The 144,179-nt window shown below is 37.4% G+C and overlaps 3 protein-coding genes and 1 pseudogene across 3 annotated transcripts; 1 reads left to right on the top strand and 3 right to left on the bottom strand.

Moving 5' to 3' along the window:
- Positions 1–21,418: 21,418 nt before the first annotated feature.
- LOC101969865 (protein tyrosine phosphatase domain-containing protein 1 pseudogene) lies at positions 21,419–24,145 on the top strand (annotated as a pseudogene).
- Positions 24,146–27,430: 3,285 nt separating this feature from the next.
- LOC101963992 (antigen WC1.1) lies at positions 27,431–60,927 on the bottom strand. The gene is given in 14 exon segments (XM_078015886.1): positions 27,431–27,692; positions 33,729–33,875; positions 35,505–35,600; positions 35,918–36,055; positions 36,452–36,484; positions 36,702–37,016; positions 37,105–37,146; positions 42,310–42,624; positions 43,685–43,999; positions 44,080–44,172; positions 50,731–51,048; positions 51,140–51,445; positions 55,966–56,280; positions 60,903–60,927. Coding segments are annotated over 14 exon segments (2,577 nt in total). The 3' UTR covers positions 27,431–27,573.
- A 613-nt stretch (positions 60,928–61,540) lies between these two features.
- LOC120888575 (antigen WC1.1-like) lies at positions 61,541–83,708 on the bottom strand. The gene is made up of 8 exons (XM_078015885.1): positions 83,691–83,708; positions 80,233–80,368; positions 79,132–79,446; positions 68,962–69,270; positions 68,556–68,873; positions 63,731–63,823; positions 63,339–63,653; positions 61,541–61,944 (listed from the first exon to the last, which is right to left on the bottom strand). The coding sequence occupies exons 1-8, from the start codon at positions 83,706–83,708 to the stop codon at positions 61,541–61,543; spliced, it is 1,908 nt and encodes a 635-aa protein (XP_077872011.1).
- Positions 83,709–83,854: 146 nt separating this feature from the next.
- LOC101969282 (antigen WC1.1) lies at positions 83,855–105,734 on the bottom strand. Its single transcript, XM_078015884.1, has 8 exons — positions 105,701–105,734; positions 98,360–98,668; positions 97,952–98,269; positions 90,475–90,783; positions 90,067–90,384; positions 85,712–85,804; positions 85,320–85,634; positions 83,855–84,255 (listed from the first exon to the last, which is right to left on the bottom strand). The coding sequence occupies exons 1-8, from the start codon at positions 105,732–105,734 to the stop codon at positions 83,855–83,857; spliced, it is 2,097 nt and encodes a 698-aa protein (XP_077872010.1).
- Between the last annotated feature and the right edge of the window lie 38,445 nt (positions 105,735–144,179).

Genomic DNA, 144,179 nt, shown 5'->3' with positions numbered 1-144,179 from the left:
TTTATTTATTTTTTCTTCCAAATCTGTATTCCTTTTCTTGTCTTATGGCATTACTAAGGATTTCTCAATGGTGTTTAAAAGGCATGGTGAGAGGGGACATCTTTCATCCTTGTGTGTTTCTTATCTTAGTGGGCAGCTTTGATTTTCCTACCATTACCTGTAGGTTTTATTTTAGAACTTCTTTATTAAGTGAGGAAGTTCCCATTACATCCCTGATTTGCTGAGGGTTTGTAGCAAGTGTTGAATTTTTCAAAAGTCTTTCTGCATATATTGATGTGATTATGTGATTTTTTTCTGTCTTGTTGATGTGATGAATTATATTATTTGAACTTTGAATGTTGAACCTTGTACAAGTAGAAAAAATCCTACTCACTCATTGCATATAATTCTTTTCAATACTTCACTGGACTCTTATTTACTAACATTTTGTTAAGAATTTTGCTTCTACATTCATGAGGGATGTTGGAATGTAATTTTCTTTTCCTGTAATACCTTTATCTGGTGTGTTAGCATAGTCCTGGCCTTATAGAATGAATTAGTAAATATTCCCTTAGCTTTTATTCTTTGAATAAGAACTTTGAGAAATAAGTGCTCACATTGCTGTTGAGCTGCTCTATTTAGTAGTAGCCCAAAAGGATTAAGGTTTTTTTCCTACTGGGAGCAAATACCTTTGTGTTTGAACTAATGATGTGGATCTTCTCAGCTTCTGTGCTCCTCCCCACAACAGTTGAACTCTGAAATGTGCCTGTAGTTGATCTTTTGTGGTGATTTTGTGCCATGTCCTCCATATTTAAGAGCCTTCTGTTTGGTGTTAGTAGTGTTGGTTCATAGCCAAGACAGTTCCCTGCCCTTACTTCAGAGGTAGAGTTTATGCTTTACCCTTTAGAAGAGAATGGATCTTTGTACCTTGGAAAGAAGAAGCACTTATTTTTCTTCTACTCCTTTCTTAGAAGCACTGAACTTTTTGCTATACCCTAAAGTGAAAAGGTTGCTTCCCCTTATCTGGTGACTTAAGATTTTTGATTCTTATAAGAGAAAGTTTTAGAGAAGACAAAACTTTGCTTTTTCTCCATCAGCAGTTGCTGATCAACTCTGTGAGACTGATGTCCTGTGTTGCTCCCAATCTTTCTGATGGAAGCCCAGGAGGAAGATACTTGAGACTTGAGTGTGAAGTACCCTGTGTCTCTGACCTCAACAATTCAAAACTTGGCAAGGAAGTCTATACTTTATGGCTAGCAACTCTTTCGAATTATATGTTATGTCCTATTTTTTTTTTTGAGTGGACTTTCTACTTGGGATCTAGATTACTTGAATAACACATGACTTCAATTAAAAAAATTAAGTTAAAGAAAGACAAAGGTATGCCTTTTTAGTTCCTCTATCTTTTTCTCAATGTTGTAGGAGAAATATTCTTTGTAGTTTTCTCTATTCACAACAGGGATGGATATTTTAAAATTTGTTATTTGAAAGTTTTAGCCTGTTTATGACAGACTTTTATCATCTGTAAACCTGTTTATGTTGTCTGTTTTCTCCCTCTTTCTTCCTGTCTCTTATCATGCCTAAAACTTGATTGAATGTTAGATTTTTTTAAGTTAAAAATTTTGTTCTGACTTGACATAATCTTTATCCAAAAGTCCTCCTTTTATTTCATAAGGCAGAATCAATCAGAAAGAATTTTTTTGGATGGTAATTTTATTAGGGCTAAGCTTACTTCTATGTTACTCCCTTTTGGGGTTATAGCCCTCCAGAAAATTTCAACTTAATCTCGAGTTCAGGAGGACTCATAAGCCTGAAAGAACCTGAGTTCTAACCTTAGTTTTTACAGTTTCAAGAACCTGTTGAAAACCAAATACTATTCTTTATTTGTTAGTGTAATTTAACTTACCTCAAAGCCCAGTTTAATTCAGATTTTGAATTATGTTCTCTTGGTGTGTGTGTGAGACTTAGACTTGTTTATTTTTAATTAATCTTTTAGTTTTTATGTATTAATTCACATTTATTTTGAATTTTAAAATTTAAAATAATTTGAATCAATTTAAAAATATCAAAGTCAATTTAAAAATCATTCATATGTTCAAAATGGGTCTGGAACATTCAACAAACAATGAGGTCCTAATCATCCTGAGCACTGTGCAATTCTATAGGCCACATGACTATGAAGCTGTCTCTGATCCATAGCATTTCAGAGATGATTGGCTCAATAAACCAAGCCTGTATGACAGTGGTATAGTCCTTTGGGAGGAGAAAAATCATGGCAGCTACACCCATTTGAGGACTTTCAGTAAGGGCTGGGATTAACTCTGTGGGCATTTGGGAAGTGAGGATCTGTTACTTAACTGTCTTCATGGTATAGATGGTAACAGAGAAGTACCTTCCTGCCACCAATTTCCTAAGAGTTTTCCTAGGAAAAATGGGATATTCACATTTCCTGTCTCTGATTTCATGTTTTTAGTTATAGAGACGGAGAAATCACACTTTACAGTGTTCTCTTGTTTGCCAATGGTTCCTTTAAGAGGAAGTTTCAGGATAATGAACTGAGGTCAACAGTTTTTGTTTGTTAGGTGTTTAGTGTTGCTTAGAAATTATTTCTATTTGTGTACCTCTATATTTTATGCTTTTACCTTGCCCATGATTCTGATGCCTTTAGATGGCTCTGCTTTGTCTCTGGTTCTTAACTTTAACTTGACTCTAAATTTGCTACTTCTGTTTTTTTTACATGGGTTGAAGGAAAAATATCTGAGAGAAAAGAAAGTTATGAATAAAGAATTAGACTGTGGCTCAGTAGTGGAGTACTTGCCTGTCATTTGTGAGGCACTGGGTTAGATACTGAGCACCACATAAAACAATTAATAAATAAAATAAAGTTTTGGTTTTTTATAGAATAGGAGCCTAGAAATAAAGATACTGAGTTCAAGGAATCTGGGATGTTACACAAATAATCAGCACGTTTGGCTGGGTGTGCTAGTGCATGCCTGTGATCTCAGTGGCTCTGGAGCCAGAGGCAGGAGGATCATGAGCTTGAAACCACCATCAGTAAAAATGAGATGCTAATCAACTCAGTGAGACACTATCTCTAAATAAAATACAAAATAGGGCTGGGGATGTGACTCAGTGGTTGAGTGTCCCTGAGTTCAATCCCCAGTTCTCAAAAACAAAACAAAACAACAACAACAACAAAAACTCAGCATCAGCATGTTAGTATTGGAACAAGTTAAATTTTGGTCCAAACTAGAGGTACAGAAACAATCACAGTTCTAGTCAGATAGAATAATTCAGATTTTGTCCTATTTTAAGATGTCATTCATATTTTGACCATTCTGAGTGGTTTTGTGTAACTGAGAAATGTTTGTGAACAACTAGTGTTGTTAAACAAATTGCTTTTACAAAATTCTAACCTGGCCATTTTAGTTCACAGGTATATATTTTTTTTCCAGAGTAAAACCCTAGGTAAGTGACTTGTGTTCAGACTGAGAAGGACACTGGGTCCAGCTCTGAAGCTAATGTTTCTCTCCCCAAAGATGACTTTACTTTTAAAATGCTTGGATAGTCCAGAAATATTTGTGTTAATTACATTTTTTTCAAGTCATTTTGTGTCCTTCCACAATGACTGGAATTTGGTTTTATGGAAAAATATGCAGTTGTGACAGTAATAAGTGAAAATCATTAATCTCAAAATAATAGAAATAAAAAAAAATCAGAGACTTCATTGGAATAAAAGCTGCTGAAGTCATTTGGAATTGGAAGATTTTAAAATTTCTAACTCTGAAACATTGACTCTGGGGACCCCAATTCATTCCTAAGACAGATACTTATTGTTGAGAGCCACAGCCAAAGGGGCCCCAGCAAACTTCCAGCTGCCAGCAAACTTCCAGCTGCCGGCTGATGATCCAGCTGCCAGCAAACTTCCAGCTGCTGGCTGATGATTGGCTCACAACGGCCCCAGCAACATCTAGCTGATTGGCTCCTCTGCAGTGATGTTCATTGGGCTGTTTCCCTGCCCTTCAGACTGCCAGCTGATGATTGGCTCACAGCGGCCGCAGCAACATCTAGCTGATTGGCTCCTCCATGGAGCTGCTCATTGGGGGACTTCTTTGGCTCTGCCCATGCAACCCAGCCAATCAGCCTCAAGAGCAGGAGGATTGTGGGAGGTTGAGAGGCTGGTGTGGGGGTGAGAGGCTTGTGGAAGCCCGTGGTGGCAGTTGGGCTCTGAGGGTTTTTTCCCTGAGGAGCTGTTTTGTTTGGTGTTTGTAGTTCTAAAAATAAAGTTAGTTTCTTTTGACAAGTGGCTCCTGAATTGTGCCCAGCCAGACTGCGGCTTTGGCAGCTAGTAGTTTGGTAAAATACTAGAAAAGCAGAAATTCAAGTCCTACCCCAGATCTACAGAATAAAAGCTGCATTTTAACAAGATCTCTAGGTGATCCTTATGCACACCGAATTGGAGAAACAGTGGTATAGAACAGTCATCCTCAGATATTACCATGGATCAGAATCACCTCGAAGGATGGTTAAACAAGATGGGTGGATCCCACCCAGGATTTTGGCTTCCAAGTATCTAAGATAGGGCCTAAGAATTTACATTCCTCACAAGTTTCCAGGGACTACATCTTGGGAATGACCGATCCAGACATCTAGACCACACTCATGACACGGGGCGCTTGACATAACTTCATGATGGAAGATGAAAAATTAACCTAAAGCAACAGTCCTCGGGCTTGAGCCACATCACCATCACTGGGTTGCGTGGGCAGAGCCAAAGAAGTCCCCCAATGAGCAGCTCCATGGAGGAGCCAATCAGCTAGATGTTGCTGGGGCTGCTGTGAGCCAATCATCAGCTGGCAGTCTGAAGGGCAGGGAAACAGCCCAATGAACATCACCGCAGAGGAGCCAATCAGCTAGATGTTGCTGGGGCTGCTGTGAGCCAATCATCAGCCGGCAGCTGGAAGTTTGCTGGCAGCTGGAAGTTTGCTGGGGCCCCTTTGGCTGTGGCTCTCAACACTTATCTTTTCAAGTTTAACTAAAGTGTTTGGCACTTCATCTGTGTTAATGAATAATAAAACCATATTTTGTTTTTGTTTTGCTGGGAATGAAACCTCACCCATTGTAGCAAGGACTCTAACCCCGAGTGACATCACTAGACCTACAGTGATTTTATGCTATAAACAAATTCAATTGACCTCATGACACACATAGATTTTATATGGGGAAATAATTTTTTATATATTCTTGTCATTTCCTCTATGGGAAAAGGTCATAAACTCTCTCTCTCTTGGTGGGTAAAAATACGGTTAGAGCCAGGTGTGGTGGTGCATGCCTGTAATTCCAGAGGTTAAGGCAGGAGAATTACAAGTTCATAGCCAGCATTAGCAATCAAGGGAGGCCCTGAGCAACTTAGCAAGACATTGTCTCAAGATATAAATAAATAATAAGTAAGTAAATAAATAAATATATAAGACAGGGGATATTGTTCAGTGATTAAGCACCTGAGGATTAATCCTTGGCACACACACACACACACACACACACACACACACACACACACACAATAGTGCTAGAAGTGAATTAGGACTGGGGATAATGAGGTTCTGTTGGGGTCTGGACTATTCTGGTTCCCTCATTTATCATGTAACCATGATGAATATGGATATTCTTGCCAATATCCTGGAAGATAATGATGCAAAATTTTTTGAAAACTAATTCTAGTGTAAGAAGTTATACTGTTTCTAAATTATTCTGTATTCTTATTTGAATTATATACTTTGAAGAAATGAAGTAATCCTCTAGGTTCAAGCTGTGGGTACAAGAAATTCAATTGATCACCTCTTAAGTACTAAAAGTGCTTAGTTTTATCTAAATGCAATTTCATCCCAATATGTGTTTATCAGTGGAAGATAAGGAGAATGAGGCTGTTTGTTTCTGACCTGCTGTGGTAGTATCAGAAGGAAGACACACTGTAGAGAGTAGGGTCAGACTTGCTTAAACTTTGAGCTTCCTGTGAAAAATCATTGGAGTTCACAAGTCTGCTGGGCATAAACTTAACATCTGCAGATAACAAGTCCAAATCATCTCATCATTTCCACAAGACATAAAGTAGTTGAAGCATTGCTCTCTGTACACTCTGGAGTATTTCTAATGGCTCCTGGGTGTGCCCCAACTGCTGTGCAACTAACCACAGCCTGTAAGTGTTTTCTGGCTGAATTCTCAGACTCTAATTCTATTTTTCTCCCTATGCTTCCTATTTTCTTTCTGCCGGAATTTTACTTAATGTGTGAACATTTTGAGTTTTTTCTTTCTTCAAAACATTATTCTTGGAAGTTTATTTTATGTAGTGGACATTGCTAAATATTTACTCTTAAAAGGAAAGTGCAATGTAACTATAAGCACATGGACCTAATTTTAACTTCCAACTTCTGTTCCTCCATATTCCTTCTTCTGAGAGGATTTATCTTTATCTTTCTTCACATTTCACCCTAATTATGTTCATATCTTTATATAGATTTCCCTCTATGTCTCCCAACCTTGCTTGGTTTCTTTGTTTTACAAAGTTTGCATTGGCTCCAACAAGTCCTCTTGGATTGACCCTTCTAGGCTTGGATATAGAGATTTAACAGGATAGTAAGCCAGTAAAATATTATTCCTCCATTAAAGTCAAAGTAGAAGAATTTTATCTACTTCTGGTCACAGTGCTTGTAAAAGACTTTATTAATGAAAAAACATTGTACACAGCAGGCTTACTGTTAGAAATATGAATCCAGTCATAATTGGGCAGTGAGTGACCCCCTGCAGTAGAGCACACATAGTGTTAACTCTTACTTACTGTTACCTGTAACCCACCCCCATTTCCTGAGTGTGAAATTGACTTATGTTTTTTCTTGTTAGGACAAATTTTTTCTTCCTGTTATATACCACTGTGGTGACAAACTTAAGGTTGTAATGACAAACAGAAACACATCCTGAACTTTTAGTCATATCTGATTAACAGCAATACAAGAAGCCTTGATGATCATCACTTGGCAGAGAATTGTGGTGTGGTTTGTATATTTTGTATTACTCTGAAATATCTGGAGTATGTTTAGAATCTTATAAAGTAGCAGCTTTAGAAGATTGACCAATCACAGGAATAAAGGGGCATTTAATTGTAGACATTTGAATTTGATTTATTAATTGATATTTCATTTAGTTTGGATCAAAAATTATGAGTACTTGTATTATGTTCTCTAAATATTTTTTCTTAAATGGAACAATTTGTGTACTATGCTTTGGATCTCTCTTTCTGACAAAATAGTGAATCTTGTGATCGTGCGTTTCCCCATTTATTTCTTGTTCTATAACCACAAAACTCTGGTAGCAATATAACTGTTGTGTCTATGACTCATAAAAACAAAAATTAAAAAAAATATTTGACTTAGAATAAATTTTACCAAGAAGGCAAGAGAAAAGAAGAGAGAAAATATCAGTGAAATGCTGAAGGACTGAGATACACATCTACATATATGAAATCCCAGAAGAATGGAAATAAACCTGGTGAAAAAGAAAGAATTTAAAACAAACAGATTAAATTTCACAGAAGGAAAAAAAAACAGAGAGATGTAATCTCAATTTGAAAACACTAGTACATTGCCATAATTAAAAACAATCATACCTCGCCAAATTATAGAGAAATCTGAAAAGTACCAAATTAACATCCAAGTGAAAGGGAATGAGATCTGCCAGGAAGTGTGTATCAGATTGACTCTAAACAGCAAAAATGTTTATAAGAAGATAATAAAGACTTAAACAATTTTAAAAAACAATAACTTTGAATTTAGGATTATATGTATGGCTAGAAAGTCATTTCTAACTGAGGTAGAAGTATATTATCAATTAAATAAGTTCATAATTTTATAAAATATAAATGATGCTGCTTTTAAAATAAGCAGATTTAGTGAGTTTAATTCAACAATAAGTATTAGGGAATTAAAATATGTTTCAAAGGTTAACCTTTAGTGAAACATATGTCTAGATTTTTATATGATTCTGTTTCTTCAAGCTAGCAAGGAAGAAGTACTATTATATAAGAAAGCAAAAACCAAAAAACTGAAAAAGAAATTGGAGAAACGATTCCAACATATTTCCCTTTGGTAGCTTTTGTGTTTTGGGAAATTTATCCATTTTACCTAGGTTATCCTTTTTTTTTTTTTTTTTGGTTAACAATTGTTACAGTACTTTCACACTACATTTGTATAGAATTGGCAAGAGCACCTCATTTTCAATTAAGCATCTAGTAATTAATGTCTTCTCTAGTTTTTTTAAAATTCATATTGCTAAAGGCAGGTCAGTTTTGTTGATCTTTTCAAAGTTCTAAGTTTTGGTTTCATTAGTATTTTTTTTTAAAAAATTCATTTAATAGTTGAAAATTTTCCCCTTAGTACTGCTCTCATGATTCCATCAATGTGGCATATTGTGTTTTCATTTTCTTTCATCTCTGAATATTTTGTAATTTCCATCCTGATTTTTTTCTTTCATTCATTCATCAAGTATGTTGGCCAATTTTGACAAATTTGTGAATTATCTAATTGTGATTTATGTTATCAACTTCTTACTTTATCCTATTATTTCAGAAGACACAACAGTGCCCCTTTATCCATGGGACCACTTTCCAAGAGCCTCAGTGATGCCAAACTGAATTGTACCAAACTCTTCATGTGTTATATTTACCTATATGTACATGCTTATGATTATATTTAATTTATAAATTAGGCACAATTAAAGATTAACAGCAAAAACTAATAATGAAATAGAACCCTATAACAGTATAGTTTAATTCAATTTATGTGAATGTGGTCTCTCTCACTCTCAAAATATCTTGTACATTGCACTGGAAAAAGGGATGATTCACCATTGTGGTAGGATGAATTGAATTCAGATTCAAAAAATTGTCATGGTAATAAAAATGACCCTCTATTTAAAAATCACAAGAAATTAAAAAACATTTTATTTAATATTTTTGAGATTTCTTATTGAAGAATATGGAGTATTGATTATTTAGTTCTTTGTTATTATTAATTAAATTTGTATAATTTTCATTTTATACATCTACTATAGATTAGATCTATATCTAGGTCTTTGTTCTGTGGGTGCTTATGTAAATGGTAATGTGTTTTTAATTTCCAATTCCTCATGTTCTTTCCTGGTAAATAGGAAAGTGAGTGTATTTAATGTAATAGCATTACATCATGCAACCTTTCTGCAGTCCTTGTTTAGTTCCAGAAATTAGAGTTTCTGTTGTTGATTCTGTTGATATTTTTTCTACACAGATAATCATTTCATCTACAACTGAAGCAAGTTTGAATTATTTTTCTTCCATATCTGTATACTTTTATTTCTCTTTTCTTATCTTATTGCATTACAAAAGACTTACAGGATGCTTTAATATGCATGATGAAAGGGGAATTCCTTGTCTTTTCTTTTATCTTAGTCAGAAATCTTTGAGATTTTTACTAGTAAGTATAATTTTGCTCTAGGTTTCTTTTGTAGAACTTCTTTATCAAGTTGAAGAACTTACCACTCTATATTTGTGGGCTGAGAGTTGTTATTCAGAATGAATATCAGATGGAAGTGGTGGTGCACACCTGTAATCCCAGTGTCTTGCGGGGGGGGGGGTGAGGCAGGAGGATGCCAAGTTCAAAGCCAGTCTCAGTAATGGAAGGTGATAAACAACTCAGTGTGACCCTGTCTCTAAAATAAATAAATAAATAAATAAATACATATATACATACATACATACATACATACATACATAAGTATAAGGACGGGGCTCAGTGGTTGAGTGCCCCTAAGTTTAATCTCCAGTACTAAAAAAAAAAAAAGAGAAAATATATCCGATTTTGACAAATATCTTGTTGGCATGTAGTGACATTATCGTGGGTTTTTTTCATTGTCTATTTCTTTGAACTGATGGAGTACTTTGATTTTTTAAAATGTTGACCTAGCCTTCTAAACCTGGGACAAATCCTACTTGATCATGTTCTTTTAAAACATTGTTGCACTCCATTTACTAATATTTAATTGAAAATTTTGCATCTATAATCATGAGAAATTTAGTTTGTAGTATTGCTTTCCTGAAATGTCTTTTTCAGGTTTTGGTATTAGAGTAATGCTGGCCTAATAAAATTAGTTAGGATTTATTCCTCTCCTCTGATTTTCTGGGTTAAGAACTGTGAGGGAAAAAATTCTGTTGTTAAACCACCTGTTATATGGTATTTTATAATAGCCTTATCAGACTTCCCTCAGATCTCATTCTTCTTACTTGGTGTTAAGTTCATTGTGGGAGCAAATATCTTTTACAGTGTGGATCTTCTCAGCATCTGTGTTGCTTCTCCCCACAGAAGCAAACTGAAATGTACCTGTGGTTGATCTTTGATAGCTGCTTTACGCTACTTCCTCAGGATTGAGCATACCTCTGGTTAGTATTAGTTTTGGTTCCCAGATCCAAATTGTTTTTCTTACCACCTGTTTGGTTGAGAATTTTTACTTCACCTCTTAATAAGAGAAATGAAGAAAGAGGCAGACTTGTTTTGTTTCCACTTCTTCATCAGAAGCACTGAGTTTGTTCACTAAATTAAAGGTTTGCAGTTCTTCATTTAGTGACACAGAAATTTTGCTTCTCAAAGAAGAAAGTTTCAGGGCGTTGCTGTTCTCCCACAGCAGTTGTCGATCACCACTTGCACTCTGTGGTATCAAATGGTCTTTATGTGGTTTCCTGTGCTGCTGTTTGTGGTGAGCTGTCTGTGGAGCCTCAGGAGGAAGATATTGTGGATGAGCATGAAGTACCCTTGTGTAATGCTCCTCAACTCACAATAAGGAAACAAATAACCTACTTAAAACTCAGCAAAGAAATTGAATTAAGGAGATGGAAGATAGTGGATTAGTGTGAGGCATCATTATTCTTAGCTCAGCTACCCAGAAACCATGTCTCCCCAAGGATTAGAGTGAAAAATCCCAAGTCTCAGGGGGCAATCTGCCCTAGCCCAAAGAACATGAGTCAACAATCAAAGAAACAAAACTAAACTTAAAAACAAAAACTCTCCACCAGAGTTCATCAGTGTTCTTCAATCCAAAAGCCATTTTGAGATTACAGAACCTATGGAAATTAAAACTCAGATCCATGAGTTTGCCTCTAGGTTGACATCAGCCTGACTGAGCCTAACAGTCTTGGAGAAAGTAAGAAAATGGGAGCATTTTGCCCAGGGGAAGAGTCCAGCACCTAACAGGGCCCTCCACATACCCATTCCCCAGTTTCCCAGACATAGACCCCAGACTAACCCAGACATCACTGTTAGCTTTGTAGCTGGCCTAAAAGTGTCATTCCCTGGTCTTGATTCACCTGACAGAACAGCTGGGCCCCTGATATGGCTGGGCCCCACATGCCTCTTAGCTGCCAGGTCCAGCACACAGCTCTGCAAAGTGTACACAGGTCCTGGCACCGAGACCTCAGGACTGGCTTGAGAGAAGTGCCTGCTCAGGAATTCAAAATGGTGGTGACAGGAGATATTTAGTTGGGATACTAAATCAGATACAAGGAATTTTGGGGTTTGCAGGTGACATAAGGGGTTAACAACAGGCTCCTATACCACACAAGTGGAACCCAAAGGAGATTCCTGAGGTGCAGTCTTCCAACATGGACTGGCAGTTGTTGGGCCCTGGAGGTGCACTGATATAAAATCTCCAGGTGAATTGGCATGCAGCAAGGAGACTACAGCATACCTAGCCTATCTTCAGAAGTTCTGCCTCCAGGACTAACCCTCCCACCATACCAACCCCAACCATCCTGAGGGTAGAACTGGAATCAAACTCCAGACTTAACTGCTGAGAAGGGAAATAAACAATCTTTGCAATGAAATAATATCAGAAAACTTCTCAAACCTGAAGAATGAAATGGAAAACCAAATACAAGAGACTTATAGGACCCCAAATGTACTAAATTAAAACAGAACCACACCAAGGCACATTATAATGAAAATGCCTTACATACAGAATAGGGATAGAATTTTAAAGGCTGTGAGAGAAAAATATCAGATTATTATAGGTGGAAAACTATTTAGATCTCAACTAATTTCTAAATCCAGATACTCAAGCCTAGAGGTCCTAGAATAATAAATAACAAGCTCTGAAAGAAGATGGATGCCAACCAAAAATTCTACATTGAGCAAAATTAAGTTTCAGATTTGAAATTGAGCAAAAACTTTCCATGAAAAACAAAAGTTAAATGAATTCACAACTAGAAAGGATGCACTATACAACATTCTCAACAAAATATTCCATAAAGATGAAATGAAAAAAAGTGAAAATCAGCCAAGGGAGAAACTACATTAGATGAATAGTCAATCAAAGTATAAACTAAGTCAAATTAACAATGAGAAATAAGCCAAAATGACCAGGAATACTATCATATCTCAATAATATCCTTGAATGTTTATGGCCTAAATTTATAAATCAGAAGACATAGATGGGCAGATTGGATTATAAACAAGATCTAGCAATATGCTGTCTTCAATGGACACACCTCATAGGCAAAGACATCCACATTCTGAAGGTGAAAGGATGGAAAAAAAACATCTCACTCACGTGGGTCAGGTAAACAAGCAGAGGTTTCTACCCTCAGATAAGTTAAAGTGGACCTAAATACTAAGTATATCATAAGGGACAATCTGCTTAACAAAATTATACATCAATAAGACATTGAAATTACAAATATTTTGTTCCAAAGAAGTATGTATATACATTAAACAAACCATTCTCAATTTCAAGAATGAAATAAACCATGAAAGAATAATAATGAATGACTTTTGCTTTTCCTCCGCTCCCCCTGGTAATAGGCGCCATTGAGCCATATCTCTAGCCCCATTTTGTATTTTATTTAGAGACAGGGTGTCACTGGGTTGCTTAGCACCTTGCCAACATCATTATAAATGGAGAAAAACTGAAATTATTCCCTCTAAGAACTGAAACAAGACAAGGATGCCCTCTTTAACCATTTTATCCAACATTGTCCTTAAATCTCTAGATTTGTATGACTTTAATATTATTTCTCCTGATTAAACAGGAGAAAAAAATTAAAGGCATACAAATAGGAAAAGAAGGACTCAATCACTGTTTGCCAAGGACAAACTTATATAATTAGAAGATCCAAAAATTCTATCAAAAACTTCTAGAACTAATAAATGAATTCAGAAATATTGCAGGACATAAAATCAACACTCATAAATAAAATGCATTTCTAAACATCAATGATGAATCCACTGAAAGAGAAATTAGGAAAACTATCCCATTTACAGTAGCCTCAAAAAATTGAGAATCAATCTAACAAAAGAAGTAAAAGACCTCTACAATATAAACTACAGAACTCTAAACAATAAAATTGAAGAAGACTTTAGAAGATGAAAAGATCTTCCATGGTCTTGGATAGGTGAATTAACATTGGTCATACTACCAAAAGTTTTATACAGATTGATTGCAATTCCTATTAAAATGCCAGTGACACTCTTCATAGAACTGGAAAAAGCAATCGTGAAATTCATTAGGAAAAATAAGAGACCCAGAATAGCCAAAGCAATCCTTAGCAAGAAAAGTGAAGCATGAGGCATCACTACTAGAACAAAAATTGGATGGTACTGGCATCAAAACAGACACACAGATCAATGGTACAGAATAGAAGACACAGAGCCAAACCCCCATGAATACTAGACAGAGAAACAAAAACACATTGGAATGACAACAAATTGTGCTGAAAAAAAAGGAATTCCATGTGTAGTAAAATAAAATTAGATGCTTGTCTCTTACCCTGCACAAAACCCAACTCTAAGTGGATAAAGGACCTTGGTATTAGACCAGAGACCCTGTTCTAATAGAAGAAAAAGTAGGCCCAAATCTCAATCATGTTGGCTTAGGAACTGAATTCCTTAACAACAATCCTAAAGCACAGGAATTGAAATATAAAATCAAGAAATGGAATGAAATCACACTAAATAGCTTCTTCATAGCAAAGGAAACAATCAAGAATGGAAAGAGAGCATCTGCAGAAGGGGAGAAATCATTGCCACATGTACCTCAGATAAAGCATTAATTTCCAGGATCCAAAAAGAATTGAAAACACTTTACCCTAAAAAAAATAAAACAAACAAAAAATCCCATTTAATAAATGGGCAAAGGAACTGAACAGGCATTTCATAGGAGAAGAAATATGAACATTCAACAAATATATGAAAAAATGTTCAACATCTCTAGCAGTTAGAGGAATGCAAATTAAAACTACACTGAGGTTTCATCTTACTCCATTCTGAAAGACAATTTTTGAGAATACAAGGAACAGTAAATGTTGGTGAGGATGTAGGGGAAAAGGTGCACTCATACATTGTTGTTGAGACTGCAAATTGGTGCAATATGGAGATTCCTAAGAAAACTTGAAATGGAACCACCATTTGAAACAGCTATCCCACTCCTCAGTTTATACCCAAAGGACTTAAAATCAGCATAGTATAATGAATAAACTGTGGGGAGACACTCTGAATGACCATGTCTTCCAGTCCTGAAGCAGGAGGCTCTGACCAATCACCACATTCATGGTGGTTGGGTGTTGACCCAGCTCAGATAGCAAGGCCAGTCTTCAGGTGTAGGTGTACCATGAGGTTGAGTTACACTCATCTGCTCCCTTGTAATCCTACCCCTTCTGCTCTTTTATGGATAAATCCTAAGAACAGTGTCTCCCTAACCATCCCACCCCCCAATAAAAGCTGACTTCTGATCGTGCTCCCTGTCTCTCTCTTGTTATCCTCTTATGACTTTCTCTTGCTCTCCCTTTTAGGGAGACTGAGAGTTGGGGGAAGCCGTCCTAAATCTTGTGTATAGGTAAATTGTGTCTGTGTTTTATTTGTGTCACCACAAATTCACATGAGCAACCTTAGTTCAACTGCCCATGCTGGTTGGGGGTGGCACTAAGCCATATCAATATTTATAGTATCTCAATTCACAATAACTAAGCTATGGAAATAATGTAAGTGCCCTTCAACAGATAAATGGACAAGGAAAATGTGATATATATATACACAATGGAATATTATTCAGCCTTAAAGAATAGTGAAATCATGGCATTTGCTGGTAAATGGATGGAGCTGGAGAATATCATGCTATGTGAAATAAACCTATTCCAAAGAATCAAAGACCAAATGTTTTCTCTGATATGTGGATACTAATTTGCAATAAGGTGGTGAGGGGTCCAGGGAAGAATAGAGTCACTTTGGATTATACAGATGGAAGTGAAGTGAAGGGAAGGTGTATGAGGGTAGGAAAGGTAGTAGAATGAATCAGACATTAGCACCCTGTATGTATATATGATTAAATTATTGCTGTAATTCTACATTATGTACACCCAGAAAAATGAGAAGTTAGACTCGATTATGTATGATGTGTCAAATGCATTCTACTGTTATGTATGATTATTAGAACAAAAAAGAAAAATCTTCATTTAAATAAACAAAGCTTATAAAGTAGCACAAATACTCATCAATCTTACCTTAAAGGTGGTAGGTAATACAGTAGCTATAACCCTTTGGAATGCAATTACCAATACATATTAAGAATACAAAAAATTTACATTTCTTGACGGTAGTTTTTTTTCTGTGGGGGAACTGTGTTGATAAAATTATTTGAAAAAATAAAAAGCATTATGAGCCAATCTATTCATTGTGACTTTATTTCTGATAATCCTTCTATGCAAAACAGCAACCATATTGTCCTCTAAATTATTTTTCTGTTTTCATGGCATTTTTTATCACCTGACATTTGTTTATTATCAGTCCCTCTCAGAACCCCTAGAATTTAAGCCCTAGGAGAGTTTGCCTACTTTGTCCAGTACAATATTTACAGTTGATAGTTGTTAAGTGAAGAAATAATTCCAAACATTCAGCAAGAAAGGAATTATTTTCAAAATTATGATTTATTCACTTAATGTACTAGAGTGAAACTATTAGTGATATTTTAGAAATAATAACACGGAGAACTATGAATCCTGAAATGACAAATTTAAAAAAGAGAAATAAACTCTCATGTATACAGAAGCATGCAACACATGATGCTTTGATCAACGCTGGATGGCATATATGATGGCTGTGGGAAGCTGTTCTCTAAGGTGATTGGGCACCTCCCTGACTGGGTGTGAGGCGTTCTGGCCAAGCTGTGTCAGAACTAATCCCCACCCTTTTTAGGTGCAAGAGCCCATCCCTGTGGGGGTGTGACTGACCATTGACCCTGAGACCAATGACTGACCCTGACCTTGGAATGCTGTCCCCCTCGACCTTCATTGGATGGAATTTTCCCCTGAATTTCTTTTTCCCCAATAAAAGGCCACTCTCTGGCGTGCCCTGCCTCTCTCTCCTGCTAGTCTCTTGTGTAAACCTCGCTGCTTCACCAGGTGGCTCGAGGCAGGAGCCGGGGGGGGGGAGCATCTCTGACCTGGTCAAAGAAAAAGGTAAATTGAGTTTATGTGTGTTTATTTTGATCTCACTAGTTAACTTCTATGCTTAGAACCTCTAGTATGAAGCTAGCATGCTGATCGCGTGGCAGAATGGCAGTCTCACAATGGAAATAAAAAACTCCTCTTGCCAAGTGACATTATAGCCACATCACAGTGCAGCACATTACTCATGTCTGTGCTGGTAATGGAGGAAGCAAACCTAGTGTCCTGCCAGTCTTATAAAAGCATAGAAAATTATGTTATATCTAGTACATAATGCTTGATAATGATAATAAAGGACTCTGTTACTTGTTTATGTATTTACTGTATTATACTTCACCATTATTTTAGAATGTATTCCTTCTACTTATTGAAACATCTACTGCATATATATTGGTGCCTATTAAAAATGCAAAAGCTTAAGAAAACACACTACAAAACAGGTGTCCTCCAAACTAAAATTATTAGTAATTTTCCAGGTTTATATTTCTGTGGTCCTAATAGCATTATGACCATCACCTTTAAGAGAAAAATAACTAAAGATATCCAAAGACATGGCTTTCCTAACCATGCTACTCTGATTAAAAGACTGGACACTGAACGAGTGAGACCACTGGCTCAATGGGCTCCAGATCCTGACAGTGATAGCAAAGCTCCAAAAGAAACTATTGCCACAAGAGTCTTGCCTCCAAATGAACAACCATGTTTGTGAATAACCTAGAATAATAATAACAACAATCTGCAAACAAGTCAAATTTAACTTATGGTTTATGTATTCCACCTGATTTTCAAAATTATTATACAAACTGGATTTGCTTCACTTGTAAAAATTTTTGTTTTGTACTTGCCGTGTAAAATATCATTACCATTGCCTTTTGTTTGTAGAAGTACTAATAGTAACAAAACAACCTGGGTTAATATGAGATAACAAACACTCACTTATAGGATACATAGACTTTAATGCTGATCTTCAGTACTAATACTGACCCCAACTAATGAAAAGGGGTAACTGTAAAAATTATGGGCATTAAAGCTAAAACTACTACTTCCACTCCAAGAGTTGTGAAGGTGACTTTCTCAATATTTTAAACCAAAACTTGGAGACCAAAGCCATGGAAGTAAAAGGAGTAAGGAAAGAGCTGCCAATATTTAGGACCTTGCATTCTAAAGTCACCCAGGATCTAGGGAATGACAGAACCCTTCTAAAAGCTGTAAAGTCTGGTGAATCAACTGATGTCTTGATCAGGGCAATGATGAGGATCCTGCTCATTCAAAAGCCAATCAGTATACATTAGGCAAAGAGGAGAATTATTGAAGAGAGAATTGTCCCTGATACTTCCAAGAGAAGCCAGGTGTGGTCAGCAAGACCCTGATCCTTCCTGGTAGACAGCACAAACAGTCAAGAAGATAAAGAAGCCAAAAGGCTTTTCACATGTTCCCAAGAGGAACCTTCCAGGAATCTCAGGTTACCTTAATAGTAGATAGGACAAGGTCAATTTTTGACCCATTTGCTCTTAAACACTTGTTGGGAAAGTATAACCAAAACACAGCCATCATGGATGTATCAAAGGAAAGAAGGTCCTTTAAGAATATCTTCTTTTAATATACCATGAGATGCACACTGTGTCAGCCCTACCAAAAGTAAGTAGAGATGCTGCAGAGAAAGAGGTATTATGCATGAGTGTTGGATAATAACCATAAAAAGAGGCTCTGCTAAAATCATGTTTTATCTGAATTAACTTAAGTCTGATCATGATTTTTTTTAAAAAAATCCATATCCTGAGATGTGTACAGGTAAATAAAAACATTAAATTTTACTTACTAAGCTTTTGGTTATGGTCACTATTGGGAGCTCTGGTAAGTGTCTGCTCCTATTGCTCAACCCTCTCCCTCTGAATCTTCTAATAAATTCTGCATCTTCCCGATTGAAACAATTAATGTTAAGAAAAATTCCAGCCCATCCCTACAACTGAGATTGGTTTTTCTGTCAGTTCATGGAGAGGCCACAAAGGAGGGACTGAACACCATCAAGAACAAGGTGAGGAACTCACAGTGAGTCCTCCCCAACAGCCGCAGCTTGAGATGACGGCACACCAACAGGCCCCTTACTGTACCTTCTGAGAAACCTGACCTAGATACACCATATAAAAAAGGACTGGAGAGTACAGAGGGCCATTCCAGAGACATGTATAAACACAGATTTGCAGGTGTGTGTCTTGCCGAGGAGGACATTATCTATATCCTGGGCTGAACTTCACTTCCCACCCTGGGCAGTGGAGAGTAGCCTGGTAGGTCTCCTGTAGACCCTCAGAAGTAGCACCTCTGTGGTAGCTAGCTCTGCCTGTCCGCCTGCACCACTGGGCCCTGTATAATGAATGAGACCACTGGCTCAAAGGGCTCTGGATCCTGACAGTGACAGCAACGCTCCAAAAGAAACTATTGCCTTTCTCTGACTGCTAGAGATGGTGAGCATTTTTTCATGTACTTGTTGATTGATTGTAAGTCCTCCTCTGAGAAGTGTCTGTTCGGGTCCTTGGCCCATTTGTTGATTGGGTTATTTGTTATCTCATTGTTTAATTTTTTGAGTTCTTTGTATACTCTGGATATTAGGGCTCTATCTGAAGTGTGAGGAGTAAAAATTCATTCCCATGATGTAGGCTCCCTATTTACCTCTCTTATTGTCTCTCTTGCTGAGAAAAAAACTTTTTAGTTTAAGTAAGTCCCATTTGTTGATTCTTGTTATTAACTCTTGTGCTATGGGCATCCTATTAAGGAATTTGGAGCCCGACCCCACAATATGTAGATTGGAGCCAACTTTTTCTTCTATGAGACGCAGAGTCTCTGATTTGATATCTAGCTCCTTGATCCACTTTGAGTTAACTTTTGTGCATGGCGAGAGAAAGGGATTCAGTTTCATTTTGTTGCATATGGATTTCCAGTTTTCCCAACACCATTTGTTGAAGATGCTATCCTTCCTCCATTGCTTGCTTTTAGCTCCTTTATCAAATATAAGGTAGTTGTACCTTTGTGGATTAGTCTCTGTGTCCTCTGTACTGTACCATTGGTCCACCCGCCTGTTTTGGTACCAGTACCATGCTGTTTTTGTTACTATTGCTCTGTAATATAGTTTGAACTCTGGTATCGCTATACCACCTGATTCACACTTCCTGCTTAGAATTGCTTTTCTATTCGGGGTCTTTTATTTTTCCATATGAATTTCATGATTGCTTTATCTATTTCTACAAGTAATGCCTTGGGATTTTGATTGGCATTGCATTAAACCTATAGAGAACTTTTGGTAATATCGCCATTTTGATGATGTTTGTTCTGCCTATCCATGAACAGGGTATATTTTTCCATCTTCTAAGATCTTATTCTATTTCTCTTTTTAGGGTTCTGTACTTTTCATTGTATAAATCTTTCACCTCTTTTGTTAGGTTGATTCCCAAGTATTTTATTTTTTTTGAGGATATCGTGAATGGAGTGTTTTTCCTCATTTCCGTTTCAGAAGTTTTGTCGCTGATATACAGAATGCCTTTGATTTATGCATGTTGATTTTATATCCTGCCACTTTGCTGAATTCATTTATTAGTTCTAGTAGTTTCTTTGTAGACCCTTTTGGGTCTTCTAGGTATAGAATCATGTCTTCTCCAAATAGTGATAATTGAAGTTCTTCTTTTCCTATTTTTATGCCTTTAATTTCTTTCATGTGTCTAATTGCTCTGGCCAGTGTTTCAAGAACTATATTGAATAGAAGTGGTGATAGAGGGCATCCCTGTCTTGTTCCAGATTTTAGAGGGAATGCCTTTAATTTTTCTCCATTCGATGCTAGCCTGAGGCTTAGCATAGATAGCTTTTACAATGTTGAGGTAAGTTCCCTAAGATACCATCTCACTCCAGTAAGATTGGCAGCCATTATGAAGTCAAACAACAACAAGTGATGGCAAGGATGTGGGGAAAAGGGTACTCTTGTACATTGCTGGTGGGACTGTAAACTGGTGCGAACAATTTGGAAAGCAGTATGGCGATTCCTGGGAAAGCTGGGAATGGAACCACCATTCGACCCAGCTATTGCCCTTCTTGGACTATTCCCTGAAGACCTTAAAAGAGTGTACTACAGGGATACTGCCACATCGATGTTCATAGCAGCACAATTCACAATTGCTAGACTGTGGAACCAACCCAGATGCCCTTCAATAGATGAATGGTTAAAAAAAAATGTGGCATTTATACACCATGGAGTATTACGCAGCACTAAAAAATGACAAAATCATGGAATTTGCAGGGAAATGGATGGCACTGGAACAGATTATGCTTAGTGAAGCTAGCCAATCCCTAAAAATCAAATACCATTATATCAAATGTCTTCTTTGATATAATGAGAGCAACTAAGAACAGAGCAGGGAGGAAGAGCAGGAAGAAAAGATTAACATTAAACAGATACATGAGGTGGGAGGGAAAGGGAGACAAAAGGGAAATTGCATGGTAATGGAGGGAGACCCTCATTGTTATACAAAATTACACATAAGAGGTTGTGAGGGGAATGGGGAAATAAACAAGGAGAGAAATGAATTACAGTGGGTGGGGTAGAGAGAGAAGATGGGAGGGGAGGGGAGGGGGGATAGTGGAGGATAGGAAAGGTAGCAGAATACAACAGTTACTAATAGGGCATTATGTAAAATTGTGGATATGTAACCGATGTGATTCTGCAATCTGTATTTGGGGTAAAATTGGGAGTTCATAACCAACTTGATTCTAATGTATGAAACATGATATGCAAAGAGCTTTGTAATGTTTTTAACAACCAATAAAAAATAAAAAAAATAAATAAAAAGAAAATGTGAAAAAAAAGAAACTATTGCCGCAGGAGTCTTGTCTCCAAATGAACAACCATATTCCATGTTGGCGAATGATAGTGGGCATGCTGCAAACATGAAAGGAAATTCAGAACATCCAACACTGAAGTACACAATATTGGGAGAGTGAGTACAGGAATACCATCCCTGGACACTAGTGTGTTCCATAGAGTGTGGTAGTACAGCATGCAAATGTGAGAATGCAGCCTTCTGGAGTGAGCAGGAGAAGGCATTAAGGGTATTTATTCATCCAGGGTCACTAACAATATCCATGTCATGACTCTCCTGTTATCTGAGCTCCTCGAGAAGTACCACATCATGTAGCAGGTCCTCAGTGATGGTCTAAAATCAATAACCAACCTGTAGCACCCTGGTAAGGATGCTAGCTATGGGAACTCTGTGGAACAAGAAAGACTTCACATTCCTTCCTGAAGTGTTCATGGAGGGTGGCATTTATTTCTACAATTTTGGATGGAAGGATTATGGTGTAGCATCTCTTACCATCTTGGATACAGTGAAAGTGATGACATCTTCCTTACAGAAAGGAAAAGTAGTCATTTGTTGTCATGCAGGGCTCAGCCACACAGGTGTTTTAATAGCATGTTATTTAATTTTTGCAACAAAAATGACTGCTGACCAAGCAATTATATTTGTGCTGGCCAAGTGACCTAATTCCATACAAACCAGAAGACAAGTGCTGTGTGTACAGGAAATTACTCAGTTTCTCACTCCTCTTCCATAGTATTTCTCTTGCTGTGATACCAAAGCACACACTGTCACATTAGTCCAGTACTTAATTCATCAGCATCATCTGATTCATGGTTATGAGTCATGACTTCTGAAGCACATGCTCCAAATTGTCCAACGGGTCTGCAAATTCTTTGCTGAAAACAGGCCAGTGGTGATGCAGGTCATGTTGAAAGGACCTGAACTCTCTGCTGAAATTGAAAAGACCATGTCTGAGATGATGACAATGTGGCTGGAAGAAGAGTTAATGAAGCACAAGACTGAGGCATCAGACCCATTTAACCCTACTGCAGTGGTGGCAGAGTTTGAGAAATGGGATGATTCTTTCCAATGAGCAAGAGTTTGACTCCCTTTGGAAGAGACAGGATGTCCAGTTACCCATCTGAAATGGTGATTCAGCTACAGTGACTCAGATTTAAAGAGGACCAAATCTCTCCTGGAGCAAGAGGAGACACCATGCCTGCCCAGGATATGCTGGGCCACAACCTTCAGCAGCAGAAGCCCATCAGATATTGTGGAGACTCACCATCTCCAGAACTAGAGTTCCAGAGGAGGCATTGTTTGGAAACACATTTTCTTTCTGGAGTCACTCTAACTGTGGAGGTTTCAAAAGACCCAAGGATGATGAACCATCACTATTTTGTAGGAGAGATATTCCAAAGGAAGTACAACGAAGTAGAACCTTCTCTGTGGGTATTTCACATTCATGCAATCCTTGGGAACCATTTACACCAACTTTGCAAATCTCCATAAAGATCTAAACTCTTATCAGCAGCAAGTGGCCCTCTGTCGTTATGAACCGCACAGTGGTTGGGGCCCAGGCTCTGTGGAGGAGGATGAGGATGTGCTGCAGCTCTCAGGTCTGTGGCTTCAGTCCAAGACACAGTTTTTGGTTGGACATGAAACCCAGAACAACAAAGGTCTGTCTGAAGCAGTGCCATGTGCTGACTTGTCATGTGAATTGACTGTTGAAGCAAGGAGTATACTGACAGTCAAAACCCTAGCAAATTTAACTAAATTTGTAGAAAAGGAGGAAGTGAAAAGGAAGGTAGAAATGTAGCAGAAAGAGCTAAATTTCCAAAATGGAGCATGGGAAAGAACATGTGGTGAGAGAGATCCTTTCATCCTGGGTCGTTTGATGTGGTCTTTGGTAAAGTAACTAAAGGAACATATAATCGTCAAAGAGGATGTGGACACATTGGTTGACAGAAACGCAGGTGCCACTGAAGCCCTGTTCTTATTAGAGAAGGGACAGCACCAGATTATTCTTTGAATGTTGCATTGCATAGTGAACCTGCAGAAATTCCCTTGAGGTGGAGAAAGCTTGCTTTGTTCACATCATTAAATCTTTCACTTAAGTTAATTTTGATTCTGACAAAGAACCAATAGTTTACAAAGTTCTAAGAAAATATTTAAGCACATTTTGGGAAGGGGAAAAAGTGGCAAAAGAGCCCCCACCCAGGCCTTTGTGAAGGTAAATTTCTCCTCACGATGGATATGTCAGGCCTAAATATCAAGATAACATTTCTGTTCATCTGTGAATAAGCTGAAGATTGTGGAGCTACTTTTTCTCATAGTACTTTATTTTGAATGCTGTTGGCTTGTGCTGAGAATGATCATTCTTGTTTTAAAATATCCTTGAACTATATCTTACTCTTGAAAAATTGCCATAAAGTTGGTGCCACTTTCTTTGATTTATTCAACTGAATTAATTTATTGTTTTAACATTGTCAGTATGTGTGTTTACCTTAATTCTTTTTGACATTTCAAAAAAAGTGATTCCAAAACAATTATTTCTTGATAGAACTTTTCCTAGAGGTTTTACCAAATAGATAATTTTAGTAGTAAAACCTTAATGTGTATGTCTCCCACTGGAAAGTCACAGAGGTTCTTAAACTGTTTTTTATAAATTTGTTACTAAGAAGTAAATTGATACATTTTTAAAGGAATTCTAAAGACATTGTTTGAAATTTCTTGGTTTTTGTTTTTATAAATGTTTCAGAGTTTCAAAATGTGTTATTTTTTCAAAAACATTTTGTTTTACTTTAGTGGATAGCCTGTAATGTGACTGGATTTTTTTTTTTGGTACCAGAGATGGAAATCAAGTTTGCTTAATCACTGACCCACATCCTAGCTATTTTCTATATTTTACTTAGAGATAGTGTCTGGCTGAGTTGCTTAGCACCTTATTTTTGCTGAGGCTGGCTTTGCTTTCACATTCTTTCTGCTGGAGACATTTGAGCTGCTGGGATTACAGGCATGCACCACCGCTCTGGGATATGACTAGGAGTTTTTACTAGTAGAAAGTGGGCTTGTCCTTTGTAAGGTTTCCAGTTGACTTTTCTAACTTTGGCTGTCACAGCAGGCACGAGCAAGTCTCAACACACCAGGCCTATACCCACTCTTCAAAGTTGCTGTTGAGCCAAGTCACATCTTACAAAGGAAGTGGGATTAGAAGTGGGCAGTGGGGGAAATTGCTAAGGAATAGGACTTGCCTGTGTCCCTCCAGGGATTTGATAGAAAGTATAGTTGTGCCAGCCATGCTCTCTCCAGATGCCACAGCCATTCTGTAAAGGTGACACAACCAGAAGCAGTCAGGGCTGGGCCAGCCTGCTTGTGCTAATAGAACATCCACACAGACAATGGCCTGGAATGGACCCCACACTCCCCAACCTTCAGTTCCATAGGCTCACTTATCTCAGGCCTCTCTCTTTGGCTGCTTTTTTGCTATGATTTTTAAGTTGAATTGAACCCCAGTTTACATTCGCCCTAATTGGCTTCAGATAAGGGTGATGTGACTGCCTAAACTAGTTTCTTACAGGTCAAACTATCACTCAGTACTTGAAGCCATAACTTTATTGAAATTAAATTAATATGTAGGAGTAGCAAAGGCCAAGCAACAGAAAGGACACTGCCTTCTTCAGTAAAACTGATATTAATAAGACCAATTTCAAACTAACAAAGGTATTACTTAGTTTTCAAGATGGAATTTCTAGGGAAGCAAGACTAATTTAAAATGAATAAAATTTCTCCAACTCCTTAATTTATGAATTACAAGTCTAGAATATCAGAAAATATTTTATTCATTATGGTCTAATTAACTCTAATGGCAAAGGCTAACTTCAGTGTTCTTCCATATTGTTTAAATTGTTTAAAGTTTCTTAGGAAATCAAATCCAACGGAAATCGACAAACTCTTTAGACCACTCCTAAAATGTCTCATTTTCCAAGTGCCCACCCTAGGAAAGAAGGAGAGGAAACAGTTGCATTTTATCCAGAGGTACATTAGATTTTTACCACTCCCCCGCACACACACACAAAAAAAAACCTGTCCTTACATCCATCAACCTCAAGTGGATAAGTGTCATCACAGTGATTTTTATCAGCTTTTTTTCTTTGACCCCCCTCCTGTCTATTTGCTTGTGTGTCCAAAATACTTGTTTCAAATTATAGAATAATCATGATTTGACCACAGCACTGCACATCTGAAAATCCAGATATGTTAGCTTAAAAGGTTACATGATCAGTCTATGTATGAGTATTGTGTTTATTTGAATAAAATTGAAAAGAACAACCCCAAAATAAAACAAAACATAGATTTGTAAATGAGTCTGACATGTTTAGAAAATAGTTTGTTATTTCTGACAGTTGCTATTGCTCTTTCCTAAAATGACTATAAATGTATATCTAATGAGGTTCAACAATGAAGCTAGACCTCCACATGTGGGGACTTCAGAGTCTAAATAAAATAAGGCCCTTGAACTTTCTAATACAGCTAAATGATTCACAATTCTGAATTACAGGAGTGCCTGGGAAGTTTTTGAAAAAAATAACTGTATATATGGTTTATAAATTTCAGAAGTTTTAAAGTACCTTTATGTATATTATTGTAGGAAAATATATTTTTGTTTTTAAATAAAATAATAAAGTTATAAAAGTAAAGAAAATAGACTCAGTCAAAGATCAAATGCTTTCTCTCATATGATAAAGCTAGAGAGAGATAAAATTCAAAATGAGGAATCCAGGGAAGTAGAAGAGAGTTCAGTGGAGGAGAGGAAGAGAATTGAGGGGAACATTGAAGGCACATGAAATGTGAGGAACTGCAGGATGAAATTGACCAAATTATGTTAAGTACATATATGAATATACTAGAGTAAATTCAACCTTTATGTGTATCTATGAAATACCAAACAAAACCCAAAAAGTCATAAGGGAAAAAAGCAGATAGAGGCAGGGGAGCAGGAGAAAGGAGGAAAGGAGGAGGAGGAGGGAAGAACTGGGGATAATAATACAGTAAACTATATTAAATGCAAGTATGAATATGTCAAAATAAATCACACTATTATGTATAACTCTAATGCATTAATAAAAACAGAAGAGGCTGGGCCTGTAGCTCAGTAAAAGAGTACTTGCCTAGCATGTGTGAAGCACTAGGTTTGATTCTTAGCACCACATTAAAAATAAATAACTGAATTTTAAAAAGGCATGGTGTCCATCTACAACTACAAAAGTTTTAATTAAACAAAATAAAAAATCATTAATGAAAAGGAAGTAATCACAAAAAAGTGTAAGTAAAATCCTGGTTTAAAATTATTCAGTTAGAATGGAGATGTGGAAACATTCATTTGTTTGCATGCAAATATCTGAATTTTGAAAAACTTGCTATAGATGAAATGAGACTCTAGCATACAGAATTTCAGAGTTTGGCTCACATATTCAGTCCTTTCCAACTCAAATAAATATGTGAGTATGATCTGGGATGGGAATAATTCACAGTGAACTTAGCCACTTAGAATCTTTTGCAATTCTGGTGGTTATAATTATTTGTGGTTTAAACAAAGATATCCAGAGAAAGGAGTAGAGAGCAATGAAAAATGATACAAAAATGAGTAACAATGCAATTTTATGGAGAAAGATGAGATTTAGAGAGTTGTGGAATAACAAGAAAGGAGAAGAAGCCATTGGAGTAAGAGACTAATAGGCTGTAGTAGAATCTAGTTATTGATATTTTATGAAAAAACATGAAAAATTAAAAGAAACATAGCCATTTTCCATCCACCTTATATTCCCCAATTACTAAATGTGGGTTTTATTCAAGCATAAATGGGATGTTTTTGAATATTAAGATAGGCGTTTCTAAGTTAATTTTCATAAAACCAACATCTTAGTTCAGACTGCATTCCAGTTTTATGCTGTTCAAGAGAAGAATAAACTTCTGTTCATCTAACAGAAGCAAGTGTGTAGTGTGGGGGGATCCTATATGGGATCCATTGAGTTTGAACACTGAATTTTCAGAGGTTTCTGGGGGTGAATGCATTCAGATTAAGAGATTGACACTGGTATTTGAGGCAGAGTATTTATTGTAAATGAGAGATACATATAGAAACTTTCCAGTAATAAAGAAGACAGAACTCTCTTTTATCAGAAAACAATATCATAAGAAGTTATGTAAAGACTTAGTTAAACAAAATACAAAACAAAAACACTACAAGGTGTTAGGCTCAACATCATCATATCCAGGGTCTTCTTATCTCAAGACCAATAAGGATGCTGCCTCTTCCATGTTAGAATTGTCAGCTTCTTTGAGAGACTGCAGAGAGATGCCTGAAACAGTAAGAGAATCCTGGTTTCAGTGATGACACAAATGAAAGTCCAGAGTCCTCTTGCAGAATGAAAAGACTAGTAGAGTGGCTTCAAAATATATATGGGGATCCAGGACTTTTCTGGAAGGAGTGATAGAGCTATATCTTATTGACTATGTCCTGTGTAAATGTCTTGATTTCAACAATGTGAAGGAGGATGGGTTAAAAATGGTGAGGAGTGGCAAAGAGATGTGAGTGCTCTCTTGCACACCAGGCTGGTCTGATTCCTTAAGCACTCCAGGCAGAAGATGAACTCTCTCAATTTCTCTGTACCTCAATAACATACCACACTTTCCTTCACAGTATTCATGATAACAATTTGGGTACTTTGGAAGATGACAAAGAAGGGCAGTTTAATTGAATTGAATAGTTTCATTTTCCCATGGACCACATGACCATGCACAAGTGGAAAGCCCACTTCTAAAATATGACACCATATGTTATTTCAAACAATAAGAGAATTATTCTTCTAGCATAGGAATTTTCAATATCTACACTTAAGGCTATTTTGCATTATGGATTAAAGTGGGAAATGTTAATGAAAATAATTGGTTATGTGCTTCCTTAATAATATTTTTTACAGAGGTTGGTTCAGCATATGTGAATCAGTAAGTGTAATTTATCACATAAATGAATTTAGAACATAAATTTTATAATCAACTCAATAGATGCATAAAAAGATTCATCAACAAAATTTAGCATCCATTCATGTTAAAATCTCTGAAGACACTAGGGATAGGAGAAAATTATCTCAATCTTCTCAAGGGTATACATGACAAACCCAACATCACATCAAAATGAATGGTAAGAAAATAAAAGCATTTCCTCTAATACTCTAGAGTAGGATAAAGATTCATACTCTCACCATTCCTATTCTATATAGTTTTTGTAATGTTAGCTATGTCAAATAGACAGAGGAAGAAATTAAAGGGATACAATAAGAAAAAGAAGTCAAATTATGTCCATTTGCAGATGCTATGATTCTATATATAGAATTTTCAACAGAAGAGTTTAGAGCTGATAAATAAATACATCAATGTAGCAGAAAACAGGATCACCATACAAAAATTAATAGTTTTGCTATATGCCAATAGTAAACCTAACAAAAAATGAAGAAAAGTATTCCACTGAAAATAACCTAAAACAGAGCTGGGCTTGTGGTTCATTGGTGAATGCATGCCTAGCATGTGTGAGGCCCACCTGGGTTTGATCCTTAGCACCATATATAAATAAGTAAAATAAATGTATTGTGTCCAACTACAACTAAAAAATAAAATATTAAAAAGTAACCTCAAGCAAAAACAAAAACAAGCAAACAAACAAACCAGAAAAAATAAACAATTAAAAAATAAACAAATAAACATAGCTGGGAAGTTGAAAGACCTCTAAAATAAAACTATAGATCACTGAAGAAAGAATTTAAAGAAGACTATAGAAGATGGAAAGGCATCTGTTGTTCTTCAATAAGTGATTTAATATTGATAAAATGATTATACAACCAAAAGCAATCTATAATTTCAATCAGTTCCGATAAAAATATGAATGACTTTCTTCACAGAACTAGAAAAATCAGTCCTAAAATTCATATGAAAGAATAAAAGATTCAGAGTAGCTAAAGGACTACTGAGCAAGAAGAACAAGGCTGAGGCATCACAACTACCATGCTCAAATCATGCTTCAGAGTTCTAGTAACAGAAATAGAATGGCATTTTTATAAAAAGCAACATTAAAGTCAATGGAATAGAGGACACGGAGATAAACCCACACAGATATGTGATTCTTGACAAAAACAGTAAAAACACACATTGGAGAAAAAATTGATGCTATGGTTTGGAAGTGAATTATCTTCCAAAAGCTCATGTGTGAGACAACACAAGAGGAGAAACCATTGGATTATAAGAGTCTTAATGCAATCATTGCATTATTCCCCTGATGGAGATTAACTGAGTGGTAACTGAAGGCTAGTGGGATGTGGGTTGAGTGGGTAGGTTCCTGAAGGCATGTCCTTGGGGTATATATTGTGTATCTGGAGAGTGGAGTCTGTCTCTTCTTTCTGATCACCATGCAGGCTGCTTCCTTCTGCCACACTCTTCCACCATGATGTTCAGTCACACCTCTAGCCCCAGTGAATGGAGCCTGCTATCTATAAATAGAGACCTCTGAAACCCATGAGCCCCTGAATAAACCATTTTTTTTCTCTACAATTGTGCTGGTTGGGTCTCTTAGTCACAGCAGTGAAAAAACTGACTAAATGGTCTTTTTAACAAATGGAAAAACAGGATATCCATATGTAGAAGAATGAAAGGAGCTCCCTCTGTCTCACCTGCATAAACATCACCTAAAATGGATCAGAGGCCTAGTAATTAGACAAGAATCTTTACAATTGCTAGAAAACATAGGGCCAACTCTCCAATACAAAGGCACAAACAGTGACTACCTTAATAAAACTTCCAAAGCTCAAGAAATGAAACCAAGACTCAATTGGGGCAGCTTCAAATTTTAAAACTTCAAACAGCAAAGGAAACAAGATGTTGAAAATAGAGCCTGAAGAATGGGAGAAACTCTTGCCACATATTCTTCTGACAGAGGATTCATATCCAGAATATGCAAACATCAAAATAACTCAAATAACCCAGTCAGTCAATGGGCAAGTGATCTAAAAAGATATTTCTCAGAAGATGACATGAAAATGGCCAACAAATATATGAAAAAAAACTATTCAAAATTCTTAACAATAAAGGAAATGAAATAAAAGTGAGGTTTCATCTCAACTCAGTTAGAATTATAAGATTCAAGATAAATAACAATAATTGCCTTGTTTTAAATTATTGTGAATTGAATAGTTTTCCTGATTTTAGTCTCAGTAGATTCATTATTGGAATATTGAAAAGGTATTGATTTTTTAAAAAAATATTTACTCTTTTAGTTGTAGTTGGACACAATACCTTTATTTTATTTGTTTATTGTATGTGATACTGAGATTGAAACCTGGGCCTTGAATGAGCTATGTGAGTGCTCTGCTGCTGAGACACAATCCCAGCCTGAAAAGGTATTGATTTTTGAATGCTAATTTTGTATTCTATTTTCCTGATTTTGTATATAAGTTTTAGAATTCTGCTGATGGAGATGTTTCAGTATACTACACACAGGATCCTTTCTTCAGGAAACAGATAATTTGACCTCTTTTCATATTTGTATCTCCTTAATTTCATCTCTTGTCTGATTGCTCTGCCTTTAGTTTCAATAACTATATTGACCAGGAGTGGTGAGAGTGAACATCCTTTTCTTGTTCCTGATTTCAGAGAAACAAGTTTTTCTTCATTCAATAGGAAGTTGGTTTTGTATTTGCTATACATAGCCTTTAAATGTTGAGGTAAGTTCATTCTATCCCTAATTTCTTCATAAGTTTTAACATGAATGGGAGCTAAAATTTATCAAATGTTTTTTTTCTTTATCTATTGAACAGAGGTCAACTAAAATGAATCAATGACCTTGGAATTAGACCAGAAACTTTGTGATTGACAGAAGAATATAGGCTTACTATTCCAACATATTGGCACAGGCACCTTATCAAGACCCTGAAAGCTCAAGAAATAAAACTAAGAATCAACAAGTGGGATGGTATCACTTAAAATATTTCTGCACAGCAAAGGAAATAAAATAATGAATAGAGAGCCTATAAAATAGAAGAAAATATTTGCCAGCTATTCTTTCGACAGAGTATTAATATCCAGAATATATAAACATTTCAAAAAGTTAATACCTAAGAAGCACTTAATCTAATTAATAAATGGACAGTAAAGCTAAACAGGTATTTTTCAAAAGAAGTAATACAAATGACCAAGAAATATATGAAAAGCTGCTTAACATCTATACCAATCAAGGGAATGCAGATCAAAACTAAATTTTTATGTCACCAGGCCCCTTTCAGAATCAAGAATAATATATATATATATAAACGCTGGAGTGGATGTGGGGGAAATACTCATTCATTTTTGGTGGCACTGCAAATTAATACAGCCACTTTGGAAAATAGTATAAAGAGTTCTCAAAAGACTAGGAATAAACAACTTCATGACTATGTCACTCCTTGGTTTTATCCAAAGAACTAAATTAAAGATACTGGCATGATATTGGCATATCAGTGTTGATGGAAGCACAATTTACAATAGCCAAGTTATGGAAACAGCCTGGGTGCCTGTCAGCTGATGAATGCATATAGAGAATGTGGGAAAATTTTACTCAGCCATAAAGGAGAATTAAATTATGGTATTTGCATATAAACAGCCAGAACTGGAGAACATCATACTAAGGAAAATATACCAAACTCAAAAAGTTAAAAATTGAATTTCCACTCTTATATGCAGAAGTTGGAGCAAAATAAGGCATGAAGGGGAAAAAGGGGTGGAATTCTGAATTAAAATTGACTCATGAAAGAAAAAGAGAGATCAGTGGAAGAGAATAAGGGGGTTGATGCGAAGGGAGAAAGGATGAGAAAAAGGAGGAACTGTAGAATGAAATCAACTAAATTATGTTAAACATAAATATACCATGTTAAAATATATGTGTGTATGTATATATAATTGTAGATATATATCACTAATTTATTTAAAAAACTATAAATTAACAGAAAGGAGGTAAGTAAAGAAAGAGGAACAGAAGAAGGGAGAGGAAAAAAGTGGAATACGGGGAATAAAAATGGAGAAAACATATTGTGGGTGTATAAATAGTTCAAAATGAACACTACTATTATGGAGAAATATAATGCACTGATAAAAATTGAAGAATTCAATAAATAAATGTTGGTGAGGATGTGGGGATAAAGAAATTCACACACATTCATGGTGATATTGTAAATTAGTATGACAACTTTGGAAAGCAGTATGAACATTGTTTAAAAGAGTAGGGATGCAGCTACCATATGACCCTCCTATTCTACTTGTTGATATGTATCAAAGAGCTGAAATCAGCATAAAACCATGATACAGGTATATCAGTGTTTATAATAGTTGACTTTATAGTGACCTAATTATGAAACCAGCCTAGGTGTCTCCTAATAAATTAATGAATAAAAAATTATGCACACACACACACACACACAAAATACCCACAAACACACATAATAGACTTCTATTCAGTCATTAAGAAAAATTAAATTATATCATTTGCTGGTAAATTGGTAGAACTGGAGAAAATCATGGAACTGGAGAAAATAAAGCCAGATTCAGGATGATAATAGTTGAAACTTTTCTCTCATATGAAGAATCTACATAGAAGTAAGAAATAAAAAGAGAGATTATGAAAATAGAAACAATAACAGTGTATTAGAAGGTGGTTGAGAGGAGACACGATAGGGAGAAATGGAGAGGATCTCTGAAATGAAATTCTCTATCTTATGCTCTCTGTGAGCTTGAATATATCACAATGAATTTTACTTTTATGTATGAATGTAATGTTTTCACTACAAAAACAATAAATACATAGAAGGCAGACCTGTTGATAAAGAGAAGACAATCAGGGGGAAGGAAGAGGGAAAGGGGAAGCACTGGATATTTAATAGGAGCAAATGATGCTATATGTATTTATGAATATGTAAAAATTAATGCCACTATTATGAATAATTATATTGCAATAATTAAAATACTAAAATGCTCTCCAAATTACTTCTCACATATTTAATGACAACCATACTTGATGTTCAAACAGAGGTCTTTGTTTGCTTTGTGAAGAGTGGAACAAAGCCACAAAGTCTCTGCAGCTCATAAAGATATGTCTCAATCCCAAGGGCATTGTGTGCAGACAGAAGACACAATATATACCTCCCTTCAGAAGAAATAAAATACCTTCAATAAACAGAAAAAGGAAATAGATGACATGATCTTGGTTTACAAGGCTACTTAGAGTCTTGTAGCAAAGGACAACTGATCATTGAAATGTCCAAATCCATCTTTTCCATGATAATAATGCAAGACCACTGGAGACATAGTTATCCACTTACCTGACTGAGAACACCTGGCACCACCTCCCTCTTCTGGGAAAAAATTCTTCTCCTTCATTCCAAAGCAAGAAGGAATTTCAGGAACAGGTAACTCTTCAACATCATCATAACCACTGCTTCTTGCAACTGCATTCTGTCCTCCAGGTTCTGAAAACAGGGAATAAGGAGGAAGAGAAAGATATTTCTTAGTCTTGGTGATGTCTTCAGTCTGTTGTAATGAAGAGATTCTATGAGATTCTCATAGCTGAGAAATATAGGTACCATATTCCAAGGCTGTCCCAAAGGCATACATTTGATGTCCATATTCTTAGATCATGTAAATCATCTAAATATTTCAATGTATGAAATTCAATAATATTTTACTAACATGTCATGCCAAAAAAAAAATCAATAAAACTTATGGTGTAAGTTTGATGCACTCTTTTCAGGCATATGATAAAGGGGTGAAAAATATGTACATATAAGATATTGAGGGTGATTTCATCAGGCCTAAGGAGAACCCAGGCTTTTCATATGGTCTCTGAGGCAATGGAGATACAGAAGAGAATCCTGGATTTCTCTCTCACACAGATAGGCTATTCTACCAATTTGAATCCCAGAAGGATTCCTAGTGCTTTGCTGTCCTTAAGATTTAATTTTAAAGAGCACTCCTGCACATGTCTCATCCTAGGAACTCTCCATTTTTACCACTTGGGGAAGGTCCATGATGTCCTCCTTTCTTAGGTCATTTTAGAGAAGGTCCTCCAATGATTGATAAGTACAGGCATCACACACACTCCTTGTGTGCTAGTGATTATGAAGGTCATTTTTTGTCTTCATATTCCATAAACCACAAAATATTCCATACATCCCTGTATTTCAGGTCAAATCCATATGATCTCTTTCACCATAGAATTTGTGAGATTACCAAGTTCAAATGTTCTTTTTAAAGTTATGGCCTTAGATTTTATAATGATATATTTGAGATGTGTCTGTGACCATATGGAGGTATCTATGGAAACCAACAGATTAGAATCTCATCTTTCCATTTCTGTATGAAAGGGAAAGTTCTTCTCAGAGAATAGCCTCCTGCTCACTCCTACCATCCAGGGGAAGACTTGTCTCTACTACCTGGGGCAGGTTCAGGGTCTCCATTCTCCTCACTGTTCCCTGTGTAATAGGGTAGCTTAGTTGCTGAGCCACCATCAGATATGGTTCCTAGTAGGGAGAAAATATCATATATAAACACAGTAGGAGGTCCAATGTCATGGTTCAGAAAAAATTCTGAAGCTTCATCCTTGTAGAGAGAGGGCTTAGAGCTCCTGCCTTTGAAGGATGCTGATAATTGTTTTAGTGGTCCAGGAACATTCCTGAAAGATCTTGTTCTAAATAGTTGGTCCTCAGGTTGGTGGTATTTGAAAAGGTAGAACCTTTAAGGTGTGAGAACTAGTGGAAAGCATGAAGTTGTTGGGTGCATCCTCTTGAAAAGTATTGTAGGATGCTAATATCTTCTTCTTTCTCTTAATATTCTGGTCACTGTGAAGTGAGCATCTTTGCTCCACCACATGCTCCCAGCATGATAGGCTGCCTTGCACACGCCAAAAGAACTAAAACATCTGACAATGGAAGTCAAATCAAACTTTATTCTTTATAATTTGATTATCTCAGGCATTTTATTTCAGTAATAGAAAGCTACCAAATATGACATGTGATGTTGGGTTAGTTATGTAATCTTTGCTTATTGAAGATTCCCACACTGAGCAGACTCATGCAAACAAAGGAGTCTAAGGAACACACCTGGGCTGTTCAGCAGACTCTCCTTCTCTGGACTTATGGGGTAATCTATCTCCTGGTACAGGACCTCATCAATAGCATCTTCAAATGTGGATAAGGCTATGGAAAGCAGAATGAGTTCAGACATTGATCCTGGAAGTCTTTCCATTACCAATAGACCATGGGATATAACTATATTTCTGTCCACCCCGGATCTTAAACCCAGTCTCCACATAGTACTGCCCACATAGAAAATCATCCTATTTGAGTGCTCTATTTTTTAACTCAGGACGAATTCATGCCTTTTAAGTCTCCAAGTCCATGGTAGAGAAGGCAGTTTTTCATATAAGGAGAACAAGACTAAAATGTGTACTTAAAAAACAATTGGCCCAATATTCTCATGCATAATTTCAGGTCACAGAACTCCCAGGTCCCACTTTGGTGCTGTGTTCTCCATCTGAGCAGCTGAGTTCCCAGGATGATGAGAACAAGAAAGAGAAGGGCTCCCAGGATCATGCAGAGGATCCCGGGTAAGGAGAAGATGACAGGGACAGGAGCTGAGTGTGAATTGGTTCCTGAAGAAGAAAAAGTGCCATGAGTCTTTAGAGAGGACCATAAGCTCAGGAGAACCCAATTATCACTTGAGTCCTCAGGACCATAAAGTCCCTAGCTCAGACATTATATATATCTCAGGATATTACCACCCTAGATCCTGCTCTGGGCTGTGTCAACTATCTTCTGAGTCTGGTTTTAAGGGATTTCTATAAATTTAAGGCAGGTGAGGCAGTGGAGCTCCCTGAGTGTTACAATTTAACACAAATGATGGCTTCTTCTAACACCTGATCATCAGGCCTACTGTAATATGACCAGAGCATTGTAGACTCCATAGTGCAGAACTCTGAAAATCTGCTTATCTCTTCCATTACCGGGTTCAGAGGAAAAAACAAACAAATAAAGAAAAAAACACTTACTTCTCTGGGTGGGGAGAGTTGTTGTCCTTTCACCTGGGGATAAGAGAAGGAAAAAACACTGCACTGTTTTGGTCTGGGAATGTCTCTGGGTCCCACCCCCAACCATTGGCACATAGTTCTATCCCAGATGCCAGGAGATTGGGCACAGCCTTCCAGAGCCAGGGCTCAGGGCAGCAGGGCAGCCTGGGAAGCCCTTTGGATGCAAACACACTCCTTCAACCCTGGCCCCCCTCCTGGTCCTGCTACTCACCAGAGCACCTCACACCAGCGTCCTCCTCATGCTTGCAGTCACTCTGTCCCCAGGGTGCTGCAGCACAGGCCCACAGGGAGGGCTCCCTGCCCCTGCACTGCACCTCATCCAGCCAGATGCTTCCATTTCCAGGGCCAAATGCAGCCTTCCCTGGGGCTTCCAGGGCAGAGCCACAGCCCAGCTGCTGACACACCACCTCAGCCTCTGCCAGGCTCCAGGAGTCATCACACACAGTGCCCCAGGCGCCTTCATGCCAAACCTCCACTCGCCCTGAGCACTCGCTGTCTCCTCCCCTGAGTTGGAGCTTCTCTTTGTCTGAAAAGGCAGCAGCACCTCACTTACTCCCTGGTGGGAGCAAAGGAGCCCCTGGAAGCCATGGGGAAGGTGGGAGGGGATGAGGTACCTGTGCAGGGTGCAGTGGCTGGACAGCTCTTGGGTCTGTTTCCTACAGGAGCAGACAGTGGAGGAAGCACTAGTAAGTGACAGCTGGGGAGATCCTGCCCCCAGACAAGGCTCTCTAAGTGCCTAGGTTCAGTTCAGGTAACAGGTGGAGATAAGGTGCTTCAGAAGTAGTCTATAAGACTGAGTTACTGAGACATTCATTCTCTATAGCATATTCCTATCAGTAGCTGAAATTATTTTTATCAATTTACCTGTTTTAAATGCCTACTATGTGAAAAAAATACAAACATGATAATGCACATTCTCTTGTATGTATATGAAAACACACTCAGTCACATGTTACCAAGAAAGAAAACTCCTCTGGAAAGGAGCATTGCCTCATTCCCTCTGTTCCTGCTAATAGGACAATGCCTGGCATGTTGAGTGCATTCCTTAGAAACATATATGGGTGATTTTCAACAAATGCTATGAACATTGGCTTGATAAATATTTAATGATTAAGTAAATAGATGAGTAAGATGTGCAGAAAAATAGTTTTTGAATTCTTTCAAATCCCAAAGGCAATGAAAGAAATGTAAATTAATGTCAACGGTTTTTGGTAGTAAATATTAGGCATTTAAAACATAAATACTGAGTAATCCCCATAATAAGTTGTACTCTATATATCTCATATTGTTAATGAAAAATTAGAGGTAATGCAGAATCAAGCAAAACAAAACAAAAGAACACATATAAATGCAAATTAATATGGAAAAACACACATGTCACTAGTCCTAAAACAGCTTCGTGGATATACATTATCCTCCTTATTCTGTCAACCTCCTACACTATACTGAGAACTTCTCTAGATGATGGCAGGACCTGTCTTGGGTGGTTGCTCACTTCAGGATTGGGTGTCTATTTCTCAATATGTGGAGTCTATTGTAAGAAAAAACATTATTGGTATCTAATCTTATTATTTATTATCACTTCAGACTCTACAGGAAAAATTTAAAAAATAAGGTGAAGAAAGGGAGAAAAGGGGAAAGAGTAAGCAATTGCTTTTGAAATGTTTACCACCATTTATTATCTCATCCTTTCTGGATTTTAGGCAGTTCCTAGCATAGGTTTATGAGCTTTGTTCCTTTTTAGATTTTTGAGCTTCTTTATGTTATTTGACTTTAGTTTAATGGTCAAGTTATAAAAACAATCCCAGTGTTTTCTATTAAGATATGAAATACTGTTTGAAAACAATTGCTCCCACAAGGTAATATGAGAGTATCTGTTCAAAAAATAGATATCCTGTGATCTTTCCACCATGGGCAGTCATCTTGTCGTCATAACCTACTAGTATGTAGTGTTACATGTGCAAGGATATTTATTACAATATTGTTTTTAGAAGGGAAAAATTAAAAAAAACAATTATAAATAATAGCAAAAATTATTATGCAAGCTCCAGTACTTATCTCTTAAGAATGTAACATTGTGGAGTTGTTTTACAGAAGAGTGAGCACTACTTGTGGAACATCAATAATATATTGTTAAGAAAGCCAATGTAACAATAGTAAATATGATACGACCCCAACATTGTAAAACTAAATAAAAAGACACCATAAGATAAATGCTATTATCACTAATATTAGTTTAGATAAAATTCCATGAAAATGGAGAATTAGGAAAAGAGAAACTATCAGTCTATTAATTCTATTTACATCAGAGGAATATGAATAGACAAGTGGTTATGCAATGTCACTAATGTATCTTTATATTTTAATGTTTTCCTTGATTTCAACGAGTAATTAGAGTTTTGGTAATTCAGTGTAACTGAAAACATATTATTTAATTCTATACCAAAAATGAACTAGAGGGAAGAATGTCAATCCCCTAGGGTCAAATATTTGCCATCCTGTGAAGAGAGCAAAAAATATAACACAGCATAAGAGAAGGTGGGGTGGAAATCCCTTTATGTCTCCAGTGCTCTTTGCCCAGAGAGACAACATCACTCATCCCCTTGGGTTCCTTGCATGGTGAGGTTCTTTAGAGTTGCTTAAACTTAGAGTGAACCCAAACCCAACCAGTAGTAATCTGAACCCATGAGTCACATCCTTGAACCCTGAAATGGCTTACAGTCTCCTCCCTCTTCCATGGGGAAGTCCTTCAAAGTCTGAGAAAAACAATGTGTTCACTCTTCCCAGCATTTCTGCAAATTATGATAATTACAAACTGCTGTGCCATGGTTTCAAGTTGTTTCTGCATTTGGGAGCCACAGAGAAATTTGCCAGTGTCACATCTAAAGGCAGCTCACCTGTGACACAGGAACACATTAATCAACTTGGTAATCAAATGTGCATATTTCCAGCATTAAACAGACAATATGTTATAGAAGACAAAAACCACTGAAGATTGTTGGAAGAGTCCAAGCAATAAGTGATCTTTCCTGAACCAAGATGAGGGTGGGAAGGAAAGACTAGAAGGAACTAATTCCATGGTTTCTGGTACAGACATAGAACTTACTACTACATTGGAACTGGAGGGAGAGTGAAATGGAGATGTGAATGTAGATCGAGAATAAGTAACTGAGCAACAACAGTGGCATTAACTGGGATGGGGATTAGAAAAGGGAGAAAAGGGTAGAGGCAGATTAAAGGGGTGAAATAAAATACTCTACTTTGAAAACAAATTTGGGTTGTCCATTATACACTCAAGTGATGGTCCAGTAGCAATGAAATACATGAGATTGGATTTAAGGTCAGAGATCAGATATGGACTTTATACTGGGAGCTATCAGTGAAATAGTATCATCTAAGGCCTGGACCCCAATGAGATTAGTGAAGGAAAGAGCTAAGGAAGAATAGAGAGTCTAAAATTTAGATATTGAATGAAGAAGTTGCAAGAATAATAATCAGTAAATTAGAGTGACCATGAGGAGAAAACAAAAAAAAGAAGATAGACAGCTGAAGGTTTCTCTTTTTCCAGTGAATTTGTGTGAAGATTATCATTTGTATGTATCATGTGTTTAAATATCAATGAGTGGGAGAACAAGAAATTTGTAAGATATTATGTTAGAGACAGGGCAAGAGCACATGTGAGAGAAGCACACTACAATATGGGGCCAGTGTGAAGGATCCATCAGAGATTGGATCACAAATTCAAAGAGACTAGCAGGATAATTTCACATTATAACAAGATACAGTACTTGTCCATGATTCAGCAGTCCTTGCCTAGTCCAGTGCAGGCAGTGGAGTGTTAGGTAGTTGACTCAACTATTCCTCTCATTGACAGATAAAGAAGAAACCAGGGAATTGAGTGTACTTGAAGGGGGAGGATATTAATTGGGCATCATGCTGTCTAATCAGGGTAAGAAGAACATGTGAAATCCTGAGAAGATTGGAAGAATGAAAAACTGATAAGGGAAAACATTTGGAATATGCATGAGGATGAAATAGCTGGAAAAGAAGCATAATGAATATGTGCCACACGAAGAAGAGGCAACAGTCAGAGAAGGAATAATGCAAACAAGATCTCAAGCTGGACAGTTAGTGATGGTCAATAGTGTGGCCATCCAGGGATATGGGATGTAAGTGTAGTGTTTCCAAGAGAGAAAGTCAGGAATGGAGTCCAGTATGTTATCTCAGTTGTGTGCAAGTTTCCTGGCAGCACCAGGTACAGGCGACAGAGGAGCCTAGTGAGTCTGGGATTGCAGCATTCCTGGATGCTGGGAGCAACCTGGCTAAAGAGTGACACCAGTTGAAGTAGTAGTTGGCACTACTTCATGGAACAAATTTTAAGCACATGGACATGGAGAAAAAATAATATAAATTGTTGAAAATGACAATGGAAAGTAGGAATATTTTTATTCTAAGATTCGATCCAGAAATATTTTTTTGAAAGGGAAACACATTGCCTCCAGATGATAGATATCATTGTTTTCAGAGGACAGCCAGTTTTTTTTTTTATTGAAACATGAAACTGAAGCACACCTTGTAGATCTTAAGAAATTGGAAGACAATAGCCTACAATTTCTAACAGGTCCCATAGAATGTGTTCTGGGAAAGGGATGAAGTGGTTCATTTGCAGTAGCATATGGATGAAGGCTCAGAGGAGGCATATCAACATCTGGGACTGTGAGGAGATGAATTCAATAAGAAAATAAGGGGAGACAGGCCCCTCATCTCACTGCAATTCCCCATAATGTGGCAGACAAGAAGATTAACAGACAGCTTTTCAAGAGAATTGGTATTGGGACCATGGAGAGGAGTTGAATTCTTCTTATCCATCCAGATAATCAGGCATCACTCTCCCCAGCTTCTTTCTACTCTGCTCATGATGAAATTTTATCAGTACCTCAAGGTCACCAGACTTCTCACACCTCAGTATTTACACTGACCAAATGCTCATATTACTGTCTTCATTTGACATCTACTTCCTTCAGTGGTCTCAACCTAAATGTTATTTCTCTTTTCCTCAAATTTAACTATTTACATAGCACCTTCCACTCCTTTATGACACATTTATGGTTGGTATGTTTCATCAAGCTGGAGGGTAAACTTCATGAGGACATGGAGAGTATTTTCTTCTTGTCTCTCCTCCTTATGACTCAAATTAAATTGATAGATGAAATTCACTCAGTTACTTATAATCAACAATCTGAACTGAGAGTTTTTCTTACTGATGTAGATGGATTTTTGAGTAAAAGATAATCTACTAGTATTGGATACCCCAAGTTGTCCCTCACTCTCTAGACTGTATGGAGTGGATGAAGTGCTTACTCCTAACATTAATTTGCACATCTGGATTAAATGATCACCATGTACGTATAAACAGTTTGCTGAGTGGTTTAACCTTCATTACATGTGAAAAAATTTAAAAAAAACACTATGACAGGGCCTAGCAAGTGATTTATATATTTGGTGTCAAATTCCTCACTCTACTAAGGAAATAGAGAGTAATTATTATGGTGTAAGACTGCACTAGCCATTTGCTGACACAGTTTTTTAGAGGGTAAGTTCATGCTCAATTTAATACTTATGGCATTTTCCACATTAATGGCTGTCAGAACAGGTTTACTTAATTCTGTCATTGAAAGAAGATTGTAAATTGTAGATAAAATAATCTGTATTCAAATTTGTAACTTATAGACTTATTTAAAATTATTCTCTTGGCTTAAAAATATGATATTTATCTAACAACTTACAGAGTGAGGACACAGGAATAGGGAGTAAGTCACCTGAACACATGATATAAGCTTCCTCCTTTGCAGAGCAAGATCTCTGTTTCCAGGGGTCAGAAAGACACTGCCAGAGAGAGGTGTCTGTTTTCCTACACTGGATTCCATCCACCCAACGCGGTCTAGAACCTTCCCTTAGAGGAACAGAAGAGTTGAGAGTCCCAGTGTCCCCACAGCCAAGCTGTCTGCAGATCACGGACAAGGTCACAGCTTCCATGGGGCTGTGGCAGACACTGCCCCAGGTGTTGTTGTAGAAAACCTCCAGCCACCCAGCACACTCCTGGTCCTTGCTCACCAACCTGAGGGCCAGGAACTCTGAAACCAAGAGGAGGAAAACAGGACACAGTGAGTATTTAACACTTAGTGCTGCTTTTCTTTACCCCTACGTAGTGAGTGCTCCTTGCTAACTTTGCTGATGAAATGCCCACCAGGAGAAAGACAAAACTTCTATCCATTTAGCTGTTTTGATAACTTGTATGTATCTTCATAGTTCTATGACAATGCTGTAGTGGAAAATGTACAGGCAGGAACACTGAAGTGGGACTCTTGAAGGGAGGGAGTAAAAGCTACCTGACTAAATATTAGACAGACCCTGGGAAAGGGGAGATGGAAAATGATGTGGCATAACAGTGAAGTCCCAGATATGTCACTTCCTGATGCTGGAGCTTGCGAATAGGTTACTTTTTGAGGCAGAGGGGATTTGCAAACATGATCAGGATGAGGATTTTATAATGGTGCAATTTTTTTTAGATTATTTCGGATTAACCATGTCAGCTCATTCTAACCACATCCTTTGATCTGTATTCTTACAAGCAGACAATGTTTTCTGACCCTGGTCAAAGAGAAATGTGAAGATGAAAAAAATGGCCAGAAGTATGCAAGGTGGTTGAGTTCAATAAGGAAGGAAAATACATTTAATGCTGGAAAAGGAAAGGAAATGACTCTTCCCAGAGCCTTGGCTTAATGTAGCTCACTGACACATTGTTTATAGCTCAGGTGAACTGGGATCAGACCTGAGCTCATTTTGTTCTAAGACACTAACTCTGTGATAATGTATTATAGCAGCAATAGGAAACTAATACAGTGGGTCTCAGGATGTTGCACACACGGTAACTGAAGCATGAGGTCTGCAGTCAAATGGACACTGAAGAGAATGAATGTCAGGAATTAGGGATAAGAAGAAAGGAGCAGAAACTCAGCTGCTGCAGAGGAAATGGAAGCATCTTCTCTTTTCTGCTAGAGGGACAGGCACTGTGGGATGAGCCTCCACCCCTTCCACCCTGCCACCAATTTTCCCTCCTCTGCCCTAAGGCTCAGATACCATCCTGTATATGCTCCTCATTTCTTCTACCTGTACCCATTGTGCCCCACAGACCTGAGCAGATGACCCCAGCATCTTCCTTGTGTCTGCAGTTGTGCTGCCCCCAGCCCTGGGAAGGGCACTCCCACACATGTGCCTCTTCTCCTGTGCAGTTCAGCTCATCTAGCCAGATGGGCCCTGATCCCTCTCCAAAGTGAGCAGAGATGGTGGCCTCCAGGGCCACTCCACAGCCCAGCTGTCTGCACACCACGTGGGCATCACTCAGGTCCCAGTTGTCATCACAGATGGAGCCCCAGGAGCCCTGCTGCAGGATCTCCACTCTCCCTGCACAGCGACTGCCCCCGTCCACCAGGCGGAGCTGTCTGCTGTCTGAGGAGAGACAGGGTCATGTCAGTGGGCATTTGCTCAGGAAATGGGAAGAAGGCTCTGTTGCTGGAGGCTTTGCTCACCTGAGCAGTTGGCAGTGTGGCCCTCTGAGGCTGCAGAGACTGCTGGGTCAGACCAGGAGTCATTGCACTGGGGCAGCATCTGGCTCTGGTTACCTACAGATGGGAGTAAAGAGAATGAAACCAAACTAAGGAACATAATAATCTCGTGATGGCATTTGAATTCTGTAGGACAAAATCAGTAATTTCCCATGTTCACAACTGTTCTCCTAATGGAGATTTCTGCTTCTAACTCTGACATTTTGGGGCTTTATGTTAAGCACTCAGATTAACTTTAGAAAAGTGGAATATATTAATTCTTCTTGAAAACATTGCACAGCTCCCAGGACAGCTAGATTTTAGGAGTACAGTGAAGAGAAAAGTAAAAAGTCGGATTAGCTATTTTTTCCTTGGAGGCACTTGCCATTCCAAGTTAGGAGGTGAAACTGAAAATCTCAGCATGTTTGCCAGATTGCCTTGGCCATACAGAAATATAATTTAGCTTGGACTAAAAAGGATAAATCATGTTAAACAACCAGGAAATTTGTATCTTATTTTGTGGAACAAAAAGGACTTTTGTCACAGGGATGGAACCCAGTTTCTCAAAACTTCACTCTTTTTTATATAACGTGATCTACCTTAAATATAGTACATGGAAGAAGCAAACTAAAATCCTTTCTGAAGGTTTTTTATAGTTTCTGAAAAACAATGTTGATACAAAATACCTCATGAAATAGAGTGTAGTAGAGAACAAAGAAGAAAAATGAGAAAATATGGGAAATATTTTTACATAATTACTATTGGTGTTTCCTTATAGGTAATTTAAATAATCATAATTAAATGCTCTATTAAATGGCATGATGTGCATCTTGGCAGAGAAATAATCACAAAAATGTAGTAAAATTCGAGAGTTAAAAATTCAAGAGCTAAAAATAAGAACTGAGAGATGAGTCAAAAACATAAGATTATCACAGAATAGAATTGCAAAGTAAAAAAAAAAACATAGAAAAATACTAAGAGTAAAGCACAGAAAGATAAGAATAGAAACTATAAACAGGGACTTGAGAGACATGGTGAGAGAACCTAACATTCCTATGTAATCTAAAAGTTTTAGATATTTTTGGCCACTATGATGGTGGTAAATGTACAACTTAGAAAATACACAAAGTCAGATATTCAATACACACATAGCTTTAAAAATGTTCAGAAAATTTGTCATGCTCTATCCAATTACCTGTGAAATCCATTGTTCCTTCCCTTGAATCTGGGCTGACCATGGTGAGTGGTCTATAAGCAATAGAATGTAGTGAAGCCTACATGGCTTAACAAAGAAACCTAGCTTAGAAAGTCATGCCTCCTTCTCTTTAGGATGTTTGCTTTATGGCATATCTACTGCATAGAGACTATCATGTGGGAGAGAACATTTGCAGGTGGTTCTGTCAATAGCCTTAGTTGAACTTCAAGCTGCCAGCCCTGTGAATGAACTATCCTGATTTTAAGCATGGTCAAGACTTCAAGTGATCTCAGCTCCAGATGACATTCAAGTGTAACCTTATGACAGAACCCAAGAGGCAACTGCAAAGAGCCCTTCCCAAATTTATGAGTCAGATAATGATCAGAAAAAATAAAATATATTTTTCATTTGTGTTGCTCTTTCGTGCTTGCTTTCATTCTTTCAAATACCTAACATACAGAATAAGGATAGAATTTCTTTTATTTATTTATTTATCTATTTATTTATTTCATACATGACAATAGTGGAATGTACTACATTCATAATTATCCATTCACAGCACAATTTTTCATAACTCTGTATATAAAGTATGCTCACACCAAATTATGCTATTATATACAAGCTCTCTTATTGATTTTTTTTGCATTACGATTCTTAATACACCTTTATACCACAATTTATCATATCTCTGTTTGTAATAAGGTATGTTGACACCAAATTCACATCTTCATACATTAGAATTTCTAAGGCTGCAAGAAACAAATGTCAGATTATATTTAGAAGGAAAACAATTTTCATCTCAGCTAATTTCTCAACCCAGACCCCCAAATCTAGGAGGTCTTGGATTAATGTATATGAAGTCTTCAAAGACGATGGATGTCAGCCAAGAATACAATACCCAGCAAAATTAAGCTTTATATTTGAAGATGAAATCAAAACTTTCTATGATAAACAAAATTTAAAATAATTCACTACTAGGAAGCCTGCATTGCAGAACATTCTTAGAAAAATATTCTACAAAGAAGAAATGAAAAATAAAACTGTAAAACAGCAAAGAGAGGAAAGAGGGGATAATCTAAGTTAAATTAAAAACCAGAAATGAAACAAAATAGTTGGGAATATAAATCATAACACAATAATATCTTTGAATGTAATTAGCAAAACTCATCAATTATAAGGCATATACTGGCATGTTGGATTAAAATAACACAACCCAGCACTATGCCCTCTCCAAGGGGCTCACCTCACAGGCAAAGACATTCACAGACTAAAAGTAAAAAGAAGGGCAAAATTATATCACTCACATGGATCATGTAAACAAGCAGGGATTTCTGTCCTCATATCAGATAAAGTGAAATTTAAGCAAAAGCTAATCATAGGCACAAAGAAGGACATTTCATACTTCTTAAGGGAATGATACATATGCAGGACATTGCAGTTGTAAATATTTATGCCTCAAACAATGGAGCATCTATGTACATGAAACGAATTCTTCTCAATTTCAAGAAAGAAATAGAACACAATACAATAATACTGGTTGAGTATAACATACCTCTATCACCACTAGATAGATCCTCCAAACAAAATTAACGAAAATATAGAAGTAAATAATACAATCAATAGTGTAGATACATATATGGACTATTTCATCTATCAATGATCTACGACACTTTTTTTCCCAGCAGCACATTAATCCTTCACTAAAATAGACCATATCTTATGCCACAAAGCACCTCTTAGGAAATGCATAAAAATAGAGAGAATGCCTTGCATTCTATGCAATCATGATGGAATAAAAACAGAAATCAATGATAAAATTTTAAGAAAATAGAAGCTACTCTAACACCAGAAGAGTAAATAATACACTAAGGAATGACCAATTGATTGAAGAAAAAAAACAGGACTGAAACAAACAAACAAACAAACAAAAATACATAGGGGAAATGAAAATAGTGTCACAACATCAAAAACTATGGAACATTATGAATGCAGTACTAAGAGGAAATTTCATTGCTTTGAGTTTATTCACTAAAAGAATATAAAGTCAACAAATAAATAATCTAACATTACATCTCAAAGCCCTAGAGAAAGAAGAACAAATCAACATCAAATACAGTAGAAGACAGAATAAAGTTAAAATTAAAGCTAAAATAAATAAAATCAAAACAAAAGAAATAATTCAAAAAATTGACAAAATGAAAAGTTAGTTCTTTGACAAAAATCAACAAAATTAATAGACCTTTAGCTACTCAGACAAATAGAAAACAAATTATTAAAATTTGTGATGAAAAATATATATCACTGAAATACAGATAATCAGAAACTACTTTGAAAATTTATAGTAAAAAAAAGAAAAGAAAATCTTGAAGACACTGAAAAATTTCTAGAGACATATGACTTACCCAAATTGAATCAGGAGGACATACACAATATGAACAGATCAATTTCAAGAATTGAAATAGAAGTCACCATGAAAAGCCTACTAATCAAGAAAAGCCCAAGACCAGTTGTATTCTAAGCCAAGTTCTACAAGACCTTGAAAGAAAATGGATATCAGCCAAGAATACAATAAACACCAATAGTCCTCAAGTTATTCCATGAAATACAAATGAAGGGAACACTTCCAAACTCATTCTATGAAGATACTATCACCCTGATAGCAAAATCAGACAAAGACACATTAAGGAAAGAAAACTTCAGACTAATACCCCTGATGAACATAGATACAAAAGTTCTCATTAACATTCTGGAAAATCTCATACCAAAATATTAAAAACAGTGCAACATGATCAAGTGGAGTTCATCTCAGGGATGCAAGTTTTGTTCAACCCACAGGAATCAATAAATATAATTCAACACATTGATAGACTTAAAGAGAAGAATTATATGATCATCTCAACATATGCAGAAAAAGCATTTAACAAAATATAGCACACCTTCATATACAAAACAGTAGAAAAACTAGGGATAGTAGGAACATACCTCAACATTGTAAAAGCTGCATATGCTAAATCCAAGGCCAATAACCTTCTAAATGGAGAAAAAGTGAAAGCATTTTCTCTAAGAACTGGAATAAGACAATGCTCTCTTTTGCCACTTGTATTCAACATTGTCCTTAAAATTCTAGCCAGAGCAATTTAAGAAGAAATAAATTAAATGGATACAAATAGAAAAGGAAAAACTCAAACTATCTCTTTTTGCTGATGACATGATACATATTTAGAAGACCCAAAAAATTCCTCCAGAAAACTTCTAGAATTCAGCAAAGTAGAAGGATATAAAATTAACACCCACAAAAATCAATTGCTTTCCTATACATTAGTGGTAAATCCACTGAAAGAAATTAGGAAAACTACACCATTCATAATGGCCTCAAAAAATTAAAATATTTGGGAATCAATATAATGAAAAAGATGAAAGACCTCTACAATGAAAACTATAGAACATTATAGAAAAACATTCAAGAACACCTTAGAAGACTGAAGGATCTCCCGTGTTCATGGATAGCAGAATTAACATTGCCAAAATGGCCATACTCTCAACTGCTCTACACAGATTTAATGCAATTACCATTAAAATTCCAATGGCATTCTTTATTGAAATAGAAAAATCAGTCATGAAATTCATTTGGAAAAATAAGAGACCCAGAATAGCCAATGCAATCCTTAGCAATAAAAATAAAGCTGGAGCCATCAAAATACCAGACCTTAAATTAAATTATATTATAGAGTTATAGTTACAAAGAGCAGAATAGTGTTAGCACCAAAACAGACAGGTAGACCAATGGTACAGAGTGAAGACATAGAGACAAAACCACATATATACAGTTATCTCATACTAGACAAAGTGCCAAAAATATACATTGGAGAAAAGATAGCCTCTTCCAAAATGGTGTTGGAAAACATAAAATTCATATGTAGCAAAATATATTGGAGCCCAACTCTTTCACCCTGCACAAAACTCAAAGTGGATCAAGGACTTAGGCTTGAGACCTTAGACCCTGTTCCTAATAAAAGTAAAAATAGGCCCAAATCTCTGCCATGTCAGCTTAGACACTGACTTTCTTAATAAGACTCCTAAAGTGTAGGAAGTAAAATCAAGGAACCACAAATTGGATACATTCAAGCTAAAAAGCTTCTTCTCAGCAAGGAAACAATCAAGAATATGAAAAGAGAGCCTACAGATTAGGAGAAAAATAATTGTCATCTGCATTGATCTCCAGGATATACAGATATATCAGAAATTTAACACCTCCCCCCAATAACCCAATAGATAAACTGGCTAAGGTACTGAACAGCCACTTCACAGGAGAAGAAATACAATTGGTCAACAAATATATAAAAAATATTAAACATCTCTAGTAGTTAGAGACGTGCAAATTAAAACTACACTGAGATCTCGTCTTACTTCATTTGCAATGGCAATTAACAAGAATACAAGTAACAATAAATGCTAGCAAGTATTTGGGGAGAAAAGTTCACTCATACAATATGGGTGAGACTCTCTATGCATAGTGGTATAGAGATTCCTCAGAAAACTTGGAATGGAATCACCATTTGATTCAGTTATCCCACAACTCAGCATATACCTGAAGGTCTCAAAATCAGTATGCTATAGTGACACATTACATCAAAATTCAGAGCAGCTCCATTAACATCTAGGTTGGAAGCAACCTAGATGTTCTTCAGCAGATGAATGGTTAAAAAATGGTAAAATGGTATATATATATACACATTGGAATAATTCTCAACCATAAAGAAGAATGAAATTATGGCATCTGCCAGTAAATGATTCAACTGGTGACTATCATGCTAAGTGAAATAAGCCAATCCCCAAAAAACAAAGGCCAAGTGTTTTCTCTGATATACAGATGATAATTCACAATAAAGTGGATGGGTGCTATGAAAGAATAGAGTTACCTTGGATTATAAAGGGGAAGGGAGGGGAAATTGTATAAGGGTAGGAAGAATAGTAGAGTGAATCGGACATTATTACCCTATGTGCATTTATGATTACATGACTGTTGTAACTACACATCTTGTACAACCAGAGGAATGAGAATTTATACTCAATATATTAAAATGCATTCTACTATTAAGCTATTAAATACTATTCTAGCTATTAAGAACAAATAATAATAATTTTAAAAGTTTGAAGCAAATTTGGTAGCAGAAGTTTAAGATTTGAGAAAACATTGAAGAAGGTATTTGGGTGTTCTGTATGCTTAAGCTATATAGGAAATAATAAACCTACAGCCTTTGTCAATAAAAAATTCCTCTGAATAATCCTTGACAGGGTCTGAAATATGAATGATCATTGAAAAGAGTCATATTTCACCAAGGAATGTCTCATATTTCTGCTCTGCTCTCCATGCTGTCTGCTCTTAGAGACATGTCACTCAAGGGGAAAACTGAGTAAAATCCAGCCCTGACCTCTCTTACCTGAGCAGACCACAGAGGCTGTGTTTCCATGGGCACAGGCAGGAACACCCAGGGCAGTCACAGGGCAATTCCACAGGAAGGACTCAGATCCTGAGCAGTAGAATCGGTCTCTCCAGATCTCATCTCCTCCTTCCACAAAGTATGCCCCCTTTGGGGTGGAGATGGCGACTCCACAGCCCAGCTGACGGCAAACTACATTGGCATTGGCCATATTCCAGTGGGAGGCACAGAGTGTTCTCCAGCCTCCAGAGGTCTTCATCTCCACTTGACCCTCACACTGAGAGCTGCCATTTTTCATGAGCCTGACTTCTGTGTACTCTGGCAGGAGAAGACAGGATTCCAGTAACACCTCACATTTGTTACCACATCGCAGTGTGCAGAAAGGTTAAAGTTCTGCTGTGAGTCTCACCTGAGCAGACAACTTTCACAGCCCCTCTGTGTGGGCAGCTGCCTGCAGGACAGGGCACTCTGGGGCAGAACCAGAGCTCAGACTCCCATCCCTTACACTGGAACTCTTCAGCCCAGACCTGTTCATTGGCCTCTCTGAGGGGCAGGTCCAAGAGAAAAGATGCTGCCTTGCCACACCCCAGCTCTGCACAGATGACCTGGGCAGTGGGTAATGTGAAATTCCCAGGCACTGGAGTCCATCCTCCTCCAGAATTCACTTCCACTCGCCCAGAGCAAGGTCCACCTCCTCCATTCAAACGCACAAATCCTGTGGAAGAAAATAACCAGTACAATTAGTATCTAGGGTTGGAATTGGGAGCTACATGTCTCAGGAGAACTTTAAAATATTTTTTTTTCCCAGGAATGAATTCAATGGTGTCAGAATGGAGATTTCATGAGCAAGTGTCTGAAGACAACTTTAGGAGGAGAAATTTGTAAGACTGTTCTAAATGGCTGACTCCATAATATAAATATATATATGTATATATTTTATATATATGTATATATATATGTATATATACATATATATTACAATATATCTAACTCTGTGTCTGTTTGTGTGTGTCAATCTAACTTGTTTTTTAATAAACCTATATCTATCCTCTGAATTTCAACTCAGTGTAGAAAAAGACTAGGATTAACTTTTCACTATTTTATCCTCAGAAACTTTCAGTTCACGGGTAATAATTCCAACTAAGTTAACATTTGTTAAAGAATGAAAAAATTCAAAATGTATCAAAAATTACAATTTATATTAATTTCCCATTTATAGATGAGAAAAGAGCCCACTAAATATTGTGAGACAGAGATGGAGAGTAGGTAATGGTGACTAAGATAATCTGGCTTCTTTACACCATCCTTCCTATTAAAGAAGACAGAGAATTTTGAAGTAGCATCAGCTGGGTGATGTGGCATATGCCTGTAATCCCAGTGGTTCTGGAGGCTGAGGCAGGAGGTTCTCCAGTTCAAAGCAGCCTCAGCAATAGGAAGGCACTAAGGAACTCATTGATCAGTCTGTTGCCATCTAAATAACATACAAAAAAAATGGTTGGGGATGTGGCTCAGTGATTGAGTGTCCTTGAATTCAATCCCTAGTACCTCCCACCCCCAAAAGAAGTAGGATCAGAAGATTTGAGCATGCTCCTTTGCCTTTTTGTTTTGTTTCTAGGGGTCATTTTGTTACTAATAAGCACATTTGGAAGAAGCCATTAGACATCTAATGAAGTTGATCAGGAAGTGATTTTGAGTATGGGTTCAGACCTTTGGGTAGGCATCTGACTACAGATATGGAATGGTAATATAATAGTAGGTTGATGTCCTGAAGAACGGAATCCTTTCTCTGGAAAATAACATGTTCAATAATTTTTCTTTTCAAAGTAAGCCATCAAATGGAATTTACCCAGTATGAGTAGAAATGCCTCCAATCGGGAAAGGATAAAATGCAGCAGAGAGGTTTTCAAAGGAGACACAATCTGAACTTTCCACTCAGGCCTGATATAGGAGAGAGGTGTGCAATGACAATATTGAGAGTGTGCTTCCTTGTTTTGATATTCAGAATACTAACAGGTTTTCAGAATTTGTCATGTTCCAGATGTGTTTCTAGGTGCTGTGTGTATATTTAAAGAAAACAATGTCATTCTCTTTTCAGAGCTTTACATACAGTGGGGGAGAAAAACAGTTTTAAGCCATTTGAAGTTTGTGAGCCACTGAGTAGAAAAAGAAAGAAAAATTGCATCTACAGAAATCTATTGATTCATATGAATCATTCTCACTCAAATAATTAAAAATCACAGCCATATGTATCTTTGTCTGAACTTTTGCTCCATAGACACATTGCTCCCCTGGGCACGTTTCAAGTTTCTTATGAAAGTATCATCCAATGGATCTTTTCTTTCTCTATTCTGACCTTCTCAATACCTCGGCTTGAGTCACTCTTGCAAATCATTTTCATCCTTTTGTGCAGGAGGGGTGTACTGAGTTCACACAATGTACACAGATCGCCCTTCCTACTCCAGGGTCTTAAGTGCTGCAGGAGTAATCCTTATGTGCTTTTTGTCTACCTTTGAAGGCCATCCCCCAGATACTGTAAGCTTCTTCTGTCTTCTTCAGAAAATTCTATTTGCCTTCCAGTCTCATTCTTATCACATTTATCTGACAATATATTCTTCTTCTTTCATTGTTTCCATTAGATATAAGCAATATAATTTCCCCCATATCTTGTCACTTGTATATTTTGCTTCATTTTCATCTAAGTAAATTTATACTAACTGATACCCACTGATATAATGTACATATTAATTGAGTAAATTCATGTGCTGATGTAAGTATATATTGCATTTCTTTGTCTCCTCAAATCTTCATTTATTTTTGGTAAAAGCTTCCAAAACACTTTCTTGTAGCTTTTTAAAATGTAGTTCATTATTATTTTCTATAGACATCCTACTGTGCCATGGTGCACCAAAACTTCTTGCTTCTATTTAAGTAAAACCTATTATTCATTGATCAGTCAGTTGCCTTCCAATTCCCATTCCCTACCCTCTCAAGTCTATGGTAACCACAATTCTACTCTCAACATCTATGATGTCAATTCTTTTATATTTGATATGCAATTAAATTATAAGATACTTGTCTTTTTTTTTTGCCTGACTTATTTTACTTAACCTAGTGATCTCCTGACCCATGCATGTTATGTGGAATGAAAGGATTTGATTCATTTTATGGCCAAATAGTATCCTATTGCATTTAATTTATTTGTCCATTTATCAGCTGATGGATGTTTAGATTATGTCCATTTCTTAGCTACTGTAAATAGTACTGCCATAAATATGGGAGTACAGATGTTTCTTCAACATAGAGATTTCACTTTCTTTGGACATATGCTCAATATTGGGATTACTGTATTATATGGTAATTTGTGGGGGTGTGCAGGATGCCTGATAATGTGTTTGTACCTCATTTATTTCTAAGCATAGATTTGCTGGATTCAGTATTCTTGATTGGCAGGTTTTTCTTCAGTTCTATTAAAATCTCATGGCACTCACTTCTGACCTGTATGTTTACCTATATGAGAACTCTGCCATGAGGTGAATTGGAACATTCTTATATGTTATTTCTTTTTTTTGTCTTGATGCCTTGGAGTCTTTATCTTTCATCTTTGAGAGATGTACTGCAATATATAGAGATAAGAACCAGTCTATTGCCTTCTAAATAAAATACAACTCCTCAACTAACTTTTCACCTTTACACAAGACTTAATCCTCTTTATATTGTACTCACAGGGTTTGAGGAAGAATGAGGTGGGAAGTCCTGTGGCCACCAACACTGCAATTCTGTGTCATACACTGAGGCCACAGCCTGCTAAGGCAAAACAGAAGTGGGGAGGGATGAAGAACCTCAATTCTTTGAGCTGCCTACTGCTGAGGTGGACTCAAGGCTCCAGACTCCTGCAATCAGCCACAGGCTCTTGTTGAGTCTGTCCCAGCAGCACACAGGTCTTGCTCTTTTATATCTGTTTTATATCTGAGGCCTCTAATTCCTACTCAGCATTATGTATGATCATTATTTGCCTGGCACTGAATTCCAAGTCAACGTCCTGTGCCAGCAAGGTGCCCTGATCCTTAGAGAGTCTTGCTCTTACCTCTTCTGCTAAAGGTTGGAGAAGTGGTGGTGGAGACAGTCTCTTTGCTGCCCAACACAACTGAGTTCCAGAGTCTCAGTGTCAGGTTACTGGCATGGGAACAGGGTTGTTGGGCTCTGTTGGAACCCAGGTTTCACTGTGGCAGGCCTAGTCCTGGGTTTCAAGTCTAAGGTCAGGGCTAAGTTCCCTTTACATTCCCCCAAAAGTATGCATTTCTCTTTATCCTGGGCTGCCTGAGGTTGGGGAAAGGGCAAGTCTTATCTTCCTTCCTCCTTCAATGTGTCTTTATTTTTTTAGTCATTGTAAAAGAATGGACTCACCTGCTTTACTATCTCTTATGAAGTCAGTTTGGTGTGTGAATTACAGTTATTGTGATGTATTTGTGGGAGATCACTGAACAACCATCCTGATCTGAGTCCTATATTATACAACATCTTACCATAATGGATATGCATTAATATTTTGTTTCATCCAACACTGATCTGCCAGCACAGGACTAAATTCATCTCCCACATATGAGTTTATACAGATGTTGCTTTAAGAAAGAAATGTAGAGAGAATCTGTTGTGGTAATGATGGAAGGAAAACCTGTGTCTCAGAACATTTACCCACAGTTCTGTGGCCTTTCCTGCCAATGAGCTGATAATTCTGATGTCTGAATTTTGAAAGGAGAATTGCAATTTTGTGGTAATCCTTAAATTCCCCTATGATGTGTTTAATCCAATCCCTGTATCCATATACCTACTATCCCAGGGAAGAATTATCTCTGGCTATACATATATGAACATTCAATTCAACTGAAAAAAGTAATCCCCATTCTTGTCTATCTTTTGAAAGAGGATATGTATGGTAATTTATAAATAAACATATAAATAGTAAATTATAGAAACAAAATTATGAAGATGATTTTAAGTGAAATGATTCTACAAAAACCTATCTTTTTGAGTATGACTGCAGAGAATGAAAAGGACAGTATATGAGATTTACAAGAAATAATTAAAGCCCATTACCCACTGCTATTTTGAACACCCAGGGTCCATGGGGAACTCTGAGTCCTCTATGGCTCACCTGCCTCTTATTTTCTCTAGAATCAAACACACATTTTTGGTCCCTTCCATTCTCTTAGACAGTGGAGAATATGCAGACCATACCTGAACAGATGACACCTGCATCTACAGCGTGTATGCAGTTGTGTTGTCCCCAGCCTAGAGAAGGGCACTTCCATACTTAGTCCTCCTCTCCTGTGCACTTCAGGTCATTCAGCCAGATGGGCCCTGACCCCTCCCCAAATTGTGCATAGTCCATGGCATCGAGGGCCACTCCACAGCCCATTTGTCTGCACACCACATGGGCATCATTCAGGTCCCAGTGGTAGCCACAGACAGTGCCCCAGGAATGCTGGTGAAGGATCTCCACTCTGCCTGCACAGCGACTGCCTCCATCCACTAGACGGACCTGTGGAGTCTCTGAGGAAAAGAATCATGTCAATAGTTTTATTTACAAAGAAAAGGAGAAGGGTATTCTTTTCCTCTGGTACTTCCTCTCCTAGCCAATTAGTTTGCAGAATCCACTTTCAGACTGCAAAACTTGCTGTGTAAGACATGAAATTGTTTATACCAGATTAGTAGCTAAATTTCAATTCATACCAAACAAGTAGGAGTATTAATTATGTAAAAAACAAGAAATGAGTTTAAACACAATATAATCTAGTTACACATCTCAAGTAGACATTATGAGGTGGTTGCTATCAGAGTTAAACCTAATATTTGCAGAGATCTTCACAGGATCTGATAACACACTTCTAGAAATGTCAGGTTTCCTATCTTGAGTAGATAAACGTGTCTTTTTCTGAATGATTTCTAAAAGTCAATAGGCCAGCATCTTGTTGGTTCTTATAGAGCACACAATTGAGTGCCAATGGCTGGAGATGTGGAAGGACCAGAGCACAGGGGATAGAGTAAGGAGATAAAATGTGAGATCATCAGGAACCTCAGGTGACAGCCATGAATCCAGGATAAATAATAATCATTTATATATATATAAATGATTTTAGGTCCCTGGGCCACCCTGCCACAGTGATTGGGTGTAAGTTAGTGTTCTTATGATTATATATATATATAATCATAAGACTGAAAAATAAATGGACCATGGCTTGCCTCCAAATATTTCACTAATGATTCTAGGCTTCACAGTTCAGATTGGACATGTAATGTCAAAACTTGACTCACTTTAGGTAGATTGAGCAAGTTGTCAAAAAAGATGATTTCAGATATTGACATTGCTCAACATCGCTAGGTATCATAAAATGTTACCCTTTTCCACAAATTCTTCTTTCAGGAGTTGTTACTATTCAAAAATAGGAGGTAAATGGCAGAAAAGAAGTAACTTTGTTGTGACTCTGTCAGTGAAAAATGTTAGGAAACAAAGGGATATTTGTACTTTGAGAAGAGATATAGAGGAACTAGAAACAACAGGGAGAAGGAGAAAGGCAGCCCAGAGAAAATTATAAAGCAAATGACAACTTCATCTCCAGCTTCCTGGGTGAGGGAGGCAACCTGCAAGCATAAAGTAAACTGGAGAGTATAGACAGCCTAGATGGTGTCTTACCTGTGGGAGAAACACATGGTTCTTACAAGCTTTAGATCAAATTTAGGGAATTGTTCTGAGAGAGAATACTCTTGTACAACAAGAAAACTTTAGAGAAAAAGTTCATCACATTGCTCAGCAAGCTCTCAGAGTGATATAACCAGGAGCTATATCAAGTAGGGGCCATTGTTAGGGAGTAACTGCTTTGGGGTTTAGACAATATGGGGTAATCACAATTTTAGGTCCCTGGGCCACCCTGCCACAGTGATTGGGTGTAAGTTAGTGTTCTACAGTCTCAGGTAGGAAGAGTGACTGACACAAACATGCTGAAAGCATCAAATTGTACTGGAAGGATAGAGGTCTTATTGGTAAGTGGTCCCAATATCTGTGAAAAAGAGCAATACCAGGCACATGTGGTTACACAATGGGACCAGGTCTGAGAACTCAGAGACAGCATATGGAGATTCATGGCATTCCCATGTCACCTATCCAGGGTTTCCACTATTTTCCACATGCTTTCCAGGAATTCACCATGGCTAGGACCCTTAGCACACCCCAATGGGCACCACCTAGAGGCATCTGGGGCAAATGTGTGCCTACCTGTTGGGTCTGAAAACCATCAAAGGAAGAGCTGAGTTGACATTTAACATGCCTTCAGGTTTCCAGACAAAGCCCCTGCAGGGATATTATGGACTGTCTTGTCAACACTCCTTTAACCTCCTTAACGGGAAATGAGGAGCACAGTATAGCCAATCTATTACCCCCATTCCAGCATGTTTGGTGGAAAGAGAGAGGAACTGAAGTTGATTTCTTTTGCAATTGACTCCCACATTCTTGGTGGATTCAAATGTTAGATGACCTGGAAAATGTGTCTTCAATACAAATACTTTGGTGGGAAGAAATTTTGACATGTAATTTTCTTTATGTTTTATTATATTTTTATACTATTATTTAATTAATTTGTTTTTTAATTCGTCAAATGCATTTTTCTCTCTTCTTATTTTTTACCCCTCCCCTTATCTTTATTGTACTGGTGATTGACCCCAGAGACACTTTACCACTGAGCTACATCCCCAGTCTTTTTAAAATTTTATTTACTTATTTATTTATGAGACATGTTTTCTCTAAGTTGAAGCAATCCTACACACAGAGTAGGAAGCAAGACAATCTAACCATGAGATCATAGGAAAGAATAAATCACACTAGAAGAGCAGATAAACAAGTGAGAAAGAGGAAAGAATTAAACATTATCAATTCAGTAAATCATCAAAGCTCCAAGATGAATAAGGGAGAAAGACATGATCACAGATTATTCAAACTCTCCAGAAATAAAATGACAGGCACTTGTAAAAACCTTTCAAATATAACTCTGAGAATCAGTGGTCTGATTTTCAAATTAAAAGATGCAGCCTGGATAACTGCATTAAAAATCAAGACCCAACAACTTGCCACCTGCAAGAAACTCACCACATAGGCAAAGACATATGTAGCTGAGAAGAAAATTATTAAAAGTGACATTGAAAGCAAATTGAACCTGAGAGTAAACAGAAGTAGCTGTATTCATATGTGAAAAACACACTCCAAAATCAGTCAGAAGAGACAAAGAAGTTCACTACATATTAGTAAATGAAATAAACCATCAAAAAGATATAATAATTACAAATAAATATGCACCAAAGAAAAGAACACGGAATTTATTTTAAAAAAACAATCATAAGATATAATGAGAAAACAAACTTCCATACAATACTAGTGGTATCTTAATATCCCATCTCACTAATAGATTTGGCATGCACAGAAAATATCAACAAGTACACATCATAGTTACACTAACATTATAAATCAACTGGACTTAGCAGATATCTACAGAATATTCCAACCAACATCTTTAGAATATACCTCTGGGGAAGTAGGATAGGTAAGTAAGAGAAGAGAGTCTGAGTTTCAACCAAGAATGTGTCTAAAATTTATAAGGTGAACAGAGAAATAGCAAATCTATAAGACAGAATAAGAACAACCAATAAGGTAGAGTGACTATATGAGAAAAAAATGAGGTAGATAGCTGAAGATTTCTATTTTCCAGGGATTTGAGGCAAGATCATGATTTAAGTATATGGTGGGGTTAAAATATCAGCATGAGGGAGATCTGAGAATGTGTAAAATAACCTGTTACAGAGAGGGCAAGAGCACATGTGAGAGCAGTACACTAGAATAGAGAGGGTCATTGTGGATGGTTCATCAAAGGTTGATCACAAATTCAAAGAGACTAGCAGGATAATTCACATTATAGCAAGATACAGTACTTGTTCATGATCCAACAGTCCTTGCCTAGTCTAGTGCAGTCAGGGAAGAGTTAGGTATTTACACAACCACTCTTGCCATTGACAGATAAAGAAGAGAGGAGGGAGTTGAGTGTACTTGAAGGGGGGATTATAATGGGGCATCATGTTGTAAGAAGAACATGTGCAACTCTGAGGAGAGTGGAAAACTGGAAAACTGATAAGGGAAAACATTTGAAATCTGCATGAGTATAAAATATCTGGAAAAGGAGTATCAAGACTATGTGCCATAAGGAGAAGAGGCAACAGTCAGAGAAAGAGCAATGCAATCAAGGTCTCAGGATGGACAGTTAGTGGTCAATAGTGTGACCATACACAGAGATGGTGTGGGAAGGAGCACAGTACCTCAAAGGGAGAAAGTCAGGATGCAGAGGCATCCTGTTCAAGGATACTGGCAGCACCAGGAACAGGAGTCAGAGGGGCCTGGTGAGCCTGGTACTGCATCCTTCTGGGTTGAGGGGGGTCTCATGGGGCAATTTTCATGGGGCAGCTGGACATCGAGAAAAAGAAACAAAATATTGAAATTTCAAGGCACACCAGAAATATCCTAAAAATGGAATAGAATCTTATTCTAAAATTTGACCTTGAAAAAAAGGGAAGCATAGAGCCTTCAAATGATGAGGACATTATTGTTCTCAGAGGACAGTCAGGGTTTTATGAGAATAAGAAATTAAAGGGACATTATAAGTTTTAAGAAATTAGAAGATTATAGCCTCCAATTTCCAACAGGCCCCATGGAATGTTTTCTGGGAGAGGGATGAAGTGCCACATTAGTTTCCAGTAGGATATGGATAAAGGCGAGAAAGTGGTATCAACAAAGACCACTGGGACTATGAGGAGATAAATCTAAGAAGAAAGTAAGGGAAGACTCACCCCCCATCTCAAAGAAATTCCCCATAATGTTGAGATGAGAAGACTAACAAACAGATTTTCAACAGATTGTTATTGGGGCCATGCCTTGAAGAGAACTTAAGCTCTTCTTACCCATCCAGGTAATCATGTATCTTTCCCCTCACCCTCTTCTTGCTCTGCTCATGATGAGATTTTATCACTACCTCAAGGTCACTATGCTCCTCCTTCTTTCTTTTATTGGACTTCTACTCATTTAGTTATCAAACTAAAAATGATTTCTCTTTTCCCCAAATCACATATTTCCACAGTACCTTCATGACACTCACATTTTTGCATGGTTGTGTTGTCAGGCTGGAGTGGAAAACCTAAGAAGACAGTGGTGGTGTTTTCTTTCTGTGTCTGTCCTCCTGCCTGGAATTAAGGTTCTACCTCCAAATCACTTGATTACTTTTCATCAACAAAATGGCCTGAGAGGTTGTCTGTCTGGTATAGATGGATTTCAGAGTAAACAGCCCAATATATTTGATTTCCAAATTGCCCTCCCCACTCACTTGAAAGTGTGAAAGAGATGAAATGTTACTCCTCGTCTGAGATAAATGATCACCATGATACCTATTCATCATATGATAGTGATGATTAAGCCACATTACCTGTGGTGGGGTGGAAGTGTGGGAACAAAGTGATAGCACAGAGCAAACAATGTGCATAACTGAGGTCCAATCATTCACCCTCTCACTAAGGAAATACTGTTTAATTAATATAACTTAAGAACATGAGCTAATTGCTAAGAAGGTTCAACAGAGTATAACTTCATGCTCCCATATTCTCAGTTCAGTCTCTGGTTCTTTTCACATAAATTGTTATTATCAATGGTATCCTTACATCTGCCTTTGAAACAGGACTACAACATGTTGATCAAGTAATCTCTATTTAGTAGACTAATTTCAACTCATCCATTATGTTTGAATATGTGAAACTTTCCTAATAACAACCTATAGGCAATGTCAAACACATAGAAATAGACAGCAAGTAGGTCACCTGCACATGTGATATGAGCTTCCTCCTTTGCAGAGCAAGATTGGTGTTTCCAGGGGTCAGAAGGACACTGCCAGAGAGAGGTATCAGTTTCCCGACAGCGGATTCCATCCACCCAGTGGGGTCTAGAACCTTCTCTGGAAGGAACCAAGAAATTCAGAGTCCCACTGTCCCCGCAGCCAAGCTGTCTGCAGATCATGGACAAGGTCACAGCTTCCATGGGGCTGTGGCACACACTGCCCCAGGTGTTGTTGTAGAAAACCTCCAGCCACCCAGCACACTCCTGGTCCTCACTCACCAGCCTGAGAGCTAGGAACTCTGAAACCAAGAGGAGGAAAACAGGGCATGTTGAGCATTCAACTATTACTGGTATTTTTTTGTTATTCCTAGGAAGTGAGTGCTCATTGCTGACTCTGGTGAGAAAGTGCCCACTAGGTGAAAGACTGGATGTTTTGTCCCTTTAATTAATTTTGCTAACTTGTGCCTTCTTTATACCAATGTAATATTAACAAACGCATAGGCAGGGACATTGATGTGAGTGTTGACTCTGCAGAAAGTAAACTCTGATCTACTATCTGTTATCTATCTATATTCATCTATTATTTGACTTAATCATATGACAGATCTTAGAAAAGGAACATAGACAGAGGGGTGGCAGAATAGTGGAGCTCCAAATATGTCCACTTCTCGACCCTGAGAGCCTGTGGGATATTTTACCTCACATTGCAAAAGGGCTTTTCAGATAAGATGAAGACAAGGATCCTTTCTCTAGGCACAGTGGGAGATGCCTGTAGTCTCTGTTGCCTGGAAGCTGAAGCAGGACCATCCCATGTTCAAAGCTAGCCTCAGCAACTCAGTGAGGCTCTATGCAACTTAATGTGACCCTGTCTCACAGTAAAAAATAAATAAAACGGCTGTGGCTGTGGCTCAATTTTTGAGCCCCCTGAGTTTAATCCCAGTACCAAAAAAAAAAAAAAAAAAAACCAACAAAAAAACCCACAAAACAAAAAAAAAAACAAACAAACAAAACAATTAACAAAAGAATGTTTTCACTGTGAAATTATCCTAGATAATCCTGCATAGGATGTCCCAATATAATGACATTCTTACACCTGTATCCTCAAAAACAGATAAGCCTTTCTGGCCCTCATCAGAAGGAGATGAATGTGGAATTGTGAGAGAGGTGAGCTGTTTTGGTTTTGAAGAAGGAAGGGGTCATACAAGGAATTTAGGCAACTTCTAGAAGGTGAAAAAGGCAAGAAAATTAGTCTTCCCACAGTTTCACCTATTGCAGCCTGCTGAAACTTAGTATATATCCCAGAGAGACCCAGGTCAGGTTCTTACCTACACACTGTAAGATGATAAATTTGATTGTTTTCAGTCACTCAGTCTATGGTAACTTGTTACAGCAGAAGTAAAAAATTAATTCAGTTCGTCAGGATGTTTTACCCACATGTCACAGAACAATGATGACTGCTTGATACTGCAGAGAATGACTGTGTCAGGGACAGTGCTGAGAAGGAAGGAGCAGAAGCTAGCTGCTTCAGCAGGAAATAGAAATATTTCACATTCTCCTTTGATTCAGGGACAGGAACTATGAGCCCCCCCTCCTTCCCTGTCAGCAACTGCTAAACCTCTGTACTAGGACTCAAACACCATCTTGAAGACCCTCTCTTGCCCTCCCCCATCTGAGCACAGTGTGCCCCACAGACCTGAGCAGATGACCCCTGCATCCTCCTTGTGACTGCAGTTGTGTTGCCCCCAGGCCTGGGAAGGGCACTTCCACACATGGGCCTCCTCTCCTGTGCAGTTCAGCTCATCCAGCCAGATGGGCCCTGATCCTTCTCCAAAGTGAGCAGAGATGGTGGCCTCCAGGGCCACTCCACAGCCCAGCTGTCTGCACACCACGTGGGCATCACTCAGGTCCCAGTTGTCATCACAGATGGAGCCCCAGGAGCCCTGCTGCAGGATCTCCACTCTCCCTGCACAGTGACTGGCCCCGTCCACCAGGCGGAGCTGTCTGCTGTCTGAGGAGACACAGGGTCATGTCAGTGGGCATTTGCTCAGGGAATGGGAAGGCTCTGGTTCTGGGGGCTTTGCTCACCTGAGCAGTTGGTAGTGTGGCCCTCTGAGGCTGCAGATCCTGCTTGGTCAGACCAGGTGTTATTGCACTGGGGAAGCAGCTGGGTCTGGTATCCTACAGAAGAGATTAGAGAGCAGGAAACTGAATTAAGATAAATAATCTAGTAATGGCATCTGAAAGCTCTAGGGTATGATCAGTAATTTCCTATTTTCAGAGCTGATTGTCTATTCAAGAGTTTTGCTTCTTCTTCTGACATACTCTTCTTTTTTAAACCAAGACCCAAGAATTACTTTAGGAAACTGTGAATACATCAGTGCTGTTTGAGTGCTTGCATAGCTCCCAGGGAAGGAAGACTTTGGAGTCAAGTTCAGAGAAATGTAAAAACTAGAATCAACTATTTTCCCCTGAAGTCATTTAACAAATCAAAGGTAGTAGTTGAAACTGAAAATCTCAGCATGTTTGCCACATTTCCCTGGGAGTACCCTAGTGAAATTTAGGTCAGACTAAAGAGGAGAATCCTCTTAAAAATCCAGAAAAGTTGTGAATACAAAGAGATTTTTTTTTCATAGAAATGAGTGCCCTGTTTCTCACAATTTCAGTTCTCTTTGTATAATGAGATCTACCCTAAATAAAGTGCACTGAAAAAAGTAAAATCTTTTCTGAAGGTTTGTACAATGGAATTTTTTTTTCAAATAGAATATCTGTCCATCAAAAAATAACCCACACATATAAAAGAGTTTACATAGAAAATGAAGTGCATAAAGGAGATAAAAAAGATGTTCACAGAGTGGTATTACTGTTTTTTCATAGGTAATTAAAATAATCATGATTAAATTTGTAAATTAAGAGACATGATGTGCATTTTGTTAGAGAAATGATGATAAAAATCCAATAAATATTGGATTTTTTGAGAGCTGTGTATAAAAAGAAGTAATGAAAAAGAACCAATAAAAAGTCAGTAAATAAAATAAGAAACCAGAGGTTCAATCTAACAACACTGCAGGTTAGCACAAAGTAGAAACAGTAAGTGGAAGAATGCAGGGAGCCATCTGTGAAAAACACATGAGGATCTTCTCTAGGAGTGAAGCCAGGGGGATTTTAGGTTTAAACTTGGGAACTATCCATGGCTGTCCCATGCAATAGATTGCCCAAGACACATGACCTTTATCTTTGCATTGCTAGGAAGATCTCTCATGGTCACTCCAGAGAAGGGCATTACCCATTGGGACCTGGATATGCCACCTTTTTAATGGAGAACATTCTATGGAAGGTCTTTGAAGTCCCCAAATATAAATAAAGCAGGTTCAGGTTCCATTTTGCTTTTTAGTATAGACGCTTGATCTATATGATTGTCTAGTCCATCCTGCCCCTGATTTCCGAAAATATTTTCTGTGTCCTGTGGGCGTTTTTGTCCTTCTATTTTTCCTAGCTTTTGTTTCTCATCCAGCTCATTCCACTGAGGGGAACCCCATTCCAATCACCTGTGCAGGAAGTGGGTGAGAGACAATCATGGGAATATGTAGAGTGAAAAACAGAAAGACAAAAACGTAGGAAATATAATAGGATACTAAGAGACATGGGGAGAGAAGTTCACATTCCTATGTACTTTACAAGTTTTAGGTATTAAGGCCATAAGAGATAGTGTAAAAGTATAAAGTGGAAAATACAAAAAGTGGGTTATCTAACACACCTGTAATATTTAAAAATAACCAAAAAATCTGTGACATCTATACATTGACCTCTGCAGTCCATTCCTCCTTCCCTCCAATCTGGCCAATCTGGGCTGACAAGGATGAGTTGTCTAAAGCAATAGAATGTGGTGAAGCCAGCACAGATTGACTTAGGAACCTAGCTTAGACAGACATGCCTCCTCCTCTTGGCTTAGGATATATGCTTTAATGGGAAATCTACTCTTTGTAGAGACAATCACATGGGGAAGAGCATTTACAGGTGGCTCTGTCAGCATCCCCAGTTGAACTTCAAGCTTCTGGCCATGTGAATGAACTATCCTTGATTACCATCTTGGTTGTCTTCAATGAGCTCAGCTCCAGATGAAATCTAAGTGCAACCTCATGAGAGACTTCAAGAGGCAACTGCCAATAGCCTTTGCCAAATTTATGAATCTGGAAATAATGGGCAAAGTGAAATGGGTTTCTATTTTCTATTTGGGTTGCTATTTTTTGGGGGGGAGGAATATATTATAAGCAGTAGCAACTAGGACAATTACATTTATTGTGAAACAGAAATCTTATGTTCCCATGTTTATTGTGGCATTATTCATAATAGCTACAGTATGGAATCAGAAGCTACAGTATGGAATCAGATCCCCTTGCAAGAGAAATTCATAAAGAAGATGTGGTATAAATATAGGCATAAAGAAGCAGGGAATCCAGCCATTTGCATCAAATGGATGGAATTATAGGACATTATGTTATGTTAAATAACCCAGACATAGAAAGAAAAGTACAACATGTTCTCAATTATATGTGAAAGCCAACAGGTTAATTTTTGGAATTTGGCAGTGACACTATGGTTATGTAAAAAAAATCTTGAAAATATTTTAAGAGTAAAGGGACACATCTTATCCATCTACTCTTAACTATTCACTCAGAAATATTTTATATATTCAGGGATAAATGTTGCAGAATGAGGGCATAATATGGAAAAATATAGCATTGGGAAATCTGCATTAGGGTTATCTGGGAATTTTATACTGTCTTTGAAGTTTAGTCATAATTCTCAAATAATCCATTAAGTAAATGAATGAAAGAGAAAAAAGAAAAACAAAGCCACAAAAATGTGAAGATGAAACCTAGTTGTTATGGTTTAGATAATTGTTGTCTCCCAAAAGCTCATGTGTAACACAATGAAAGAAAGTTTAAAAGTGAAATGATTGGGTTATGAGACCTTTAGCTAATTAGCACATTAATACTCTGATATTAACTGAGTGGTGAGTGTGGACAAGTAGTGTGTATCTGGATGAGATGGTTCCCTGGGTGCGTGTCTTTAGGGTTTATATTTTGTCCTTGTTGAGAAGAGTTCATTTTATTTTTGCTTCTTGGTAGCCTTCTGCTGACCTCCTTTCCCCTGCTCCACTCTTCTACCCTGATATTCCACCTTACATCCGACCCCCAAAATTGAGTAGGCGATCTATGAACTGAGACCTCTGAAATGTTTGGCTTCAAAATAAATTTTTTTCTCCTTTCTGTCACAGCACAAAAAATCTTACTAAAACATTAATATCTAGGACATTTTTCACTAAAAAACAACAACACATAAAATAACATCATAAACCTAAAACCCCAAGAGTATGCCTATTAAGAGAGAAATTAGATATATACCTTGTAAGACAGTTAGCTCCATATTGATGTTTACATCAAAACCAAACTCAATATAAATACCATTATGCAATTATTGAATTAACTATATTAACTGAATTATTGAATTAAATATATCAAGTTGTTGTAAAATTTATGTGAAATGCATAAGACCAATTATGATCAATACACTGGGCAGGAAAAATAAGCCAATTAGAGGAGTTGCTTTAAAGTAGTCTTTAAAAAAGTTAGTCAGACATACTATAAAGTTATAATTAAGGAGGTGTGCATGGCTACAAGCATAGAAAATGACAGAATGGAACAGAACAGAGCATAGAGCATGAGTCAGAAATATATGCACACTGTGTATTTCAAAAGAAATACACAGTGTGCAGGGGGGAAAGGCTTTTCAGTAATGATTCTGAGTCAAATGGATGTATAAACAATAATGTGAAAGTATGTTTACACCACACTCCCTAAGTACAATACCAACCCCAGAAAGGTTGTGCAATTATATGTAAAAAAAAGTAACTAAATTTCTATATGATATTCTTGGAGAATATTTTTATGATCTTACGATACTAAAGTCTATTTAAAGGGCCATTAGAACACTAAGTATACAGGAAATATTGATATGCTGTGCTTCATTAAGTACAAGAATCTGACTTCAGAAAGAACACAATAATAGGAGAAGACCTGGATTAAAAATCATACACAAATATATCCATATTTGCACCAAAAGTTATTGTCATGGTAATTTGTAGGATCATTATTTGGGTACTCAAAAAGTGTGAACTGCTCAAATCTCCATATAATTTGAATGGATCAATACATGATCCTGTGTTATTTGGCCAAAAACCCTACAGCAACAAAAATAAATTAGATTAGGCTAAAAATGAAAAGATAGGTATATTCTAAATATTATGTTGAGTCAAAGTAGACATAAAGAGAGAACATGCTATGAAGCTCATATCCTTACATAAAGCTCAAATCCTGACAAAAATTTCTTTCACAGCAGAATTTAGAGTGGTCTTCTTTGGAAGGGATGGGGACACAGTGACTGAGGTATCTGCAGGTGACTTCTGGGAGCAGCTGATGATCTCTGATTGTCCAGAGTGAGAAAATGGACAGAGCTATTACTCATTATTATACAGTGTTCTCTATGAATTGCAAATAATAATAATAATAATAATAATAATAATAATAATAACAATAATAATAATAATGCTGCTTACTTAAAACTATTCCTCATAATACCCCTTGACAGAGCCTGAAAGATGGATGATCATTGAGAAGAACCATATTTCACCACAGAATGCCTCACTTTTGAAGTCAGTTCTCCACACTGTCTGCTCTTAGAGACATTTCACTCAAGTACCAATCATTTCTGACCATTTTTTAGGAGCCGAACATCTGTATATCCTGATAGAAGACATGGTTTTAGCTACATCTCACAGTTTTCTTATCCTCACAGTGTGTGTAGGGAGGTTAAGTTCCTGCTGAGAGTCTCACCTGAGCAGACAACTTACCTGAACAGACCACAGAGGCTGTGTTTCCATGGTCACAGGCAGGAATACCCAGGGCAGTCACTGGGCAATTCCACAAGAAGGACTCAGACCCTGAGCAGTGGAATCGGTCTCTCCAGATCTCATCTCCTCCTTCCACAAAGTATGCTCCCTTTGGAGTGGAGATGGCGACTCCACAGCCCAGCTGACGGCAAACTACATTGGCATTGGCCATATTCCAGTGGGAGGCACAGAGTGTTCTCCAGCCTCCAGAGGTCTTCATCTCCACTTGACCCTCACACTGAGAGCTGCCATTTTTCAAGAGCCGAACATCTGTATATCCTGGTAGAAGACAGTTTTAACAACATCCTACATTTTTCTTACCCCCTCAGAGTGCATAGGGAGGTTAAGGTCCTGCTGTGAGTCTCACCTGAGCAGACAACTTGCACAGCCCCTCTGTGGTGGCAGCTACCTCCAGGACAGGGCACTCTGGGGCAGAACCAGAGCCCAGGTTCTTGTCCCTTACACTGGAACTCTTCAGCCCAGACCTGTTCACTGTCCTCTCTGAAGGGCAGGTTCCCCAGGACAGATGCAGCCTTGCCACACCCTAGCTCTGCACAGATGACCTGGGCTGTGGCTAATGTGAAATTCCCATCAGATACTGGAATCCACTCTCCTCTAGAATTCACTTCCACTCTCCCAGAGCAAAGTCTATGTCTTCCAATCAGACGCACAAATCCTATGGGAGAAAAAACAACAAGTGTCAGGGAATAGAACTGGAAGCTACAAGTCACAGGTAATACTGTGAAATCTTTCATTTTCCATTGTTGGTTTCTGGGAGTGGATTTAACAGATAGTACCAAAATATGAATTCTATAAACAAGTGTCTGAATTCACTAATCTTTTGGAGGTTATGTTTTAAAGGGTACAAGACCTGTAGGTTCACATAAAAATTAGTCATCAATTCAGTTATCCAGTGAGAGAAACAACAAAGATCAGCCTCCAGACAAAAAACTGACTGGTTTAAGGCTCTGCCTGCAGATGCACCAGGTCTTCTTCTCTGTGAACTCAGGTTTCCACACAGTCCTACCTTCACATTAAAGGGCAACATCAGTACAACCAGAGAGGGCCACCAGTTTTGCATGACTGATTGTAGTTTCAGCTCAAATAGAAACATAGCCTTGCCTTCAGTTACATTATTTCCTTTTTATTTTCCTTTTTTTTCATTCTATATTGCCCATTTCTAGTATCCAAGAGTTAGAATGTCTGAGTTGAGATAGAATAACATTACATCCCAATTCTCTCTGAGATAATCCACTGTGGTTTCTTAATTCAGTGCCCTGTAGATAAAATATTAAGAGGGAATCTTTGTCTTGGGTGCTGAATTCTATTGCAATGTCAAACCGTTTGCAGAGACGTTTGTATAATTTCCATTAATAAAAATTGGAAGCATTTCAGATAAATAAATAGATCACCCAATGCAGGTTTCACCTTTACTCTAATCTTCACTGATGATTGAGACCTAATCCAGCCATAGCCTGAGAGTGCAAAGAGTAAAATTTATCAAGTACATACACTGAGATGATCAACGGAGCATCTGTCATTGTATAGAACAGAGATCCTGAGATCTTTAGCTTAGACAGTACTGTTACAAACTCAGCAATATGCTTATTTACCTTTAAAAACACATTGAGGATTTATTATGTTCTGAGCATTGTATTATAAAGTAACATATACCCAAAATCCTTGAAACATTTTTTGAAAAAGACATGATTTAGAAATTAGAGCCAATTACCATCAATACAGATAGTATTTTTGGAAGATGATTTACTCTGTTACACTTAATGAAATATAAACATAACAGTCAAAGTGTGGTTTAGATGCTAGTATACATTGTTCTACAAACCCAAAAACCTTTCTATTGAAAGTGGGTATTATCATGGTCCACAGTTCTTCAGATAAATAGGCAATTCTTATATCATAGTTGTTTAGAAATCCTCTTTAGTTCTATTTGCAAAATTATATATCAGTTTTGGTAATATGTCAATGTTATAAAGAGATGTGGAGAAAAAATTCCCCTTCCACATATTCATTACCAGATGGTTGAGATAAATATTACCACAATTTTATTGTTCACTCTTCCTTTCACCTGTCTTGCTTATAAAGAATATATTCTCAAGTAAAACTAATTTGCCATATTGAACCTACCACTCAGTCTGCACAACCTACAATCTTGAAATCTCAGTGGTTTGAATGTTGAGGTTGTTTCATCTGTGCTTATAGTGTATGGACACATAATTGCCAACTATTCTGGAATCTTAGGGAATGCAAGATTTCAAGGCCTAAAGATTATTTAAGAGGCCGAAATTGGTAAAATTTATCAACAATGTCTGTTTTATATGGTCTCTTGAGATAACTGCTGTGCATTTTCCCCTCAAAGCCATAAACACCATTTACAGTGGAAACTTCTAATTTGACTTTGAGGCATAATATGAAGCACACATAATGTGTGAGGATTTTTTGAAAAATAAAACATTAAATATAATATCCAATGCTGAATCTCTTACTGAAAATTCTCATTACAAACAATTCAGCTTCAGCTCTCTGTCTCACCTGGGAGGCTGTCATCTTTAGGTTATGTTTTCCTTCTGTAAGAGTTAATGCAACGCAAGCTCCCAACAATGAATGTAAACTGAATTTTTAAAAATGGTGTACATATAAATAGGATAAATTGTAATAAAATGATCTGTTCAGTCAACTGTGGATAAATTTCATAAATATAAAATTAAATAAATGAAAAATAAAACAAAACCACAATAGGCGAACCAATTCAAATAAATTTGATGCACAAGCCTGGAAGAGTTCACATGAACTTCTAAAGGAAAGTGTGATGAGTGTGATGAATAGAGACCTAAGGCTTCCAAGATCCCCAATCCCCATATTCCTTCCCAATACCTGCTTCTTTGTCTTAGCTCGTCAGAACCAACTTTCACACAAAGCTGAGAATGTGGGTCCTGGTGCACTGCTGGATCCACAAGAGGGTAAATTCAGGGAAAAGGCTTCACCTGACTCTACCTGTGTTATAGCTGCAGTCAGGCTGCAGCAAAATAGCTTGGGGGGGTGGGTGGACAAGGAACTTGTGTAGATTGATACAGCAGGAGTGGGAGCCATTTATTGTAGGACAACAAAGGTATTTATACATTCCACACAGCTTATCTTAATTAACATAAACTAGATACAGCAGTCAACCAATAAGGAATCTCCACACTTAATGGCTCGCTGGCACCACCTCATAAACCACTCCTTCTGGCAAAATGCCAGGCGCAATCCAGACTTGTTTACAGACTCTAACAGTTATTGGCCCACCACTATAACCAGAGCCAGTGGAATGGTATGAATGAGCACATCAAATGCACCTAATTATGATCATGAGGACTGACTTCCCAAAGAAAGAGATGCTCAGCAGAATATTAGGATGAGCAAATATGTGGGATCTATGTAAATGCAACTACAGTAATTTTATGATGGTGTTTATTAACTGTATTATCCTTTTAATGGTTAATTCTGTTTCCTTTAGAAAATGCACTTATTTGCTGAAACACAGGTCAATATTCAAGTTGTTAATTCTGTTTTCCATAGGACTTGAAATTTCATGAGAAAAATTATGTGTGTCCATGATTCAAGGCCATTTATGACAGAAGGCTAGTGTGAAGGGAACAATTATGTATGAAATATGTTAAAATTATTAAAAATATATTTTTATTAAATAATAAGCTTAGAGTGGATTGGAATTTAATACAAACAGATTCAAACACACACACATACATGTGTTTATTTATGTGAAATTTAGTACTCATAAAATCATTCAGATGCCTACATTTAATTTTAAATAATAATATTTTAAAATTATTAGACTATATTTGCTTATAGTGTTAGATATTTTAGAAATAGATATTAAATAAAAGAAAATTAGTCTCTGTTTGGTATTTTCCTGTATAGTCAAATATGTAGATGTCAAAAAGAGTCAAAACACTGGGTTCGGTTGTGGCTTAGCAGTAGAGTGCTCCCCTTGCATGTGCAAGACCTAGGGTTGGATCTTCAGCACTACATAAAAACAAATAAGTTAAATAAAAATAATGTGTCCAACTACAACTAAAAAACAAATATTAAAAAAAAAAGAGTCATGGGCTGGGGATGTGGCTCAAGTGGTAGAGAGCTCGCCTGGCAGGCATGTTGCCCGAGTTCGATCCTCAGCACCACATACAAACAAAGATGTTGTGTCCGCCGAAAACTAAAAAATATATATTAAAAAATTCTCTCTCTCTCTCTCTCTCTCTCTCTCTCTCTCTCTCTCTCTCTCTCTCTCTCTCTCTCTCAAAAAAGAGCCATAACTCATGGAGAACAAATGATACCCGCTCTTTAGAAAATATCAGAGGGATTATAAGGAAGACCCATTCTAGGGCTTTCCTTTTAATATAACCTTTTCATTATGTCCTCTAACATGACTTTTCCATATTGACTAAAGTCTTTCAATTATCTGATATAACACAAATTCTTTCATTGGTCTAGAATTGGGTAAGGAATCAATGTCACTACTGATGATGATTTTGCTTAAAACGCAATTTTACTACCTCGAAGTTGTGGAGGACAAAAGTGGGGACTGAGAATTTTAGTGAGGTTTGCTCCTTCTTTCAAGACTGTAGGAGAGGATGCATCCTTGCCCTCCCTCACTTCCGCTGGTCAATGACAGTCCTTGGTGTGCCTTGGCTCACAGATGCATCCCTTTATTTGCTGCCTCTGTGCTTACCTGTCCCTCTTGTCCGTGTCTGTCACTAAGTTCCCTCTTCTGAGGACATGAGTCAGGTTGGATTAGGAATATGGATGACAGACTTTAGAATATGACTGAAGAATTCAATGCAAAATAGCAGGATGAAAATTCCTCACATCCTTTCTGCTATAGTAACTGGCTCTTCTTCTAAATCTGTGATGCTTCAGTGAAGACTTTTGAATCTCCTCCTCTGACGCATCACACTTAGAGAACAGAGCCACATCCCAGTCTAATCATCTGTTCCAGGAGTAGTAAGACTGGTAAGAGGAGGCATGTTTGTCTAAGTCCCTAGAGACAAAGCAGTGATTGGTGACAATGACGTGAAAAAAAAAGAGGAAGCAGTTCTTTACTTATCCCCATGGTTGCATGTTGTTTCAGTCATGACCACCAATTGAAATTGCATGAGGCATGGTAAGGACATTTCAATATCTGCATGAGACTGGTATTTTCATGAAATATGATGTCTTAATGTTGAAATAATTCCATAGATATTGTCATGGGAGGTACATTGACATTTGGGTTCACCAGAGCCATCTATGTTTGTTTGAAACAGCATCAACATTTTTTCTGTGTCTTGTGCCTAACATTTCTCCACATGAGGGCCAAGGCAGAGCCTGACTGACTTGAGCTCCTCATTCAGCTTGTGCCTGACTCATCTGAGGACAGGGGTTGAATTTTCAGGGTGAAGACTGGGCTGACACTGAAGGCTACTCTCCAGCTCCTTGTCCTTTTAAAGGAAATTGTTCTTCCCAATCTCACCTGAAAGATATCAGGACTTACGTGTATATAGAAGGGATAGCAGAGAAAGAGCAATTTTGCCAAGAACCACTGAATGGAGAATTAACAAAATTAAACAAATTCCATGAAAACTTCAAAGGACCAACAGAGCAAAAATTAAAAGTAACTTCAAAACCTTAATGTTTGACACTACATATTGAACACTAAAGAACAAATTTTGCTTTTTGTGTCATAAATCAGAAAGAATTAGAGACACACTCATGCTTCAGTCCAAAAAAAGGATGCATCAAAGCCCACAGCAACCAACCAAGAAATATGGTCCAGCTCTGTGGCCTGCAGGATTGGCACTAAAAAGAACTGAAGGTGCAGAGTGTGTGTTTGGCACATGGCAGAAATTGGATCTTTTGGTGGCTTCTCTAATAGGGAGAAATAAATGGGCAGCTCACAATCAAGGTCTGGGTGTTGGTTGATTCCTGTATAAATAAAGTACTGTGGTGTTTATACTAAATTCATCCTCAGTCTCAATTTCCCTTCCTAAAACTCTCTATCTGAATTCTCTAGTACCCTAAATTCCTCAACATAAAGGCCTTTTTCATGGATACTTAAAGCTCTACAGTGATAAATGCTGTTGACAGTGTTAAAAGTTGCCAAAAATGACATGCTGTTGAAGATGCTTATATGCTACATCCTTATATCTTGCCATAGAAGACAGAACCTGGTGAGAGTAAGTGACTTGGTAGAGGTTAGAGACATTGTGCCATCCAGATCTTTCTACCATGACCTCATTTCTGCCTCTCAGCAACCGTTTCTCTGGCTTCAACTTCCTTACATCTCAGCTGCTCCCTAGTTCATCCTCCAGCCCATCATTGAGGATATATCATGTTCTTTGCTCATCTCTACTCTTATTTCACAGAGGTGGCCTACACTTTACAAACTGGGTTTATTTGCAGAAACAATTCAGTCAAGTCACAGGAGGTCATGTAGGGACCTGATCTTCAGGAAGCTGCTCTTTATGTACCTATATCCTGAGAGAACCCCAATTCTCCACATTCCATCTTTAAGAAAACTAGGGCTCTTTCATCTTGTGGAAATGGCCTCTCTGACTTCCCATCACTATTAGAGCTTTTGGGTTCAAATTTATCCAGGTAAACAAAAGAGACAGGGTGGCCAGGTTGATTTTCAACATCTTTTATCAAAATAACACATTTGCTTCTATCACGAAAACCAAGATTGCCTGCTCCACCCTGCCTGTAGCTGGGACTCATCTTCATACAACCAGTTCTCTAGGGTTTTGATCATAAGCTTTGTTTCCGTATCCATCTGTTTCCTCATCATTGACTTCACAATCTTACTATACTTTTAGGGCACAGAACTGTGTCATCTGAGTAGATGGTAATGTGTCCATTAGATGTGGAGATATTGGCCAGGTAGAGGTCCACATAGATTCCAAACTAGCCCTGTATTCTTGATCTTCCCAGTCATGTCTAAAATCTGCCGCATGAATTTCCCTTTGAGGCCCAGGAAGAGGATAAGGAGAATAATCATTGGAGGCCTCACAATTGGCAAAAATATTTGTAACCAGGAAAGATAAAATGGGGCAGAGGGGTCTTCAAGTGAGACATAATCTAAACTTTCCCCTGAGGCCTGATAGAAGAAACAGGTATTTGAGGAGAGTATTGAGAGTCTGCCTCCCTGTTTTATAATTCAAAATACTAAATTCTTTTCAGAATTTGCTGTGTTAAAGAAATGTTTTTAGGTTCTGGGTGTGAATATTTCAAGGAAACAATGCAGAGAAAAACAAACCATTTCAATCCATTTGAACTTTATAAGAGATCTGGCTGGGAAAAGAAAGAAAAATTGCATCTACAGAGGTCCACTGATTTACACGAATCATTCTCACTAGAGTAAATTAAAAAGTTGGAGTTAGATATATCCTTGTCTGATTATTTGCTTCAAGGACACATTGCTTCCTTGGGCAAGTTTCATGGCTTGAAAAGGTGTCATCCACGGGGCCTTTTCTCCCACTATTCTATCCTCAATACCTCATCATTGAGTCACTCTTACAATTCATTCTTCTTATTTTATATAGTGAGAGTGTACAGAATTCACACAAATGTACATGGAGTCACCACCCTAAACCAGGATCTTAAGCCCAGGCACTATAAGCTTCCTCTGTCTTTCTCAGAATGTTCTATTTGATCCCTTCTCATTCTTATCAAATTTACCTCTCAGTGCACCTCTCTTATATTATTGAATCCATCATATATAAACTACATAACCTTCCCCCATATCTTGTCACCTGTAGCATTTTCTTCCTTTTTTCATTTAAATTAAATTTATTTCAACTGATGCCCCAAACAAATAATATATCTATTAATGGACTAAATAGATCTCTTGATGTATGTGTATATTGTGTTATCTTGTTTGCTCAAACACTGTTCATTTCCTTCTGTAAAAATTTTCAATATGCTCTCTTCTTGCGTTTTGAAATAAGTTTCTTATTGTTATCCACAGTCACACAACTATGCAAAGCTGCACCAGAACTTCTTATTCCTATCTAAGTAAAACCTATAAGTGATTGATCAGTCTGTAGCCTTAAATTTCTAACCCCTACACTTTCTATCCTATGGTAATCACAATTCTAATTTAAACTTCTAAACTTTTATTAGATCAACTCTTTCATATTTGACATATAATGAGATTACAAGACCCTTGTCCTTTATGGCCTGAGTTATTTCACTTAACCTAATGATTTTCAGGTCAAGTTTTCATTCCTTTTTTCTTTTCTTTTTTGGCTAAAGAGTATTCCATTATGCAAATATACTTCATTGTATCCACTTGTTAGTTGATGGACTCTTAGATTATTTCTACTTCTTAGCTACTGTCAGTAGTGCTGCAATAAACACGGGAGTACAGATGTCTTTTCAATATCTTGATTTCAATATCTTGGATGTGTGCTCAGAAGTGGATTGCTGTATTGTATGAGAATTTTGGGGGGGTGCTATCTGAAAATATCTTTGTATTTCCTTTGTTTGAAAAGTACAGTTTTGGCGTGTTCTATATTTTTGATTGGCAGATTTTTTTCTTCAATTCTATAAAAATCTCATGGTACTCACTTCCATTCTACATGTTTCCTGTTGGGAAGTTCACCGCCAGATGAATTAGGACACCCTTATATGTTGTTTGCTTATTTTGTTTTGATTCCTTGAGTATCTTTCATCCCTGAGAACCATATTTTAATATGTAATGATAAGAGTTCAAAGGGTCCAGGTGAAATCTGGAATTTTCACCCCTAAGCAGAGACTTAAATCTCTCCTTAGTGTGCTGCCTGGTGCTTTGGGAAGCAATGAGGAGGGAGGTCCTGTGGCCACAAATGCTGCAATGCTATGTCACATACTGAGGCCACAGCCTGCCAAGGCAACACAGAACCAGGGAGGAACCAAGGCCCTCAGTTCTGTGACCAAGGTCTTCAGCTGCCTACTGGTGAAGCAGACTCATGGCCCAAGAATCCTGCAACCAGAAACAGGCTCTTCTTGAGTGTGCCCCACCAGCACACAGGTCTTGCTCTCTGTATGAGCTCTGTCCCACCTTTGAGGACTGTAATCCTTACTGAGTGCTGATTCTCACTGTGGTGGGCCCAGCATTTTGCTCTCAAACAAAATCCTGTTTCTGCTCTTGTGTCATGCTCCTTAGCAAATGAAGTGTTGATTTTCCTTCTGTCAAGGTAGTTTTGAGGAGTGATGGTGGAGACAGTCTTTTTGCTGCCCAACTAAACACAGTTCCAGAGTCTCTGTCTGAGGTTACTGACATGGGACAAGGATTGTTGGGCTCTACTGGGCACCAGCTTAGTTCTGAGTTTCAAGTCTAAGGCCTGGACATAATTACCTTTCCATTTCCCAACAAAGGTGCATCTTCCTTCACACTGGGCTGCTTGAATTAAGGGAAAGGGCAACTCTTATTTTCCTCTCTCTTTCACAGTGTCTTTTCTTTTTATTATCAAAAAGCAGGCATTTGGGCTGGCCCTTGGGCTGGGGTTGTAGTTCAGTGGTGGAGCATTTGCCTCACACATATGAGGCACTGGGTTCCATCCCCAGCACCACATAAAAGTAAATAAATAAAATAAAGGTATTTTGTCCATATATAACTGAAAATTATTTTTTAAAAAGCAGGCACTTACCTGGGTCCTTTTCTTTTCATACACATGGTTTATTTTCTCATATCAAACCATTTTTGTGTGAAAACTGTTTATGTGGTGTATTTGTGGTAGATCACTGAATAAACACCTTGATCTGAGGTTTAACCTACATAGTCTCTTACCATAATAAATATGCATTAATATTTTATTGCTTTCTACAATGATCTGGAAGCAAAGTGTTCAATTTACTTCCCAAGATGAGTTTATGCACAAGTTGCTTGAAAAAGAAATGTAGAGAGAGTCCACTGTAGTAAAGAAAGGAGAAATTGTGACTCAGATCAAAATGCTCACAGTTCTCTGGCACTTCCTGCCAATGAGCAGATAATTCTGATGTCTAAATCTGGAAAGGAGAATTGCAACTTTCCTGTAATTCATAAATTCCCCAGTGATGTATTTAATCCCATCCCTGTGCCCAAATAAATACTAACCCAGTGCAAAAGTACCTCTGACTATACATATACTCCACTCAATTCAACTGAGGAAAGTAGGGCTTCATTCTTCTCTGTCCTTTGAGAAGTGCTGCAAACAGAGTGTGTGTGCTAATTTTGTATGTAATCCTAAAAATAGTAAATTAGAGAAACAAAATTATGAAGATTGATTTTTAAATTGAAATACTCTACAAAATAATCTTGTCAAGTAAGAGTGAAAAAAAAGGGAAAAGACAATATTTGGTATTTACAAGACTGTAATAAATGAAGATCATCATCCACTGCCATCCATGCATCTACTGATTCAGGGAAGGGCATCCTACTTCTCTCTGGACAATTCATCCTTTATTTCCCCAGGGATCAGACACTACTTTCCATTCTCTTAGGTAGTGAAGAATGCACTGACCATACCTGAGCAGATGACTCCTGCATCTTTAGAGTGCCTGCAGTTGTTCTCTCCCTGGCCCAGGACAGGGCACTTCCACAAGTAGTCCTCCTCTCCTGTGCATGCCAGGTCTGTCAACCAGATGGGCCCAGATCCCTCTCCAAATTGTGCATAGAACAAGGCATTGATGGCTTCTCCACAGCCCATTTGTCTGCACACCACGTGGGCATCATTGAGGTCCCAGTTGTTATGACAGACAGTGCCCCAGGAATGCTGGTGAAGGATCTCCACTCTGCCTGCACAGCGACTGCCACCATCCACCAGGCGGAGCTGTGGGCTCTCTGAGGAGAAAGAATCATGTCAATGATGTCATGTATTGACAAAGAGAATGAGAATGTTTCTATTGTCATGTGGTACTCCCTCCCTCAACAAATCAGTTGGAGAATCTGTTTTCAGAATGCAGTGCTTGTGGTGTAAGACATGGAGTTATTCATTATACTAGAGCAGCGGGTAAGTCTTAGTTCTACCATCATATGTAGGAGAATTAATTGTGAAAACATAAGAAATGGAATTAACTACAGTGTAATCAAGTGAGTAGTCTCAGTAGAAGTTATTATGTAACTGATCAGAATAAAATTTGTTATTGGCAGAATTCTGTATATGGTGTGACAAAAAAAATTTGAAACATGCCAGCTTTTCTAATTTGCATAACCAAATGTGTGTTTTCTGAATGATTTCTAAGAGTTACTGTAATGGGAGAGTATCTGAATTGGCTTCTTGAGGATATATGCTTCAGGACCCATGACCTGAGATTGGAAGGGTCAGAGCACAGAAGATGGAGTAAGAAATGTGATGAGATCATCCGAAGTCTCAGGTGACAATCGTGAATCCAGTAAAAAAAAAAAAAACACAATAAAAAAATGTAATTAAGACTGAAAAATAAATGAATCATAAGACAAACCATAGTTAGTGCAATATATCTCAATAATGGTTCTAGCCTTCATAGTTAAAATATGGGTATGCAATTTTAAATTTGCATCACTTTAGGTAGATTGGGCAACCTCCCTAAATAGATGATGTAAGATATTGACATTGCCCAAATGACACTAGGAATGATGGGATGCTACTTGTTCCTCCAAATATATCTAATCTGTGCTTGGACTTCCTGCCAGGAGTTCTTGATGAGGAGTTAAACAGCAGAACAGAAGTACAGTATTTATGACTCTGAGTGAAAAGAGTAGGGAACACAGGATAAACTGTATTCTGAGAAGAGAAAGAAGAAAAACACTGGGAACCAATAAAGAAATGATGAGAAATGTTAATGATATGGAGAATTATTAAGGCAGCCCAGAGAAAAGAATAAAGCAATTTACAACTTCAACTCCAGGTGTAACCATGTTATGGATAACCATGGGAAAAACACATGGTTCTTGCAAGATTTAGAACAAGTTCAGGGGAGATGTTCTGAGAGGAACTCCTCCTGCACAACAAGAGAGCTTTGGAAAAGGAATCCATCACATTGCTCAACAAGCTCTCAGAGTGCTATAACCTGGGATTTTCTTGACATGCGTCCTAGTGTAGGGGATAAACTGTGCTAGGATTATAAAACATGGATTATTCATAATTCCAGGTCCCTGGGCCACCCTCCACATTGATTCTGTGAAGGAAGTGAGCACCTACAGTCTTAGATAGGAAGACTAACTTCCACAAACACAGTGAAAGAGTGGCACAGAAGGGCCTAGAGGCCTCACTGACATGTCATCTTTCTCTATGTGAGGAGGAGTGATTTCAGTCTCATGGAAGCCATGTCTGAGAGCTCAGAGTCTACATCTAGTGATTCATCCTGTTCCCATGGCCTATCTTCAGAGTGGCGCTCAGTGATTGGAGAGCTTACACCACCTTTCACAGGCATTCCAGGGATTCACCATGGCTAGGACACTCGACATGTCCACATGGGCATGAGTCTTTGGAATAGTGTGTGCCCAAGAGTTGGGTCCAGAAACTACTGAAGGAAAGGCTTGGATGATTTTGACTTTTGCCATACACCCAGGTTGACAAACAGAATTTATCCAGCATAAATATGGCCTGCCCCATTAATATTCCCTTAACCTCCGTGGCAGGAAATGAGAAGCTCAGTGCATCCAGCATATCACACCATATCCTAGTTCATGTTGATGGGAACTCTAAGAACTATGATTGGTTTCACTTTTTAGGCTACTAACTCGATATTCCTGGTGGATTCAATTGTTAAATAACAAAAAAGAGTTGTCTTCATGAAAGCATTTTGTCTGGGAGGAATTTTTATGCATTTAATACACACACACACACACATACATTGTTATATTTTCCTTACTACTCTGTAATTAATGCATTTGTAAATTCTTTAAATGAATTTTTCTCTTTTCTTCTTTCTCATCTTTTCTTTACATAATTAATAATGAATTAATTTTCTTTTATTAATTTACTTTCTCATTCACTCTGTTTATTCTTTGCCTAATCTATTGTTACTATTTTTTTAGTTGTTATTGAATTTAATTGATTAATACTGTATTTATACAGCTGATTTATGTTTATGTAGTAGATACTGCTGTTATTCACTTTCTTCTTTCTGAGTTATGATGTTTATCAAGCCAAGAAACTTGAACAGGTTGGATGTACTTTGCCACTGAGTTACACAACCAGACACTAGAATAAGGATGTACCTTATTGTAGCCACTACCTAGCCCTGTGCAAGCCTTGGTGGATGTTTTGGTTTGAATGAGAGGTGTCCCCTGAAAGCTCCTGTTGAGAAAATGAAAAATGCAAAATTCAAGAAGTTTTAGAAGATAAATGATTGGGTTATGAGTCTCAACCCAATCAGTGAATTCATCCCCTGATGAGATTAAGTGAGTGGTAAGTATTTATGTCTTTGACTGACAGAGGAAACCACAGAGTTGAGTGTCCTTGAAGGTGGAGGATTATAATGGAACATCATATTGACTAATCAGGGTAGGAAAAGCATGCGCACTCCTGAGGAGAGTGGAAAACTGAAAATCTGAAAAGGGAAAATACTAGGAAGCTGCATGAAGATAAAATATCTGGGAAAGGAGCATCAAGAGTATGTGCCACAAGGAGAAGTAGCAATAGTCAGAGAAGGAACAATGCAATCAAGATCTCAAGCTGGACAGTTAGTGATGGTCAATAGTGTGGCCATAAAGCAGATGGGGTATTAGGGATGCTTCAAAGGGAGAAAGTCAGGGATGGAGAGGCCAGGATGTTATCTCCGTTGTCTTCAATTATAATGGCAGCAGAACAGGAAAAAGAGGAGCCTGGGGAGACTGGTACTGCAGTCTTCCTGAATAAGGGGGAGGAATCAGTCGGGAGAATGACAACAACAGAAGTGGTGGCACCAGCCACCTCAGGGAGAAAATTTCAAGTATTTGGACATGGAAAAAAAAAGAAAAGAAATTGTTGAAAATGACAAAGTAAAGCAGGAATATACTTCCTCTAAAATTTGTCTCAGAAATATCCCATTGAAAGGGAAGCACAGAGCCTCCCAATGATAAGGACATCATTGTTCTCAGAGATCAGCCAAGATTTTACCAGAACATGAAACTGAATGGGACATTATAGGTCTTAAAAAATTAGGAGATGAGAGGCTCTAATTTCCAATGGGCTCCATGGAATGTTTTCTGGGACAGGATTCAAGTGGGCATACTCGTTTGCAGTAGGATATCGATAAAGACTTAGAGGCAGTAGTATCAACCAAGATGACATGGCCTGAGAGGAGGTCAATTCAAGAGAAAAATAAAGGGAGATCAGGCCCTTCACCTCACAGAAATTCCCCATGATATGCAGATGAAAAGATAAATAAATAGATTTTCAACAGGATTGTTATCAAACCCATGCCTTGGAGAGGACTCTAGATTTTATTATGCATCCAGGTAATCATGTATCTCTCTTCCTACCCTCCTCCTGCTTTGCTCATGATGGGACTTTATCAGTACATAGAGGTCATCATGCTCTTCTTACCTCAATATTTACACTGACCCAATGTTCTGCTTTCATTCTACATTGGACTTCTAGTCTTTTAGGCTTCATCTTAAATATGATTTCTCTCTTCCTCAATGTACATATTTCCACAGCACCTACAATACCTTCATGAGACTCAGATTTATGCCGGGTGTGTTTCATTAGGCTGGAGTGCAAACCGCATGATAGGAGGGGTGGTATTTCCTCCTTGCATCTGTCCTCCTGCCTGGAAATAAGTCTCTACCTATAAATCACTCAATTATATATTTACCATCAAGAAACTAATCTGAGAGGTTTTCTGGTGGTAGATTCCAGAGTAAAAATCCCCAAGTTGCCACTCACTCAACTGAAATTGTGAGAAAAATTAAATGCTTACTCCTAACCTCAATTTCCTAATCTGAAATAAATGATCACCATGGTGCCTACCAAGAGCTGATTGTGTCTGTGAGAACAAAGTGAGAGCACTTAGCAAGCAACGTGTATAACTGAGGTCCAGTCATTCAACCTCTCACTAAGGAAATACAGATTAACTAATATAATTTAAGACTGCATTAGCTAATTGCTAAGAATTTACATCGAAGTATAACTTCATGCTCCCATATTCTCAGTTCAGTCTCTGGTTCTTTGCCCATAAATTGCTATTATCAATGGTTTCCTTATATCTGCCTTTGAAATGGGACTACAACAGTGGGATCAAGTAATCTCCATCCAGTATTCATTTTGTAGACTTATTTCAGCTCATCCATTATGTATGAACACGTGAACCTTTCCTAATAACAACCCAAAGGCATAGGACAAACACATAGAAATAGACAGTAGGTCACCTGTACATGTGATATGAGCTTCCTCTTTTGGTGAGCAAGATTGGTGTTTCCAGGGGTCAGAAGGACACTGCCAGAGAGAGGTGTCAGTTTCCCGACAGTGGATTCCATCTACCCAGTGGGGTCTAGAACCTTCCCTGGAAGGAACCAAGAAATCTAGAGTCCCAGTGTCCCCACAGCCAAGCTGTCTGCAGATCATGGACAAAGTCATAGCCTCCATAGGGCTGTGGCAGACACTGCCCCAGGTGTTGTTGTAGAAAACCTCCAGCCACCCAGCACACTCCTGGTCTTCGCTCACCAACCTGAGGGCCAGGAACTCTGAAATGGAAGGGAAAACATTAGGGCTCAGTGAACATTAAAGTCTAATTGATGCTTTTTTTCTTTATTCCTAAGCAGTGAATATTCATTGATAACTCTGCTAAAAAAGTGCCCAGCAAATGGAAGACTGGAAGTTATGTCCTTATAACATTTTTTCTAACTTTTACATCTCCTTCTGTTTCTACAACAATGTAATCTTAGCAAATCAATAGGCAGGAACACTGACTTGGGGGCTCTGCTGGAAGTGAACTCTTTATCTTCTATCTGAGGAATTACTTGACAGATCCTAGAAACAGAGTATGGACAGAAGGGTGATAGAATAGTGGAGCTCCAAGTATGTCTTCTCACTTATCCTGGGAACCTATGAATATTTTTACTTATTATAAAAGGGCTTTGCAGACATGATTAATAATAGATCCTTTCTTGATTATCCTGGATCATTCTGGATTAATAAGGGAGTTCAACATAATCATATCCTTAGACCTGTGTCCTCAAAAGAATATAATTCCTTCTGGCCCTCATCAGAGCAAGATGTTGCTCAGTGTGTTGCAATACTGTTGGTTTGAAGAAGGAAGGGGTCATGAGACAAGGAATTCAGGCAACTTCTAGAAAATGAAAATGGCAAGAAAAGAGTCTTCTGAGAGCTTCAGCTGTTGCAGCCTGATGACACTTTGTTTATGGCTAAGACAGACCCAGATTAATCTTCTAATCTACACACTGTAAAATGACACATATGTGTTGTTTTGAGTCATTCAGTCTATACTACCTTTTTATAGCAGAAATAAAAAAACTAATTTAGTGGATCAGGATGTCACAGCATCAGGTCATAGATGACTACATTAAATGAGCACTGAAGAGAATGACTGTGTCAGGAGAAAGGACTGAGAAGGGAGGAACAGAAGCTCAGCTGCAGCAGCAGGAAATGGAAGTACCTCTCTTCTCAGCTGGAAGGACAGGGACTGTTCTTTTCCTCTGCCCTGTCCGGACCACTGCTTTGGGGCTCAAACACCATCTGCAGACCCTCTTCTGCTATCTCCCACCAGTGCACAGTGTGCAGCACAAACCTGAGCAGATGACCCCTGCATCCTCCTTGTGACTGCAGTTGTGCTGCCCCCAGCCCTGGGAAGGGCACTGCCACACATGGGCCTCCTCTCCTGTGCAGTTCACTTCATCCAGCCAGATGGGCCCTGATCCTTCTCCAAAGTGGGCAGAGATGGTGGCCTCCAGGGCCACTCCACAGCCCAGCTGTCTGCACACCACGTGGGCATCACTCAGGTCCCAGCTGTCATCACAGATGGATCCCCAGGAGCCCTGCTGAAGGATTTCCACTCTCCCTGCACAGTGACTGCCCCCGTCCACAAGGCGGAGCTGTCTGCTGTCTGAGGAGACACAGGGTCATGTCAGTGGGCATTTGCTCAGGGAATGGGAAGGCTCAGGTGCTGGGGGCCTTGCTCACCTGAACAGTTGGCAGCGTGGCCCTCTGAGGTTGCAGAGCCTGATGGGTCAGACCAGGAGTCATTGCTCTGGAGAAGCAGCTGGGTCTGGTTTCCTACAGAAGGAATTAGCAAGAAACTGAATTAAAGTACATAATAATCTACTGATGGCATCTGAGGTGAAAGCTATAACAAAGAAGCATCAATTTTCTTTCTTCAGAGCTGATATTCTAATGGAGATTTCTGCTTTTCATTATGTTAAGTTTTTTGTTGTAAGCCTATCCTTTTGAATTTATCAATGCTGCTGGAGAGCATTGCATGGCTATTGGGGCAGCAAGATTTTTGCAGGCAAGTTCAGAGAAAAGAAAAACTAGAATCAGCTATTTTCCCTATTGAAATTTTTCATTCAAAGGTAGTAGGAGAAACTCTGAAAATCTCAGCATGTTTTCCTGATTTCCCTGGGAATATACAAGTAAAATTTAGTTTGAGCCAAAGGGGTGAAATTCTGTTAAATATCTTGAAAATTGATATCATATTTTTGTGAATTGCAATGTCTAACTACCAATGTCTAACTACCTCAATCATTCTTACTTAAGGAGGCAGTCTCCAACTTCTGGGACTCACTCAAACTGACCTCCTTGATCTGACTTGACTTGATTTACCTATCTATACCAACTGCCTGTCTAATTCTAATTCGTGTCTCAATAAGTCACACAGAAACAGTATTCCCACTGCTTGAATCCCAGGTCATATAGCCACACAAAATGCAGACTTTCTCTATACCACCATCTTGGATCTCCTTCTTTTTTTCATTTTATTTATTTATTAATGTTAATTTGATAACTCTGAAAAAGTTTCAAGGATAATATAAAATTTTAGTTAGAGTTACATTCGTATTGATGAACATGATGGTGGAATTCACTGTGATGTTTTCATATGTGCCCATGGGAATATTATGTCAGATTCATTCCACTGTCCTTTCTTAGTCTATTCCTCTCCTTCTCTCTATCTCCAATTGAATGTATTTTTATTTGAATTGGTATCTTGGGGGAAAATTTATTAAGCAGAAATAGCAATATTACACTGAATATGAAACTCAGTAATCCTACATTCCCATGTTTATTGTGGCACAATTAAGAATAGCTATGGTATGGAATCACCCCAGCTGCTCACTGAAAGACAAATTCATAAAGTATAACATATATATATATATATATATATATATATATATATATATATATATATATATCTCCATAAAGAAGAATGAAATCCTGTTTGCATCAAAATGGATGGAACTTTAAGACATTGTGTTTTGTTTACTAAGCCAGATACAGAAAGACAAGAACCCATGTCCTCTATCATATGTGCAAGCCAAAAGGAGTCCACTGGGAAAATAAACAGGAGATTGATACATGGTGTAGGTCATATTTATAGTACTAGATATGTTCAATTTGGTATAAAAATTCTTACACATGAAGTGAAGAAAGATGTGTGTTTTGTGATTAATTTCTGTAATGTATATAGGTTAAATTTCTACTTTGGAAAAAAGGCAAAACCAATTTTCATTTATGTAGAACAGAATCAAACATTGATTTACAAGTTATCTTATTACTTACTTTTCTTATTGCCACACCTCAAAATGAGAACTTTTCATAAAATTATTGGCATGTATTCTTCAAAAATATCTTTACCATGGAATACAAAGAAAAACTAAAAAATTAGTAAGAAACATTAATAAACATGAGAACTGAACACAGCACATTATCATACATTTTTTTACAGTGAATTGATGAACTCAGCCTAATTCCATCTTAAGATTGGGAGCCATCTCATCACAAAGTCATGAAAAATTAATTTCTGTTTTACTATATATTACTGCGATGTCTAAACTTGTTTGAATTTCTCCTCATGCCTGGAACTCACCCATGCCTGACTTTTCCTGATCAGATAACACCCCTCTCTGAAACCACAGTGGTGCCTCATGAATTCTGATGTTTGGATCTGAATTGATTCTCTACCTTGGAATGTTAAGCCATGTAGATCATTAACTTATTATCTGCTTTTGTATTATGCTAGTCAAACCCTATTAGCTGTAAGTTCTCATGATACCCCTTTTGCAACTTTGTGTTCTATAAAATCTTGTTCCTGAAGAGCTGGGGTGCTTATCTCTAGCCCAGCTTAAGAAGAGAAAGCCACTGGCCAGCTTTCTTTGTGGAAAAAATATAAATTTGCTTTAATTTGATTTAAAATTATAGTCGATGGTATTTGCTTTAGAATGTAGTTCAACATGAATGACATATTTAGTAAAATTGGTAAAAATTTGATAATATACAGATAATACACTATATAATCATATTACATCAAGGTGGATTTATGGAATTTGGCAACAGCACTGTAGTTACATATGAAATTCCTGAAAATATTTTAGGAGTAATGGCACACATTACATTATCCACCTACTCCTAACTACTCATTCAGACAGATTTGATAAATTTAGGCATAAATAGGTCTAAAGGAGGGAATATAGTAAAATAGTGGCGTTTAAAAATCTGATTTAGGGTTACCTGGCAATTATTCTTTGTTGGCATCCATAAAGTCAGGGCGTGTGCAAGTAAATGGATGGAGTTGGAGAATAACATGCTAAGTGAAGTAACCTAATCCCCCAAATCAAAGGCCAAATGTCTTCTCTGATATGTGGATGTTGATACAGAATGGGGGGGGATGGGAGGAGTTGAGGGACTTTGAAAAGGGCAAAATGGGAGGGAGCAGAAGGGAGGCAGTCTGGGTGTGGGAAAGATGGTGGAATGCTATGGACATCATTATCCTAAGTACATGTATGAAAACACAAATGGTGTGACTCTACTTTGTGTACAACCAAAAAATAAAAAATTGTGCCCTATATGTGTACTATGAATTGAAATGTATTCCTCTGTCATGTATAACAAATTAGAAAAATATATTTAAGAAAAATTTAAAAAGTGAAAATAAGAAAAAAGAAAAAAAACACCCCCATACAAATACAAAAATAAAAGTGAAAACAATTTAAACTAATTCTCATAATAATTCACTAAAAGAAACATTAACAGAATCAAACACAAAAACACCTAGGACTAAACATCATAAGGCTATGTATGATCATTGAGAGATATCAGAGATGTTCCTCATAAGTCAATTTCCCTCATATTCATGTGTAGTCTAAATCCAATGTCAACCTAAATAACATATAGAGTTGCTTCTAAAATGTATGTAAAATGCATATGGCCAAGTATGACTAATGCAGTAGGAAAGAAAAACTACACAATTAGAGGAGGACCTGTAAAGTTATCGTTAAAGGAGACTTACTCAGACATGCTATGAAGTTATAACAATTAAGGGTGTAAGGACTGCTGTAAGGATACACAAACAATAGAATTGAATGGAACAGACTGTTGAATGAGTAAGAAAATCTGCACCCTATTTATTTCAAAGGTGACGTTTGGGTTGGGAAAAGCCTTTTCAGTGATGATCTGAGTCAAATTGCTTCCCAAGCAATAATGTGTAATTTTTCTTCATATCATACACACCCTTAAAATATCAACCTCAGAAAGATTGTACAATTTTTGCAAAAGAAAAGGATTAAACATGTATAACATACCCTAGGAGAATATTTTTATGTTCTTATGGTAGAAAGATTCTATTTAGTGTACAAAAAATGTTGACAATCTGTGTTTCATTAAGAACTACATTTGACACCTGAAAGAATACCATATTAAGAGAGTGATAGTAAAAGGCAAGGGTTAAAAATCTGATACATATCTACACCAGAAGCTATTACCATGAAAATATGTAGGATCATTATTTGGGAAGACAACAAGCATCAAATCTCAATATCACTTGAATGTATCCATACATGGTCACGTGGTCATTCAGCAGAAAACTCAACAGCAATAAAAATAAAGCTCTGCTACAAATAGCTAAATGGGTAAACTCTAAGCACAATGTAGAGTCAAAGTAGATACAACAAGAGAAGATACTGCATGATTTTACATAATGGTCAAATCTGACAAAATTTTTCTTTGGCAGCTGAAGTCAGAGGGGAGGAGGACTCAGTGACCTGAGGAATGTGCAGCAGGCGACTTCTGAGAGCTGCTAATGTTCTCCGATAGTGCAAGGTAAGAAAATTCCCAGAGTTTTCATGCATTGTTACACAGTGTTCCATATGAATTTCAATAAATAATAATGCTTACTTAGAACTATTCCTCTTAAAACCACTTGGCAGGACCTAAAAGATAAATGATCATTAAGAAGAATCATATTTTATTATGGAACATCAGCTCTCCATGCTCTCTGCTCTTAGAGACATGCCACTCAAGTACCAGTCAGCAATAACCTCTCTTACCAGAGCAGACCACAGAGGCTGTGTTTCCATCGTCACAGGCAGGAACACCCAGGGCAGTCACAGGGCAATTCCACAAGAAGGACTCAGACCCTGAGCAGTGAAATCTGTCTCTCCAGATCTCATCTTCTCCTTCCACAAAGTATTCTCCTTTTGGGGTGGAAGTAGCGACTCCACAGCCCAGCTGACGGCAAACAACATTGGCATTGGCCATATTCCAGTTGGAGGCACAGAGTGTTCTCCAGCCTCCAGAGGTCTTCATCTCCACTTGACCCTCACACTGAGAGCTGCCATTTTTCATGAGCCGAACATCTGTATATCCTGGTAGAAGACTGGGTGTTAGTAACATCCCACATTTTTCTTACCTACCTCAGAGTTATAGGGGGATTAACATCCTTCTGGGATTCTCACCTGAGCAGATAACTTGCACAGCCCCTCTGTGTGGGCAGCTTCCTGCAGGACAGGGAACTCTGGGGCAGAACCAAAGCTCAGGCTCCTGCCCCTCACACTGGAACTCTTCAGCCCAGACCAATTCACCAGGATCTCTGGTGGGCAGGTTCCCTAGGACAGATGCAGCCTGGCCACACCCCAGCTCTGCACAAATGACCTGGGCAGTGGGTAATGTGAAATTCCCATCAGACACTGGAATCCACCCTCCTCCAGAATTCACTTCCACTCTCCCAGAGCAGCGTCCAGCTCCTCCTTCCAAACGCACAAATCCTAAGGAAGAAAATAACTATTAAAATGAATATCTCAGCTTGGAATTCGGAGCTACATGTCTCAGGCAATGCTTGAGAGCTTTACTTTACTCAGGGTGTGGGGAATGGATTCAACAGTTGGTATCAGAATGGGCATTCCAGGAGCAAATATTTGAAGACAAATTTAGGAAGAGGAATTTAAATGATGAGTTCTGAAAATATTATTGACTCAAGTCTATTTCTACTCCTTTTTTTTATAGGATCTTGAATTTGAAGTCAAGTTTAAAAGATGAAGCTTAATTTTCAACATTTTATCCTCAAAAACTTTTACTTCACTAAAAAACCTCCAACTAAGTTGACAATTGTTAATAAATTTTAAAAAAATTCAAAATTTATCAAAAACTGACAGTACATATCTATTTCTCATTTATAAATATATATGGATGAAGAAAGAGTCCACTGAATCTTGTGAGGCTGAGATGAAATCAGGTTATTTTTAAAAAAATAATCAGGGTTCTTTACATTATATTTCCTATTACAGAAGACAAAAGGAAAGTTTATATTTACAATCACAAGTTACAAAAAGGAGGTTACCAAGATTTTTAAGCCTTTTTTTTGCCTTTTAAAAAAATTTGTTTCAAGGGATTATTTTGTTACTAATAAGTGGAGTTGGAAGAAGCCACTGGATACCTATTGAAGCTCATCAGGAAGAGACTTCAAGTATGGGTTCAGATCTTTGAATAAGGTTTTGGGCACAGGTATGGAAAAGTAATGTTTATGTGATGAAGAATTTCAGCAGGACATTCTTGTTGAAAAGAATTTTGTAAGACTTCAAAATGAAATAAATATTAAAATAATTAATTTACTAAAGTAATTTTTTTACTTAAAGCGTTATAATTAGAATATTCTTTTTTCTTGTGTTAGGGATGTGGCTCAAGCGGTAGCGCGCTCGCCTGGCCTGGCATATGCATGGTGCTGGGTTCGATCCTCAGCATCACATACAAATAAAGATGTTGTGGCTGCCTAAAACTAAAAAAAATATTAAAAAATTCTCTCTCTCTCTCTTAAAAAAAGAATATTTCCATTTCTCTCTGGAACTGTTGTATTAACATCAAATGTGGATTTGTGACCTTGTAATCACAAAGACTTAATTTGTATCATTATTACAGAGTGATGACAATGTACCTTACTTGGAAAGTCACAATAAAAGTACAAAATTTCAAACTGAAATGAGTATACTTTCAGATGGTATGCTTTACAGAGTATGAGATCTTCCGGGTGTCATAAAAAATCAGCTATCAATATTGGTGTCCAATGAGAAGAACGATAAAGATCAGCCTCCAGAACAGAAACCATCACTGCAGGCTCTCCCTGTGGATGCAGCCAGGTCTTGTTCTCTGTGGATTCTGGTTTCCATTCAGGACATCTCCACACTAGGGTTTAACACCACCCCCACCACAACGATGAGTTGTGCGTGGCTGATTAAAGTCTGGCTCAATTAGATACACAAAGTTGTCTTCAGAAGCATTACTTCTTTTTCATTTAATTGTACATGGTATATTTCTAGCTCATGATATAAAATGTCTCAATTTAGATAGAATACATTACTTTTGAATTCTGAGACAATTTAGTAGAATATCTGATTGTAGTGTTCTCCAGTTGTAATGTTATGTTGGTATGTTTTCTTAGGCAATTAATTCTGTTGCAATGTCAAATCTTCACAGGGAATTGTGTAATTTTCACTAATGAAAATTGTAAGCTTTTCAGATAAAGAAATAGATCACCCAATGCAGGTTTTATCTTTGCTGTTCTACTCTTAACATATCAGAGAGACCTAATCCAGTTACAAGCCTGGGAAGGTGAAGAGTAAAATTTATACAGAACATGTACTCAGAAAGTCAACTGAGTATCTGTCATTGTTCTGAACAGAGATCCTGAGGTGTTCAGAGGGCAGTGTTGTTGCAAACTCAACAATATTTTTATTCATATTTTAAACTGTATTAATTATTTGTTGTTTTCTAGGCATTATTAATGAAATAACATACATAGAGAAAACTCAAACTTTTTTTCGACACTACTTGATTTAGAAATTAGAATCAGCTACCATCTACACAGAGATGATCCCCACTTGTTATTCTCAGGAATTCAGTTACTCTGTTGTACTTAATGAAATATGAATAGAACAGTCAAAGTGTGGTTCAGGTACAGGTATATGTTGTTCTGTAAACCCAGATCCCCTCATTCCATAGATAGGTATTAATATAGACTACATAGTTCTTCAGCTAAGTATGCATTTCTTATATCACAGTCGTTTAGAAATCCTCATTAGTACTATTAGCAAAAATACATATCAGTTTTGATAAAATATCAATGGTATAAAGGGATTTGGAAAACAATGATTTTCCTACTCGTTGTCATTACCAGATAGTTTAGATAAATAGTACCACTATTATATTGTCAACCCCTCTTTACAACTGGCTTATTTATACAAAATATACTCTCAAATAAAACTAAGGTGAGTTGGAAGCAGTGGCACACACCTGTAATCCCAGTGTCTCAGGTTGCTGAGGCAAGAGAATTGTGAGTTCAATGCCAGCCTCAGCAATAGCAAGGCACTATGCAACTCAGTGAGAGCTTGTTTCTAAATAATAGATAAAAAAGGGCTTAAGATGTGATTCAGTGTTTAAGTTCAATGTCTGATATATCTCCCCAAAACAAAAGGCAAAAAAAGTGCCATATTGAACCTATTCACTCAGTCTGAACAATCTATAGTCTCCAAATCCCAGAGGTCTGAATGTTGAGGTTGTGTCATCTGGGCCTCTAGTATATGAAAACATAGTTATCTGTTATTTATTCAGAGTAGACCTTATTCTTAAATCATGAGGAAAAACTGAATGAAGGCTTCAACTTTATTGATGAGGCCTAAATTTCCATTTATGTATCCACATGTCCCCTCATCCATCACTCCAAAATTCTACTATTCTCTATAGGGCATAGAACTGTGTCACCTGAGTACATGGGAATGTCTACATCAGCTGTTGGAACGTGGAATATATCAGTGCTGCTGGAGAGCATTGCACAGCTCCCAGGGCAGTTAGATTTTTGGAGTCAAGTACAGAGAAAGGAAAAACTAGAGTCAACCATTTTCTTCTATAGGCATTTCTCATTCAAAGGTAGTAGGAGAAACTCTGACAATCTCAGCATGTTTGCCTGATTTCCCTGGGAATACATCAGTATAATTTAGTTTGGGCCAAAGAAATGAAATCCTGTGAAACATCTTGAAAACTAGTATCATATTTAATGAATTGAAAGTAGAGTTTTTCTTTTAGATGATACCAGATATCTAACCACCTCAATCACTTTTATTTAAGGTGATCTACCCTAAATTAACTTCATAGAGGAAGCAAAATACCTTTCTGAAAGTTTCATAGGATTGGCATCTTGGCAGATAAATTATAAAAAAATCCAATAAATATTTGAGAGTTGTATGAATTTTGAAGTCAGAAGCTAAAAATAAGAAGCCAGTGAATGAGTCTAAGAACATGGTAGATTAGCACAAAATAAAAATAGTAAATGGAAGAACATGAGAAAATACAGAGTGAAGCACAGAAATAAAAAAGGATAGGAAATACAATAGGGAACTAAGAGACATGGTGAGAGAAACTAACAGTCCTAATACTCTACAAGTTTTAGGTACTTAAAGCTGCTATTTTTGTTAAAAATTCATGGCTCTTTTAAGTTACATGTAACAGAAAAATCCATTTTAGTATAATTATATAAGCATGGAATATATATCATTGCAGTTAGAGTTACATTCTTATTGATGCACATGATGGTGGGATTCACTGTGGTGTTTTCTTATGTGCCCATGGGAAAATTATGTCAGATTCATTCCACTGTCTTTACTTTCCCTATCTCTCTCCTTCCCTCTATCTCTCATTGTCTAATCTACTGCATTTCTATTTTTCCTCTCACTGCCACCTAACTAACCCCTTATTGTGGGTTAGCTTCCACAAATTAGAGAAAACATTTGAACTTTGGTTTTATAATGCTAGGTAGAAATCAGAAAATATGTGGGATATTTAATACACCTGTAGTTTTTAATAATATAAATAAAATCTGTGATACTCTATCCGTTGACTTGTGGAGTTCATTCCTCTTAGCCCCCAATCTGGGTTGACAGTGGTGAGTTAGTTGTCTATAAGCAACAGAATGTGGTGAAGCCAGCATGGCTTGACTTGGAAACCTAGCTAACAAAGACATGCCTCCTCCTCTTGACTTAGTAAGAAGTTTACTTTATAGGAAATCTACTCTGTAGACCATCATGTGGGAGAGAGCATTTGCACATGGTTCAGCCAGTAGCCTCAGTTAAACATGAAGCTACCAGGCATGTGAATGAACTATCCTGGATTCCCATCTTGGCAAAGACTTCAAATGACCTGAGTTCCAGATGAAATACAAGTGCAACCTCACGAGAGACCCCAAGAGGCAACTTCCAAGAGCCTTTGGCAAATTCATGATTCTGGAAATCATGAGAAAAAATGCAATTTATTTTTATTTGAATTGGTATCTTGGGGGAAAAATTTATTAAGCAGCAATCCAGCCAAGATTACACTGAATCTCAGTAATCCTACCTTCCTTTGTGTGTTGTGGCACTATTTAGAATACCTATGGTATGGAGTCACCCCAACTGCTCACAGAAAGACAAATTAATAAAGTATAAGTGCTATATTAATAGCCAAAAAGAAGAACAAAATCCTGTCATATTCAAAATAAAAAAGAACTGGAAGACATTGTGTTTTGTTTACTAAGCCAGATACAGAAAAACAAAACCCATGTCCTCTATCATATGTGCAAGTCAAAAGGAGTCCATCAAAAAATAGAAAGGAGATTGCTACAGTGTGTAGGTCATATTTATAGCACTAGATATGTCCAATCTGGCATAAAAATTCTTGTGCATAAGTTAAGAAAGATGTGTATTTTGTGATAAATTCTCTAATATATATAGTGTAAATTTCTACTTTGGAAAAAAAATCAAAGCCAATTTTCATTTATGTAGAACAGATTCAAACATTGATTTACAAGGTATCTTATTACTTACTTATTTTGCTTATTGCCATAGCTCAAAATGAGAACTTTTCATAAAATTATTGGCTTATATTCTTCAAAAATATCATGGGATACAAAGAAAAATTAAAAGAGTTTTGTAGTAAGAAACATAATCTTATGTTGAACTGAATGCAACACATTACTCTACATTTTTACCATGAATAACATATTTAGTAAAATTAGTAAAAATCTGAACAAGACCAATACACTATGTAATTATGTTACGTCAAGATGGATTTATAAAACTTTGTAATAGCACTGTGGTTACATATGAAATTCTTGAAAATATTATAGGAGTAATGAGACACATTACATTATCCACCTACTCTTAATTACTCATTCAGAAAGATTTGATAAATTTAGGCATAAATGGATCAAAGGAGATAATAAAATAAAATAGTGGCATTTGGAAATCTGGTTTAAGATTACCTGGAAATGTTATACTATCCTTAAAACATTTTCATAATTACCAATTTAAAATTAATAAATAAATTAAATGAAAGAAAGCAAAAAGAAAAACCCCATACAAAAAATAAAATTGGAAACGATTTAAAGTCACTCCTATAATATTTCACCAAAAGAAACTTTAACAGCCTCAAACACAAAAACACCTAGGACTAAACATCATAAAGGCTCTGTATGATCTTTGAGAGATATTAGAGATATATCTCATAAATCAATTATCTCCATATTCATGTGTAGTTCAAATCCAATATCAATCTAAATAACATCATACTTTTATTTGTAGTAAACATATAGAGCTGCTTCTAAAATGTATGTAAAATGCATATGACCAAGTATGACTAATGCATTAGGAAAGAAAAACTACACAATTAGAGGAAGTACTACTGTAAAGTAATCTTTAAAGGAAACTTACTCAGAAATGCATGAAGTTATAATAATTAAGGACACAAGGACTGCTGTAAGGATACACAAACAACAGAACTGAATGGAACAGACTACCGAATGAGTAAGAAAATCTGCACCGTTTATTTCAAAGGTGACCTTATGGTTGGGAAAAGCCTTTTCAGTGATGATCTGAGTCAAACTGCTGCCAAAGCAATAATGTGAAATTTTTCTTCACATCATACACACCTTTACAATATCAACTCCAGAAAGATTGTACAATTTTTGCAAAAAAAAAAAAAGGAATTAAACATATATAACATACCCTGGGAGAATATTTTTATGCTCTTAAGGTAGAAAGATTCTATTTAGTGTACAAAAATGTTGACAATCTGTGCTTCATTAAGAACTACATTTGACACCTGAAAGAATACCATATTAAGAGAGTGAAAGTAAAAGGACAAGTGTTTAAAAATCTGATATAAATACATACATATCTACACCAGAAGCTATTACCATGAAAATATGTAGGATCATTATCTGGGAAGTCAACAAGTGTCAAATCTCTTTTTTAAAAAATATTTATTTATTTATTTATTTATTTTTAGTTTTCGGTGGACACAATATCTTTGTTTGTGTGTGGTGCTGAGAATCTAACCAGGGCCACATGCATGCCAGGCAAGTGCGCTACCACTTGAGCCACATCCCCAGCCTCTCATATCTCAATATCACTAATGTATCCATATATGGTCACGTGGTCATTCAGCAGAAAACTCAACAGCAATAAAAATAAAGCTCTGCTATAAATAGCAAAATGGGTAAATTCTAAGCACAATGGAGAGTCAAAGTAGATACAACAAGAGAAGATACTGCAGGATTTTACATAATGGTCAAATCTGACAAAATTTATCTTTGGCAGCTGAAGTCAGAGAGGAAGAGCACTCAGCGACTGGAGGATTGTGCAGCAGGTGACTTCTGAGAGCTGCTGATGTTCTCAGATAGTGCAAGATAAGAAATTTCCCCGAGTTTTCATGCATTGTTATAAAGTGTTCTGTATGAATTTCAATAAATAATAATGTTTACTTAGAACTATTTCACTTAAAACTGTGTGACAGGGCCTAAAAGATAAATGATCATTAAGAAGAATCATTTTTTATTATGTAACATCAGCTCTCCATGCTCTCTGCTCTTAGAGACATGCCACTCAAGTACAAGTCAGCCCTGACCTCTCTTACCTGAGCAGACCACAGAGGCTGTGTTTCCATGGGCACAGGCAGGAACACCAAGGGCAGTCACAGGGCAATTCCACAAGAAGGACTCAGACCCTGAGCAGTGGAATCGTTGTCTCCAGATCTCATCTCCTTCTTCCACAAAGTACTCTCCTTTTGCGGAGGCGATGGCAACCCCACAGCCCAGCTGAAGGCAGACAACATTGGCATTGGCCATATTCCAGTTGGAGGCACAGAGTGTTTTCCAGCCACCAGAGGTCTTCATCTCCACTTGACCTTTACACCGAGAGCTGCCATTTTTCATGAGCCGAATATCTGTATATCCTGGTAGAAGACTGGGTCTTAGTAACATCCCACATTTTTCTTACCTACCTCAGAGTTATAGGGTGGTTAACATCCTTCTGGGATTCTCACCTGAGCAGCTAACTTGCACAACCCCTCTGTGTGGGCAGCTTCCTGCAGGACAGGGCACTCTGGGGCAGAACCAGAGCTCAGGCTCCTGCCCCTCACATTGGAACTCTTCAGCCCAGACCAATTCACCAGGATCTTTGGTGGGCAGGTTCCCTAGGATAGATGCAGCCTGGCCACACCCCAGCTCTGCACAAATGATCTGGGCCATACGGAAGGTGAAATTCCCATCAGATACTGGAATCCACTCTCCTCCAGAATTCACTTCCACTCGACCAGAGCAATGTCCAGCTCCTCCTTCCAAACGCACAAATCCTAAGGAGGAAATTAAATATCAAAATGAGTATCTCGGCTTGAAATTTGGAACTACATGTCTAAGGCAATGCTTGAGAGTTTTTCTTTTCCCAGTGTGTTGAGAGTGTATTGAACATTTTGTATCAGAATGGAAATTTCTGGAGCAAGTGTGTGAAAACTAATGTACAAGGAGGAATTTAAAAGATCAATTCTGAATTATCGATTGAAGAAATAAATGTATATTTATAAAACTGTGAATGTGTTTGTATGAGTAATATATGTGTTTTTGCTTTTTTCTATATGAACATACTATACTTTATACTAAAAAGATACCTGTGTGTGTGTCTGTATATCCGTCTCTATCAGTCTACTTCCTTTTTTTATACTACCTACATCAATCAATTGAATTTGCACTCCAGTAGAAAATAACTGGGCTTAATTTTCACAATTTCATCCTCAAGAACTTTTTCTTCACTAAAAAATTCAACTAACTTATCATTTCTTAATGAATTAAAATATCAATAGGTATCAACAACTGACAATTTATATTTATTTTCCATTTAGAGATGAGGGAAGAGTCCACCAAATAGTGTGAGACTGAGGTGAAACAAGGTTATTTTGACTAAAATAATCAGGGTTTTTATATCATACTTACTAAGACAGCAAGAGAATTTAGAAGTAGGAAGAGAAGTATATGCACACACACACACACACACACACACACACACACAGGAAGTTATCAAGAGATTTGAGTATGATTTTTGAATCTTTGTTTCATTTTGTTTTGAGGGACTATTTTCTTACTAATAATTGGAGTTGGAAGAAGCCATTAGATATCTATTCGATCTCATCAGGGAGAGATTTCAACATACATCTAGACCTTTGGGCAGGCATTTGGCCACAGGTATGGAAAAGAAAGTAAGCAAGTTTATGTCTTGAAGAAGTTCATCAGAGAATTCTTGCTGAAGAGAATAATATGATCAGTGATTATTTTTCCAAAGTAAGCCTACAAAATGGAATTAAAATCAAAAGTATTAATCTACTTTATTAAAAATTTACTTAAAGAATTGTAATTAGAATAGTATAATTTTTCTTTATTTTATTTTATTTTTTTTATTGTTGGTCGTTCAAAACATTACATAGTTCTTAATATATTATATTTCACAGTTTGATTCAAGTGGGTTATGAACTCCCAATTTTACCCTGTATAAAGATTGCTGTATCACATCAGTTACCCTTCCATTGATTTACATATTGCCATTCTAGTGACTGATGTATTCTGCTGTCTATCCTATTCTCTACTATCCCCCCTCCCTTCCCCTCTCCTCCCCTCCCCTTTTCTCTCTCTACCCCCTCTACTGTAAATCATTTCTTCCACTTGTATTATCTTGTTTTACCCCTCCTTTTTTTTTCATTCCCTTCTCATTCCCTTTCCCTCCCACCACTCATCCTTGTTTAATGTTAATCTTCTTCTCAAGCTCTTCATCCCTACCCTGTCCTTGGTTACTCCCCTTATATCAAAGGAGTCATTTGGCATTTGTTTTTTAAAGATTGGCTAGCTTCACTTAGCATAATCTGCTCTAATGCCATCCATTTCCCTCCAAATTCTATGATTTTGTCATTTTTTAATGCAGAGTAATACTCCATTGTGTATAAATGCCACATTTTTTTATCCATTTATCTATTGAAGGGCATCTAGGTTGGCTCCACAATCTTGCTATCTTGAATTGTGCTGCTATGAACATCGATGTAGCAGTATCCCTGTGGCATGCTCTTATTAGGTCTTTGGGGAATAGACCTAGAAGGGGAATAGCTGGGTTGAATGGTGGTTCCATTCCCAGCTTTCCAAGAAATCTCCATACTGCTTTCCAAATTGGCTGCACCAATTTGCAGTCCCACCAACAATGAACAAGTGTACCCTTTTCCCCACATACTCTCCAGCACTTCTTGTTGTTGGACTTCATGATGGCTGCCAATCTTACTGGAGTGAGATGGTATCTTAGGGTGGTTTTGATTTGCATTTCTCTGACTGCTAGAGATGGTGAACATTTTTTCATGTACTTGTTGATTGATTGTATGTCCTCCTCTGAGAAGTGTCTGTTCAGGTCTTTGGCCCATTTGTTGATTGGGTTATTTGTTACCTTATTGTCTAATTTTTTGGGTTCTTTGTATACTCTGGATATTAGGGCTCTATCTGAAGTGTGTGGAGTAAAGATTTGTTCCCAGGATGTAGGTTCCCTGTTTATCTCTCTTATTGTTTCTTTTGCTGAGAAAAAACTTTTTAGTTTTAGTAAGTCCCATTTGTTGATTCTAGTTGTTAACTCTTGTGCTATGGGTGTCCTATTGAGGAATTTGGAGCCCGACCCCACAGTATGTAGATCATAGCCAACTTTTTCTTCTATCAGACACCGTGTCTCTGATTTAATATCAAGCTCCTTGATCCATTTAGAGTTAACTTTTGTGCATGGTGAGAGAAAGGGATTCAGATTCATTTTTATGCAAATGGATTTCCAGTTTTCCCAGCACCATTTGTTGAAGATGCTATCCTTCCTCCATTGCATGCTTTTAGCCCCTTTATCAAATATAAGATAGTTGTAGTTTTGTGGGTTGGTTACTGTGTCCTCTATTCTGTACCACTGGTCCAGCCACCTGTTTTGGTACCAGTACCATGCTGTTTTTGTTACTATTGCTCTGTAGTATAGTTTGAAGTCTGGTATCGCTATACTGCCTGATTCACACTTCCTGCTTAGCATTGTTTTTGCTATTCTGGGTCTTTTATTATTCCATATGAATTTCATGATTGTTTTATCTATTTCTACAAGAAATGCTGTTGGGATTTTGATTGGCATTGCATTGAACTTATAGAGGACTTTTGGTAATATCGCCATTTTGATGATGTTAGTTTTGCCTATCCATGAACAGGGTATATTTTTCCATCTTCTAAGGTCTTCTTCAATATCTCTCTTTAGGGTTATGTAGTTTTCATTGTATAAATCTTTCACCTCTTTTGTTAGGTTGATTCCCAAGTATTTTATTTTTTGGGGGGATATTGTGAATGGAGTAGTTGTACTCATTTCCGTTTCAGAGGATTTGTCGCTGATATACAGGAATGCATTTGATTTATGCATGTTGATCTTATATCCTGCACTTTGCTGAATTCATTTATTAGCTCTAATAGTTTCTTTGTAGACCCTTTTGGATCTGCTAGGTATCGAATCATGTCACCTGCAAATAGTGATAATTTAAGTTCTTCTTTTCCTATTTTTATGCCTTTAATTTCTTTCATCTGTCTAATTGCTCTGGCCAGTGTTTTGAGGACTATTTTGAACAGAAGTAGTGAGAGAGTGCATCTCTGTCTTGTACCAGATCTTAGAGGGAATGCCTTCAATTTATCTCCATTGAGAATGATGCTGGCCTGTGGCTTATCATAGATTGCTTTTACAATGTTGAGGTATGATCCTGTTATCCCTAATTTTTCTAGAGTTTTGAACATAAAGGGATGCTGTACTTTGTGGAATGCTTTTTCTGCATCTATGGAGATGATCATATGGTTCTTATTTTTAAGTCTATTGATGTGGTGAATAACATTTATTGATTTCCGTATATTGAACCAGCCTTGCATCCCAGGGATGAATCCTACTTGATCATGGTGTATAATTTTTTGATATGTTTTTGAATCCGCTTTGCCAGAATTTTATTGAGGATTTTAGCATCTAGGTTCATTAGAGATGTTGGTCTGTTGTTTTCTTTCTTTGAAGTGTCTTTGTCTGGTTTAGGCATCAGGGTGATGTTGGCCTTGTAGAATGTATTTGGAAGTTCTCCCTCTTTTTCTATTTCCTGAAATAGCTTGAAAAGTATTGGTGTTAGTTCCTCTTTAAAGGTTTTGTAAAACTCTGCTGTATACCCATCTGGTCCTGGGCTTTTCTTAGTTGGTAGTCTTTTGAAGGTTTCTTCTATTTCCTCTATTGTTATTGGTCTGTTTAGGTTGTCTATATCCTCCTGACTCAATCTTGGCAGATCATAAGACTTAAGAAATTTATCTATGCCTTCACTATCTTCTATTTTATTGGAGTATAAGGATTCAAAATAATTTCTGATTATCTTCTGTATTTCTGAAGTGTCTGTTGTGATATTGCCTTTTTCATCCCGTATCCTAGTAATTTGGGTTCTCTCTCTTCTTCTCTTTGTTAGCATGGCTAAGGGTCTGTCGATTTTATTTATTTTTTCAAAGAACCAACTTTTAGTTTTATCAATTTTTTCAATTTTTTCTTTTGTTTTGATTTAATTAATTTCACCTCTGATTTTAATTATTTCTTGCCTTCTACTTCTTTTGCTGTTGTTTTGCTCTTCTTTTTCTAGAATTTTGAGATGAAGTATGAGATCATTTATTTGTTGTTTTTTTCTTTTTTTAAGGAATGAACTCCAAGCAAGGAATTTTCCTCTTAGAACTGCTTTCAATGTGTCCCATAGATTCCAATATGTTGTATTTGTGTTTTCATTTAACTCTAAGAAGTTTTTAATTTCCTCCTTGATGTCTTCTAAAACCCATTGATCATTCAGTAACCTATTGTTCATTCTCCAAGTGACGCATGATTTTTCCTTCCTTCTTTTATCATTGATTTTCAGTTTCATTCCATTATGATCAGATAAGATGCATAGTATTATCTCTACTCCTTTATATTGTCTAAGACTTGCCCTGTGACATAATATGTGATCTATTTTTGAGAAGGTTCCATGTGCTGCTGAGAAAAAAATGTAGCTACTTGATGTTGGGTGGTATAGTCTATATATGTCAATTAAGTCTAGGTTATTAATTGTGTTATTGAGTTCTATAGTTTCCTTATTTAACTTTTGTTTGTAAGATCTGTCCAGTGGTGAGAGAGGTGTGTTGATGTCTCCCATGATTATTGTATGGTGTTCTATTAGACTCTTGAACTTGAGAAGAGTTTGCTTGAGGAACACAGCAGCACCATTATTTGGGGCATATATATTTATGATTGTTATGTCTTGTTGGTGTATGGTTCCCTTGAGCAGTATGAAGTGTCCTTTTTTATCCCTTTTGATTAACTTTGGCTTCAAATCTATTTTATTAGATATGAGTATGGACACTCCTGCTTGTTTCCACAGCCCATATGAGTGGTATGATTTTTCCCAACCTTTCACCTTCAGTCTATGTATATCTTTTCCTATCAGATTCATCTCCTCTAGGCAGCATATTGTTGGGTCTTGTTTTGTGATCCATTCAACTAGCCTGTGTCTCTTAATTGGTGAGTTTAAGCCATTAACATTTAGGGTTATTATTGAGATATGGTTTGTTCCTCCATCCATATTTGTTTATTAATGTTACGAAACCTGATTTGTTTTCCTTTTTGATTACTTTCCCCCCTTTACTGTCCTACCTCCTACTGTTTGTTTTCAATGTTATTTTCCATTTCCTCTTCCTATAATGTTTTGCCAAGGATTTTTTGAAGAGATGGTTTTCTAGCTGCGAATTCTTTTAACTTTTGTTTATCATGGAAGATTTTAATTTCATCTTCCATCCTGAAGCTTAATTTCGCCGGATACACGATTCTTGGTTGGAACCCATTTTCTTTCAGTGTTTGAAATATGTTATTCCAGGATCTTCTAGCTTTCAGAGTCTGTGTTGAGAGATCAGCTGTTATCCTGATTGGTTTACCCCTAAATATAATCTGCTTCCTTTCTCTTGTAGCTTTTAAAATTCTCTCCTTATTCTGTATGTTGGACATCTTCATTATAATTTGTCTAGGTGTAGATCTCTTATGATTTTGCACATTCAGCGTCCTGTAGGCTTCTAGGATTTGGGATTCTTTCTCAATCTTCAAGTCTGGGAAGTTTTCTCATATTATTTTACTGAATAGATTGTTTATTCCTTTGGTTTGGAGCTCTGTGCCTTCCTGTATCCCAACGACTCTTAAATTTGGTCTTTTAATATTATCCCATAATTCTTGGATGTTCTGCTCATGGTTTCTTAGCAGACTTGCAGAGCTGTCTATGTTCTTTTCAAGTTGAAATACTTTGTCTTCATTGTCTGATGTTCTATCTTCTAAGTGATCTACTCTGCTGGTAGTATTCTCAATTGAGTTTTTAAGTTGGTTTATTGTTTTCTGCATTTCTAGGATTTCTATTTGTTTGTTTTTTATTACCTCTATCACCCTGTGAAATTGATCTTTTACTTCCTGGATTTGTTTATGTAGTTCCTTGTCAATGTGATCTTTCATTGTCTGATTTTGCTGTCTCATGTCTTCCTTGAGACTCCAGATCATCTGAAGCATCTATATCCTGAACTCTTTATCTGACATTCCATCTGTTGCAGCTATTGCCTCTTCTAAATTTGAGTTGACCTGCATTGATTGTGGTCCTTTTTTTCCTTGTCTTTTCATACTGCTCGCGTTTCTTTCTGCTTGGTGAAACTGTTGTGTTTTTGAAATTTACCCCCTATTTATTTACATTGCTCTTGTATAGTTGGGAAGTCTCCCTTGCAGGGCGGGTAGTGGCTGTGCTCCTCCTCTAATTAGGGTGGTCTGTCTACCACGCTGGTTGGTCGCAGGTCTGCCCCCCCCCCACGCGGGCACGGGTGGCGATTCTGCTCTGCCCCCACTCCAATTGTGGTGACGTAACTACCACGCCCTTGGGTCGTTGGTCCTGATCCGGATGTGGGCGGCGGCTCTGCTTGATTTCTACTCCAATTGGTGTGACATGTTTACTACGCTGGCAGTCCTCTAGGCCTGTTCCACAGGTGGGTCACAGGTCTGCCCACCCTGCGGGCTCGGGCGGCAGTTCTGCACAGCCCCCACTCCCAATGGGGGTACCTGACTGCCTCTCCAACGGGTCACTGAGCCCCCTCCGGACACAGGCGGCAGCCCTGCTCCACCCCCACTCCAACCAGTGTGACGTGACTGCCTCGGTGCTACGTGTCCACCATGCTGGCAGGCTACCAGGCCTGTCCTGCCAGTGGGTCGCAGGTCTGCCTACCTTGCAGGCTCAGATGGCGGCTCTGCACAGCCCCTACTCCAAATGGAGTTACTTGGCTACCACTCCGTCGGGTCGCTGGTCCTATTCTAGGCATGGGCGGCTACTCTCTTTGGCCCCAGCTGCAGTTGGGGTATCGTAATACCACGCCGGCGGGTCACTTGGCCTGCTCTGGGCGCAGGCGACAGCTCCACTCTGCCCACCCCCCTGCCCCCACAGCACTTCGGGAGCCAGAACCTGGCTTCTCTGATCCCAGTGCACGCTCTGCTGGGGGCTGGCTCCAAGGAGCGACCCCCGAAGGTTCCCCAGCCCCAGGCCAAAACAGCTCCGGGAGCCAGAGCCCGGCCACTCCAAGCTCTCCAAACTCGGTGCACACTCCGCTGGGTGCAGGCTCAAAGACGCTGTCCCCGCCAGCTCCCCAGCCCCGGGCCAAAACTGTTACAGGAGTCATAACCCAGCCACCCCAAGCTGAGCACACGCTCCACTTGGAGCTGGCCTCCACACGCAGTCTCCGCAGGTTCCCCAACCCTGGGCTAAGGCTGCCCCAGTGACCAGAATCCTGCTGCTCAGAGCCCGGCGCACGCCTTGCCAGGAACAAGCCCCCAGGAGTATTCGCCATAGGTTCTCCAGTCCTGAGCCTGAGCCATCTGTCTTCGAGACGCAGGCAAATACCAGCCTGAAATCACCTGTTCCGTAGCTGAATGAGCTGAGATCAGTAGAGAACAGGGATGATTACATCATCTCTCCAAGATGGTGGCTACTGTCCTCCTCCATGGTCCGACCGGTGTCAGGAACCGACCTGGACCGCTTCTCTCCTCTGTCTCAAAGCTGGAACTCAGCCCTAAGCGCGGCCATCGTACCACTGGCAGGAGCACCCAGAATCCTCCTCGCTGCACCCCTGCTCCGGCGCCTCGCTGCTTCCCAGCGAGCACCGCAGACTCCAGCTACAGAGTGTTCTGCCGATCAGGCAATGCGACCCTCTGTGTGGAGAAATCGCCCTTGACCGGGATCCCGCAGCCGAACCTCGTGCAATGGAAACCCGTCCACTAGATTCTGGAGCACCTCAATTTCACTGGAAATTCCCAAAGATAGCCTTCAGCCGTTTTACCTCGTCTTTCTCCCACTCAGTGACGCGGCACACTGGGGTGATGCACTCCCTTTGCTGCCATCTTCCTCTCCCCAGTATAATTTTTCTCTGAAACTGATATATTAGCATTTAGTGTGGATTTGTGATTACAAGGACTTTTTAATTTATATCATTTTTTACAGAGGAGTGATGACAATGTACCTTATTTGGAAAGTCACAATGACAATACAAAATTTCAAATTGAAATCATTATACTTTCACATGGTATGTTTTACAGAGTATGAGACCTGCTGGGCATCATAAAAATCAGCTATGGATATTGGTGTGCAGTGACAGGAACAGTAAAGATCAGACTCCAGAACAGAAATCATTAATGTAGGCTCTCCCTGTGGATGCAGCCAGAACTTTTTCTCTATGGATTCTGTTTCCATTCAGAACATCTCCATACTAGGATTTAACACCACCACCATCATGAGTTATGCATGCCTGATTAAAGTTCTGGCTCAATTAGATACAGAAAGTTGTCTGCAAAAGCACTAATTCTTTTTCATTTAATTGTATATTGTATGTTACTAGATCCCAATATAGAATGCCTCAATTGAGGTACAATAACATTACTTTTGAGTTCTGAGGCAATTCAGTGGAATATCTGATTGTAGTGTTCTTCAGTTGAAATGTTATGGGGCACATTTTCTTTGGCACTAGACTAAGAAAAACATTCTATTGCAGTATCATACCTTCACAAAGAACTTTTGTATAAATTACACTAATGAAAATTGGAAGCATTTCAGATGAAAAAACAGATTAACCAATGAAGGTTTCACCTTTGCTCCTCTGTGAATAGTAATTCACAGATCAGAGAGACCTAATCCAGTTATAAGCCTGAGAGATGGAAGAGTAAAATTTATACAGAACACATACTGAGACCATCAATTGAATGTCTGTCATTTTGCTGAACAGAGATCCTGAGGTGTTCAGGGGCAGTGTTTTTTGCAAACTCAACAATATTTTTATTTATCTTTAAAACTATATTAATTATTTGTTGTTTTCTAGGCATTTTTAATGAAATAACATACAACCTGAAAACTCAAAACATTTTCTTTTAAAAATACTTGATGTACAAATTAGAGTCAGCTACCATCTACACAGAGATGATCCCCACTTGTTATTCTCAGGAGTTAAATTACTCTGTTGTATTTAATGAAATATAAATAGAACAGTCAAATTGTGGTTCAGGAGTAGATACATTGTTCTGTAAACCCAGATCCCCTGATTCCAGAGGTAGGCATTAGTATGTTCAACATAGTTCCTCAACTAAGTAGGCATTTCTTATATCAGTGGTTTAGAAATCCTCATTAGTAATATTGGCAAAAATACATATCAGTTTTGATAAAAATATCAATGGTATAAAGGAATTTGGAGATAAAAAATGATTTTTCTTTCTCATCTGCATTACCAGATGGTTGAGGTAAATAATGCAATCATTTTATTGTTTACCATCATGTGCACCTATTTTGCTTATACAAAATACATTCTCAAATAAAACTAAGGTGCAATAGGTGCTCTGGCACATTTCTGTAGTCCAAGTGACTCTCAGGAGGATGAAACAAGAGGATTGTGAGTTCAAAGCCAGTCTCAAGCAACAGCCAGATGCTAAGCAACTCAGGGAGAACCTGTCTCAAAATATAAAAAAGAGATTGGGATGTGGCTCAGTATTTAAGTATCCTTGAGTTTTATCTCTAGTAACAACAATGACAACAACAACCAAAACAAAACCCCATAAACAACAACAAAAAAAAACTAAGGAGATATATTGAACCTATTCACTCAGTTTGACCAATCAACAGTCACAAAATCCCAGAGGTCTGAATGTTGAGGTTGGTTCATCTGGACCTCTAGTGCTTGAACAATAATTATCAATTATATGTTCAGAGTAGTTCTTCTTCTTGAATCATGAGGAAAAACTATGAAGGCTTCAACATTACTGAAGAGGCCTAAATTAGTAGAATTTACCTAGAATGGTAATTTTTCAAGTCTTGAAAGTATTGACAGGCATTGTTCCCTCTGAGTTGTATTGAAAATTTCTTCTCTGAGTTTTGAGGCATAAAACAAAGCAAACCTACCTGAGGCTTTATTGAAGCATAAAAATTAAATACAGTATTCAATGTTGGGTCCAGAAACCTCATCTCTGTGTCCACCTGTCTCCTTGTCTATCACTCCACAATCCTACTATTCTTTTGAGGTCACAGAACTGTGTCACCTGAGTACATGGAATTGCCTCCATCACATGTTATGTTTGCCCAGGCAGTGGTCCACAAAGTGTCTGCCTCAAAGAGCAAACTTTACCAATGGACTTCCAAGTTACCTTTGAAAGCCAGAGGTGTTAGCATGACCTGTCCATCAAGGCAGAGGACAAGGTGAGTGGTCATTAGAGGCCCAGTATGGTTTAAAATGCCTCTCACTGGCAAACGGTAAAAATGAGACAGAGAGGTCTTCAAAGAAGACATAATCTAAACTTTCTGCCCAGTCCTAATGTAGGAAACATGTTATAAAGGCAATTTTGAGCGTCTCCTTCCATGTTTTCTTATTCAAAATATATACCCAAAGTTTCCATGTTATAGAAGTGTGGGTTTTGGTTTGTTGTTGTTGTTGTTGTTGTTGTTGTTGTTGTTGTTGTTCTGGCTACATATATTTCAAGGAAATAATATTGTTATCTTTGTGGAGCTGCACAAGAAGTGGGGACTAAAATGTTTCAAGTTTCTGAAAAATGTGTCATCCATGGGATCTTTTCTTCCCCCATTCTGACCTCAATGATAACTTTGAGTCACTTTTGTAAATAATTCTTCTCCTTTTGTACAGCTAAGGTGTACAGGATTCACACAAATGTAAACAGATTTCCTCATTGTACACCCAGGGTGTTAAGTGATGCTCAGATAATTCATGTGTGTTCTTTGTCACACTTCTGTTGCCATCTTCCATATACTGTAAGTTGTCTCTGTCTTCAAAAAATTCTATTTGTCTCCTTGTTCCTATTGTTATAAAATTTACCTTCCAATGCACTTTTTTGAATCCATCAATGTAAACTATATAATCTCCCCCCATATATTCCCATTATTCTCCTTTTTTTCCACTTAAATTTATTTCAATGGATCCCTAAAAACACAAATAGTGTACACTTTAAAGGGTAAAGAGATGTGCTGGTGTATGTATACATTGTGTTGTATTTGTCTCCTCACACACTTTATTTCTTTTTGTTGAAAATTTCCAAATGCTTTCTTATGACTTTTTGAAATGTAGTTTCTTACTGTTTTCTACAGTCACCCTACTGTGTAGTGGTGCACCAGAAATTCTTGCACTTATCTAAGCAAAACCACTTATTCATTTACTATCTGTAGCCTTTCATCTCTATCCCCTACACTCTCCAGCCTATAGTAATCACAATTCCAGTCAAATTCTGTATGATCAACACTTTCAGATTTAATATATAGTAAGATTATAAAGTACTTTTCTTTCTTTTCTTGAGTTATTTCACATAGTAAATGAATGGATTTCATTCCTTTTTTTCCTAAAAAGTGTTACATTGCATACATTTATTTTATTTATCCATTTATCAGTTGATGGACACTTACATCAATTCCATTTTTTTAGATAATGGCAGTACTCCTGTCTCATTAACATCCAGATTTTATTTATTTTATCATATTTGGATATATGCTCAGCAGTGGATTTATATATTTTATGGTAATTTTTCTGGTGACTGTCTGGTATATGTCTTCATATTTCCTGTGTTTGTAAAGGATAATTTTGTTATGTTCTGCATTTAAAAATATTTATTTATTCTAATTTGTTACACATGACAGCAGAAAGAATTTCAATTCATAGTACACATATAGCTCATGATTTCTCTTGTCTCTGGTTGTTCACAAGGTAGTGTCACAACATCCATGTCTTCATAGGTGTACTTATGGTAATGATGTCCATCTCATTCTACCATCTTTCCTATACACCTGCTCCTTTCATTCCCCTTCCTCCCCTTTGCTCTATAAAGTTCCTCCATTACTCCCATGCTTTCTCTGCACCCATCCCCGTTATGGATCAGCATTCACATATCAGAGAAAACATTTGACCTTTGGTTTTTGGGGATTGGCTTTCTTCCTTTAGCATAATATTCTCCAACTCCATTCATTTACTTGAAAAAGCCATGATTTTGTTCTCTTTTAATGGTGAGTAATATTCTATTGTGTGTGTGTGTGTATGTGTGTGTATAAATAATCAGAGTTGTTTTATCCATTTATCTACTGAAGGATATCTAGGTTGGTTCCATAATTTAGCTATTGTCAATGTGTTCTGTATTTTTGATTGTCAGGGTTTTCTTTTACTCTATGAAAATCTCATGACACTCACTCATTTTTGGTCTATATGTTTGCTGTTGAGAAGACTGTCATCAGGTGAATTAGGCCACCCCTATGTGTTGTTTGTTTCTTTTCTCTTGATTCCTTGAGACTCTTTATCTTTCATCTTTGTGAGGTGTGTTATAACATGTAAAGAGCCCAAGGCTCCAGGTCAAATCTGGGTGGCCCACTAAATTTTCACCCCCAAGCAGAGACTTAGCTCTCTATTTTCTCTCTAGTGTTCTGTCTGGGCTTTGGGGAGGAATGAGGAGGGTGGTCCTGTGGCCACCAATGCTGCCATGCTATTTCACAATCCTAGGAAACAGCCAGCTGGGACAACATAGAACTGGGAATTAACCAAGGCTCTCAATGCTGCCTACTGCTGAGGTAGACTCAAAGACTAGGACTCCTGCAGCCAACAACAGGCTCTACTTGAATATGTCCCACTAATACTGAGGTCTTTCTCAACCTGTGATATCTGTCCTACAATTGAGGCCTCTAATTCCCACTAATTGCTGAGTATCACTCCCCCATGGTGGGCCTGGTACTGAGCTCCAACACAAAGTTCTATACCAGCTCTGTGCCCTGCTCCTTAACAGGTTACTTCCTTTTCTGACAAGGCAGCTTGAAGGAGTGGTGGTGGAGATAGTCTCTTTACTGCTGACTAAACACAGTTCTAGATTCTCAGTCTGAGGGCACTGGTGTAGCAACCAGTGTTGTCAGACTCTACAGGACACCAGGTTTGATTCTGGCAGGTATTGTCCAGGGTTTTAAGTCTGAAGCCTAAGGTTGATTTCTTTTCTATTCCCCATGAAGGAGGCATCTGTCTTCATGCTGGGCTTCTTGAGGCTGGAAACTTCTAAACTTTCTCCCTCTTGAATATGTCATTTCTTTTTAATATACTAAAAACAGGCACTCACCTCATTTATTGTCTCTTATCAAGCTAGTTTGGTATTTGAATAGCAGTTAACTAAGTGTGTTTGTGGGAGATCACTGAATAAATATCCTGGTTCTAAACTATATGTTCTCTTACCATAATTAATATGCACTAATATTTTATGGAATTCAACATTATCTAGGACTGGGTAACATTAACCTTTCCAAGTGTAAGTTTATACAGATGCTGCTTTGAAAAGGAAATGTAATGAGAATCTACTGTAGTAATGATGGAAGGAAAGCCTGGGACTCCGGGTATTTAATTCACATTTCTCTAGCTCTTCCTGCCAATGTGTTAAGAATTCTCATGTCTAAATACCGAAATAAGAATGGCAATTTTCCAGAAATTCAAAATTCTCCTGTGAGGTTTTCAATCCCATTCCTGTGCCCACACATCTACTGACCCTGTGCAAAATTATTCTCTGGCTATACATATATAAACACTCATTTCAACAGAGAAAAGCAAAGCCTCATTCTTGTGTGTCTTTTGAAAAGTGCTGCAAACAGAGAATTTGTGGTAATTTATGTGTAATTCTAAAAATAGTAAACTGGAGAAACAAAAATTATGAAGATTGATTTTAAGTGGAATCATCCTACAACAATCCTATCATTTAAGAGAATTGAGAAAGGAAAGTAGAATATTTGAAGTTTACAAGAAGAAAAATCAATGAAACTCATCATCTGCAGCTCTTTTGAACATTCAGGGTCTATGAAAGAACCTCTCTGTCCTCTATGCACTGTTCTTTTTCTACTCCCCCACTTCCTTAGACCTTTTCATTCTCCAATACAGTGGGAATTCACTGGCCATACCTGAGCAGATGACACCTGCATCCAACTTGTGTGTGCAGTAGTTTTGTCCCCAGCCTAGGGAAGAGCACTTCCACAAATGGGACTCCTCGCCTGTGCAGTCCAGGTCATCCAGCCAGATGGGCCCTGATCCTTCCCCAAAGAATGCCTCGTGCACAGCATTTAGGGCCACTCCACAGCCCATTTGTCTGCACACCACGTGGGCATCATTCAGGTCCCAGGTGTAGCCACAGAGAGTGCCCCAGGAATGCTGGTGTAGGATCTCCACTCTGCCTGCACAGCGACTGCCTCCATCCACCAGGCGAATCTGTGGAATATCTGAGGAGAAAGAATCATGTCAATGGATGCATTTACAAAGAGAATGAGAAGGGTTCTCCATCCTCCAAACTAAGCTTTCAGAATGCAGAGTTTGCTGGGTAAGACATGGAGTTGTTACACCAGGGCAACAGCTAAATCTCAGTTTCTACCAAAACAATGAGGAAAATTAATTGTGTAAAAAAAAACAACTAATTAAACTCATTGTCCACTCCGATGCAGGACAATCAGCTGCTACCTACTGCCTCCATCTTGTGACTCCACCAGGCAGCTACTGACATAGTTCCCTACATAGCAACCTGCCTGCACCTGGGGACATCTCACAGGCTCTAAAGACAGCCAAAAAATGCAGTACTAAAATGTCACAGAGCTCATTTCTGAACATATCCTACAGTGCCATTGCCTGGCTTCCCCCACCACATGTGACACCCCAGAACTGGATGCAGGCTGCCTCCAAATTGGGTCAACTTCCTTGCCATATTTAGTGGAGGCAGCCCCTAGATTGGAACTCCAGCTAGCCAGGTACCTTGTTCCCAACTCCCTCCTCTCCCAGCAGCTGTAACCTGGCATAGCAACTGCCCAACACAAAACAGCTTTCAGTGGGAGGGGTGTGCAATGCAACCAGGGCGCCACCCACAGGAGCCCCAATGAAACAGTTTCCTTAATTGGGAACTGCTAAGGCAGAGGGAAATGGGGCAAAAGTTTGTAGAAGAACAGAGAGACCAGGAACTGGGAAATCTTCAGGCAAGATAGGGAGATAGGACTGGGTGCTCATGCCATGCCTCACTTCCATGTGCCATGCATCAGGTCCAGCCTTCCCACCTGGTTATCTTCACCATACTGAGAGCAGAGATACCAGCTAACAACAGACAACTCCACCCATTGGATGAGAAGGGAAGCAGGGAAGATACTGATCTCCAAAACAATCAATAATCCTGGTTACTTCCTTTTTTTTTCTCTTCTCTTCCTCTATCCTCCTGCTCTCACATCCCCAACATATGTGAAACCAAGTACTTTGCATGAATTAGGATTTGAGGACTGGAGGGTCTGAATAATATATTATAGGTGTGATGTATATACCCTGTTTTTCCTCTAAAATTTTTACTATCTTACCACCTTTTATTTTTCTGAATACATATGTGTGTTTGTTTTATGTACTCTACTGTCTTCCCATAAACTTGTCTATCCAAATTATTTCTGGTCTATTCTCTTGCTACTAGCCCTTTTCATTAGATTTCTCCTTCATACTTCCTAAGATATATTAACTCACATCCTGCCTCCTCAGCATATCATTCAAAGCTTCACCCCAGTTCATTGCCCACTGTCAGAAATTGTAAACACTTTTACAAACCTAGTGATTATATTATATATAATAATCAAATTCATCAATTCTGTAAATTGTGACCAAACTGTACACATCTTAATAGCAACAAATTGTTTATAGGTGGTATATTGTTGATTTTGGGATCTGTTAATAATGTCCTTCCCCACAAAGTAGAGGTATTAGAACCCTACAGGAACACTGTAAGCCTAGAAATAGTCATGAAATTCATCTGGAAAAATAAGAGACTTAAATCACTAAGATATATATATTTTTACATCATTAAAAATTTAAGTATATTTTAAAAATAGTATTTGACCACTACTTTTTATTGTGCCCTAAAATAAAAATTTCAGTGGTTAAATAAGCACATGTGAAAATCATTCATTATGCAAGTCAACATACACACACACACACGCACACACGCACACACACACACACACACACACACACACACACATATCAAACAATATCCAAGTTTATTGCAAAAAAAAATGTTTGAGCACTTTCCTACTATTACCAAAATGAAAATGGCTCCATGTTTTCATATTTACTAAAATTCTTAATTTCTAGAACATAGCAATTTTTTGGCCATTGATTTGGTAAGAGCATTTTAAAAATATTTTGATTTAAAAATTGGAATTTTATGTCTTACATGAAGGATAAATGTAGTAACTAAAACTATCAGCCAGGTTAGTGTGTTAGCAAATGCTTTTCTATGAAACACACATTAGATAATCAGCTTATAAAGACAAAAGTTTTAAGACACACATTAGATAATCAGTTTAAAAGGAGAAAAGTTTAATTTCATTCACAATGTTTTTTATTAGCTACACATGACAGTACAATCATCTTGACAATTCATACATTTGAAACAAATGGGGTACAATTTCTCATTTTTCTAATTGTACAGGTTGCAGAATCACATTGGTCATACAGTCATCTATATACATACAGCAATGATAATGTCTATTTTATTCTGCTGCCCTTCCTATCCCCCCTTCCTCCTCCCCTCCCCTCCCATCACATCTCCCTACCCAATCTAATGTGACACACTTCTTTTTTTTTTCTCCTCACAACATCATACATGTATTCTGTATAACGATGGGGGTCTCCTTCCATTTCCATGCAATTACCCTTTTTCCTCCTTTTCCTTCCCACCTCTCTTCCCTATTTAGTGGTAATCTTCCTCTCATGCTCTTCCTCCCTATCCCATTTTGAGTCACCCCCCCTTATATCAGAAAAGATATTTGGCATTTTTTTTCTAGGGATTAGCTAACTTCACTTAGCATAATCCACTCTAATGCCATCCATTTCCCTGCAAATGCCATGATTTTGTTATTTTTTAGTGCTGTGTAATATTGCATTTTGTATAAATCCACATTTTTTAATCCATTCATTTATTGAAGGGCATCTAGGTTGGTTCCACAGTCTAGCTATTGTGAATTGTGCTGCTATAAACAAAAAACAATGATGTTAGCTTTGATGCATGGGCTTCCTCTCGTCCAGCTATGAGGTCCACAGAACAGGGCAGAGGAGAGTTTGGCTGTCAAGTTGCTAATCAAGACCTCCGGAGACCAAACAAGAATGGGGTCTGATTTTATTGTGCAGTTACCATGTATATATACTCAGGCAGGAGCTAAGCAGATTACAGGCAGCCACCAGTGCAATTTCTGCTAACTGTCCCTGCAGAGACCAATCAAGGAGTGGGCCATGGAGCAAGCACTGGCACTACAACATATTGCCTCATGACCAGGGCTGTGCATTCAGGGTAAGTGTCCTGCAGCTCATGTGCCTAGCACATTAGGGGGTCACCTGCCACTCTAACAACCTTAACATATACCATGTATGCAGTACTCCATGCACTTGTCCTCACAATTTGGGATTTCCTATTTCTAGTGGAAAAAAAGAGAAGCAAATAGTTTCAAGTTATTTGAAATGTTTATGAACTACTGGGGTGGACAAAGAAAGAGATATTGCTGCTACAGAGGACTACTGATTTATACAAACCAATCTAACCAAAGGCAAAATGAATAGTTCAGTCAGATAATTTCATCTCCTTCTATATGGATGTACTTTGACCTAAGGCAAGATTCTTAATAAAATCTCATCACTAGGACCCCTTTATCAACATTTTGATCTGATTAATGCCTCAAACTTGAGTCACTCTTACAAACTACTCTTGTCTTTTCCTACAACTGCCATGAAGAATTCACATAAATATACACAGGAAATTCTCCAAATTACAACTGGGTCTTCAGCTCTGCTCAGGGAATCCTTAAGTATATAGTCAGCTCTCATTGTCAAACCCTATTACTACAAGCCTCTTTTACCTTCCCAAAGTCCACTTGTCTCCATGCTCCCATTCTTATCCAATAACACTAAGTACACTTTCATGACTGAATGCAACAGGTAGAAACTGTCATCTCTTATCAAAATACATACTTAATGACATTTTATTAAACCCAACATTGATTTGCAAGTACACAGCCAAGTGTTCCTTCCAATTTGAGTTTATAAAGATGTTGTAAAGAGAATTCATTATAGTAAAGATGAAAGGAGAATCCACAACTCAGAGCTTTCCATCTGTAATTCTCCCTCTGACTAAAAGCTATGAATTCTTTTGTCTTAATTAATAAGAGAATTGTGACTTTGTAGTAATCCATAAATTTCTCTGTGATTTGTTTACTGATATCCTCTATGTCTATACATCTGCTAGCCTAGTGCAACTAGGAGCTCAGTTCTGGACCAAGATGATGACACATAGAACCAATAAGAACCCAAGAGTCTCTCTACTCAGGCCAGAGCCAACACACAGATCTTCCAGACATAGCATACAGAACTCAGGGTATTCATTTACATACCATTAAGATGAATCCATATTTTGGCCTACATCAGAACAAGTTTTAGGGAGCTTCTGAATACACCCATGAGATTGTGCAGCTACTTGTGGTAGTAAGACTCAGATGGGACCCACTTTAGTGCTAACTTTGATGGTCAAAGAACTGGCTTGACCAACATTACATCAGTACTAAGCAGCAGAATGTTGAGCTAACCTCAAATTTCTGGGTGTAGGGAAGCATATTAAGCACAAGACTTGGCCTTGTGTATTTGTGCCACACAGGTAAAATCTAATACTTGACAGATCCTGGTTGTACTTGCTCCCAGGCCAGTGCCCTTGAATGAAGAAGAGACACATGGCCCCAGTCAATTGGAATTTTATAACATCCAGCATGCCCTGTGGCTGGTTGCAGCAGTCATAGGCCATGAATCCACCTTGGCATTACACAACTCATAGAGGCATTGGTCTAGGTCTTTCCTCAGTGTGGCCTTGGCATGTGAAATAATATTGCAGCATTAGTGGTCAAAGACCTTCTCACCCAATTCCTCTGCAAGCTTCAGACAGAATAGCATGAAGAGAAAAACTATCATCTCAGGAAGTAAAAGGGAGATGGGCACCATCTGTGGTTAAGAGTCTGGAGGTGATCACTCCAATGTGATTCTGTCCAGGGCCCATTGGAATATCAGTGTACCTGAATGCAGGCTAGTGACCCTGGATGAGGTATTTTGACCTACCCCAGTCTCAGGGAGAGTTTGTATCGCCTACCCTTTGAGGTTCTCCCCCATTTCCCCAGTTCATTTTGAAAAACACACCTGCTATGGATTTGGGAAAAACCAGGCCTTGTTCTCTACTGAACAAAGAAAGCACGGGCTAAGTTACTACATTGTACTAAAATAAGAGAAGTGTCAACAGGTTCAGAGAAAATATGAAGTTTGCTTAGTTAGCATTTGTGTACACTACATGAGTGTATGGTAATGTCACATTAAACCCCTTTTTTATATGTATATATAGTAAATCATTGTTTTAAATTCAGGTTACAAAGACTGAAATAAAAACCTGATCCTTCAATATGCAGGTGATGTCACACATCACCAAGGTATGAGAAATTTCTAAGAAGCATGACTTCACCTAATGGTCAAAATAAGTGTCAGAAAGTGACCATATACTATCCATTTACTCTTAGGTGAAAATCTAAAAATTGTTTTAATGAAACTCAATGAGCTTCTAACAGAAGTTTACAGAGATGGAATTAATTTTTTAAAAAGTAAGCAGAAATCCTCAAGTTTAAAAATAAACTAAGTGAATTTTAAACCATGAGAGATGGCAGATTACATACAAAAAAGAAAAAAATTAGTGAGCATAAAGACAGATTATTTGAAAACATGCAGTTCGTGGAGAAAAAGAAAAATAATAAAGAGGAAGCAAGAAGCTTAAAGAAATTTGGAACATGATTAAAAGATTAAAGATAAGTTTTTCAAGGATCAAAATAAAATAAATAATTCATAGTCGTATTTTTTGGGTGGAAACTATGCAAGTACATGGAAAGAAAACAACTTACTTTGAACAACGAATGGATCAAGGAAGAAATCCTAAAGGAACTTGAATTCATTTTCTTAGAACAATCAAAATAGAGACACAGCATAGCAAAATGGATGAGATACAGCAAGGTTTCTCAAGGAGGGAAGATCATGTTAATCAATTACTACATCAAAAATAAAAAACAAAAAGAGAAAGATATTCCATATATTGTAATTGTGTTTCCAAAAAGTAGAGCAAAGCAAGAAGAAACTAACTCAGTATTAGCAGAAAGAAAGAACAAAGACCAAAGCTGAAATAACTGAAGCGGAAAGTAAAATATCAGCACAACTAGTAACTTGTTCTTTATAAATACTTAAAAAATTAACAGTCATACTAACAGAGAGAGAGAGATAGAGAAAAACTCAAATAAAATCAGAGACTAAAAGGTAGACATTACAACTCACACCAAAGAAATACAAAGTATCATTAGAGATTATTATGAATACTATATACTAACAAATTTGATAACCTAGAAGAAATGGACAAATTCTTCAACACATATACCTTACCAATATTGAATCATGAAGAAAGACAATAAATGAAGATACCCGATAATGAGTAATGAGTTAAGCTATTAATAATAAAAAAAACCCTCCCATTAAAGAGAATTCCAAGGGCTGGAGTGAGATGATATCTTAGAGTATTTTTGATTTGCATTTCTCTGATTGCTAGAGATGATGAGCATTTATTCATATATTTGTTGATTGATTGTATATCCTCTTATGAGAAGTATCTGTTTAGGTCCTTGACCCATTTATTGATTGAATTATATGTTTTTTTTTCAGTGCTCAGCTTTTTGAGTTCTTTATATACCCTAGAGATCAATGCTCTATCTGATGTGTGAGGGGTAAAAAATTGCTCCAAAGATGTAGGCTTTCTGTTTATCTCACAGATTGTTTCTTTTGCTGAGAGGAAACTTTTAGTTTTATTCCATCTCATTTATTGATTTTTGGTTTTAATTCTTGCACTATAGGAGTCTTATTAAGAAATTTGGGGCCTAATCACACATGATGAAGATTAGGGTCTACTTTTTCTTATATTTGATACAGAGTCTCTGGTTTAATTCTTAGGTCCTTGATTCATTTTGAGTTAAGTTTTGTGCATAGTGAGAGATAGGGGTTTAATTTCATTTTGTTGCATATGGATTTCATTTTTTCCCAGCACTATTTGTGGAAAATGCTATCTTTTCTCCAGGGCCTAGTTTTAGCACCTTTGTCTAATATAAGATAATTGTAATTTTATGGGTTAGTCTCTGTGCCCTATATTCTGTACCATTGGTCTACTAGTTTTCTTTTTTTTTTTTTTTTGGTGCCAATACCATGCTGTTTTTGTTACTATTGCTTTGAAGTATAATTTAAGGTCTGGTATAGTGATGTCACCTACTTCACTCTTCCTGCTAAGGATTGCTTTAGGTATTCTGGGTCTCTTATTTTTCCAGATGATTTTCATAATTGCTTTTTATGAAGACAAACAACAATAAGTGTTAGTGAGGATGTGGGATAAAAGGTACACTTATACATTGCTGGTGGGACTGCAAATTGGTACAGCCAATATGGAAAGCAGTATGGACATTCCTTAGAAATCTGGGAATAAAATCACCATTTGACTTAGCTATCCTTCTTCTCGAACTATACCCAAAGGGCTTAAAAACAACATATTACAGGGACACAGTCACATCAATATTTATAACAACACAATTCACAATAGCTAAACTGTGGAGCCAACCTAGAAGCCCTTCAGTGGTAAATGGATAAAAAATGTGGCATATATACACAATGGAATTTTACTCAGCATTAAAAGAGAATAAAATCATGATATTTGCAGGTAAATGAATGGCATTGGAGAAGACATGCTAAGTGAAGTCAGCCAATCCCCCCAAAACAAATCTGGAATGTTTTCTCTGATATAAGGAGGCTGACTCATAGAGGGGTAGGGAGTGGGAGTATGGGAGAATTAGATGAGTACTAGATAGGGAAGAGGGGTGGGAGGGAAAGAGAGGGGGCAGGGGATTAGCAAGGATGGTGGAATATGATGGACATGATTATACAAAGTACACGTATGAAGACCTGAATTGGATGTCAACATACTTTGTATACAGACACAGATAGGTAAAATTGTAGTATATATGTGTAATAATAATTGTAATGCAAAACACTACATGTATAAAGCATGAATTGGTGTGAACATACTTTATATACAAAGATATGAAAAATGGTGCTCTATATGTGTGACAAGAATTGTAATGCATTCCACTGTCTTGTATTTTAGAAAAATCAATAAAAAATGAAAAAAGAAAATTCGAAGGGCATATGACTTCAATACTGAGTTATCCACAAAGGTTTAAAGAAGTACTAATATCAATATGGTTAAATTATTTCAAAAAACAGATGAGAGAATTCTTCTAATCTCATTCTCAGAGGCTAGAATCCCCTCATATCAACATTAGACAAGGATGCACAAAAAAGAGAAAAGGTATAGACCCAACACCTTTGATGATTATAGATGTCACAAAACATCAACAAAATACTAGTAAATCTAACAGCACATTAAACAGATTAGTACTATAATCAATTGGGATTTATTTTGGATGCAAATGTGGTTTAACAAACCCAGGACTGTAAACATGATACAACACATCAACAGAATAAAGGACAAAAATCATATGATATTAAAATTAGATAATAACAAATGCAGAAAAGGTCTCAAAATTCAGAATTCCTTTATAATAAAAATTCTGAATAAATTAGAAAAAGGAAAACATTCTTCAACATAATAAAGGCCAATATGTAAAATGTTACTGAATGGGAGAACTCAAAATTGTACTTTCTAAAATCTAGAACAAAGTGATAGTGTCCACTTCTATCACTTTTGTTCAACTTAGTACTGAAATCCTAGCTGGAGCAGCCAGGAAAGAAAAAACAATAAAGGGAATCCAAATTGCAAAAGAGGATCTGCAAATTGTTTGCAGATCATCAGATTTTAATACAGAAAACCCCAAATACTCCATCAAACAACAACAATTGAAACTAGAAAATAAATTCTGTAAATTTTGTAGGATACAAAATCAATATATGAAAATTTATAGTCTTGTGGTTTTTTCATTAGTGAAATATTTGAAACATAATCAAGAATCAATTTCATTCATAAGAGCTATGAAAAATACTTAGAAATAAATTTAACTAAATAAAGAGAAGATTTCTATAATAGAAATTATAAAACATTAATAGAAAATTATGAAGAGGACATATACAAAAAAACAAAATGGAAAGTCATGCTATGTTTATAGTTCAAGAGTCAACATTTCTAACTGAAGCAATCTACAGATTCAAGCCAATTCCTGTCAAAATACCAATTCCTGTCCCATATGTAGAAAAACACAATTTCAAAATATATACAGAATAATGAAAAAACCTTGAATATGCAAAGCCATTTTGAGCCAAAGACTAAAACAGGACTCATTACAGTACTCAATTTCTAAATGTACTATTAAGTTGAAGTAATCAATAAAGCAGGTTATTGGCATAACAACAGAAACACAGAACAACAGGATAGAATATGTATCCCAGAAGTAAACTCATACCTCCACAGTCAACTGACTTTGGATATAGGTGCTAAGAACACACATTAGAGGAAGGACAGTCTTTTCAATAAACACTGGTGGAAATAATGGAAAACCTTAATCAAAAGAAAAAAAAAACTACATCCTTACTTCTCACCAGATAGAGCAATTATCTTAAAGTGGATTAAAGACTTAAATGCAAGCTATGAAACTACTACAAAAAATAGGAGAAATTTTTCAGGATACAGGAAATGGGCAAAAACTTTTGGACACGACATCAGAAAAACAGGAAACAAAGTAAAAATAGACACATGAGATTTACAAAAAATGCCAAAGTCTTCCTCATAGTAAAGGAAACACTCAACAGAGTGAAGAGACAGTCTACATAACAGGAGAAAATATGTATAAAATATACATATGAAAATGGGTTAATATTCATAACATATTTTTTAATACAGATATATGAAAAAACCCTGATAAAATATGGGTTGTAGATCAAAACAGATACTTCTCAAAAATATACAATGGGGGATGGGGTATAGCTGAGTTGGTAGAATGCTTGCCTCCCATGCACCATCACCACCAGGTATATATAAATATGCTCACCATCACTAATCTTCAAGAAAAAGCAAACCAAAGGACAATGGAATATTGTCTTACTCTAGTAAGAATGGCTATTATCAAAAATAAAAATACTAACAAGTATGAGAATGTGGACAATGTGGTGTTTATGCACAACAGAATATTATTTAGCACCAAAAAGCATGAAGTCCTGCTATTTTTCAAAAGTGTGGATCCAAATAGACATCATGGTTTAGTGAAAGAGGTAGAGTACAGAAGAATAAGGGCCAGGTGAGATCTCTGAGATGAGCACTATAAAAAAGTCAGTCTCACTGAAATGAAGACTGGGATGGAAGCAGCTGGTGAGACTGGAGGCCTGGGGTGAGAGGGGATGATGGGGAAAGGCTGGTGAGGGGCTCCAGGTTATGTAGCTAGATAGGAGAAAAAAGGTCTGTTTTGCTCTTGAACACCAGGGTGACTATCAATAATGTTAATGTGCTGCATATTTCAACAGCTCCAACTATGGATTTTGAAAGGTTTCACCACAAGGAAATTATAAATATTTGAGGAGATAGTTATGTTTAGACTGATTTAAATATTATATAATATATGTGTAGAAAAAATTACCTGGTATCCCATAATTATGTGTACATTTTATGTTTTTATATATCTGTTAAAAATCACTATCATACCAAGTTTATAACTAAGTTGAATTATTATTTAAAACCTCCCCCCCACACACACACAAAAAAAACCTCCTCAAGACCAGAAGCCTTCAGTGGTGAAGTATACCTCATAGGAAATTTATAGGACATCTAAGTTTTGTTTTGCTGTACAGAAAAGAAAAGAAAGCACTTTCTAATTTTTTAAAAGATATCACCAAGGTCTTTAATGGAGGAAAAGCACATGTTAGTGAAAGCAGTGTTGCATAGTGCACTCCAGAAAAGCCTAAAATCACTTTCTAATTTATTTTATGATGTCAATAAGATATAATGTCACAATCAAGGCATTAGAAGAAAATAAGTTAACTACAAAGCAATATTCTTCACAAATATAGACAAAAGAATCTTCAGCAAAACACACTAAGTTATACTCAATAATACACAAACAGGATAATGCACCAGGACCAAGTGAAGTTTACTCAGGAATGCAATGTTGTTTTTTTTTTTTTCAAAAAAAAATAAATGAAAGTAATTTACCATATTAATAGAGTAAATGAGAAAAATGCAAGATTGTTTCAATAGATGGATGGAAAATGTGTGGTAAAATTTAATATCCCTTTATAATAAAAATTCTCAGGAAAATAGGAAAAAAAGAGAATCTCATTAAGCTACAACAACATTCTCTCTTAAAGATTCCATTTTTTTTTGTATTGAAGTCCCCAGAAAAGGCAAGAAAAATAAGCAAAAAAGATAAAGCTTATGAAATATGAAGTAAAATTCTGTTTATTCTCAAACAATATGATTGTGTATGTGAAACTAGGAATCTGCAAATATCTGCCAGTACTTATAAAGCTACAAGACATGAACACAATATAAAAATTATATCATGTAATTGTAGCAACAAAAATCAGAAAGGATAATAATCTTTTTTGAAAGAAGTACATCAGACCACTTGCTTCAAGATCTGTTATAAATCTACCACATTGAAACAGTATGGTACTGGCCTAAGGATAATCATATAGGTCACGGAACCTAATAGGAGCCTAGAATCAAACTCTCATGTTATGCCTCCCTTTCTGAGTAAAATATAAGAATGAACAAGGAAGACACAAAAGATACTGAAAAACATTAGTAACTAAGGAAGAGCAAGTTAGATCTACAGAGAATTAAACTATTCACAAGAACTTCTAAAAGAGTAAATAGCAAGTGTTAGAGAGGATTTGTAGTCATGGAATAGTAGTATTAACTTTGGAAACCTCCAGCTGTTACTTTAAAATAAAGATATTGACAATATGATGTGCCAACTTCAATAATATTCCAAAGCAATGAATGTTCCTAACATTTTCATTTATGGTAACAAATCTAGGATGTCACTCAGCTGTTCCATAATAGGTGATTGGATAATGAAATTGAGATATATCCACACAATGAAAACTTATTATATAGTAAAATGAATAAAGTATTGTAAAATAAATGTAATTGGGTATATTTAATGTATGTTACATGATGCCATGGCAAATTATAAACATGTATATAGATATATATATACCCACATATATATTTACTATTATGAAGCAAAATATCATAGCCAACACACCACATACTTATCCAAATTTTGTTTTGCTTTTTTTTTTTGCTTTGGCAAGAGCATCTAAATCTAGTCATTTAGCAAAAATTCCTGAGAGAGCACAGTTTTATTATCTATAGTTCTCCTGTTGTATGTTAGAGCTCTAGACTTATTCATGTTACTTATCTGCTACTTTGTATCCTCTTACCTATGTCTATAAGGTTGAACAAACAAAATGAGGAAAAAAGTGTCACATACCATATGAATGCATCCATGTAGGCCAATTAATGTGTGGTATTGAAAGTCAGGGAACTGGTTAACCTTGCCTGAAAGGAGGCATGAAGTTGTCTTCTAGTTGCTAATATTTTGTTGCTTGATTTATGTATTGTTTACATGTATTCACTTCACAAAAATTACTAGAGCTTGAGACTTGGTACTCTTCTATATTTTAATACTTCAATGAAAATTTAAAATAAAGATTCAAAGCCAGGCCATTGGATTTCAGAGATCAAACCCTCTATTCTTATGCTAAACTACCTTAGTAATATAATCTTCATGAGACTTTATTAGTCCCAAATGTTGTTTTAAGATGAAAATTATAAACTTAACAGAACTCTAAGAATAATAGAACATACATATTTCTTTACCTACTTATTGGTTAGCATTTTCCCAAAATAGAAAAATTAATATTATTGTGGAAATTATGATTATATTAAAAAATGTGTGTGCACACACAAATGTGGAGACTTTTGTTATAGCATTATGTAGACGTTGCAGATGTATATATTCAGTTTTATATCTAAAAACAATTTCAATTCCAAAATATACTGTGTCCCTTTGTATTTCTGTTTCTTTCAGGAAGACTTCTCTGACCACTTCTGAGCAGGTTAGCTGACTTCCTATTGTGTTCCCACAGCAGCCTTTACTTTCTTAATTATTGTATATATCATAATTTATCATTAGTACTGTTTAGTTGTCCACCTCCCCCACTGTGCTGTGTCACTGAGAAGTGTGCCCCCTGTTGTAGCATTGGTGCCTGTTAATGTATAATGAAGAATGATTACATCTATCAATGCAGTGTACTAGGAACTCTAGGGAACCCTCCAATATACAGAGAAAATACTCCACAGAATCAGGTCCTGACACCAGTATGGTCTTTATGTATAAGATATAAGCCAGCAGGAGAAATTGGGTAGTTCTCAGATGAATTCTGAGGGAGACCTTCTGAGTGTGCTATGCCTTGGAACTGTATTGAGGGGCACTGTGGGAGCTATCATGGATATATCCATTAAATCTGTGCCACAGAAAGAGTCAAGTGATCTGGCAGGCTGCTGTGGTCACCTGGACTACTGGCAGTAAAGGCTCTTGTAACATGTTCTAGAATTGGGGAATTTTTAATGCCCTCACAGCAAAATTCCAAGGTTGAAATTTTGCAAGAAGATGGGCCAAATTCATCTGAAGCAAACGCTTCCATATGTGAAAATGTGTTTTGATATTTTCATCCTCTGAGGAAAATGTTTTCTCTGAGAAAAACTGTATTTATTTGAAAGAGGTATAATTTCTTCTCAGCCTGATGATAAATTCATTAACTGATGTTGCTGATAGAGACCAAAATGGAATCAGAACATTAATTTTACATTTCATTTTGAGAGCCCATCCCCACCCCTAAGAGCCAGACAGCTTTGCAGACAGGAAACCATGATGGGCCTTTGGCTAGAACACATGGAACTGGACGTTCCTAGACATATAGTAAGGAAGTGAGGAGCAGAACATCTTGTTCTTATTGGGAGGGGTAGAGTTTCTCAAAGAAGAAGGAACAGAGACTTCTGAACATAGAGGTTGGAAGAGGGAAGAAAAATTGAGTAGAGACAGATACATGAGGGGCATCGTTGAAGCAGGCAGGACTAACACCTGTAACTAGAATAGCTGATTCTCCAGGAATGTGGTTAGATCATTCCCATTTCAGGAGCTCAAATGCTGGTAACCCAACTCTGCTGAGAGCCACAGGCCCAGTTGAGACCAGATTTCAGGCAAGGTCTGAGGAAACCACAAGGGAAAAAATTCACTAGGAATACTTTCACAAGCACAGGGTTCTTCTAAGCAGCAGATTCTTGGCATGTGAGAGAACAAGTTCAAGTACCCACAGGGAAAGGAAAATTGGACAAGGAGAGGCTCATCCTGAAGTCTCTAAGGCTGGATCCCTGCTCTGCCTACAGTGCCAACATCAATTGATCCATGACCTTTCCACAGGTGATGTATATTTTTTTTCCTGCACAATGAGATCAGAAGACCATCAATCTAAGTGATAAGAAGAGAAAAAAGTCTGCAGAAAGACAAAGTTCTGCCAAGTACGCCGGGCAGGGGAAACATGATAGTAAGACAGAAAAGGCCTGAGCTGTGGGTTTGTGAGGAAGAAAAAGAATCTCATGTCAGGCTCAGAGTGCAGGTGCAGGGTTATCTGTGGTATAATTGTAGTTCATGATGGGGGGGGGTTCTTTATAGGCAACAAGGTTTACATCTGCCCTTGTCATGTGCGCATACAAATATATCATCACCACAACTGTCCTCACTATCAAATCCAGCACCATGGCTCAGAGTGATTTCTATGGACTCCTGTCTAAACAGCTGACTTCCAGTGGGCAGGCATGCTCCTGCTCACACTTTTACTTCAAAGTTCCTTCACCCATTATTTTCTCTCCCTCTCTCTCTCTATTCCTCCACCTCTCTGTCCTCTCCCCATCCAGTATCTGCCTCTTTTTCTATTTTTCAATCTTTCCTCCATTCTCTCTCATCTTTCAGTCCCTTTTTCTTTCCCACTCTGTTTTTCTTTCTGTTTCTCTCTCCCCTTCTTTCTTCAGGTACATCACTCTCTATGGCCCTTCTGTCTCCCTCCTTCCTTCTCTGTCTCTGTCTCTCTCTCTTTCATACACACAAACATACAAGTTCACTGGCTAAAAGGGCAGAAATACCAATATAGTAAGTAAGCATACTATAGAGTACAGGAGGAACAGATAAGAGGGCCAGCTTGAGGTCATCCCTCAGCCTCTAACTGTGAAGTGAGGTTTTAGGTGTCATTGTAGAAGTCCAGAATATAGTCTCATAATTTGTTCTGGAAACAAACTTTATATCTTTGCAACATCCCATTGTTGTTCTTGAATAACCAACCCCACAGAAGAAAACTCAACATTTACTGTCACTTCAGACCATATTAGGAGAAAACCCAATGATGATAAATAGATATTGTCTTTAGGATCCCAAGGACCATTTCCCAGAGTCTTGGAGCTAATCCAGCATCTCCATGGTCTTAAAAAGTGGGGCTATGCTTACCTTGAGCATCCACTATGACAGTAAGGAGGAGAAAAGCAAGTCCCTGGAGATGGACCTGTCTCTGCATAGTCCGTCTGCTCCTTGTGTCCTCTGGTCACAGTGTCGGCTTCCCCAGATGACCCCTCCCAGCTTTTGATGGGGCTCCTGCCACAGGAAGGGGCTTATATAGTACCAGCCACTGACATAGCCATCTTCTGGGAGCCAATAGACACTGTGCTTAACATCTTCCCTGCCCTCAGAGACTATAGGAAAAGGAAACTTTCTGAAGTTAAAACATCAATTAGGCTGAATCTTAATTATCTCCTTATATAAAATAGAGATCTTTTTGATAACAGATTTCCTTCTGTTCTCAGGACTGGTACATAAAGGCAATTTTTTTAACCCAGTTGCTAGCATTAGTCAGGTGCAAGCTTTTGGGTCAGTTCCATTAACCAGTAGAATCAAGAAAAGACAACCTTTGTTGAGTGAGATCTAGGATTCCAATGTCACAGGACCAGCATGTTGTGGCTGCAAGGAATCAAGATGTCCTTAGTGTAAGAAGAAAAAGGATGGGGATTAGAAAGATAAAAAGACTTTGGGGGGAATGAACAAAGGTGAGTTGCACATCACAATGTGAGTGTAGATCCTGTAGGCTTAACTTCCCTCCTTTTTCATTTCTAGGTCATGAGTAAACCCTGTCTATAGCTCTACTGAGGACAGTCTAAATGTATAAAACTGTCTTCCTCTCCTTCAGTCAAATCTCAGAGAACTTTTATCAATTTCACATGAGAATAAATTGCTCTTCCCTGGGACATAGTGGGATCAGAGATTGAAAATAAGTTATAAGTTCACTTCTCATTTACAATTCAGCTCTCCTCCCTCTGACACTCCAGTCTTTATGGGATTCATGGACCCTGCTAAAAGGATTTCTTTTGTACCCTACTGGTATTTTTTCCCGTTTAGAACCTGCTCTTAGGTCCTTCTTTTCAGCATTTTTTTTCTATACCTCCTCTTCTTTCCTGCATTGTCATATAAATTGCTTAGTTCACTTTCACATTCTCTTCTGACATCTTCTTAACCTCTACCCAGTGTGGCATACCTCCTGAAGTGTTGCCTACTTACTTGATCAATTACTGAGACAGGGATATTTAAACATCCCAGTTAAGGTAGCAGCTCTCTCTATTTGCCCCTTTGCTTGTATCATCCAGGCTTCATGGATTTTGATGCTCTGCCATTATTTGCACAAATATTTATGGTGGTTTTGTTTTCTTTACAAACTTTGCATTTTCTTGTCATGAAAAGTCCTTTATTAATTATTGTGATAGCCTTTGTATTGGGGTCTACTTTTACTAACTTTATTATGAGTAATGTTTTATCATTGTATCTCATTCTATCATTTTCTTTTGCACATTTACAATTTATTTCTTATAGAAACATAGTTGCATATTGATTTTAAAAACAATTTCACTCTGACACGATTATAGATTTTAGGTAGTTGTAGAACTAGAGGTGACCCACATACTCTTCAATCATTTCTACCCAAAATTTACATGTTGTAAAACAATAGTACAATATGAAAACAAAGAACTTGACACTGTCACCAGCAACGCATGAGAGATCTAATATTTTGCATCCAGTCTTACATTTAGTAGTTGTTATTTTTCATTTTTTTGATTTGAATAGATTACAATGATATTGTGTCATAGTTTTAAATTGTTTCTCTAATGGCTAGATTTGCTAAACATTTTTCACGTGCTTATTTGGCATTTTTATATCATTCTCTATTGAATTGTCTGTTCATGTCTATTGCCAATTTTCTAACTGAATATTTTTGTTTTAGTTTTGAGAAATTTATATATATTCTAAATATAACTTTATCAGATTTTTGTTTTGCAAATATTTTCTCTCAGTCTCAGGCTTGTCTTTCCATTTTTTTGTAATTTTCTAGAGAAACAGTTTTTTATTATGATTAATTCTGATTTACCAATTTTTACCTTTATAATAAGATCATGCTTTTGGTGTCATATAATCACTCTCTGCAGAGCCCTAGATCCCAAATATTTTCTCTTATATTATTTTAATATAATATAAATATGTGGAGAAAAGGGTACTCTTGTACATTGCTGGTGGGACTGCAAATTGGTACGGCCAATTTGGAAAGCAGTTTAGAGATTCCTGGGAAAGCTGGGAATGGAACCACCACTTGACCCTGCTATTGCCCTTCTCGGACTATTCCCTGAAGACCTTAAAAGAGCATGCTACAGGGATGCTGCCATATCGATGTTCATAGCAGCACAATTCACAATAGCTAGACTGTGGAACCAACCCAGATGCCCTTCAATAGATGAATGGATAAAAAAAATGTGGCATCTATACACAATGGAGTACTATGCAGCAATAAAAAATGACAAAATCATAGAATTTGCAGGGAAATGGATGGCACTTGAGCAGATTATGCTTAGTGAAGCTAGTCAATCCCTAAAAAACAAATACCAAATGTCTTCTTTGATATAATGAGAGCAACTATGAACAGAACAAGGAGGAAGAGCAGGAAGAAAAGACTAGCATTTAACAGAGTCATGAGATGGGAGGGAAAGGGAGAGAAAAGGGAAATTGCATGGAAATGAAGGGAGACCCTCATTGCTATACAAAATTACATATAAGAGGTTGTGAGGAGAATGGGAAAATAAACAAGGAGAGTAATGAATTACAGTAGATGGGGTAGAGAGAGAAGAAGGGAGGGGAGGGGAGGGGAGGGGGGATAGTAGGGGATAGGAAAGGTAGCAGAATACAACAATTACTAATTGGGCATTATGTAAAATTGTGGATGTATAACCGACGTGATTCTGCAATCTGCATTTGGGGTAAAATTGGAAGTTCATAACCCACTTCAATCTAATGTATGAAATATGATATGTCAAGAGCTTTGTAATGTTTTAAACAACCAATAAAAAAATAAAAAATTTAAAAAAAAAGTTTTTTGGTTTTACATTTTATACTTAAAACCAAGTTACATTTTCAGTTAATTTTTTATAGGGAGTGAAACTTGGGTAAGGTTCAGTTGTTTTCTTTGCTCATGGATGCTTATTTACAACACTACATCTAGGCTAGCTTTTCTCCTCTAAACTGCTTTTGCACCTTTATAAAAACTCAGTCGACTCTTTGTGTAAGTCTCTTTCTTTGTTCTCAGATCTGTTCCATCCACTCACATGCCAGTTCCTTCACTTAAGCCAGATGGTCTGCATTATCATAGCTGTAAATGTCTTGATAGTGTACATACTGACTCCTCCATTTTATTATTTCCTCCCCATTTTTAGATATTCTCATTTTCTTTTTGCATAGATTTTAAAGAAAGCTTCCTATATATGCAAAACTTTTCAATAAACTTTTGATAGAAATATACATAAATTTACATAAATTTACATTTTTAGGGGTAAAAATGGGAGTTCATAACCCACTTGAATCAAAGTGTAAAATATGATATATCAAGAACTATGTAATGTTTTGAACAATCAACAATAAAAAAATTTAAAAAAAAGAAAAAAAAAGGAAATTTACATAAATCTAATGATTTTCTAATCCATGCATAGAGTGTGTCTCTCCATTTGTCTTTTTAAATTTATTGTATACATTTTAAATCTTTATACATACAAATCTTGGATATATATTTTTGAATATAAAAATAAATAAGTCTTTTTTGGTTATTGCCAATGACATTTTTAATATGTTTCTAAATTTTATTTTTGTTTAACATTAGTATATACCAATTCCATTTATTTGTTCCTTGTGGGAAAACACATAAAATTTATTATCCAAAAACCATGTTTAAATGTATAGTTGATCTTTAAGCTTAATCCATGTGGTAGCTGGTATAGGATTTCCTTCTTTATACAGCTTCATGACATTCCATTGTCTATAGACCACATTTTGCAATGTCCATTGGTAATGGTTTTTCCCTTTATTTCTACTTACATTATTTTTATTTTATTTTATTTTATTTTTTGGTACCAGGGATGAAACCCAGGGACATTTAACCACAAAGAAACAGCCCAAGTCATTTTGAAGTGTTTTATATTGAGACAGGATCTCACTAAGTTGCTTAGAGACCTGCTAATTTGTTGAGGCTGGCTTGTACCTGAGATTTTCATGCCTCAGCTTCCAAAGCCTCTGGGATTACTGGCATGCACCACCATATCCAGCTTCAGCTTCGTGTTTACATCCCAGGGAAATAGTAGCATTGTTAGTCAACTTTTCATTACTGTAACAAAAAACTTTAGAAAAACAACTTAAAGAAGGAAAGATTCATTATGCCTCACAATTTCAGAGTTTATAGTATGGTTGTACAATTGCTTTGGGATATGGTGGAAAGGCATGGCAGAGGAAATCTGCTCAATTCATGGCTGCCAGGAAGAAGAGAAGATGAAAGGGGTTGGGAGAAGGGGTTGCGGACAAGATATAGTCCTTAAGAGCACACTCCCAAGGACCCATGCCGTTCATTTAGATTGCAGTTCCTACCATTTCCATCAACTCTGAGTAATTCATTCAAGTTATGAATCTTTCAAAAGATTAATCCACTGATGAGGTTAGAGTCCCCATGATTTAATCACTTCCACAAAGCTCCACTTCTGAACAATACTGCATTGGGCATGAAGTCTTCAATACATGAGCCTTTGGGGGAGGGGGACTCTTAAGATTCAAACCATCCTATTTTGTTCCTGATCCCCAAAAGCTCATGGACATCTCACAATGTACAATGCATTCAGTCAAGTATCTCCAGAGGCTTAGAAGTCCCAGCATTTCTTAACAGTCCAAGTCCTAAGTCTCCTCTGAGACCCAAGGCAGCTTTTAGCAGCAACAATTTAAAAAATAACAAGTTACATATGTCCAACATACAATGATGGGGCAGGTAAACATTCCTATCCAAAAGGGAGGAAGGGAGTGATATAAAGGAAGGATTGGATCAAAGTAAGACTGATACCCAGGAGGGCAAACTTTAAATCTGATAGCTCCATAAGCTGGCATCTGGGGAACATGGTGGTGGACTGTGAGCTCCATAGGGTTTAGGCATTCCTGCCTCTATGACCTTGCCAGTTGCAGCCCACATGACCTCTTTTAGGCTGGCTCTACTCATTTCTTGCTGCTTTCCTCAGCAGACATTCCACATTCTTGGCACCTCTAACGTCCTGGGAAGTCCACTTCAGTTTTGACTTCACTGTCAAAGCCTCATTCATTCCCTTCTCATGAGCTGCCCACAGGGATACTGGCCCTACCACACACTGTATGGCCTCCGAGGAATTCTTCTGAAATCTTGATATTAGCTTCCATGTCCCTGTAACTCTTGTATTCTTCATGCCTGCAAAACCAGCACCAAATGGATGATGCCAAATTCTACAGCAATTTGAGCAGTAGTGTGGCTCACTTAAGCCACAAATGCAGTGGCCTCTGAGTGCCTAGAAAGTGGAGCACAGTTTACTGTACCCTGTGGAAACAACTTCTTAGGTAGCCCTGTAGTAACAGTGCTCTCTTCTGTTCTTTTGAACATGTTTTCACTTGTACACTCTTGAGACTGCTATTATTGGGATCTTGCTAATACCCTGGATGCCCTCAAGGCAAAAGGGTGCAAAATGCTTGAGTTCTTTGTAATGTTACTAATCTCTTCAGAGTTTCTGTAGCCTTAATTTTACAAGTGATATTCTAGACAACTGTAGTTTTTTCTAATCTTTTTGCTCTACTTCTTTATTCTTATTTTAAACACAAAGCTAGCTACCTGCAGCCAGAAATATCCATGCCACATCCTTAATGAAGTGTTACTTTGAAACTTTCTCTGTCATATGAGCACTGAGGGGACATCACAGATCCAAACCATAACAGGATGTAAACATGCTCTTTGAAAAAAAAATGTTTTCATGGAGCAATGTTCTCTTACTATAGGTGAAGCTGTGGCTGGATTCTCCAGGGCTTTTATAGGATAGGGCCTGGCACTTCCTATCAATGCAGAGGCAAGAAATTCACGATCAATGTCCTGGAGATGGCTAGACAACCCCGATTCTTTCTCTACTTAGGGTATAGGGAAAATTTGTTTTATTATCAAACAGGTACAGGTTTCCCTCCATTTCTCCCCATGTGAGAGTAGAGAGAATCTCCTTCCCTCTGAAGCACACATTTCACACAGGACAGAAATGCCCAGAGGGACCCTTAGTCCTTCAAAAAAGGGAAAAGATGTCTCTTCAGGAAAAAATCTTGTTTCCTTTGATTATTTTAGGAAAAAAACAGCTGAAGAAACTCAGCAAAAACTGTGCTCTGAGCTTTTTATCTCCCTGCTCAGATGTGGGTGACTCAGATGTGAAAGGTGCTGGATCTTGTGCCTCTGAATCTTTAAGTCTTTGGCAGCTATGAAGCCTCCATGTATTCATGAGCATTCTCTTATTTAACACCTAGGACAGCATGGAATGGGGTTGAGGCCCCTGCCAGGCTGTCACAATTTAGCATTGTTCAAAGCTGTGACTTCATCATGTTGAGTGCCAACATATGATAGTAAGGAGCAGAATTTCCCACATTCTTTCTATATTCAAGATATGCACCCCCAGTGGTCCACTCAAATCCTAATACTGGGATCTTCTTCGTAACCAATATCCTTAGTTTCATCCTGGGAACTTGCCTCTTTCTTTTGTTTTTCATTTTCCTGGTGCAGGAAGAAAATAATATGCAACAAGGACTTTAGAGAACACAAGGATCCTGGTATGAGGAGAGCTTTGGGGAAGTAGGTGAAAAGGGCCCAGTGTGATGGGGATTACTGAATCTGCATCTTATTCTTACTGTTTTCTGAAAAGTGATACTTGTACTTCTCTAAACTGTAAGCCTCAGCGACTTTGGAAACATGTTGTAATGTTTGATAACAGTAAGGATGGGAACCTGGGACCAGGAACCAAGTTAGACCAGCAGTGGGAGTCTTTTTTTTTATATATACAGGAACTCTGTCCCTCAGAGCACAGAGAACATGAAGACTATGGGGACTGTGCTGATTTGACAGCAATCTCAGAGACCTCAAGGGTTGGTCTATATAAAGGTATTTCATGATGTTTCTTATTCAACCTTTGTCTCAATCTTGATTGCATGTGATAATATCTGTGAGGCGGCATATAAAGATTTCCATGGAAGTATTGAGACCAGGGAAGATAAAGAGCTAGAGTCAGGGGGATGTCCCTAGCATGTTCTTCCTATAAACCATCATCTGTGGTTTTTCATACTGCCTGTGGGACCATGTCTGCACCCAGCATTTCTTTCTTTTTTTTTAAATTCTAATTTATGGTTAGTCTATTTATTTATGTATTTTTATTAGTTGTTCAAAACATTACATAGCTCTTGACATCTCATATTTCATACATTTGATTCAAGTGGGTTATGAACTCCCATTTTTCCCCCATGCAGATTGCAGAATCACATCGGTTACACATCCACGTTTTTACATATTGCCATACTAGTGTCTGTTGTATTCTGCTGCCTTTCTTATTGTCTACTATCCTCCTTCCCCTCCCCTTCCCTCCCCTCCCATATTCTCTCTCTACCCCATCTACTGTAATTCACTTCTATGTCTTGTGTTTTTTCCCCTTTCCCCTCACTTCCTCTTATATGTAATTTTGTATAACAATGAGGGTCTCCTTCCATTTCCATGCAATTTCCCTTCTCTCTCCCTTTCTCTCCCACCTCTCATCCCTGTTTAATATTAATCTTCTTCTTATGCTCTTCTTCCCTGCTCTGTTCTTAGTTGCTCTCCTTATATCAAAGAAGACATTTGGCATTTACTTTTTAGGGATTGGGTAGCTTCACTTAGCATAATCTGCTCTAGTGCCATCCATTTCCCTGCACATGCCATAATTTTGTCATTTTTTAGTGCTGAGTAATACTCTATTGTGTATAAATGCCACATTTTTTTATCCATTCATCTATTGAAGGGCATCTAGGTTGGTTCCACAGTCTAGCTATTGTGAATTTGTACCCAGCATTTCTGAGTCCCACCTCAGAAATATATCTGCATTTGTGTACTTAGAGGTGAGGGAGTAGAGTTAAGATAATATGGCTTTATATAGAGGAGACATTGAGGTTAATAGAGTTTAGGGATTTTAGAACATCTGTCCTCTGAGAGTGAACATCTGGTTCTCGTGGGACCATCCTTTAAGGGATGAAATGACTGCTTTTCTAACTTAAATAATTCTAGTTCACACTCTATTTTCTTTTTCTTTTTCTAACATATTTTGACTACCTCATGAGTAGGAACCGGTCTGTGTTCTCTATGTTCATAGCTTCTTTAATTATTTCAGATCTAAATTTTTATGTAGTTAAGTCATGGTGTTAGATCAAAAATTTTTTAAAAATCATAAAACTTTAGGGTGAGTCAATGGAGAAATACAATTTTAGAGAAAGATATTAGGCTTTACTAAACATTTTGTTTGAAGGGACTTATGCCAACAAATTTTGAAGTTGGTATCTCTAACAACTATCCAAAATGTCTTTAATTACAGACTCTGAGATTTTTAGTACTTGAAGAGGTCACAAGGTATGCAGAGCAAAATATACTTCACAATGAAGTAACTGAAACTGGATAACATGGGACTTTCTCAAGGTTGCACAGAAGTCACTGTTAGATCCAGGATGGCCCTATTCTCATCCCTAGCCACAGGTCCACATCACTTTCATGCTTTCCATCAGGGACTCTTGTCTGTTTTTAGAGGGCAGAAGGCTGATGATCTAAGAAACAGTAACAACAATGAATGGCTTTCTGGGTCCGCAATTATTTCTTAGCTTTCTCTATGTAACATTGATTAGATGGACATGCCCAGGGCCACTCTCCAAGAAATGGGACATAAGGGACATCACAGCACCATTCTGTGCTGTCTGATTGCTCTAATGTCACTGTCTTGATTTCTTTGTAGTTTTTACACAAGAGACTATGCATTTTAATTTTGCCCTGGGCCTTACAAGTTCTTTACCCGAGATGACAGTTCCTCATAGACAGGTGAAAGTGAGGTCCATATCAGATGTCATCATTTCCTGGTAGGATGAGTTTTAGTTATTAATTGCCAAGCCTTCCTGCAAAGACAAAATTTTTATTCTCAATGAGGATCACCTTCTAAAATCATTTCTCTATTTCTAGACATCTTTAGGGAGATGGGAAGAGACTTGAACTTGTGACAGACTCTCACCTATAGTTACAGTCACATGCGTCAGTTGCCATGCAGCAACCCATCTTTCCAGTCACAATGACATGAAATATGAAAATATATTTTGGGGTTAATTCAAGATTTAAAGCAAAGTGAAAAATAGAGTAAAAAGGGACATTATATTGATACAGAATTTTGATACTTTATACTTACTAATACATTAGGATTTCTTGACTAAGCATTCCTTTTCACTAGGCAGGGATTGGTGAGGGAAAGTAATTACTCCATAATTGTTTAAGAAACACAGCAGGACTAATCACATCATTTTCAGGACATAGTGCAAGATGACAATGTGTAATGTCTTATTTAAAAACCATGAATATGTTCACAATGGATCTAGAACATTCAACAAAGCATGAGGCCCTTCTGATCCTGGTCAGTGTGCAATTCTACAGGCCACATTCCTCTGATGCTTCCCTGATTCATAGCATTCCAGAGCTGATTGGCTTGATAAAGCACAGCTGTGTGAAGGTGGTCTAGTACCTTGAAGCAGAAAAAGCATAGCAGCTACACTTTCTTGACTTTTAGTAAACCCTGGGATTATCCCTGTGGGCCTTTTTGAAGTTGGGTCCAGTTCCTAAGTTTCTTCATGGAATACATGATAATGGAGCTGTACCTTTCTGCCACCAATTTCCTAAGAGAAATTGTGGAAAAATGCATGATGTTCACAATTCTTTTCTTTGATCCCATGTCCCTGATTACTTGTATAGACTGAGAAATAGTTCTTTGCAGTTCTTTTATCGTGTCAGTAATCCCTATGAGAGATATTTCCCTGATAGTGATCTGTGATCAATAGTTTATGCTGCCCTGTGTGTTTAATGTTGTTTAAAAATTGTCAGTCTGGGTCCCTAGGTTGCTGTGTTTTTACCTCACCCATGATTCTGGTGCCTCTAGGGGGCTGTTTTGTCTTTGGGTCCTAATTATCACCTGACCCTAAATTTGCTATTTTTGGTTTCTTACTTTGCTCAGAAGAAGAAGATCTATCAGGGGAGAACCTTCTGAATGTATAAGAGAAGTCTGGAAATGAGGATTCTGAGCTCAGATACTTTGGAATGTCACTTGAAGAACCAGTGTATTGGCCCAAGATACTTTGGCCCCAGCTGCAGGTTTGAAAACCATCACAGTGTGTGTTCAGATAGGGTGGGTAATGGTAATTTGTCTTTCATTTATATATAAATCATCCAATAATAAATACTTTGGCCATTTTAGACAGTTCTGTGTAGTTGAAAATTGTCTGTGATAACCTAGAGATGCCAACACAAAATGCTCTTACAGCATTCACGATGTTGCCCCTTTAACTGAGAGGTGCATTTTTTTTTTTTGATGGGTGAAACTCAAGGTGAGTTGACCTGTGGTAAAACTTAGGGAGATGCTGAGTCGATGCCCAGCTGATACTTTACAGAAAAAACAAATGAATATCCCAGAAAATTGCAATGCTAATTACAGTATCTTTTCTTGCATAATTTTCCCGCATACCCAGTAGCTCTGGAACTTTGTTACATGGAAGTAGAGGCACGTGTGACCGGACTTCCAGCATAAAAAGTAATAAATCCAAAACATTAGAAATCTAAAAACTTCTCACAGACTTAATTGTAATAGGAAGGTAGAGAAATAATTTGGAAGCTGAACATTTGTAAATAGTTAACTTTGAGACTTTGGCTGTGAAGTTTTTCATATTGCAATTTGTTTTCAAGCCCTTATCTAGCTTTTTGTGGTTGAGTTACTGAGTAGAACACCTCATGTACCAAGGGTAATGAACTCTCATCTCTACATTTCCCAGTAAAGACTATCTCCTACTTTCTCAACTCTGATGACATTTTTTGGTTTGTTTTATTAATTAATGTATTTACTTTTTCTGAGCTGGGGATTGAACCCATGTCACTGTGCCTGCTAGGTAAGTGTTATTCCACTGAGCTACAATCCCAATCCCACAGTGATATTGTATTTTATTATTTTTTTATTTTTTATTGGTTGTTCAAAACATTACAAAGCTCTTGACATATCATATTTCATACATTAGATTCAAGTGGGTTATGAACTCCCATTTTTACCCCAAATACAGATTACAGAATCACATCAGTTACACATCCACATTTTTACATAATGCCATATTAGTAACTGTTCTATTCTGCTACCTTTACTATCCTCTACTATCCCCCCTCCCCTCTCCTCCCATCTTCTCTCTCTACCCCATCTACTGTAATTCATTTCTCTCCTTGTTTATTTTCCCATTCCCCTCACAACCTCTTATATGTAATTTTGTATAACAGTGAGGGTCTCCTTCCATTTCCATGCAATTTTACTTTTCTCTCCCTTTCCCTCCCACCTCATCTCTCTGTTTAATGTTAATCTTTTCCTCCTGCTCTTTCTCCCTGCTCTGTTCTTAGTTGCTCTCATTATATCAAAGAAGACATTTGGCATTTGATTTTTAGGGATTGGCTAGCTTCACTTAGCATAATCTACTCTAGTGCCATCCATTTTCCTGCAAATTCCATGATTTTGTCATTTTTTAGTGCTGCGTAATACTCCATGGTGTATAAATGCCATATTTTTTTTTATCCATTCATCTATTGAAGGGCATCTGGGTTGGTTCCACAGTCTAGCTATTGTGAATTGTGCTGCTATAAACATCCTTGTGGCAGTTTCCCTGTAGTACGCTATTTTAATGTCTTCAGGGAATAGTCTGAGAAGGGCAATAGCTGGGTCAAATGGTGGTTCCATTCCAAGCTTTCCCAGGAATCTCCATACTGTTTTCCAAATTGGCCACACCAATTTGCAGTCCCACCAGCAATGTACAAGAGTACCCTTTTCCCCACATCCTTGCCAGCACTTGTTGTTGTTTGACTTCAGAATGGCTGTCAATCTTACTGGAGTGAGATGGTATCTTAGGGTGGTTTTGATTTGCATTTCTCTGACTGCTAGAGATGGTGAGCATTTTTTCATGTACTTGTTGATTGATTGTATGTCCTCCTCTGAGAAGTGTCTGTTCAGGTCCTTGGCCCATTTGTTGATTGGGTTATTTGTTACCCTATTGTCTAATTTTTTTGGTTTTTTTGTGTACTCTGGATATTAGGGCTCTATCTGAAGTGTGAGGAGTGAAAATTTGTTCCCAGGATGTAGGCTCCCTATTTACCTCTCTTATTCTTTCTCTTGCTGAGAAAAAAGTTTTCAGTTTAAGTAAGTCCCATTTGTTGATTCTTGTTATTAACTTTTGTGCTATGGGTGTCCTATTAAGGAATTTGGAGCCCAACCCCAGACCCCACAATATGTACAGCGGAACCAACTTTTTCTTGTATCAGAAGCAGAGTCTCTGATTTGATATCAAGCTCCTTGATCTATTTTGAGTTAACTTTTGTGCATGGCGAGAGGAGGGGATTCAGTTTCATTTTGTTGCATATGGATTTCCAGTTTTCCCAACACCATTTGTTGAAGATGCTATCCTTCCTTCATTGCATGCTTTTAGCCCCTTTATCAAATATAAGATAGTTGTAACTTTGTGGATTAGTCTCTGTGTCCTCTATTCTGTACCGTTGGTCCACCGGCTTGTTTTGGTACCAGTACCATGCTGTTTTTGTTACTATTGTTCTGTAATATAGTTTGAAATCTGGTATCGCTATACCACCTAATTCACACTTCCTGCTTAGAATTGTTTTGCTATTCTGGGTCTTTTATTTTTCCATATGAATTTCATGATTGCTTTCTCTATTTCTACAAGAAATGCCGTTGGGATTTTGATTGGCATTGCATTAAACCTATAGAGAACTTTTGGTAATATTGCCATTTTGATATTGTTAGTTCTGCCTATCCATGAACAGGGTATATATTTTTTTTATCTTCTAAGATCTTCTTCTACTTCTCTCTTTAGGGTTCTGTCGTTTTCATTGTATAAATCTTTCACCTCTTTTGTTAGGTTGATTCCCAAGTATTTTTTTTTTTGAGGATATTGTGAATGGGGAGTTTTTCCTCATTTCCATTTCAGAAGTTTTGAGCTGATATACAGAAATGACCCTGTAACATTGGTAGGTTTTACTTGAGGAAACAATCTTCAGCTTCTTGTTTATTTCCTCTGAATGTGGGAATAGATGAAAAATGCTCTGTCTCTAGGTAGATAATATCAGTTCTAGAAGTGGATTGGGGTCAGGGTTAATGATGTTCTGTTAGGGTATAGATGAGTCTTGTTCCCTGAGCATGTTAAGCCATGAGAAGATATGGATGCATGATACCATGAAAAATAATTTTAGTATAATTATTTACACTCTCTATAAGATTATTCTCTATCCCACTATCTTTGAATAACTTGATTCGAGCCAAAAAAAAAGAAAAGAAAAAAATTATCTATCGATTCCCCAAATTCCATCTTAATATGTTCTTATCAGTGGAAGGGGAGGGGTATGAGCTTATTTCTTACCTGCTATGGTAGGTTAATGGTATAACACTGTAGAGTAAGTTCAGACCTGCTATCCTCTGAGCTTCTTGGGAAAATCATTAGAGTTCACATTCTGCTAGAAGTAAACATATCATCTGCCGATAATAAGTCAAAGTTTTTAATTTTTTCAGTAATGAGAAAGAAAGTGGATGAAGGATTGGCTCCATAAACACTCTGGTATTTCTCATGGCTTTTGGGTGTGTCAGGCTATCATGCTTCCAAGTGTTGTATTCTGTAAGTGGGCTCTATTTCACCTAATGTACAGACATTTTACTACTTCTTCCTTATCCAAAGTATTTCTCTTAAAACTTTATTTTATGTAGTCATTATTTACTGATGTTTAGTGTTAAAGGGAAAGTAAAGAGTGACACAGCCTGGAGCAAGATGTAAATATCATCAAATCAGCCTAATTTTAATATCCTACTGCTGTGCCTTTCAATCCCTTTCACCCAAGGAAATTTCTCTTTGTGATTCTTTCCATTAAATTTAACCCTAATTGTGACAATAACTTACTATGGAGTCTCTCCCATCTCTCAGATTGGCCTATCCTGGCTTCTTTCTTTTATGAGTTTTGAAATGGCTCCCATAAGTCCTCTTGGAATTGACCCTCTTGCCTCAGGTGTAGAGAAGTAACAGGAGAGTAAATCAATTAAATATTCTTCCTCCAAAAGAGGCAAAGTGGAGAAATTTTGTCTACTTCCTATCTTATACTTTGTTTAATGGTCAGAAACAAAGAAAATTTTATGTTCCCATTTGGCCAGTTTGATTTCCTGATTCTCATATGTGAGCTATCATGTGTAGAAGCTGACCCCACAAAATAGGATTTGTGAATGGTGCCTATTTGGAGTCTAGTCCACACTCATGATTCCTATTTAGGCAGTCCATATTGATTTGGTCCAACATGGACTGCCTAAATAGGAACATGGCAATAGTTTGGCAAACTGATCAGTCTGGCTTTCAGGGTATAATAGGAACCTTGTCAACACAGAAGATTTACAGTTAGGAAAATGAATCAAATTACAATAAATGGACACTGACTGATCTCCTGTAATACAGTATACATACAGCATTAACTTTTATGACTGTTACCCACATCCCATCCCCATTTCCTGAATGAAAATGCAAATTTTCTTCCTGTTATACATCACTATGATCATAACTGCAAATGGGTATAATTATGAGCAGAAAAACATCCTGCACCTTAGGTCATATCTGATTACCAGTAGTGCAGAAGGACTTGCTTATCTGTACTTGGCAGTAAATTGTGGTGTAACTTGTGTATCTGAAATATCTGCAGCATCTACATGATTTCCTAAACTACCAGCCTCATCAATGATCAATCAGAGATAAAGGGGCATTTAATCTTATAAATTTGAATTTGATGTGTTAATTGATAACTTTTCATGTAGTTTGGCTAAAAGGTGACAATGATTTATATCATGTTGTCTAAATATTTTTTCTTAAATGGAATAATGTGTTTTACTGGCAATGTCTCCATATTTCTGCCAAATCAGTGAACTATCAGGGGCTTCCCACTTCCATAATCAACTCTGGAATAATATTAGTCACAATAAGAGTAACTATCCGCAGTACTAAGTACATTAGAATAAATTTGTCCTTGAGTAGTTGAAGCCTTATTAAACTGGTAAAAGAGGGTTATGGGTGATGAAAGGGCTTTAGTCTGAGAAGAGGACTGAATCCAGGAGGCAATGACAGTGTGGATTGTAAGGAAGTTCTGATCATGCATTTCCCCAATTGATTTTATCACTTATATAAGTACTATACCCCTGGGCATTTGTGGAAATAATCAGAGCTAGTCCATGTGTCCACGACACATCAGGGAAGTACAAATGTTACTAAATTAAAATGTTAAACAATTAAAAAATTAAAAACAGGGTGAATATAGTTGAAGAAGAAATTTTTTAGTTGAAATGTCAATTTATCAAGAAGGTAAGAAGAAAGTATA

Source organism: Ictidomys tridecemlineatus, chromosome 6 (assembly GCF_052094955.1).
Source record: "Ictidomys tridecemlineatus isolate mIctTri1 chromosome 6, mIctTri1.hap1, whole genome shotgun sequence".
Lineage (NCBI taxonomy): Eukaryota > Metazoa > Chordata > Mammalia > Rodentia > Sciuridae > Ictidomys > Ictidomys tridecemlineatus.
Note: the sequence above shows the minus strand (reverse complement) of the source record. Positions and strands in the feature narration are given on the sequence as shown.

Excerpts from the sequence above, each read along its gene's own strand:
- LOC120888575 (XM_078015885.1), bottom strand. Across the intron at positions 68,874-68,961 it reads TGTGCAAGTTGTCTGCTCAG|GATATACAGATGTTCGGCTC; the intron begins GTGAGACTCACA and ends GTCTTCTACCAG. Across the intron at positions 63,824-68,555 it reads AGCCTCTGTGGTCTGTTCAG|GATACCAGACCCAGCTGCTT; the intron begins GTAAGTTGTCTG and ends TCTCTTCTGTAG.
- LOC101969282 (XM_078015884.1), bottom strand. The coding sequence starts at position 105,734 with ATGCCTAGAATAGGACCAGCGACCCGACGGAGTG. Across the intron at positions 98,669-105,700 it reads ACCAGCGACCCGACGGAGTG|GATTTGTGCGTTTGGAAGGA; the intron begins GTAGCCAAGTAA and ends TTTCCTCCTTAG. Across the intron at positions 85,805-90,066 it reads AGCCTCTGTGGTCTGCTCTG|GAAACCAGACCCAGCTGCTT; the intron begins GTAAGAGAGGTT and ends TTCCTTCTGTAG.